General features: G+C 44.8%; 1 protein-coding gene across 7 annotated transcripts; it reads right to left on the minus strand.

The window, feature by feature from the left end:
• Positions 1-460: 460 nt before the first annotated feature.
• Positions 461-64,450, minus strand: FRMD1 (FERM domain containing 1). 7 transcript variants are annotated; one of them, XM_090043153.1, is made up of 15 exons: positions 64,150-64,450; positions 48,994-49,056; positions 45,531-45,717; positions 36,672-36,762; positions 24,899-24,990; positions 20,316-20,392; positions 17,840-18,026; positions 16,171-16,326; positions 13,690-13,755; positions 13,407-13,475; positions 13,022-13,196; positions 5,907-6,242; positions 5,663-5,782; positions 4,395-4,495; positions 461-1,898 (listed from the first exon to the last, which is right to left on the minus strand). In XM_090043153.1, exons 3-15 carry the CDS (start codon positions 45,624-45,626, stop codon positions 1,611-1,613), a joined length of 1,854 nt encoding a protein of 617 aa, XP_089899279.1. In that variant the 5' UTR covers positions 45,627-45,717; positions 48,994-49,056; positions 64,150-64,450; the 3' UTR covers positions 461-1,610. The 7 variants fall into 7 exon arrangements, with proteins under 7 accessions (XP_089899279.1, XP_089899270.1, XP_089899315.1 ...); XM_090043144.1 differs by lacking the exon at positions 48,994-49,056 and adding an exon at positions 52,439-52,498; XM_090043189.1 differs by lacking the exon at positions 48,994-49,056 and having other exon boundaries at positions 4,416-4,495; positions 24,911-24,990.
• Positions 64,451-144,179: the final 79,729 nt, after the last annotated feature.

The raw sequence follows: 144,179 nt of genomic DNA on the forward strand, positions 1-144,179 counted from the left end.
GCAATAGTTTAAAATCAGTATAGAAATACTGTTTTCTCAGAGTCATACTAAAAGTTACTGGGACCTTTCTCCAACACATAAAAATCAATTATAAAATTTAAAAAACTTTCTAATCCTAATAGCTTCATCTTTTTAATACAAGCAGATCAGTACAATGCAAAAGGTTCCTAAGTCATTATGATGACGTTTCACATTCTTTGTGCTTGTAGTTTTTTTTTTGTTTTTGTTCTTTTTTTTTTAAAAACAGTGGTCTCAGAAGTGGACTTACGAAACTTGTATTAGTAACAGAACCTGTCTCAGATGGGGCAATGGTTGTCCTATGTCCTCTTTCCCAAGTGCTGTTTGTTGTAAAAAAAGGGGAAGACATAACACAGAACCAAGTAAAGACAGACAGCCTCCCTCTTATGAACTGGCTAGGAGTTTTTGTTTTTTTTTGTCATATAGCACAATCCTCTCAAAGCCAACAGACACGCTTCTATATCTGCCCCAAATACATGCACAATGAATCAGCTATAAACACAACATCAGGAACCCTAGATAGTCTTCCATCCCTTTATGAATGCCCTAACCAAAGCTATTACTGGACACTACCACCAACTACTTTAGTCACCCTCCAAAATCTACTTCCTCTCTGTGTGCCTCCCAAAATGAGAAAGTGAATTCATATAGAATTCTTTATGATCTAAGTAGAGGTGATTATGCCTGAACAACTTCTTTAGTCACACTTCCTTCTTGAGGAGCCATCACTTAGCATGCTTATGTTTTTCTTTGGGAAAATAAACTCTTGGAAGCACTGGACTCAACATTTCCTAAACAACTTAAAGAATGAATAATGTGTTTTAGGAATCAACACTAGCAGGTCCGTAGTCATGTTAAGGGACTGATAGTTCCTAGCATGTTGCTCTGAAATGCAATTAAAACAGCAATACATTTGGTTGTAAGTTAAAGGGAAGAAAACTAAGAAAACTCCCAGGGCAGCTGACCTTCCACCTAGCAAAGTTAAAGGCACAGCTTCCATTAATTTTCAAGAAAGCAGCACCTTCTATAGCACAGATCTTTAGCACTTCCACCACCCTTGCAGAGGGACTGAGATGTACTGCAGGAGAAAACTGACAGCAGTCAGCACCCTGCAGGAAAAAGTGAACTTGGTGACCAAAACATTGGACTTGAGTGGTAACAGCATGAAATACGAGGGAATGCCAGGAAATACAATGTCTCTTTTTTAGATCCATGTAGAATCAGCAATCCTTCAGGTAATTAAATGACTTACTAAACAAATTAGGTGTTTAGATCCATCTGCCTTCTGGTATTTAAAAAAAAGTAGCATCAATGCTCATGGTGCAGGCCACTTTAGTTTTGTGCCGAGTAAAAAGACAGATATTTCAGTCCCAGCATATGTTAAAAAATAAAGTGCTACTCTAATTCATTTGCACTTCAGTCAGGTTTGTAGGGTTATGACACTACTTAAGAAATCACTTGATAGGGGAAAAAGGTGGTTTATGGTCACCTGCAAGAACCAAAGTGATTACATCATGTGTTAGCGAGGTATATATAACAGCTTTCATTACCAAGATAAACTGTCCCATGGTTTAACAGCTCCCAAAACCCGACTACACCACAAACTCTTCTGGAAGCTGGTCTTCTCCCAAAAGATCCAGTGACAGGCAGTTCATGGATCTCTTGCCATAGAGGGCAGACTTCGTTTTGCAGTCTGTTGTGGAGTAAACACAACCATAGCTGGCCAACTTATCCTCCAGAGCACAGCCAAATGTGTAGCTGTGGGACGTGTCCGAAGATAACATGGTGCTTACTGGTGGATGCCGATGTTTATAAAGACGGATATCATCCAAACTCTGGCTGTGCTGGTCTGGGCAGTTCCTTCCCTTGGGCTGTCCCACCTGCCAGGTCAGTAAGACACACATGAGAAAATGATTATGTGCTCAGAAACAGCCCTCATATAGCTTAGGGATGCTGACTACTACTGCTTATCAGTTGTTCGAAGTGTTCCAAGTTCCCTCAAACCAACCCCATCAGTTTTCCTAAAAACATTAGCTTAATGATGCTGTGAGGCATTAGGAAACTGAATTCAGTCAGCTGCCTTTTTATTTCCTTCAGCTTCTGATCTCTGCGTGCTGCATCCCCAGTACCGATTACAAGGATGAAGCATTTGACAGGACTGGCTGAAATGACACTTTTTGGCAGAGCTGGTCTGGTCAGCCACTGACAATATATTTAAAAATAAATAAATAAAATAAAAGGACAAAAAAAAGTATTAGAACATTAAAATGTTACAAGGTAAAGCACTGAAGTGACAGTGTAGCCGTGAGGGTCCAGGAAGTATGAGAGGCCAGAGTTCATGGGTGGGATCTTTTATTGGACTGACTGCATGGGTGGCAGACATTTAGACAACCTTTCAAGTATTGACGTATCCTTCCTCAGGTTTGTCATAAAAGATAAAAAGGAAGGTTCAGAAAATACATTGAAAAAAAAAGAAGTGAGGGGCTAATGTGCCTAAATTCTATACAAGTGCCAAGAAGAGTCAATTAACAGATTATAGGAAAAAATGGAAAAACAAGAGAAATAAACCAATAGTAATTTTTAGAGGCATGTTTAGTCTTGCAGAAGCAACAGCAACTTGGCTTTTATTGATGAATTACCGATCAGCTGGGACACTGCCCAATTCAACCAGCTGATCTTTACTGTCCTGGGTCTTATATGATTATTCCTGAAATTAACTCTAGGATTAATTTTAGGAATATTAAGCCAAAACAATTTTTCAGTTCATTAGATCTCTTCCCCACAGTAGCAGAAGAGAAGATCATAGTGAAAGTGAAATGAAAATGCACACAACAGATTTCAAAAGCACTTAGCCTCTGGCTTGAGTTTGCTTGCAAAGGCGAAATAGGAGCAGTTAGCCATCCACAGCACAGTTCTGCTGAAAGGTTAGCCATAATGCATTTGTTCATTTGCACGCTATGTAAATAAGTTCCAAAGCAAGTAGCATACTGATCATTCATGTTATATAACCAAATTTGTCATCTGACCACACGTTAGCCATAGGTTAAAAGAAGTAACTATGAGAAAAATGTTACAGAAATAGTCTTATAAAAAAAAACTTATAAGGTATCAGAATTGGGAGCGGCATGCTAACTAATAGTAGAAGACTGTAAATGTGCACAGTAAGAAGGAAGACTGACTGTAAAAAGACCCCCTTATTCAAGGTATCTTCTCCCTATGTGTTTGAGCCACTTAAAATCAATGTAGTCGTAGGATTTTAAAATTTTTTCACATATTAAAAAAAAAATAAAAAAATAAAAATCACTGTTGACACTATGTCCAGAAAAAAAAGAAGAGTCATCTTGGGGAAAAAGGTCAAGAAGTAAATTGCAGACCCTGCAAATTAGAGGGAAAAGAGAGAAGCAGGTGCCCTCTTTCTAGCTGGTCCATTTGATCTGGTGTCACACAGGTAATAAACAGAGAACCTCACAGTAGCAGAGTCACTGCCATGTTTTTTTCCTTCTAATTACAGCCACACTTTGAAAAATAAAGTTGAGAGGACTGTAAATAAAAGCTATTTCTCATGGAGCAGCACAGACTTGCTTCCTATACAGAAGGTATGTCTACATGTGCTCCTACAGCACTGTCATTACTGCCCCATCATTTAGTACTTCCTTTGGAAAGGAGGGTACTTTTGAAACTACTAAATGACAGTGCAGTAACAGCCTGCACTGCGCTGTGCCGCCAGTGCACAGTTATTTTTAGCCCCAGTGTCACTGTAGCAACGCACTATACCGAAGGAGTGTGTGTCGCTATGGTGACGTAGCTGTGATGGCATGGTTTGTGCCTGCCAACGCTACGTGGCCATAACATACTCCTACTATGACGTAGCAACATGTGCAGATATGCCAGTATGTGCCTTTTTGCTCTGCATAGTTTCCTTTTCACAGAAGTTGGGAAAGAAAAAAGACTTAATTTTTTTTTTGTTTGTTTTAAAAGCATACAACAATCAAAGAAAAAGTTGCAACTAGAGATGAAGCAAAACCAGACCCAAAGATTTGAATCTCTTGCAACTTCAGGAGTTTGGAAAAGATGGAGTTTACATCTCAGATCCAAATCTAATTGTATGCTCTTGACTTTAGGTTGGGATCCAAACTATGAAATAGCCCGTGCTCTCTGCTGTTTAGTAGCATAAAAACCAGAAAAAAAGACAGCTCGCAAGATTTCAGTGTTGCTTACTTCAAAACTTTCTGGATCCAAATGCGGCTTCCACATTCAACTTGTGGTAGAAATCAGTGGCTAACAGCTGGTCTCAATTATTCTTGTGTACCTCCAGTATCACATTAGTAATCTGATTTAAAGCAGTGCAAATTAGACTATTATATGGATTGACCCACCTGACCATTTTTCCTTCTCACCTGCTGAAGGGATTCCACACTTTGACCTCTCATTTTTATCAATGTGACTTGTACCACGGAAAGCGACTTCTGATCAATGGCTGCAGAGCAGAAAAATGAAATAAACCATTATTATAAATCACAGGTCATTATAAATTTGCACAGGTTTGTGGGAAAATACCACACTTCCTTAAATAATTATGCCCAACTAGTTCTGCATCATCCAAACCACCACCTTGCACAAGGTGCAAGTTGTGCCTTTCGGTAAGCCTTAACACACAGGCTTCAGCTACACACACACATACACATTTCTTGTATATGCGTTAACACGTCAGTTTTACACACACACACACACACACACACACACACACACACACACACACAATGTGCTGTTACATAGGGTTGGCCCCCTTTCCTGTGCATGCATGTGCACACACACGTTTCTTCTGTACACATTAACATGCACAAACTTCAGCTACAGACACAAATTTACACAACCACTTTCTGTCTACACTATATAGCCTTTTTCTGCATGTGTGCACACACACAAACACACACACTTGCAGCCCCCTTTTCTTGTACATATATCCATCACTTGACTGTTACCTGCAAAAGTCAGTGAGCTCTACTCTCTAATATTCATGCATCTTTAACCTTTAGCATTGATTCCAAAGTTCATAATTAGAAAGACAGCATTATAAGGGCTATATTTCTTTCTATTGGTTGGTTTCCTAGTCATTGCAATCTCACCTGCTTTTAGGACACAGACTGATAAAACTTTTAGGGCCAGAGAGGACCACTAGAATCATTTACTTTGGACTTCCTGAGTACTATAGACCACAGAACCTCACCCAGCCATTGCTGCATCTAGCTTAGTGACTGCTTTTTCTGCAGTAAATGATACATGGCAAGTTAAATTCTTTGGTTACCAAAGTTTTAAAAAGTTTTCAAGAATTTCTCTCTGTGCTGTCACTTGAATAAAGCCCAATTACATTTTGGGATAAGCTGAAGAAGGGGGAAAAAAGCAGGCCAGCAGGGAAGACAATATAGTGCAACAGGGTCTACCATCTTACACCTCTATATAATCTGACTTCAAATTTTGTCTCAAAGTCATAAAAGGAGACAACAATTGTAAAGCAGAGCTAATTACACCTCCCCCCCCCAGCTGCTTAAGCTTCTCATTTGGATTATGCTGCACTTGCCAACCTTGAGAAACACTTCATGAAACCTTAAGAGAATCACCAAGTGAATAGAGAAGACTCCCTCACCTGGGCAACTAGCAGTGTCTAGAGCCAGAGGATGACTTTCCTTTTCCGCCCGCACCTGGTTTCTCTCTAAAGGAGCATCAATGGGCATCTCCTCTGGCTCATCCACTGCCAGTTCAACCTCTGCAAGAGACAAGAGAGCTGTTAATATCATCTTTCTGCCCTTCCAAGCCATTTTAAAATTTCATTACTTCCTTGTTCTGCTGCAAAAGAAGGCTGCTACCAACTAAAGTTCTCTACTCCTTACCACCATCTTGAGAGTCATCTTCAGCTCTCCCTTTGCTTCCGCTGTCAATGCCGGAACTGCCATAGCTGATGGTTGAGCTACATGATTTTTCCTTTCGATGTACCCGATCGATGCTGAAGGGCTCATCCACTGACATTTCTACTGATATCCGGTGCCTTGAGTCGGCCTCGATGCCCGATGTGTGTGAGCTGCCATGGCTCCCTGTGGACTGGCGAGACAGGCGATTGTTCCTCCCACTGCCCCCGCTACTGCCACTGCCATGGGAATGCTTATCCGATGGGTCAAGGTCCATTTCCAGAGTGTCACTGATATAGGATTCCCGATAACGCTTCTTCTCTGCACAGTCAAGAAAGAACGAACGAAAAGGGGTTAAAAAAGTCAAGAGCAAGAGTCAAGGCAAAGGAACTCAGTCAGTTCTGGGACCTGAGTGAAACCATGATCAAGAAGGGGTAGGACTCCCAATAAAGGAGTTTATCCTGCATTTAATATGGGACTATAGCATCTACTGCTTTTCCAGTACAGCAGCCTGGTATGAACTGTGGGGTTTTTGCCTTCCTCCGTAGCAGGGGGCATGGCCCTTTACTTGGGATTTCCTGAGCATATATTAACAACCTTTTCTAGAAGTAGGATGTTGGCTGCCATGGTTCCCCTAATTTATGGCAGGTTAGGGTGTTAGGTCTTGTTGTGCCAGGGTTGGCAGTGGTTTAACAAAGAGTTTACATTATGGATTTGTATAGGATGGTTTGGATAGGGATCTTCCCTCAGGCAGGGGACTGGACTAGGTGACCTCTGTAGGTCCCTTCTAGGTGGAACTGGATGAAAGAGTGGCACCATCGACCTGAGAATATAATTTTGACTGAGGCCCTCCCCACAACTTTCTATAGAGAGTATGGGAAGACAGGGACATAGGACAGGAAGGGATGGAGGTAGTCCTGTTTCATAGATTTCACAAACATTAGGGCTGAAGGGACCTCGGAAGATCATCGAGTCCAGCCCCCCACCCGAAGGGCAGGAAGTCAGCTGGGGTCATAGGATCCCAGCAAGATAAGCATCCAATTTCCTCTTGAAGGTGTTCAGTGTAGGTGCTTGAACCACATCCGATAGCAGACTGTTCCAGACCTTGGGGGCTCGGACAGTAAAGAAATTCTTCCTTATGTCCAACCTGAAATGGTCTTGTAGTAGTTTATAACCATTCGACCTCGTCATCCCTTGGGACGCTCTGGTGAACAAATGTTCCCCCAGATCCTGGTGGTCAGCCTGGATAAACTTATAGGTGGCCATCAGATCACCCCTGAGCCTACGCTTTTCCAGGCTAAAGAGCCCCATGGCTCTCAGCCTGTAATCGTAAGGTCTGTTTTCCTGACCTCTGATCATGCGTGTGGCTCTCCTCTGGACTCTCTCAAGCTTCTCCACATCCTTGTTGAATTGTGGAGCTCAAAACTGAATGCAGTACTCCAGCTGCGGCCTCACCAAAGCCGAGTACAAGGGGAGAATGAAGTCCCAGGATTTGCTGTTATTCTGGGCAATGTCATACGATCCCTCTCATATATGTATTAAGTATCATTCATCTTGAAACTAGTTAGGCTTCTATTGTTCCCATTGCTCATATTAAAAGGCTATGCCAGAACTTCAGTGCACTGAGGGTTAGAAACCTCCTTCTTAAAACTTCCTGTCTGAATTTATTCGTGGCCATTTTACACAAATTTATTCTTGTGACAACATTGTCCTGCCCTTCCAGTTCACTTCTTGGCATCTACTTCCTCAGTGTATTTCTGGACAAGTCAGGCCCACTGTCAACCTCTACCCTGCAAGGCAAAACAAGCCAAGCTCTTCTAGTCTCCACTCACAAGACAGCCCCCCATTCCTCACCTGTTTCAATCTGAGTTAATCTTCCTTGAACCTGAGTGACCCCAACCACACAAATATTCCAGATGGGGTCACCCCCATTCCTTGCACAAAGAGACTAATGCTTCACTTGCTAGGATCACATTTGCCTCTCTCACACATGCACTGCATTGAGGACTAATGGCTGAGAGACATCTGTACTTATTCACCCTGGGCCTTTCTCCTTCTAGAACACAGCCCAGCAAAACGGGAATGCAGAGCCTTTAGTTGTTTGCCTGAAGAAAATGATGGGTTACAAATCACTGATTGAGAAAGGTTTCTGACAGATACTGCTACTGGGTAGAGATCTCATTTGTAACCGCCCCAAGGTGGAGCCTGGCCCCATTGATTCCCTGACCCCATTTTCAAACACTTAGTTCTGTATGCACAAATCAATCCTTGAGCATAAGAGGTCCGTATTTTCCTCTATAGTAGAATAAAGGGCCTGAAAAGTTAGTGGTTCTCTTCAGCCAGCCATGCCCCACGTCTGCCACAGCTGCTCTATCAATCCCCAGTGTAAAAAAGGGGTTGAAGGAAAGAGCCTGCCTGAGACCATTTCTTCCATCTATGCAGGGGATCACAGTCAGGAGCCACACTTCAGGGTGCCCTCATGACTACTGTAGGTAATACGACAACCAATACTGAAACAAGCCCAGAATCAGAACGTGCCAAACATCATCTCTACCTACTGTACTTACACAGTGCCTCATTGCCACAGGATCGGGGTGCCTCACAATCTTTAGCATATTCACGGTGGGACACGCTAAAGACTTGCTATTATCTCCATATTACAGGGAGTGAGCAAAATCATAGAGGGACTAAGTGAGTGACAGCGGAGACCTGGTACTGTTAACAGTCTGGGCCAAGCACTGTTAGCAAGCGTTTTGATGGCCTGCTTTTAGAGAAGGCCACGTTTCGCATCTCAAGCCAGGCTAATCTGTCTGTGCCTTACCCCTGAGCAATGAGTTCTGCTGCCTAATCTCACCTCCCAAATCTCCCACTCTGACAGTGAGATAACAAAGGGAGGCAGCAGGTGGCCCATTTCCATCTACCTCACCTTAAGGCTTGCTAAACCCTAAAGATGACCCCAACCCACCTTCCTTCAGCCACCTGGAAATGGAAACCGATAAACATCAAAACTTGCCAGGCACTGCTCAGCGAGTCAGTGCTGGCCCCAGAACAGGCTTGGCCGTATATAAGCTACCACCACATTCTTCTTCGCTTCCTGCCGTCCCCTCCCCACACTAACACAATAACGGGCTTCATCCGTCTGGCTGTCTGCCCCCAATGCTCTTGGAGCACTCCGATTGGTTACTGAAACAACCAGAGTGCTCCAGGAGTGTTACAGACAGGGGGCGGCAGTGACAGCGCACCACCACGATGGTGGGAATGGAGCGGGGGGGTGGGGGAAGAGGCTGGTGGCCCCCCCCCCCCCCCACAAGGCAGTGGCAGTGGCAGCACAGGGTGCTGGCAGAGGGGATGGCAGGGCAAGCTTCCCCTCACCCCTGCTCCTGGGAGGCGGCAGCGGCGCGGGGGGGAAATACGACTTAAGGTTAGCAAGCTTCCCCCCGCCCCCTCCCACATATCATTCTTGACACACTAGTATAAGCATAAGCACACAATACTTGGGAATGCTAGCCACCTCAGACCTGTCACTGCCAATAAATACTGGGCTCAGCTGCACACATTGTATAACTGAGATTAGTGGAAGAGAGGAATGTAAACCCTAGAGTAAGAGGGTATGGCACTAGTAAGGAAAAGGAACAAGGAAGAAGAAAAAAAAAAAAAAACAGAGAGTGAGCCTGAATCAGAGAATTGGGTGGGTGCCTGGCTCACTGCGTCTCATCTTTCCCAAATGAACAGCAGACTGACAACTAAATCAACTGAAGTCCTCAGTGAAGGCATTTAGGAAATGAGAAGTGATGCAATGAACTGATCTCATTTATTTCTGGGTGTAATTTAATATCTATATGCTGAAGGCCTCCAATTTCCTTTGCAAGGCACACAACTACATCCCTGCTCTACCAACCATTAAATGATGTTACTTTGGACTTCTCCACATTTATGCTAATCTCGATCGGCAGCTCAGAGTGCTGGATATCAGAGGTAACTGTACCCTTCCTCCTTACTTTAATAGTCTCATGATCTCCAGCGTGGGATTTATCTGTCAAGATGCTCAGTATCTCCACTGAGTATCTACAACGTGCCCCCATTGCAAGGGGAATGCTGCATGTAGGATTTCCCCCCGGCACCGTATTTTCAGCAAAGGAATGGTATTTAAAATACAAGCCTCAGTGACTTACAATGTTATACTGTTATAGATCTGTGTAGTCCAACCCCCTGCTTAAAGCAGGACCAGCCCTAACTAGATCATCCCAGCCAAAGCTTTGTCTCGTTGGGCCTTAAAAACTGCCAAGGACAGAGATTCTACCATCTCTCTAGGTAACCCGTTCCACTACTTTACCACACTCCTAGTGAGATGGTTTTTCCTAATATCCAACCTAAACTTCCCTTGCTGCAACTTGAGACCATTGCTCCTTGTTCTCTCATCTGTCACCACTGAGAACAGTTTCCATCCTCTTTCAACCCCCCCTTCAGGTAGTTAAAGGCTGCAGAAGGATTTCCCCAGGCATGTCTGCAAGTCTGGAGAGGGGAAAAGTACGAGTCCTACCTGCACCTCTGCACTTGAAGATGTAGGCAAGGGGAAATCTCTCCCCCCCGTGTGGGTCTGCAAGCATAGAGGTGGAGTCCAAGTCCTTCCTGTTGTGCTTGCAGATATGCACAGGTCTGCAAGTGAAGAGGGGGGGAGTGTAATTTTCTCCCCCACCCACATACACTTGCAGACATGCATATGGGGTGGGGGGGGAAGGGAAGAGCCCCTGGCAGCAGGACTTCCCCATGTGCAACTGCAAATGTAGAAGGGGGATCCCTGTTCGAGTCCCCAACCCCTTATCTGAGGATGTATGCAGGGAAATCCCTTGCAGATTTCCCCACCATGCATCTGCAAGGGGGGAGAAGCTGCTTGCAATTAAGTCCCTGGGAGAATTCCCTTCAGGGGATTTTCCTGTTCCCCAACATATGGGGGGGAGGGAGTGGAGGGCATCTGCAAGTGGGGGGTTTTCCTTGGCTTGTAGACATGTCTTAAGCTGGGGCACAGCAACTAGGGACATCTGTACTTTGCACTAGAGTTTATTATGCCACCTTAATGGCATGTGTAGATGCTCAAACTGCTGCAGTCCAGGATGCACATGCAGAATCTGTGCCCAGGACTGCAGCAGTTTGAGCTGGGGCGGAGCATTAGGTGGCCAAGGGGCTGGCTGGGGCACAAAAGTGCCCCAGCATGTGGAGCCCTGTCTGGCCCCCTGCTGCCTGAGCTGACTAGATGCAACGTTATGCCTGGGTCAACGTTTACCCATGCATTTAGGAGCACTTAAAAGAAGTCATCGAAATGGATGATTTAAAGCTACCCTAGGACAAAAGAATATGGAGAATTCCAGTGCACAAGAATGTTATCCCAAGCATAAGGTAAAAAACCCCACAAACACATTCTCATTGCAAACTGGATTACCATGACACCTGAATCAATCTTAAAAAGAAAAACCAAATAGTATTTTTATTTTATAGAAGTTCTTGGAAGGGTGGGGGGAGAAGCGGGTGAGATAGTTTTAATTAGAAATAAACAGTATGGGTTAGGTAGTCTGAAGCGCACTTGCTAGCTTGTGCAAAAGGCTGTATAACGGGTTTATTAGGTCTGATGCTACTTTTATACAATTCAACAGCAAAGCTCCCGCTGACTTCACTGGTGTAGGAGGAAGCCCTCCATATGGGAGTTCCATCTATATTACAAAACTCATTGTATTGCTAATAACACTTGTCAGCCAGGGTGTGAACTGGTATAATTGCAAATACTAGAACTGGAGAAAAAGGACAAACCCTAACATTTTCAACTACTCTGATCCAGGAGGAGCTTATTAACAGTGACTCCATTTTTTAGAGTATTCAGCACCTGAAATTATTTAAGAGGGGGGAAAGAGAGGGGCAACCAGTTTTTTGGGCATGCAGTGGAGTTGTTGGGAGTTTGTGTTGAGCTCCCAGGATCAAGCTCAAAGGGAACCCCTCAGGGAATGGGGAAGAAATGTCAAAGCAGGAGAAGGAGTGTGCCTAGTGGGTCACGAGATCCCAAATGGGCTTCTGACCATTTCAATTTTTTCCAACCCTGATGCATTATTTATTTGTATTAGGAACTTATTTGTATCAAATTAGACAAACAGTTCATCTAACTGAGTATTCTGGATGTGATGGTGCCTAGTACCAAATAGCAACTAAAGATCAGCACAGAACTAAGGTAACTTTGAAGTCCTTTTGTGGTTCTGATCCAATTTTATAGAATAAACTCTCTCTTTTCCTACACACTTACACTGAAACATAATACAATGTGTTTAGGAAAAAAGTTTAAAGCCCAACCACACTTTGTTTTTTCTTGCAGAAAAAAAAAAAAAAGGTACACAACCCTCACATATGACAGTTATGGAATATCTTGGAATATTTATATTGTTATGACATTCTTTTCACTGGCGGCTGTCGCATGCCACTGAATGGTCCAGTCCTCAGTGACATGCTTTATGCACTGCAACTAGAATTAACAAATAGCACAAGAATGGGAGAGCACAGCAGTCACCATGCTAGAAGAGATGAATGGTGCCAGCTATTTTGAGTGGAATTTCACTAATGATACTAGCCCTAGTTTTATCACTCATCTCAGTTAGCAGTGCTCAGCTTCAGTGAGCACTATAAGCAGTAGGGATTGTATTGTCCCATTAGGACACCACTAAGAGAAATTTCTTCTTAATCCCTGCTTCAGGGCCTATACTGATCCCTAGGAAGAAAATATGTTGCTCTCATTTTTGTCATGCTTCATCTTAGGGACTCAAATGTATACACAATTAGATGCTATAAGCCTGTTAGAAACACGAGGATCCATATTACAATGTGATTATGAAAACTTGTTCTGCCTAGGGAGACTCCTGAAAGTATTAGCCATTTAGTGACTGCTTGCTTGCTTGCATAAGCAATTGTTTAATTGCCACTGAACCTTGAGTAATTGAAAACTGTCTCCCAATTCAAATCTTGTTCAGAACTTGGTAGGCCCCTCAAAAATATCTTAAGGCCATCTCACAATTCCTAGTGAGAGAAAACCAAGGTATGACTCCCCACAACCCTCCATCACATACCTTCAGCCTCCTCCAGCTTTTGGATTTGCTTCAGCACTGGCTGGATGTTGAGAAAGAGTCGGTGACTGTTGCTAAGGAGCTGCAATAGATGCCGTGACCTGAATGGGCAACCTGTATAGTAAACCAATTTCCGTGCAGAAGGCAAACCATCAGGCTGGATTTCAAATTTTTTCCCCTGGGAAAAAAAAGTGGGAGAGCACTGAAAGGAAGCAGGTTTTCAGTAATTTGTGTAGTAGAGTGGCAAGAGATACACCATTTTCTACTTAAACTGGTAACATTAAAAAAATGCTTAGCGCAGACACTCGGACAAAACCAATAGCTTTGCCAGGTTCCAGGACAACCCCCTCCACCCCCAGCCAGATGGCAGGCATTCTGCAACACTCACCAGAAATGCAAGTTTCCCAATGTGTGACCAAGGAAAGTCATAGAGGAGTTGACGGACATGGTTTACCTCCTGCAACATATCAAACTCACAATGACACAGGGATTGGCAGAGAGGGGTGGAGTTTGAGATGGACAAAGCATTCACAGACAACCAAGAATGTGAGATATGTAGTCTGTCACCCCCACCCCCAGAGGACATGGAAGTACAGAGGCAAGGGTAGAGGTGAAAAGGAGTGTGACGAGAACTAGAAGGAGTTAATGCTATAGACCCAGGCTTTCATTACCTGATAGATGTGCATTCCTTTAAGGGTCAGGCCCAGGACAATTGTTGGGCGATCCTCCTTCTTATCCTAGAAGAACATACAGACATCTGGGTTCAAAAGGTAAACCACACATAGGCCATGCTCTTACTTTGGCAAGTACTGCAACCATGCAGCAGGATCATCCCCTTCAGCAGAGGTTATCTAAATGTCATGCCTCCCTACTCCTGGTAGATTTTTTTTTTTTTTTGAAAACACTGTCGTCTTTTTGCTTCTTGAAAAAACACATGATAAAACTTAAAACTGAACATTGTGCTTGGTTCGTTCTTTTCTTGCCAGGATCGCATGCATTCCACCAAACCCCAAGGACAACGTACAGCCACTAAGATGGACTCCCGCATTACTAGATTCAAAGGATGGTCAATTATGTAACTAAGAGGTTATCTGCAGGTGACTAAAGTCAGAAGTAATATGCTGCTTCTGCTATCCCTTAGAAGGCACCCACGTCTCTGGATGACACAGAAGTAGAGACAGTCAACTTGGTATAAGGCCCACCCCCGTCCCACCTTCTGGCTGTTCCTGTTAGTAGTCCTACCACACCAGTAGTACCAGCCCACAAAACAGACTTACTCAAGTATCTTGCAATGCAGTCTGGATTTAGAAAAAGGATGAAGAGGCTGACTGCTATATCCTGAAGGATTTATTTAAATTTAAGGGTTTAAAAGGGTTACTGTGACCTCCACCCTAATGTACTGTATCAAGGCGAGTACACTCATCCAACAACGGCAACTCTATGCATTAACAAACAATTAACTTGTCTAAAATGGGTTATAGTCCTGTGTTTACTTAAGAAAAGTGCTTCCTAGCACGTACTGATGTTGAGGGGTCCCACACCCACATGCTCCCCCTGCCACAGAAACTGGTACTCCCTGGGAACAAGCAAAATAATGCCATATTATGGGAATAAAAGCACAAGCCTTGACATTAGAACTTCCCCTCTTCCCACATGGAACTTTTCAAGATACAGGCCATACTGCTACACCCAGGTGGAGGAAGAGAATCCAATTAGAAATAGTTTGGAAGTCTTTTTGGTTGTGTTCTCTAAATGGAGACAGTGGAGAGAGGAAGAGACTGATGCGATAACTTCCTTCTCCAACCATGCACAGACAAGCTCATTACCAGCCTTAAAAGACATGAGCCCTGCCAGCCCAGACACTAGGAAATTCAAGACTTCACCACGTCTCCCATGAATTGGCACAATATCCTGACATCCAGGCCTTCCTCAGCTACTGTTTCCGGCACACTAGCTGTGAGACAGAGTTTTGTCATCCAAGGATCACCCAGGGCAGATAATTAGCCATTTGCAAAACTTCCCTTGGGGTGGAGGTGGCAGTGGGAAGGCAAGTGTACCATGATCATAGTAGTGCACAAAAGAATTAAACACATGCAGTATTTCAAGGCAGACAAGAATTCTGACCATTGGGCCAACCAATTTCACACCCTCAGCATCTCTAGACATAAATTGTGTCAGGTCCTGTCAAGCATATTTCTTGCAGCCTTATGCCTCCATCACTAACGACCTTAGATTCAAAGGGGTAGAAGAGGAGGGAGTGACTATGGTTTATGAGCGGTTAAACCAACATCATTAGAATCTGAGCCCGCACTTGAACGTATTTCCTTTAAAGAACCTGAAACTTTATTCCTAATGTTTTTGTAGTAAATGGAGCTTCTGGGATTCAGTAGAATGAAACAGGCCTCTCAAGCTTTTGATGCCTTCTGGACATAAATTTTGCCTGGATGCAACCACTGCAGACAGGAAGTCATTGGATTCTGAAAACCCTCAGATTATTCAGTAAGCTTTGGACAAAATGAATTCTGCCACTCAGAAGCTGAATCTATGCATCCACTAGGATGCGAGTGAAAAAACTGAACTTGCTCTAAGATATGCCTCTTCTTTTATACTTAAGATACAGCCTTTTTATTTCTAACATTGGAACCCCTATTGAGTCACGAGATGGGAGAGTCACTGTTTGAAGAGTTCCGTCTCCAGTCAAATCACCTGACCAGGACCAACCAGTCAGTCACTGGGGAGTCCGAAGTGGAGGAAGTGAGTGGACAAAAAGAATTAACGTGAACCCCAAAACCAGCCGCATGTTAAAAACAATGATGTAAGAAAATACTCACTTGTGTACGTGAGTGCTCTCCGTTTTGTGGCACTTGCATGACATGGCAACAGACCCTTTCAATAAACCTTTCAACAATCCCCCTTCTCCACTCACCCCTCAAATAAAAATGCCTCAACATGCAAAAAATATATGGTATATGGTTTCTTAATGTAATTCCTCCTACATCTGCATATTCTTCAGATGCACCACACCTTTTTGGCGTATTGGTGAAACCTCCTCAGATGCAAACAAATTCAAAGCAAAACATTAAGTTAAAGAAAATAAGGGTGCCACTTGCCCTCCTCCCAACCTTTTTAAGGTTAAAAGCTGTTTGTTTAACCTTTTGTAATCTGTAGTAATGGACAGGAACATCCTCCAGTAGACAGGACTCCTTGATGAACTTCAGCACTGCTTCTTTAGCAGGCAGACCTTGCTGTTCTCGGTGCATCTCTGGAGCATGCTTCAAGATGTAGTCACTCCCCCTCTTTGCAATTACCTGCCCACAAGGGAACAAATGAGGTCAGCAGGTCTTCAGCAATCTCAACCAAGTAAGAACAAATGTAAAAATAAAAATATCACTGACATGACACCCAGAAAGCAGAACAAATGTTTTAAATCCCAACCAGTCTGTTTTTAAATTTATCCAGAAGATGGCATCTTCCGTCATTAACTTTATGGAAGTCATTATATGCAAAGGTCACAGTTCTTTGGAAGTCAGCCTTTGTATTCTTATGTCTTAACCATGCTTTATTATTCTGGTTGTGGTAGCTGCTGATAAAAAGTTGCAGTTGGACTGTGAAGTGTTTGCTGCGATGCCCTCAGGGCAGCGAGAGAAGAGTCTCCCTGTGTGTGCCAGAGTTTACTATTTGCAATAATAAATCACCCACATGCTTGCCTGGGGCTGTGGCTTAGTGCATCAGAGCTGCGTTGCTCAGCCTTGGCCTTTGGAATATTTGCAAGATTAAAAATTTACCATGATAAGACAGACTGAAAACTGCCGTATAAGTAATCTGTCAAACCCACCTCTTTAAACCCTCTGGAAGCTACCTAACACCAAGAACCCTTCCCCCACAACTCCCTTCCTCAAGCTTGGAAACAGCCTGGACTAGCAAGGAAATAGGGGCAGAGACTTGATGAGACTTTCAGGCTAGTGGCAGAAATCAGTAAAATCCAGGCCTCCCAAAACCCAGTCAGTACCAGCACACTGCCTTTCTCTCTGTCATTTACTCTGCAATCACATAACAGCTCATTGTATTGTCCATGCATGGCAGGAGAAGTAGCAGCAAAGGGAGTGTTCTGCACAGGAACTGTACACACGAACACGTGTGCTTATGTGCAAGATAGTATGTGGCCTGAGTCACTGACAGCATCAATGGCCTGAAGCAAACAGAGTCAGTCATAAGTTTAAAAAAAAGGCTTAAAACGATATAACAAACTACAGGTTCAGTTACCAGCAAAGCCTGGTTTTGTTTTTTTGAGGTGAAAAGGCATAAAACTGTACAAACACTTCAAAAAAAATGCAGAAATAAAAAAGGGGCAATTGCTTTTTTTTTTTTTTTTTTTTTTAACTTACAAACTTCTCAGGGAGTTGTGATCCCTGAGACTAACCCCAGGGGGTCACAGTGAAACACTCAGTTAAGTCGATATGAAAAAGGTATGGTGTTTTCCTCTCATGTCTGTTCTCATCAATTGGCATTGCCCCTCAACAGGCAACTAACCTGAGTTTTAGTCCATACAAACCACAAGTCGTAAAATCAAAGGCACTAAAGATAAGTTTATTCACTTCCAGGGCATGGAGGTTTTGGGGGGGGATCATGACTTGGATTGAAACGAATACGCTTCAAAACAAATTTCTGTAAACATCATCTCTTTTAACCATAGGGTTCAAACTGGGAAAAAACTAAAGCCTCAACTGAGAAAATGTCCTGCTGGCGTCTTTCTATTTACACAGGCACATTTCATCACAGACGATGACTACTGAAAGTGCCAATGATTCTGAAACAACTTACCCATTGTGGAAAGTAGGCTTGAGGTTCAAAATATCTCCCCACATGGACATGCTCCCTGTAGTTGCCCAAGTCTGCCTGCAAACCATAAGCAGCCAGCAGGAAGTAGATTTCTTCTTTGTGAGTACATCGAGATCTCAACACCTGCTCCTTGAGATGGTAGTAGTACAGCTGCCTTGCTACCTTGTCACTGCCAAACACAGAAAATAGCTTTGCTTAAGCGACATCTAGAGAATGAATCTAATACATCTTTGATGTGTGCAAAATGTACTTTTAAAATTGCATGGTAGTAGTCTCTAGAGCCTGCCAGTCAGGGTCAAGGTCCATGCCACACCAAGCACAGTACAAAACACAGCAAATAATAGTCTCTCTACTAAAGAACTTACAGTCTAAATCAGTGGTGTTCAACCTCCAGCCCACAGGCTAAATTTGGAGCATGGGACCCTATCATCCAACCCATGGGGCTCCTCAGGGGTCTGGAAATTTGGCAGTGGGGGACAGTCACAGGGTTAATTAGGACAGATTGTGCTAACACACAGGGTTGCTCTGCAGCCGGACCTGATGTTACTGGAGGGTCACTCCATGGTTCTACCAACCCCACCCATGGGATTAAGCTGGGAAACTGATCCCAAGCCATCCATCCACTCATTCGGGGCAGAAGGTTGAACGCCACTGGTCTAAATAGTCAAAAAGCAGACAGTTTTTGTTTTGTTTTGTTTTTGGGGGGGGGGAGGGGGAGACACAAGGACAGACAGCAGTGAAGGGAAGATGGACAGACATATTATCCCAACTTCAGAAAAAGGGAGAACTAGGACAGAGAAATTGAGGTGTCAAGTCACATTGGAAGTTTGTGATCCTATCACAAAGAACCAGATCTTCTAAGTTCTAATCCAGTCTTGCAACCACAAGTCCTTCCTTCCATTCTAAAACAGATACTGTTTTAGAGAGGAAGGCTGTGTGTCCAGCTGCAAAATATACAGATTGCAGTGGCGACCACGTGTGAGCTCCCTGCACCGCCAGCTTTGCATCCAGCCATCTATCAGCACCCCCAACTCTGTGTTTGTAAGGGGTACCCTGCTTAAAAAAGGCTGAAAACCCTTGCTCTAGATCACGGACTAGGAATGTTAGGAGAACTTGGGCATATTAACAGTGTTAATATGCCTCAGAGGCCATAGTGATGACCTTGACAACTATATAGGGGGACAGAAGCAGAGCCACAGCCAGACTTCTAGGATTCTTACTCTGTGTTTGTGTTTTGAAGAGGCCCATAAGTCTCTCTGTTTAACTACTAACAAGAAGGAAAACAGCTCATGATGCCAGTAAAAGAAGAGAAAGAGTGGGGAGGGTGAGGGGAGGTACAACAGTAGGCAATCAGTACTTGCTTCAAAGAGAATCCCTCTTCCAGCAGTATGAAGAGGAAAACAAAAAGCCCCCAAACACCACGCAACACAACCAAAGACTCTCACTCAAGATGTGGACAGCAAATACTTAAATATGGGTAAAGACCACCTGAATGCTCTATACTTGTGGCTTGCCCTGGTGTCAGACTTGCAGTGCTGATACAAATGTATTCTGTCACTTGCTCATTTTTGCCTAAATCATCCTTTGCTCTGCACTGGGTGGTAAGGGCAGTTGCGTTTTGAACACTGATTTTGTTTGTGTGGAATATACGCTATTTGAGTGCAACAATCTTTAAACATGTTAAGCCACTCCTTTTATCCATTTACAAAAGTGGAGCAGAAACAGGTAACATATACATCCCAAATAAACACAGTGAAAAGTATTAAAAGCAATTGCAATTATTAGAATGTATACTACAGAAAAATATTAGACTGTATTCTAGAGTAATCGTTTCTGTTATTTTGCCAGTGCTGCTCTGAACTCTATCAAAAGGGCATGCGACCACAGGTTTGCTAGCTGAATTCTAGATATACACATAGATAAAGAAAAGAGTAAGCGGGGGGTTAAGATTTCTACTAGGGGAAAGGAGGAGCAAAGAGAAGATATTCAACACTGAGGTTTCAAATGTGAAGCACCAGGTCTGAAAATACAACTGCCATATTGGCTGCAGGCATAGTTGTCAAACATACAGAAAAATAGCTTGGTAGAAGAATATCAGTAGAACAACAAAACGTAAGGGTGCCCCACTACAACCTCAGTAGTAACCGGTCTATATCCAGTCTCAAAGTTGTTAGATCTGAAATAAAAGAGCAGCATTAAATTACCGAATTGTGAGCTAAATAAAAGGTAAAAAGGTTGTTGTAAAAGCACCTTGGTTTGAACCCAAAAGGATGGAAATCATCTGCTTTTGCCAAGAGGATACACTGAAATAGGCCACATTACTGATCTCCAGAGAATGCTTTCGGGCCAATAACACTGACAGAGAAGGAAAGAGTTCTACAAAGGGAATTCAGTTCTGTTTTTCATCTCATAGAATTTTCTTAGCGAATAAAGTTGTTGCCACAGACTTAAAATTTACCTTATAACCCTTCCATTTTCTACATAGTACTGTACTCTGAAGAAAGCAACAAAAGGAGGGCTGAACTTCTCTGGTCCCTGTAGACAGAGAGAGAAGGAAAAAAAAAAAACTTTTTAGACAAATTTTATAGGAGTCAAAAAATCTCATTATGCCTTCCTTAGCACTCTCCATTTTGCTTCATATTCCCCACCACTAAAATCTTCTCCCCACGTATCCCTATTTTCCAGAGGCTCACAGTGAAGTAGGGCTGGAAGGGACCTCCTGAGGTCATCTAGCTCAGCCTCTGCTTGAGGCAGGATCATCCCTGACTAAATCATCTTACCCAACTGTCCATTTAACCTACTTGTGAAAATTTCCAGGGAGTGGGTGTTGTGGAAATTTCCACAATTTTTCTAGATAGTTTGGTCCAATGCTTGAGTACCCTTACAGCTAAAAAGTTCTTCCTAATCTCCAACCTAAATTTCTTCTGACACAGAATAGTCTACCTCCATCCTCTCCTCTTCAGTTATTTGAAAACTGTTCTCAGATCCCCCCTCAGTCTGGTCTTCTCCAAACTATATAACCTTTGCTCCTTCAGCCTCTCCTTGCAGATCATGCTTCCCAGGATTCTGCTCATTTTTGTCTCACTGCTGGACTCCTTCCAATCTGCACACATTTTTTTAAGTGTGGGGCCCAAAAGTCAACATAAAACTCCAGGCAAGGCATCACCAGTGCCAAGTACAGAGGAAGAATAATTTCCCTTGATTTGCATGTGCTGCTCTTTTAATACAACACAGTATGCTGTGGGCTCATATTCAGCTTACGGTCCATTGCAACTCGTAAGGTCCTTCTCTGAAGTACTGCAGCCTAGCCAATCATTTCCCAGTCTGTATTTGCATATACGATTATTCTGTCCCAAGTGCAGGACTTTGCACTTGTCCTTATTGTTCAAAAGTTTTCTTCAGAAAGTTTTCCACTTCAGAAGCACCCTTGAAGCCTGAATCAACAGGGCATTACAATAAATCAGAACAAGCAACTAGTTATGCCTCTAAGCCTTTCTTATACCTGCAACCTATCCATCCCATACTCCCATTCCCAATGAAAGTCAGAATGAAGTGTTGTGCAGAAATACCCAAGCAAGCTCTAAACGAGCTTGCCTGGGTACTAAAGGCATGTTAGTGAGGGAGTTCTGCATGCACTAGGTTTATTCAGATGAGAAGCTAGCTTGGGTAAATTAGCTTGGGTGGAATGCCAAGTTAACAGGGTTCAACTGCTCCCACTACCCAAGCTAGCTTCTTTAGAGATAGCTTGCATACCTCTAAGCCAGCGATTCTCAGCCAGTGTGCTGCCAGGTATTTAAGGGTGCCATGGGTTGCTGTGAAATATTAGTACTATTAGGTGTACAAACACCTACATGTGATACACAAGATAAACCCAGAGATTTTTTTCATAGGAATTCAGTGTCAAAAAGATTATTTTGCTCTGGTCTTTCTGAGATCTTTGCTACAGAAGAACTGCTCCATAATTTTTCCATGGTCAAACAATGAGTGAAAATTAGGAGCTGGCATTTTCCAAAGGGTGCCTTGAGTCAAATGAGGGGTGTCTTTTACCTTATGAGGCTGAGAACCACTGCTCTACACGAGTAGTTCCCAACTTTGGAGATAGCAATGATAAAAAATGGGGGTTGCAAGGACACTTGACAATGTTGACGGATTATGATGAAAAACACAGAAAAAAAAGTGGGAAAAAGTGGGTTCCCCTTGCAGGTTGGGAGTCCCAACCTGCAAGGGGCTGCTTGGGGCTGGGGGGAGTGGGAGGACGGCAACTAGGCAGGGGTCACTATGTGCATGTGTGCGCACACACATACCTGACAGCCAGGCAACATGGAGAGCAGCTCCCGCCAGATAAGTCTATGGGGGAGAAGGGGGAAAGAGGAGAGGACAGACTGAGGACCCCCCACCACAGTGAGGGAGTGGGGCACAGCTGGGACTGGGGGACCAAGATGAAGCCACAGGTGGCTCATCTGGGGGATGATGGGGGGCAGAGGGAGGTGCTGGCTCCCTGCCGTTGCACACACTTCCAGGGAAGAATGCAAGGGGGGGCACATGCCCCCCAGATTTGCATGCAGGACAGATGTGGACTCCCCTCCCTGCTGACCTGCTCCTCTTGTGCTGCTGGCAGACAGGGGGCATCTTGCCATGGTGGCGTGGCCAGCATGAGGCTCCCAGCGGTAGCACCCCCCTTCCCCCACTGGACCACAGAGGCTCTCCCAGGAGGGAGAGCAGCATGGCAGGGAGCTTTGAGCCTGCAGTGAGCACCCTCCCCACACAGGCTCCACTTCAGCTGTATCACCCACAGGGAACAGAGGAGTTTCTCATCTGTATCATTTTTGGGTTGCAAAAGCTTTCCAATGTTTAAATGGGACCATGCTGAGGAAAATGTTGGGAAGCACTGTGCTGCATCATGCAGTACACATGTGCCCCAGTGTTCTGAAGCATGTTGAACCTTTGCTGCCCACAGCTGTGGAAGTACAGTCTGCTGCTGATCACCTGTCTTTTGGCAAAAGGTGCCACCCTGCCCTGCCCTCTTCAGACCAAGGGTAACAAAAAACAAGCAAAGTGGTTAAGCAGAGCTAGCATTTGGTTATTCAGAGCTTGACATAGCCATGATCTCAATGGAGACATGACAATCCTTTTGGTTATTAAAATTATGGACTACTGTAGCTTAGTTTAAAAGAACCACACTTAGATTTTTTGTTTGAACTGCAATCTCCCCCAGGATCTCACAGGGAAATAAGGCCCAGTTAGCCTCATGTTGATTCCCAGCTCCTCATCTACACCTTTCAACTATTTTACTGTTCAGATGTGCAAACATTAATGCACAGAATATTACTCCCCGAGCAGACCCAACTCTGGAGGGAAAGGACCAGTTTGTTTTTTTGTACATAACATGATGTGTACATCTGTGGTGCCAACAGTAACATCTCCATCAGGAGGGAATTTGTTTTGTTGGTTTTTTTTAAATTCAGTTACAACACGTAATCATTTTGCAGAAGGTATGACAAGACCATTTTGTTGTCACTAGAGGGAAAGGAGGAGGATTAGTTTAGATTAGATATTAGGAGGCGCTACTTCACAGTCAGGGCGGCTAGGGCCTGGAACCGGCTTCCAGGGGAAGTGGTGCAGGCTCCTAGCCTGGGGATTTTTAAAAGGAAGTTAGATGAGCACCTTGCTGGGGTCATCTGATCCCGGTGCTCTTTCCTGCCAAGGCAGGGGGTCGGACTAGATGATCTACCTAGGTCCCTTCCGACTCTAGCTACTATGAAACTATAGGATCTAGACAACAGGGAAGTGGAATGCAGCTCAAGGAACTGAGTCAGTTTCTGCCTTAGATTCCTATGTGGCCCTGTGCAAGTCACAGGCCCAGAGGAAAGTACAGCAGGAATAGGCATTATGAAGTTATCTAGTCCAGCCCCCTGCCCAAGGCAGGATCATCTCAATTAAGTCATCCCAGCCAATTATCTGTCTAACGTCCTCTTCAAAGTGTCCACAACTTCTCTAGGAAGCCTGTTCCAATGCTTGACCATCCTCATAGTCAGAAAGTTCCTCCTAATCTCTGACCTCAATGTCCTCTGCTGCCATTTCCGGCCACTGCTTCCAGGCCTGCCCTGTATAGCCACAGTCATGCAGTACCTTTGTGTGTTCATACCCCCATGGCAGTGGGAATTGCAAGCATATTCAGTGAACAAAAAATATTCTTAAAGAGGTACAGCACATTATACATGAGTACAAAAATGTCTGAAACTTAACGGAGACCCTTAATTGAATTAAAATATATATACACACACATATACATACATACACACACAAATATTTTTTTTTTGCTCCTCTGGTTTTTTATGATGTATAAAGAACATGGGGTAGGGGAATTTGCACATTAAAAAAAAATCCAGACTTGACAGATAGAATCGTTTGTGTAAGGATGAGCCTTATTTCATCCAATTTTTTTCTTGACATTGAAGCTAACATTAAGAAATGTAGGCTCTTATTAATGGAAATAAGCATCCTTCCTACTATTATTGCTCTTCCGCATGCTTCTGAAGAACAACTGCACCTGCATCTCCAGTACATTAAGTTTAAATGCCCTGTGGCAGTAGGTTATTTTGAGCAGCTGTGCAAGGTCCTTTAGGGCTGGTCTGATTTTGTTGAGGAGGTATTCCCAAATCTTTTCATGGAGTGGATCATGGTCAAAGGGGAGACTAACTAGCTGACCTCCTCCCTTCAACTGAACAACATAATTGTGGTGGCACAATTATTTCTAATCATAATTACCTATAACATAACCTATATGTCGCTGCAAGGCATGTGAAGATGACAACAACTGAATAACATCCCTATGCCAGCTACAACATGGACTTTGTACAAGTGTAAAGTAATTAATGGCATTTTTGCTCCTTTTAATGTAGTTTAGCATCTGAAAATGGGGAGTCCTAGCCCCAGGTAACTAACCAGCTCTCCACAGAGCCCCTGTATAGACCTCAGTGTGAGAACTTGCTTTTAATTAAGTTAGGGCAGCATTACAGTAATAGTCTTCAAAATTCAAACCTTTTGGCTTACTTTACTTGTCTCCTTTTTCCAGTCCTTTGAGAAATACTTGCTAAGCTTCTGCTCCAGGTCCATAAACACATATTCATTGTCTGAAAAAGACAAGAGGAAAAATGGTGGCTGTTGCAGAAATGGAAATTCTCTTCTGAGAGAGGCTTTGGGGAAAGCATGCATAACAGAGCTTTCCAACGGTGCATCTGAATAATAGTAAAAGTAACCTCAGAGTTTGACTGGACAGGCACCAATGAGGGAATACAGTGAGGGCACAAGGAAAAGGGTCTTTGTTCTCTGATTGTATGTTGCTTTGCCCATGGATGGAGTGTCACATATAGACCTAAATCTTGCAAGCTGCTGAATCATAATGGAGGTGCCCCAGCATCTTCCACAATCACATCCAGTGCTTGCTTTTTCAAGTTAACCCATCATATCAGGGACAAGTAACAGCTTACTGAGCCAATCTTAATTGTTAAACCAGTAGAGCAAATCAGTTTTACAAAGGAAAGCCTCATCAATCTCTCACCTTACTCAAGCTGGTATATAGTACATCACCAACATAACATGGGTAGGGCGAGATGGGAACAACAAATGGGATCTACTCCCTCACGTATTTCTTATCCAGTTGTGGCCCTCAAATGAAAACAGAGAGAGACTCCTCCTCCAGAATGTGTCATCAAAACTGGAAACTTAAAAGCCTGCCATTTCCCCAATTTTCCTCATATGTTTGAGGCAATGCAGAGTAAGAAATGGAGAAAACCTGACTATCATGAATAAACAGAGCATGTCACCTCCAGGACCCTGTGAACAACAAGCATCTTCAAACTGCTCCATGGTCTTTTCAAACCTAATTTTGTTCCACAACCAATGCACCAAAATCAAATCACAATTCAGCCACAGAAAGATGTTGTCCAACTCTTCTCCAGTCTCTTCAAAAAGAGAACTCATAAATATTTCAGGCTTCTCAGGCACTACCAGCTAAGCACGTTCATGTGACCAGTCAGTCTATTCCCTGTTCTCATTTAGGAAAAAGGTTAAATCAGAGAGGACACAAGTACCAAAGGAAAGAACTAAAAAACCTGAAATGGGAGTTAACCCTCCCATCCCCAAACTTAGAAGCTTTGGCTTCTTGTCTAGTCCAAAGCTGAGTTTAAGAGGGGGGAGAGGAAATGGGAAATACAAATTCATCAAATTTAGCTCATTCTCTTTGATGCAACACGAAGGTGAATGGAAAGGACAGTAGCATACACAGATAATCCTTTGGCCACATTATGGACTGGAGCATGTTTGAAAGCCATGGATTGCCCTAAATTACACCACAGCTATTTGATTTCAAAGGAGGTCATCCTCATAGAAAACTTTTCTGCATCTGTGTTTCTTTTTCAACAGACATTAAAACCCTGCAAACTAACCATCCATGTTAACTAGAACTGTTCCATACTTTACTAAGAGAGGACAGATAGTGCAATTATAAAGAGGATAGAGAGACCCTACAGCCACCAGGAAAAGGCTATGGGACTAGGAGCAATGGCCTCAAACTGCAGCAGAGGAAATTTAGGTTGAAGATCAGGACAAACTTTCTGATTCTCAGGGTGATGAAGCATTGAACAGGCTCTCTAGTGAAGCGGTGGAATCTGCATCCTTGGATATTTTCAACGGCAGGTCATCCAGACACCGGGTTGAGGTTTAGGTAAGGGTGATCCCAGGGGCTGGACTAGGTAATCTCAAAAGGTCTTTTCCAGCTCTACTTTCCTATATTTTAGGATCATAAAGTAATTATGCCTTAAGTAATTTCACAGATGCATCCTTAAATTATGCAGTACTTCCCCACAAAACCCTTGGGGTCTCCCAAGGGCAATCCAGTCCAATGAGTAGGCAGTCACCCATGTTATTTGTATACAGAAACATTTCACAGAGGAATCAGAGATGGGGCATTATGCTCTGGGATGCCCGGATACCAAGGCCTATGAAGGAAGAGAAGCAGACAAAACAGTTGCACAAAGATGAGGGGCAGTTCACACCTTCTGCACTCAACTATTTCTGCAACTGGACTGAACAGGTGAAAGAGACAGCCTAGTCCAGGGCCTGTGGCAGGGGCAAAATATTGGCCAGTCAGAGCTTGAGCTACACTGTGCACGTACATAAACCATGGTAAGAGGTAACAAATACTGGCCACAGCACCTAGGGGCAGCCCTCCCTGCCTCTCCCCCTCTTCTCCAGCTGGCCTGGACTCCTCTTGGTCCTCCCTTCAGCCCAGGAATGCTGCATCACATTCCTCCTCTAACCACATTAATACACTGGAATGCCAACCCGCAGTGTAATCCTCAATCTGCAAAAACAAAGAGGCTTTTTCTCTCCCTCCCCTGTGCTCAGTACACGTATTTTTTTCTGTTTTAATGGATTAGCAACAAAGCTTACAGATCTTTGTCAGCTGGTTAAGTTGTCTGTGGTTCAGAAGTACTCCATTTTGCAGACGTGCACAGAAGCGTCAAGAACATGGGTCCCCCCACCTTGGTCCCCCCTTGGAAAGGGGGCTGTCACCTGAAATGTGGAAAATCTTTCCACATGTCCATCATCTTAGGCCCCCCTGGCAAAAACAAAAAAGTCAGCACCTGTAGAGGTGTGGACATAGTCCTGCCTACTGAAGAACATAGCCAGAAGGAACTGCTTGGAAATGCAGTTACCATTTCAGGGGGACTCCAGTGCAATTCGACAGGGACAGGGACTGTGGGGGTTGCCCTAGATCAGCTGGTTTGAAAAAAAAGTTATGAATTTAAGGCAAATGGAAGACCTGGCCCCTGCAGGCCTGTTCACATGCACACACAAGTCCTGCAGTTATAGTGTTTGTTGGATTTTATGGAGACACTACAGCTACTCTGTAAAATGACAGGCCAGCAACTCTTATGCTCAAATTATTTGAGGAACATGGCAGAGAAGGGAAGCACCTTAGAAACTAAACTCATTCAGAGAGGCATATGATTTCATGCTCTTGATGTACATGGGAGCAACTGCTACAGTCAAAGGAACTTGCATTTCACCAAGGCAGTGCAGGTCCAAGAAATTCACCTGTGTCTCCAGGTATGTTGCAGAGTGCAGCTGACATTTTTCCCCCCCCCCTTTCTCAAACCTGGCTTTTAAGAGCCCTTCAAAATGGCATCCCTGAGTGTCTCAATATCAATTTTACCTTTGTGATAAGGCAGTCTCCTTTCAGAGACTCTGGCTACATATGCAACTCTTACGCCAATGCCACCAAGAAATTCCTCAGACCTCAGGAAAGCAAGAGACCAGTGCTGATAAAAGCCAGAACTCTGCCCTAACTGACAACCCTAAGTGCTTTGTTAAGTCATTTGATTGTTTGAATTATATTACAAGAGTAAAACTAATCACAAAGGCAGGCATCCAGGAGATTAAGATGCAGATAAATGCAAATTACTGCAAGGATGGACTTCCACATAGCAAACATCTTGCTTTTAAGCACAGTGCCCTTTGCTGCATCACTTTTTAACTTGCTCCAGGTGTGTTCCAGTAAGCTTGGACACATCAAAAGCATTCTCCACCTGGTAAAGATGAAGACCAATGCTCTCATTTAGATGTACATTGCTCAAAAACAATCACTGGGAAGACAGGCTAGCATGTGGTAAAGAGAACACAGGCAAGGTGGAACCAAAGGCAATTCAACCGATGGGCCTTAAGTAGTTTTCATCCATGATGTTAGTACCCTAAAACAGGGGTTCCCAACGTTTTTATGTGGAGGACCAGCAAACACCAGCAAGCTGCGGACCAGCGGTGGCTGGTATACTGCGGGCAGGCAGCCAACCCTTTTTTATGCTCAGTATAAAAAAAAGGGTTGGCTGCCTGTCCGCAGTACGCCAGTCACTTCCAGTCCATGGTTTGCCAGTCTGTGGTCACTTCTGGTTTGGCAGCCAGCCCTCCTGCAGGCCAGCAGCCAACCCTTCATGACCTGGCACCTGGCCAAGGCCTGGAGGTTGGGAACCCCTATACTAAAAGAACTGTTGGATCAACTTTTTAAAATTACAGAACTATTAAGGTCTTCACAATATCCAACATACCCCATGCCTATATGCTAGACAAATTCTAGACACACTACCCTACCACCACAGACCTCTGGAAAGGCAAGATGCAAGCAACCTAGGACTCAGATACCAAATTGGAAATACCTTCAGTAGGATTTTTTGCATTCCTTCCTAATACACAAAAGGTAAAACAAGGCCTCATCCATCTTTTTGCATTTGGTAGATCAATTCACCAACAGGAAAGGAGGAAAGTGCCCTAGCATATATCAGTGCCATTGTTTATGCTGAGCCAGATCTGATTGGAGCGTGCATCTGAGGTCATGAAAATGCTCAACTGCATTCTAGAAAGAGAACGTACTGTAAGAGGTGGGGGAAACAGTCAAGTAGCAGCTGACCTGGCTCATCTAGGATTGACAGTAGAGCACAGTCAGCAAAACCAGTCTCTCAAAAATCAAGATACAATGCTAAATAAGAAAGAAACCCTTATTGTAGAGCCAAACAGGAAAAAGAAAAGCTGCCTTGAAGAAAAAAAAAATATGATTAACAAAAAAGGAGCATCTTCCAACAGTGTGGGTACTAGGGCTGTGTGAAACACTATTGTTTTGTTTCGATGTCCATTTCGACGTTTTGAAGGGACAGTGTTTTGTTTCATCAAAACTGTTTCGACGTTTCACCCATAAGCTATAATGGGGAATCATGAAAATGCCTAAAATGTTGTCATTTGTTGCCTAATTAGGATGCAAATTGCAGGGATGGAAGCCCCTTCTGAGGGCATGAAGCCTGCCAAGTTTCAAGGAGATAGGTGCAGAGGTTTCTTGGAAAGTACACCTCAAATTTGCTGGCAGCGGTAGCCTCCTGTCATCCAGGTGCATATCTGGGGGCCCCTACCCCGAGAAGAGTTGTGCCAGACTCCTCCTGGGGGTGCGGGTCCCTGGATCTGTGCCCTGGATGACAGGAGGCTACCCTGTCACCGGTGCACGCTGAGCCCAGCACTGGAGAAAATTGCTACTGCTGCCTGTCCCAGACAACAGGGCAGCCTCCCCTCATCCAGCACGCAGATCCGCAGGCTCATACCCCTGGTTGAAGTCTGGCACAGTTAGGCAGCCCTCCCAGGGGTGCAAGCCCCCGGATCTGCACCCTGGATGAGAGGAGTCTGCCCTGTCACTTGGAACAGGCTGCACCCAGCACTGGAGAAAATCTGCCTGGGACAGGCAGCAGCGGCAGCTTCCCCTCATCTGGTACACAGCCCAGCAACTCTCTCGGGGGTATGAACCCCTAAATCTATGCACTAGATGAGAAGAGGCTCAGTCTGGGGCAGCAGCAATCTTGTCCGGTGCTGGGCACAGTCCATACCCAGCACCAGTCCCAGGTGGCAGAGGCAGCCTGAGCCTCTCATCTGGGGCACAGATCCAGGGGCTTGCACCCCAAGGAGGGCTGCCAGGCTGTGCTAGACTCCTCCCGTTGGAGTGGGCCCCTGGATCTGAGCTGGATGACAGGAGGCTGCCGTCTGGGACCAGTGCTGGGCACAGCCTGCACCAGGCTCCATGGAGCTCAGCCCGGCAGTGGGAGGTGGAGTGCAGCCACAGCTCTGCCCACCTCTCACCACTGAGCTGTGCTCTGACTGGCTCCGCCAGCCCCACAGAGCAGCAGGAGGTGGATAGAGCTGGTGCTGTGCTCCATGGGCCTGGCAGAGCTGAGCACTGCAGGGGGTGGGGAGAGCCAGGGCTGTGCTCCCGCTTGGGCTGAGCTACATGGGTTGCGGAGCTGCTTGGAGCACAGGCCTGGCTCTCCCCTGCCTCCTACCACCTGGCTGCTCTGAAAGTTTCGAGTGCCCTCATTTTGTTTCAAAGTTATTTTGACGCTTTTTGTTTCATTTTGGCATTTCAAGCTCAAAACGAAATACTCGGTGAAATTTCACACAGTCCTAGTGGGTACTACTGTATCTTTGCTACTGTATTTTTGTATGTGGTATTTTACTGGCTACAGTAAACCTTCACCTCTCACTTGCCTTCATCAGATGAGAAGGTTGAGGGTCAAGCTGCTCCAAAAACATGGCGAGGAAGTAATTCCTGTTAAGGGGAGAGCAAATACAGCAGAAGACACTGCTTCAAAAAGGGGAACAGGAATTTCCCCAGGCCATTTGAGGATTGACACTGGTGGTTGGTCTCTTTTCAGAAGGAGAAAGATAGAGAAAAAGTAGAAGATTTCTGCATTTTCATATTATGTTCAACTCACTTTACCCAACTACTTTTTTGTAACAAGGAGCTATGCACCTACATGGAACTTGCTGCCTGGCATACCAGGAAGAGACTGAACTGACTCAGCTACCCAATACTTTCCTATCATGCTGATTGTAAAGCCTGTCTTTGGCCTGGCTGAATGGTTATTGCCTGGTTGCGATATGGGTAGGCAAATTTTTGAGACAGAAAAGCTGAAAAAAGGGATCTGAAGCTGCAAGGGAAGCAGCCCTAACAAACTGGAAAGAGAGGACTCCCAAAGAAATGCTGGTAAGGATCAATATGCGAGAGCTGCAGGCTCTCTCCCCCAGCTCCGGCTGTTAGGGGCCGGGGGTTTCATGGCTGCTTAGTTAAGCAAGGTTATGTAAGATTCATGCCTACAGGCCTCCTTTGTTATTTTAACCCAGATATCTGGCTACTGTGTGCTTGCTGACAATTAAACTTAATTTGTGGAAAGACTGAAGTGAGTCACTGCATACATTTTGAATTTTATAAAGCTCTCCAAGGAGAAAACTCCTGCAGGGAATCAAAAAGGACTAACCCTGCTGAAAGAGCTAGGGTGCAAGACACCTATGGAAGTCCATGAATGGCATGGTCATGGGACTCCTACTTGAGCAAAGAGAAGGCTTGACACCTAGCATCACCAGAAAGGTTTCATTTACCACAGCTCGTGGAAGGTTACTAGGCACAGCATAGTCAGCAATCCATGATGGAACCAGAGGATCAATGTATTTGCATTCCAATAACTGCTGTACTTTATTTTCAAGTGGGTAAAGATTATTTTAACTTATGTAAGTTCACTTCGCGTGAAATCAAATGAGTAAGAGGGGAAAATAGCTAAGAAAATATAGCGCATACAAAAGAGAGGAGCAACCCATCTTACTAAATTGTCCAAACCCCTAGTTTCTCTTTCAGCAGATGAGGACACCAATAAGACCAAGAGTCTTGCAGGGAGCTGCATTCCTTATGAACTCTTTCAGAAGGGAGGCCATATACATGAAAAACTAAAACAAAGCAATCAGAAAATGAGTGGTTTGCATTTATGCTGTATCATGCATTTGAATCTGCATTCTTGCCTCACCATGGACAGTAAACTTAATAAAGAAAAAAAAAAAGTAAAGCTTTTTTACTTTAAAAATCAATCAACCAACCATATATACCTCTTCTATCCAACTTGAATATATGTTCAGGTATTTCCACATCCTGATGTGGGTCAAGTGGACATGTAAACCCCATGGTGTGATGTTCTTCATGCTTCTGTATAAAGCCTTAGACATCCTCCTCCTGTTAGGCTATTTGCCAGTGTTTTGTCATCAGACTGTTATAGAAGTAATGGATGCACACCGACTGAAATCCACTTGCAGGTGGTATGAGACTTCTAAGAAATGATAAATGTGTATAAAAGCTTTCACATTCCTTTCTAGCAGGTCCAGAGTCGCTTCTTAAAACTCAAACTCATAAGACTGCAGTCTAAGTAAGGAAGAATGATACTGCCAAACAAAGCACATTCCTTTGCTGTATAACAAGGGATTTTTCGCAAGTTTTTCCACTATCCAAATTGCTTGTCCCACCCCTCTAAGTACTGTGGTGCACCTTCTGTTCACAAGCTTTTCAGGCTGCCAATCTACAAGCTTCTCCAGGTCTTTGCAGGACTCAAGAGAATTAGAATCATAGAAACAAAAAGTACCAGAAGGGACCTGTAAGACTATCAAGTCCAGTCCAGTCCCCTGCCATGGGCAGGAAGTTATTGGGCTCAAAGAAGCTCAATGGAGGTGCTTGTACAGCCTCCTCTTGAACACCTCCAAGGATGGTGACTGTACCACCTCTGCTGGGAGAGACTTCCCCCAAAATGCAGTTAGTATTGAAAAATATCCACGAAGAACAAGTCGGTGAGCAGCAGTGCAAAGAGATCCAGGGCCCCTCATTTCCCTCTGCAAAGAGCAAGCAGGTAGATTAGTTTCCTTGATGGCCTGATTAATTTTCACAGCAGTGAAAGCTTTATCCAGGGAGGAAGAGGTACGGAATGCTGTATCTGCAGCACAAGCTGGAATTGGCAACAGAAGAACATCTGCTTACTATTTCTGTCACTGTTCTTCTATTAAATACTCTCCCCTCAACTCTCTATTCTTTAAATCAGGGCTGTCCAACTTCTAAGTGGCCAGAGACCACATGCCATGTGGTCCACATCAGTAGAGGCCATGGTCCCTCTGCCCCAGATTGTGCAGGCACCCTCCCACCATATTGCACTGCAGGATACACCAGCCCCCACTCTCAGCTCCCCAGCTGCAGGCTACCCCTGGGATGGGGGTGAGAAGTGAAAGCTAGAGGAGGACAGAGAGCCTGAAGACCTAATCTGCGGCTCCAAACAAAGCAATGGGGGTGGGGAGTGAGCAGCAGCCAGGTGGGAGCCCCAGACCCACAAATTAACCTCTCAAGGGCTGCATGGAGCCTGCCAGTTGGACAGCCCTGCTTTAAGCCACTGAAACAAGTCAGTGCACAGCACAGTGCATGTCCCTGCTAGTGGCAAAGAGCTGGCATGGATAAACATGGAAGCAGCATTAGTACTGTGACCAGGGAAACCTGGAGGCCACCCAGTAAACAATCCCCCAGATCAGAGGCTTGCATGCCCATGTTTGAATCCTCCTTTCCATTTCAGCAGCTGGGTGGGGATGGTGGTAGTGGAGGGTGGGGGTGAAGCAGTGCTGCTGCTGCTTGATTTCTGGAGCTAAATCTTGGACAGTACAGTGGCTATCAGCTGCTTCTGTACCACAACCTTACCATGTTATGACCAAAAATGTTTCCAAAGCTACCTTGTCCTCCCCACCCAGGGGCTGAAGAAATGAAAGGAGAATGGTCAAGAGGGGTAGTCAACATTTTCTAATCCTTCTAGCTGTGGACAAAACTCTTGATATGAATGTGCCCCAAGCCATATTACGTGGCTTCTTAGTCTAACTGAGCAAAAAACAAAAGGAAACCAAAAACAAAAAACAGAGATTAAAAGAAATAGAGATGTTTCTAAATGTAGTTATTTCTCTTTTTTGGAAGCCACAGCTGGACCACTCCTGACCTTAGTCTTGGGAGAACTGGTTTCAACTACCTGTTCTGCCAATCACCCCATGTGACACTGGGGAAAGCCATCTAGCTTCTCTGTGGCAAAGTTCTCAGTTATATCCTGAGAATAACCATGCATTCCTTCCTCGCAGGAATGCTGTGTGGACAAATTCATGAAAGACTGCAAGTTGCTCATGGGCTATTGTAACAGAGTTGATATAAAAGAAACCTCCCCACTGCAGTATACCATGAGGTCCTTAAACAAAAAGCAAAAAAGTCTGGCCTCCATCTCATCCAGGCCCTTGAAACACTCAAGGGGAGTAAAGCAAGAAGCCAGGCTGGGCGCATGCTCAGCCCCGTCACAGCTTCGGCCAACTGAGCTGAGACAAACCAGAGTGGAACATTCATAAAAACTTAAGGGCAAAGGCTATTTGACTCCTGCAGTGTGCTGTAATAGGGAAAGGTATGTTTTCTTTTAGCAACATCATCTGGAGAATCTTTGCTCCATACAGATAAAGCATTTCAGTAACTGGAGGAGTGTGTGAAGATTTTAAGTTACTGGCAGACTCTGTTCTTTACTAGAACACAAAGATATTGCTACTGCTTTGCTTTGGTATCCTTTCCACTACATCTGTTGTGTAACAGGACTAAGAGTGTTCAGATTCTATTGCATTCCCACAACACAAAAACAAAACAAGAAACTATAGCAATGTTCAACTTCCCTTAGCATACGGTCACCTTCCACAGTCCTTACTCTTGAGAAAGAGAGAGGGTAGGGAGACTGCTCCAAACACAACTACACAAGTGGCATGTCTATACGAGATGTTAACTGTGTAGTCGTTTAGTAACACTGTGCAGTAACATGCCAGCCAAAAACCATGCTAACACATTACTGCACAGTAATATTAGGCTACTGCGCAGTTAGTGCCACTAAAAACCCATGCATCAGCACTACTGCAAGTTATTTCACATTAATTAGTACTTGGTTATCCAAGTACTAAAAACTTAGTATGCAATAACTATGGTGCATTAATGAACCTGTAGACATGCTAAGGAGTAGCAAGAAACAACCAACCTACCTCCCTCCCTCAAAAAAAACAAACAAACCACACACACAAGACTGAAAGCACGAAAATGTAAAGGTGAACAAGCAAGTAAGGTTAAAAAAGAAAAAAACTAAGCAAAGAGTAGGAGGGAGCAGCAGATTGGGAGAAAAATAAGCGTGGAGATGGAGACAGGGATGGAATTACACTGGTCCTTGCAAAGATGGAACAGGAGCTTGAACATTATGAGATAAGGAATGAAGGAAGCTAACACTGGAGTGATAGGAGTAATTTCTCATACAGAGCAGAGTGAGCGTATGTAAAATTAAACCTTTTAGTTTTTGTTGATAAACCCCACCCCAAAAACCAGAAAACAAACACACTGTGGTTTAAACTACAGATGTACCTGTAAACTGAATTGGTTATGAGAACGGAACGCGCTAGGTGGCTAACGAAATCCAAAGTAAGGCAAGTTTATTTTGATTTAGTTTGATCTGATTCCATATCAAAAGGAAGTTATATCGATATATTGTCTTCAAATGTAAATGCCTTCAGAAGTACCTTAACGCAAGAATCAGGGAATATTTGATAAAAATCATGAAGGTAGAAAATTCAAAAATCAATTGAAAGTAAATAGTTCTTTCACATAATGCAGAATTACCCTGTGGAATTCACTGCTGTAAGAGATCACCACAGTCATACTGAGAGGGACTGAAAAAGTCCCTCTTTTTGTATGAATGACAATAATATTATCTAAATATTAAAAAACGACCATTTTTGGAAGGAGTATAAATCTCCTCAAGCTATGGGAACCAAGACAATCTCTGACAGCTGACAACTTAAATGGTAAATTATTCTACATCAGCCTACAGCAGGATAGCTTACTTCCTGTTAGATATATCAGGTACAGACCCCTCTCAGTGACAGGACATCGGCTTATATTGACCATTGATATAGCCTGGTCTAGCCAATCCTGCACATTCAAATCTCCCTTCCCCCTGAAAGCCCTTACATTTTTACAAGCATTCTTTGCAATTTGTGGCTTTAGAAAATGTGTTATGCTTCTAGCCACAGAGTCCTATTACATTTCATCTCCTGTGTAACAACTGACACTTTGAATTCACTCAACAGCAAAAGTGTTGGCAAACAACTTAGCTACAGGAAACATCCAAAAGGTAGAACAAGATTAAATAGTTGACCCTCTTTCATCTCCCTTAAATGTATCTGCTCATGGAACAACGATCAAAAATTTTACAAAGGTTTTGGATAACGTACCACAGTTTGTGACAGTACCACAATACATTCTCCTTGTGTCCTCCCCATGGTGTGGCCAAAACATTAATACACACACAAGAGATATACAAATGTGTCCGTGGACATTTGTGAAGTCATTTACTCTGTGAACAGAACTTACTTTTAACAATACTTAGACCAAAGAAATGAGGGTCTTTAATCTTCATTAAATCACAAACTTGCTGGAAAAGTTCCTGTCCAGTGGCTTTGACCTGAAAGAAACAACCAACTCAGGGTTACAGGATGCTCGCATACCCCAGCACTGAATAGTTTTTCCTGGCAAGACAAGTTAAAAAAAAATCAACAGATATGTGAATAATTGTATCAGAAACAGAGGGCATAACTCTGTTCTCCACACAAGATTATTTTGGGGTAGGTTTTTTCCTTGCAGTAGGGGAGCATTCTTTCCCCTTCCTTTCACGTCAACCTCAACTGTTTTAGACCCAAGGCAAATCCTCTGAGCTTTCACTTGTCTTTTTGACCAAGGGAAAAAAAATATTAGAGGAATTCTTCTGTTGCAAAGAACTCTGAAAGACCAAAACAGGTCAGAGGGGTTTTGACACTATGGATACCTATTTGAAATATGTGGGTTTATCTTATGAATCATGTAGGTGTGTGTATACCTAACAGTGCTAATTACACACAGCACACCATGATACCCTTAAAAGGACCACATGGCACCCCAAAAGTGTTGTGGCACCCTGGTTGAGAATCACTGTCCTTTTTGTTCTTGCCTTAGTAAGACAAGGACTAAAGGCTCCAGTATACTTGTGTCCTTTTATAATGAGACAGCAGAATTCAATGTTGCATCAGTTGGGTCTGCACAGCCCAAATACTCTGCTTACAGACATTGTCAGGGAATGTTATTTTTCTCCACAGAAATAAAAGCCTTTACCACAAAGAGAAGTAAAACTTGGAGGTTTTGAGAAATCAGAGGTGTAAACTTTCTCTCAAAAAGATAAAGACACACACCATACTGCTTCAGGCTTTGAACAGCAGTCTGCAGGATGATGCAGAGGGAATTTATTCCATTGACTTTGACCCTGCAGAGATTAAACTCTTGATTTTCAAAGCTGCTGCATGGCTTCTTGCCCACCTCCTTCCTTCCATGCAATGTTATCAAGCTGATTTCTTTTTTCCAGTATCTGACTCCTAGCCAAGAGTAGAATTTAAAGAGCTTGAAAGTTTACCAAACACCTTATAGGCAGAAGTGATATAAAAAAAAACAGGGATGGAGAGAGAGAGAGAGAGATTGAGCGAGAGAGCTGAGAAGCAGCAAACAACAAAAAGTTCAGGATCAGGTGGCATGAAGGGACAGAGTGACAACCCAGGTGGGGGAAGAAGAAGAGGTGGAATGGAGCTAGCTCCTGTCCTCACACTTTGCTGTTTCTTTATTAGGGTTTTCAGATTTCACTGGGCTTGGACAACAAAGAGCCCGAGTTAATCCAATAGTGATGCTGAATCTATGCTGCAAGGAGGGCATTTGGGCTGAGGGGGTGGATTCTACAACTGCGGAAATTAATGCTGCCACTACACCTCCACTGCCAAATTTCTGGACCCATGAGGAACCCTGCGGGCTGGATGATGTGGCCCTGTGTACTGGATTGCGCCAGCGTAAGGGGTAACTCGGTAGCTGGATCTGGCATGCAGGGCCGGGTTGGTATGCTGAATTGCACCCCTGGATCAACAACATGCTGAACTCATGCTGGATCAGGCCTACAGACTGGCCCCATGTCACTCATCTGACCCACACGGCCAGGCAGCTGAGCACCACTGATCTAGATCCCAGATCTTGCTGCAGAATGCTGATGCTGTAACCTTAGCCAGGTATTCTTATGGCAGTGATATGCAGTTGTAAAATTAAAAGCCCTGCTAAACTGAGGTCTTCATCCTTTCCCCACATAAACGAGTTCAGCACAGAAACACATGTAACCAAACATTTACTTACTGTAGAAGAGATGTTTTAAAGAGTGCTGATGTACTGGTAACTACAACTAGAGTACATGCAAATGTTGTTGTGCATGACAGTGTATACGTTCTACACCAGGAGTGTCCAACCTTTTTGAATGTGGGGCCAGATCATGAACTTTTGATCACCCCATGGGCCAGAAGTGGGCGCTCATGCGACCTGGGGGGCGCAGGGGTCAAGGGGTGCTGCCTGACCCCGCCGTGTCCTCCTTGCCATCTGGGCAGCCTCGAGGATGCTCCCACACCTGCGTGCCTGGGCTCAGGAGCCAGGGGGACATGTGGGGGACTCAGGAACAGTGGGGTGCAGGATGTGCAGGGACACCCCCCTGCTCCCTCTCCCCTGGGGCAGCCCGAGCCTGAGCCCAAGCCCAAGCCCAAGCAGCAGAGACCGCCCCCCTCCCTGGGGCCTGCGACTCACCACCCCCAGCGCGATGTCTACGGGCGCAGGGGCATGCGGGAGCGGCACTGGCTTCCCACCCTGACAGTCACAGCAGCAGTGGCAGCAGCATCTCCCACAGGCCCGGCCGCAGCATCCCTCCGAGCCAGCATCCGCGCCCCTTGCTGCTCCGTGACCTGCTCCAGCCCACGTGGCTGGTGGGGACTGGCGCAGGGCGGGGCTGGCATGCAAATGAGGAAGGGAGGGGTAGGGTGAGGAAGGGACACCGTGAAACGAGGGGGGAGGGGAGGAGCCGCACCGCGTCAGCGATGTCAATCTGTGGTGCATGTGGGAACCTTGTCCCTTCTCCAGCCCTTCAGCAGCCATTAGGAAGTTGCTCCAGGGACAAGGGGTAGAAACAAAAGTAAACAGTGTTTACTTTAGTTTCCAGTTGCAGCACCATAAGCCTCAGAAAATGGCTTGGTGGGCCGCATGGCAGCCTGCAGGCCGTATGTGGGACAGGCCTGTTCTACACAATTAGACACGTTTCACATACTTTCATATTCAAAACAAGCAGAAGCCTTCTTATAAACATGGAATTTTCTGAAGCTAAACATCTGAAGGCAAGTACAGGACACTCTGAATGAGGCAAGTAATAAAATTGCCTATAAAATACACACAGCCCCATCCATGTCATTCCCCTCTTCAAATCCTTTCATCAATACTCAACTTTTTCACGTTTCTAATCTTCAAGGCCATGCACAGCTTTGGTCATGCGTATCTTTGTTTTCATGCCCTATATTCCCTTAACTCTACTAACAGTCCCTTCCAATAAACTATTCTTACATAGATGCTTCTCGAGCAAATCCCGGGACGTCATTCTCCCCTTGTACTCGGCCTTGGTGAGGCCGCAGCTGGAGTACTGCGTCCAGTTTTGGGCTCCACAATTCAAAAAGGATGTGGAGGAGCTTGAGAGAGTCCAGAGGAGAGCCATGCGCATGATCAGAGGTCAGGAAAACAGACCTTATGATGACAGGCTGAGAGCTATGGGACTCTTTAGCTTGGAAAAGCGCAGGCTCGGGGTGATCTGATGGCCACCTATAAGTTTATCAGGGGTGACCACCAGGATCTGGGGGAACATTTGTTCACCAGAGCGCCCCAAGGGATGACGAGGTCGAACGGTCACAAACTCCTGCAAGACCGTTTCAGGCTGGACATAAGGAAGAATTTCTTTACTGTCCGAGCCCCCAAGGTCTGCAACAGTCTGCCAGCGGAGGTGGTTCAAGCACCTACAATGAACACCTTCAAGAGTAAATTGGATGCTTAACTTGCTGGGATCCTATGACCCCAGCTGACTTCCTGCCCTTCGGGCAGGGGGCTGGACTCGATGATCTCCCGAGGTCCCTTCCAGCCCTGATGTCTATGAAATCTGTCCTCTCCACCTAGAGTTCTTTTCTCCCTTATTACAGTACTTAGATTATCCCAAGTCCACCATGATGGTATCCAAAGACCAAGAATGTTATCAACCCTTCCTTTACTCAAGGAACATAGGGTTATAGTTGTCTGCTTAAGGCCCTTATATAATCATTTACAGCTATTCTGGAGTAACATCATATATGGACAAGTGCTCAGCAAGTAGAGTGAAAAATGCTACCAAAATCAGAATCACTGTGCCATTTACACACTGTGCTGTGGCCAATAATCCCCCAAGGGCCAAAAGAAAGACTCAGGTTTGCATGCTTCTATTAAGTCTATTTGCCAGAATCTTCCGAGTTGGGAAGCATGTTCCTATTTTTTCTACACGAGCAGTGGACTGTGAAGTTGTTACCATGCAGTCATTTAGTACTTGCATAACCAAGTACTAAACGACTGCACAATAAGTGGCGTTACTGCAGAGTAACATCCCTGCATGGTTTTTCCTGACACTACTGCGCAGTAGCAACAAGCTGCTGCGCAGTAACTCATTACTACAATGCTACTGTGCCCTCTCCCAACGCTACTGCACAGTAACTTGTTGCTACTGCACAGTAGCATGTCATGTAGGGGTCGTCTGTGTCACCCAGTATGATCAGAATCTACAATGTACTGTCCCACTCACTGCCTGTGTAAGCTCCTCAAGACCTAGACCACATCTTCCTAGAGTGCGTTTGTCAACCAGGGGTATGCATACCCCTGGGGGCATTTGGGAAAGCCCCAGGGGATATGCCGCAGCAGCACAGAGAAGCGGGGGCAATTCCTGTTTCATCAGCAGCACTTCTGGTTTTACTGCCAGTGTTTCCAGGTGTGCCACTGCATGCAGGGGAGCCCCCCAGCTTGTCAACCGGCCAAGTGACTCCCTGCTTCTTGAATGGCTATTTTCAACCAAAAAAGGTTGAAAACCCCTGTCCTAGAGGACCTGTACACTTTCAGCCATGCTGTCCCCTTCTACACCCAAACAACACCCCTTGTTGGCAGGTCAGACTTCTCTGACTTTGATTCAAATTTGCAAAGGATCTTAGTAAGCTCCAATACCCTTCACATCTTTGCTTTTTCTTTAAGATTCCATGGCAGCCCTTCTGGTGTTGGGAAACCACTGTTTGAGAGGATGGTTTGCAGGGCATCTATCAATCATTTATACAACCAAGGAAAATAGGAGGTTGCTGACAACTAAATGAACTTGGACACATTTAATATTGAAGAATGGAAGGAATCTTTTATGAACTGTATTCTTCTCCCAACCCCCACCACCCTTCATAACACTAACCTGTGAAAAGTTAAACAAGAAGCACAAACCTTACCCTATGGATCCAGACCTGATCACATAAAATGGCCAGGTATAGTCTCAATTGGATGAACAGGATTTATGTGGTGTCTCTTAACGGAAGTTATGGGAAATACATGCATACATCCCTTACTTATCAAGAGCAAGATCTTTGGTCTGCTGAAAAAAGAATGATATTTACCTACCTTGGTGGACTGATTACTTAGTAGTAATGCTAACGCCCAGGATTTGTCTGGCACTTTACAATTTTGCTGTCTTGAGCAAACACTATTATAATAGCAAAAGATGCTGTTTGTGGTTGTGCTCATTAAATCTAAATGCTACTGGTCTTGCTGGACAAGTTGCTCCTTTGCCCCTTTAAGACTTCACAAGTGGAAGAATCTTTTTATTTTGTAGGTTTTTTAAAACTGTAACAGGTGGAATTTGTTACTGGCTTTGAATTTATCCTAAGAATCAGGTTTCATTCCCTGTGTGTTCTATACCCAGTTGTGTTTCTGAGAATTCATGTTTTGCATCAGTTAGCTATATTTTTCTCTATACACAGACATATCAGAGTACATCCAGTACAATATTTAACCAACTGTTTAACCAAAGAGACAGACAGAAGTAAGTGAGAAGCAAAAACTTTTTAAAAGGCTATTGACAGGTATAAAGTTACAGATCCCTTAAAAATCTCTGAAGGCAAATATATACGGCTCTACACTTTCAAGATAAACTATCAAAGGGGCTGCACTCTGTGCAGTCCACTCAGCCTTTCAACAACATGGCCCTTCAAAGAGGCTTCAGGAAATGAGGCAGAAATGGCCTGAAAGATGTGCCTGGCATTCCTTCCATTCTTGCTTGCACTGTAAAGCTGAACTCTAAAGACCCCATCTACACTTATTAAAGCTGCTATAGTTCAAAATGCTTCAGGCTAATATTTTAAAGATGGATTAGCTGGCCAAATCATCAGTAACCCTGACTACACTGAAGGAGGGGTGCAGTTAAAAAGACAAAAAGAAAGAAACCCACAAATGTCAGGATGAGAAACCTTAAGTTAGATGGGCCACTAACTGTCACAACTATTTCAAATAGGGGTGTACAGAAAAATTTTCTTGGCTGATACTGATGGCCAGTTATTAACCAGTCATATCAGCTGATGCTGAACTGATAGCTGATTTACAGGAATGCAGCCTGGCAGCTCGGAGAGCAGCATCCCACTGGTAAGTTGGGGGGGTTGGGGGAGGAGCATATTGAGGCCCCCACAGTGAGGGAGGTAGTAGGACAGGGGCTGTCTAGTCAGGTCAGTGAATGCAACCCCCAGGGTACTGGGGGGCTGGAGGGGGGCAGCTCCCTGCTGCTGTGCACACCCTCAGAGGAGGCATGGCAGGCATGGTGGGGGACAGCGGCTGCGCTGCCCTCTTCCAGGCAGGGGGCTGGGCTGGGACTGTGCTCAGGGTGGGTGGGGGTGGTGCTGAGAGGGGGGATTACAGGGAATTTTGAGTTGGCCAAAGCCCACCCCATAGTTACCCCTCCCAGTGCAGCCACCACCTGCCCCCAGCACAGCCCCAGCCCAGCCCCCACTCCACTAGGAAGGGGCTGGCACAGCCCCCGGTCCCAAGCCCACAGCAGGCAGCCTGCTCTCACCCTGTGCACAAATTGGGGTGGGAGGGGGAAGCATGCATCTCCCATGCCTCCCCAGGGGTGCATGCAAAGGTGGGGACCTGCCCCAATTCTCACCCCCCGCAACCCTCAAACCACCCACAGTTCTGTCTCACTCCTGGGAATGCATTCACTGCCCTGGCTGGGCAGCGCCTGCCCCACTCCCTCCCTCCCTCACTGTGGGGACCCTCGATCTGCCTCCCCACACCCCTTCCCTCCCCCCGCCCCTTACCCATCACAGACTTTCCAACTGGACACTGCTGTCCAAGCTGCCAGGCTGCATTCTTGGCTGCGTGTGTGCTGCAGCTGCATGCATGCAGCATTTAATCGGTGACATTATCAGCTACACTGGCCAAAAAAAGCTGACTGCTGATAATGTTAATTTTCCTTTTTATCAGTGCTGATCTGATATGCAGCTGATCTATTGGTGCACCTCCAATTTCAAATACTGGTGTCACCCAGACTTACTCTGAGGTTTACATAAGTTGGTGCTTAAACACCTGCAACTTTTCCACTCTAGCACTTGCCAGCACTGATGTAATATCAACAGAAAATGTTTGGAAACATTTAGTTGTGTCAGTGCCCAAAGATGTGCGGGTAGGTCAGCCTTCAAAACCTGTTGCATCTGTTTAAACAAATAAAAGAGCTAGCAATGAGAGAGACACTCAGTATAAACACCTACCCACAACCGTCTCTAACCAGCATACTGTCCAATAGGGACTTAACTAAAACTACTATTCCACTAGGACAGCCATCAGACCATGCGATTTTTAGTTGCCTTTCTGGGCTGGACTTGAACTGGTGACCCAAAAGGGAAGAGCTCTGATGCCTGTTGCTAAGTTTCCGATCAATCTAGTCTATGCTTTTTTTTCCAGTGATGGTAACATCTCAGCACAGCAGGTGGGAAAATTCTTCTGTGGATTTAAAGATTAGCATGCATAGTTTCTAAACTCATCTTTGTTACATATTTAGAATAGGAATTTACCATATCTGTCTCTATTTCTCTCCTCCTCCTTGGGATAATAACCTAAAACAACTAGGCTAGTGTTTTTCATTTACAGATATTTAATTTAATCTTATTTAATTTACAGATCCTTAAACAAATTTCAAATGGAGGTGTGGATCCCTCTGAATTGCAAGTGTTGGTATTCACATATTTTTCATTGACCACAGTCATCTTTCGCAGGTCCCCTAGCCAGTCTGCAGACCACCATGTGGCCACGCATTACAGACCTAAAACCATTAAAACATCATCCAAAGGGACAGTAAGTAATTTAGATAGCAAACAAGCAAGAGAACTCAACTGCTTCATACATCAGTTCGCTCTCTCATATGCCAACCTGTTTTTACAAAAGGAGGCAGGAGGTCATGTGGACAGGATGTCCATACATGGAGTCAACAGATCTAACTCTGTATACACATGTATGTGTAAAGTAGGGATTTTCAGTCAAGGTGCTTTGTGCCTGCCTGGACAATCCCATACCTTCACTGCCTGGCCCCTCTGCAAAAAGGTATGCACAGTTATATATAAATTCGTTTTTGAAACTGGGCACCACTTAATTCACAGAAAGTTATAGAGGGGTTCCTTGAGTCCAAAATGGTTGACAGCCACTGGTGTAACGACTTCTTACTAGCTACTTTGCCTCTTTGTGCTTCAGATTTCCTCCAAAGGAAAAGTGAGGATAATAAATTATTTCACAAAGTACTTGGCACCCTTTGGATGCATCATTATTTTATTTAAACAGGTTAAAAATATATATTATAACAAAAGAATAAATTCTTAAAAAGACTCATTTACAAAACAGCATCTGAATTCTTCCAGCTTGAATAGTTGAGAGAAACTGCAGGGTAGTTAATGTAAATTAGCCGTGTCTGCCAAAATCAACTGATCAAGCCATTTCACATTTCATTCTAAGCGGCTGGATTTTCATTTCAATTTGTTACAAAACATTTTGGGAAGAGTGAAAGGGAATTAAAAACTGGGGACTCATTTTCAAAGGTAAAAAGAGAGACTTAAGTAAAAATTAAGCATTTTTGCTGGTCTAGCCTTTAGGAAACAAAAATAGCAATTATGTTAAAATTAGTCAGTAGCTGCTAGGTCAATGGATTAGCAGAGTACATCTATGAGAACAATAACAGTTAATACACTCAGCCTTATCACAGCTCTGGCTATTAAAATACAAGAGGTATGTGTGGTGCCAACATCTCAGAAGAAAACTTTAAAATCAACTCACCCCAACGATTAAGTTAAGCTGTTCTCTGTTGGGCAAAAGGACACAAATGTTCCGATATTCTTGCTGCATCTTGCTTTGTAGTAGTTGTTTGCTCATTTCAAAGCTGATGGCAAGCTTCTCATCACCAGTGTGGCAGTAATGTGGAACTCTTCTCAGGACAAAGTCTAGCGCCCTTCATCCCTCACACCTGCCAGAAACATAAGACTTCAGTGCGACACTCACAAGAACAATACTGGGGGTACTAAACAAACAGCAAGCAGCTCGTATTTAACAGGATGTTTCTTCTTTCATTCCAACACAGAAGTTTTTCTCTGTGTCTGCAGAAAGATCTCTGTGAGTTGTTCTAGCATTAGTCAGCCCTCTTATCGATTAGTAGTATAGTGATGTCACTCCGGAGGTGGGAATTCAAGTCGCAGAAAACTAACAAGCGATGGTCAGGTGCCACCTGCCACAAGCATTCCCTTTCCCTGACTCACTCTTTTATGTCGCCAGCTAAGAGCTGGATCTCAGTTTTAGCGGTGGCACAGCAACATTCAACCTTTAAATAGGCAGTCACTTGACTCAGAGATGGTTATAAAACAATTACACATATTTAGATTATTAAAATGCCAGGAAAAAGATTATGAGGCAATGTAGTAGAAACCTAATGACACTACAGGCAATTCCCTGGAAGATGAAACATCAGCAGGGGAGGCTGCACTCTCTTCATGGTTCATGATCATTAGCGCAAGCAAATATTTAACCCAGTTGGGAGTGTGAGTTTGTCAGGTGTGAACGAGCCTGGATCCAGGTTGTATATTTTTTCCCCCCCGGGAGAAACTTATGGGTCCTTATTCACACTCCAAAAAGGAGAAAAAGCATGAGGGTAAGAAAAGGCAGGCAGAACTTTGCTGCTGATCTGACACTTTTAGCAAGACAAGTTCTGGGCAGCCACTTCTTGATGTCTGAATGTACCCGATGTAGTTAATAGCTCTTAGATTGCTAGTTTGCAAATAAAAGCTGCAGAAATGCAACACAAAAACAAGGCAACAATCCAAAATGTCATACAAAGTTACCACAGAGCCAATTACAGTCACCGCAGATAAAACACAACAACTGATTAATAAGTTAATAGAAACTAAACTCGGAGATACAGGTTTCCTGGCAGTAAATAGTGCTTTTGCTCATTTTCCACTTTAAGTTCTTGCAACTTGAAATTAGCTGGGTTAAATATTTCCTACTCAGCAAATACCCGTGTTTATTTACACTCCCTCTGGAATTCTTTTTGGTGCAAGAAAATGGCTCTTCCAAGACAACTGGCAGCTGTTGACAGAAAGAAGGAAGGCTATGATCTGGGTTGTTTGTATAGCTCTAATTAACAGTCTCCCTTTCAGAGGCACTTTCTTTAGTACCCTGGCTCCACACCTGCACAAGACACCCAGCTCTACCTCCTTCCTTGAGATGTAACCGATGGCATTACAAGGACACCACCATACCTCAAGGACAGTAGCTCCTAGATGAAAAGCAAGCAGGCCTATGCCAAACCCAAGAAACAGCGAAGTACAGCTGGCCAGAAACTCGGAGAAAACCCACTAGATTAGGTCACGGAGCCCTGCTTGTGTTGAATGGTACTGCCCCACCCTATGTCCTGCTTGTCAGGGTGAGAGGAAGACCCTGAGTCTTGTTTAACTTACCAGTTAACCCACAAAGGCCAGATAGAGTCAGTAGCAAAAGCAAATAAAGCCTTCTTTCAACCTCAGCTTGTTCCAAAAGTTGCCCTCTCCCCTCACTCCACTGAAAGATGAGAGCCTATTGCTTGACCCATCCCAACCAGATTACATGTTGAACAAAAAAGACCATGCTGGGGGGTCCAAACTGTGTCCAGCCATGGGCAAATTCAGGATTTAAGTAAAGGCATACTGCCTCTCAGACCACTGGGGGATGTGAGCGAGGCACGGCTGGAACCCCTGGGTTGGTGCAGGACACCAGGAGCAAAAGCATGAAGGAAGGGTAGAAGAGACGCATCTGACACTGCTGCTGTCCCCAGCTGGGGAACAGCCCTAAAGCTCCTCCTGCCCCACTCCTGCCACAGGCCATGGGGAACAGCTGTGCAAGGTGCCAGACTCAGCTGGGGATGCAGCAGAAGTGTGCCTGCCCATTCCTCCCAAGGTGTCCCTTGCTGGCCAGGAACAGGTGCTTGAAGGAGACTGGATAGTCACCTCCCTGGGGTCACCTGACCCCAGTAGTCTTTCCTGCCTAGTGCAGTGGGGCTGGACCTGATGATCTTGCAAGGTCCCTTCCAGCCTCTTACAATCTGTGAACCAGGAGCCCATGTGCTGTCAACGCTATTCCCAGCTGATCCCAAACCCCACCAAGGGCCTGCAGCCAGAGCAGGGCAGAAGTGCCTCTGGTGCTCCTTGTGTACCTGGGTCAGTGGCAGAAAGGGGGATGCAACCATACCGCTGCACCCCTGTGGACCTGACTCTGTGACCAGCTTCAGTTTTCAGAGAGATGCTTACCATTTTCTGATCCCTCCAGCAGTTCCCCAGTTAAGGAAGTAGCTATCGACAGCTCAAAATCCAGGCTTGGCTTACGTTACAAAATTCTGCCAGCAGATCTAAAATAAGCCATGTAAAAACTTGTGCCTTCAGCTAGTTGCTCTGGTCTGTTCAGCAGCTGGTTTCTTCTCGTGTGCACTTTCCACCCTGGCAGCATAGCTGCTGTTGTGGAGCTGCATACAGCTGTTAGAAATACATGGTGGATGCAGGCAGCCAAGATTCTTTGGATAGATGTGGTCTCTTTCATTAGACCACCTAAATAGTTGGAAAAATTGTTCTTTGCAAGCTTTCATGCACAGACGCCCTTTACCTATGCCTGTAGAAGGGTGTTTGTTCTTTGCAAGCTTGCAAAGAACAATTTTTCCAACTGTTTAGTTGGTCTAATAAGAGATATCACATCTACCCAAAGAAACTTGACTGCCTGTATCCTTAGACCAACATGGCTACAACCAACAATTCTAAAGCACTGTGAATGCAAGCACTCTGGTGGATTGGCAGTGGTGGCTGCTGTCTGTGGACAGAGGCAGCTTTGTGTTGGCATAGCCTAAGAGATCAGGTCTCCAGGTCTAACCTACTGAGACAGTTTTTCTCCCCTCAGGCACAATGCAACTTATTGAGTCCAAGCCTGGAACAATCCATGGAAAAAGTCTAGACATATATGCTTCTCACTAGAAAGGGGGCTAGGTTGAAGAACAAGTGTCCAGAGGAGGTCAGAATCATGCAGGGAATGACCCTAACCTTCAGAGCATGATATGAAGCCCTCCCTCTTTCTCATCCTTAACAGCTTACTGAAGAAGAGGAAGTGGGGGGAGTCCTAAGCAGATCCTCCTCCATGAGCAGAGAAGAATTAGAGATGTGGCAGTCAGCCCTACAGAAAGTTTTAGGACAGGGAAGCACCATCTGAGAACGTAAGAACTGCCACTTACTGGGTCAGACCACAGGTCCAGCTTGTCCAGCAGTCTGTGTCACACAGTGGCAAAGAGCGGATACTGAAAGAGACAGTAAAATGGGTATGATCAGGGTCCTCCCGTTCCTCTCCCACTTGCAGCCTCCAGCACTTAAGGTATAAGAAGCTCTAATTCAAAAGCTGTTTCCCTAACTCCCAAGCTCAGTCGCTACTGATAGCTACATGGGAACCTGCACTGGAGTTCCCGTAAACTCTTCCTGCTCCTGTTAGCTTCTCTTAATGAACATGACAGCAGCTTCTCCATGTGACAGTGGACGAGAAGGCAAAACGAAACAAAAATAAAATAAAACCCAAGGGAAACAATCAGGGAGCAGCAGACTACCTTTTCACCTCTCCTGGACATGGCAAATGGCTCTTTCAGAGCCATTTGAAGCCATGGGAGAGCAACCTCTCTACTTTCTCATGTCCCAAAACATGCCATACACCACCTGCTGTTACTCAAAATATGGCAGCTAGATCCTCTCAGAGATTAACTACCAAGTTTTGTCAACAGAAGCTGCTTTCTGGTACCAAAGGTTTGCCTGCAACCTGACACAAAATGTGACGTTAAAAGAGAAAAAAAAAGCCCAGTCAAGGAGAAAAAAAAAGCCCAGTCAAGACCTCCCCAGATGACACAAAACAGACAACATAACAGACTTAAAAAAAAAACAACAAAAATACCCAGTTGGTCTAATAAAAGCTATCACATCTACTCAAAGAACCTTACCTGCCTATGTCCTTAGACTAACACGGCTACACCAACAGCCCAGCACCAAAAAAGCCCCCAAACCCAGCATGAACAGGGAGTGTTAAAAGTAACACAGTGACTTCTGTTCCATTATCTGTGTCTTCACGTGCTGTTTGAAAAGTACCAAGAACTGCATATTCACAATTCACGGCATGCCAAAATAGAGATAGAGATAACAATAAAGATGCATAATTTGGGTACAGCACATTGTATACTCTATAAATAACCTTGGTGCAGTATTCTCACCTTTTCTACCTTTAGGTCAAGACTCAGGAAAGAAAATCCAACACAAGGATATCATAAAAGTTGTCAAATTACAGGCAAGGGATGGCTCTGATACAAGTATTAGAAAATCAAGAGACAAAGTTCTGATACAAATGAATGAAACATCACTGAAATCATCGTTGACATTTTTTTGCTGTTGCTCACGTATGTTTACTGTGGTGAATCAGAAAGTTCTCTATTTTTTTTTTTTTTTTACTTCAAATGTAAAAATTTAGCATCTGAATTAGTGGTGCTGAAACTACTTAGTGCATCCCTTGAACAAGGCTATGGTTTGGCTCTTTTTACTATCGATGAGAATAGAATTGACTTTTAGAAAGTTAATAGGGGTGCACCAATAGAGATTTTTGGGATCGATACTGATAGCCGATTTTTAAGGAGGCACATCGGCCGAGACCAATCTGATTTCCGATACAGCTGCATGCAGCTGGTAAGTCTGTTGTGGTGGGGAGGGAAGGGGCATGGGGGTGCAGATTAAGGGCCTGTGGTGACGGAGGGAGTGGGGCCAGGGTAGGCATTGCCCCGCTGGGGCAGGTGGGGCATGGGACAGAGCCATGGCTTGTCAGGGGGAGTGGGGGGAGGGGAGTGGCTCTCGCTGATGCATGCACCCTTGGAGGGTATGTGGGGGTGGGGAAGAAAGTGTGCCTAGAATCTGCGTGGGGTGCAGGTGGGGCAGGCTGCAGCTGTGGGCTGGGGCTACGGGGGAGGGCTGCAGCCACTCAAAAAAAAAAATTGCCATAGATGCCCCATAGACCCCTCCCAGCATTGCTGCCGCCCACCCCACACAGATCCGGGGGCACACGCCCCCCCCATGCCTTCCCAGACGAGTGGTGGGAGCAGCAGTGAGAGCCACCCTCCACTCCTTCCTGTGCCCCCCCAGACAAGTCGTGGCTCCATCTTGCACACCCCTCTCTCTCCAGGGAGCACCTGCCCATGCCCTAGCCCCACACCTTCCACGCTGCTGGGGCTTTGTTCTGCCCTGTCCCCAGCCTCTTCCCATCCATCACAACAGACTCAACAGCTGCATGCAGCTCTCCATGCTGCCAGCTGTGCTTCTCACTGCCCACATGCTGCACCGAGGCTGTGCACATGTGTGAGCCATTTGTCGGTCAAATTATCGGCCACATCAGGCCAATTTCCAATATAGATATTTTTTTTAATATCAGTGCCGATCTGATGTTGGACCAATGTATTGGTGCACCTCTATTAATAAAAGTATTTGAAAAACAAAGGCTATATCATCACCCTTACACAACTTTAAACAAATTAATTGCTTCCTGATTAAAACAAAACAAACCCCTCAACTACATGCAACTTTTGCAGTTGCTTTGCGTTTTAAACCAATCCAGACTGATGCTGGAGGAAAAAAGCTGAAGAGATATGGTGAAAACTAAGAACAGAGACCGATGAATAAATTATACTGAATTAACAGGGGTGAAGCATGAAAAGAAAATAAATAAATAAAAGAGACAGACATTTGCCATGTGCGAGCTGTTCCACAGTAGCTGTTTAAAGTATTTGTTCCTATTCTACTACAGATCGAAGCTAAAACCAGTGTACCTTATGCCTGAATAAGCAGGGCTGAGCTGCTGCTGTTTTACTTGCACTTGCCATGGGGCAAGAGTAGACACACAAAAAAGTTACCATAGAGAAGCTGACACGTGCCAAGCCTACTCATTTTAACTCTGTCTAATTTGTCTGTCCATATGCCAACTCCTGTTGCGCAAAGCACTGGCAGCTCTTTAACATAAACAATTAAAGAAAAAAAAATTGTCCACAAGATACAGCTTTTTCACATTTTACCACTGAAAAGGGCTAAGGAAACTGCTGAACAAAGAAACAAAACCAAACCAAAAATGTAATCCAACCCTAGACTTTTCCCCCTACCCCTTCCCTTCACTTCCGCATTCGGGTACAAGAAGGCCTCTTCTCTTCATTTTAATGTATTCAGCGTACAAAAAAAAAAAAATATTTATTTTGCTAAAAAAACAAATGTTCCTGGTTCCTTTTCAGAAGGACACTCATTTCATTTAATACAGGGAACGTGCAAGCAGCACTTGTTTTCTCACAGAGCCCCAAGAATTGATTTAGTGTAGTTAGTTAATAAAAGGAGGAAAGTAGAAAGTTCATGTTTTTTTGAACAAGCCCTTTCAGGTCAACATGAGAAATTTTTGTTTTTAATGTGTACAATACACTAAGCCCTGCACTTAGGAAGGAACAATCCCATGCACCCGGTATAGGCTAAGCAGCAGCTCTGCAGAAAAGGACCTGGGGGTTACAGTGGACAAGAAGCTGAATATGAGACAGCAGTGTGCTCTTGTTGCCAAGAAGGCTAATGGCTTACGGGGCTGCATTGGTGGAGTGTTGCCAGCAGATTGAGGGAAGTGATTCTTACCTTCTATTCAGCACTAGCGAGGCCACATCTGGAGTACTGTGTTCAGTTTTGGGCCCCGCACTGTAGAAAAGATGTGGATTAAGTGGAGAGAATCCAGTAGAGGGCAACAAAATGGTGAGGGGTATGCAGCACATGGCTTCTGCAAAAAGGCTGAAGGAACTGGGCTTCTGGAGACAGAGATGGGCTTTAATAGCAGCTTTTGACCACCTGGAGGGCAGTTCCCCTGTCCTCATTGGTGGCAAATGACAAAACAAGGAGCAACGGTCTCAAGTTGCAGCAAGAGATATTTAGGTTAGATATTAGGAAAAACTCTCAGGAGGAGGGCAGTAAAACATTGGAACAGGTTACGCAGAGAGGTGGAGGAACCTCCATCCTTGGAGAGTTTTAAGACCCGGGTGGAGAAAGCCTCGGCTGGGATGCTCCCGCTTTGAGCAGGGGGTTGGACTAGATAATCTCCTGAGATCCCTTCCAACCCTAATTTCCTATGATTCCATGAATACTACAGGAGTAAGATAGATTTGACTCCTCAAAAAGGTGGCAAGTTAGAGCATCTTCTAGATAGATTATTTTTTTATGAGAAAGAACAAATGAGAAATTCTTGTCCATATAGTTTAATAAGTGATTTTTCTCTTTGCTTCCAGACACCAATATTGGGAACAATTGTATACTCATAGGTCACTAATATCATCACTTTTTTAAGTTCAGAACCTTTGTAGAGACACCTAAACACACATCTTCTATAAAAATGAGGTGTAGGCAGCAAAGGTAAACAGTAAAAGGGAAGCTCATGTTTTGTGTTATCCATTTGGATTTTAACAGAACAATTGTTACGTTGAGGAGAAGTCTCTGATTTATTTTAAAATAGAGAAACGTACTTTCCCATGCCAATGAAGAAGAAAAAGAAAGGTAAGCTCTTTTGTTCAGGTGAAGGCTACAAGCCTGGCTCAGCCTTCCATGTTAATGAGGGATATTGGAATGTGACAAACAACCAGGCAATCATTAACCTAAATGTGGAAATTCACAATACAAGTATAATGTGAACCTGGAAGAGCCAACGAACAGAAACCAGGGGCCAGAAGAAGTGCTCTTGCTTAAATACACACAACTTCAGACTTCCATATGACATTCTTTTGTTTACCACAGATTCTGACCCCTTAACCTCAATTAAACCCTCGAAACCTAACAAATGAACTTCAGATGAATTAATGAAAGCTGAAGTCAATCATCTGCCTCTGGGATGTTTGGCATTTTTAACATTACTTAAGGTTTTAGCTGCTAAAGAAGCACATTTCAATGTGTAATTGCCTGGTTAAGACCACTCTAGAGTATAGGTGAAACAAATCAAAGAATCTGCTAATTGGTTTACTCCTTATTCCTGTTAGGAATCGTATCAGCAGCTAGAATGACAAAAGAGGGGTTTGGCAGCTAAAATAAAAACAAAAATATACAAGTACACACTCTAATAAACTTTGGAAAACACATCCAGGTCCCTGCCTTTCCAAGTGCCTCTGACTAAATATTATGGAGCAGCAATATAAAAAGGGCAAGATTATTTGTAACTCTACTCATGTCCCACTTACTCCTAGATCTAAAAAAACAAAACTCACACCAGTGCACTTTCACAAAGTTAAGAATTAGCAAGGTCCAGCCCAGCAATTGTAATAAAGACAATCTTCTCTTATCAAAAAGAGACTAGATCATGGGACAGTGGGGCTTGAAGGGACATCATGAGGTCAGCTAGTGCAGTCCTTTGCTTAGAGCATGATCATTCCTGACTAAAATCATCCTACTTAAGTGCCTGTCTTTATCTGCTCTTGAAAATTTCCAGAGATGGAGATTTCACAGCTTATCTGGGTAGCCTGTTCCAATACTTAACCACCCTCAGAGTCCGAACATTTTTCCTGATCTCCCAACCAAAATGCCTTCCCTGTAGCTGAAGAGGACAAGATTAGGAGAGGAATGCCTCAAGCTACAGAAGAAGAACCTCTCTATCTGCTTGTTATATACTATCTGCAGTGATCTGAAGAGTCATCAAATTCCCCTCTCACTCTTCTCTTGTCCAGACTAAATAATCCTAGTTCTTTCAGTTTTTCCTTGTAAGCAATACTTCCCAGGCCTCTAACCATTTTGTCGCTCTGCTGGATTCTTTTTGATCTGGCCACATCTTTCTTGAAATATAGCACCCAAAACTGGACGCACTACTCCAAGTGAGGCCTCACCAGTGCCAAAGAGACTAGAAGAATCACTTTCCTTAATTTGCAAGGGACCCATAATCAGTGGTTTTCAACCTTTTGGGGTTTAAGGCACCCCTCATAAGACGACAGCTTCTGCTTTTCACTCATTTTGGACTGCAGAAAAAGTAATAGAGCAAATCTTTTGTTGCAAAGAACTTGAAAGGACCACAAAAGGTCAGGATATTTTTGATGCTATGGATTCCTGTTTGAAATCTCTGGGCTTACCTTGTGAATTATGTGTACGTATTTGCATACCTAGCAGTACTAGTATTGTACAGCACCTCACAACACCTTCAAAACAGACCTTACAGAATCCTAACTGAAAAATTACTGAACTAGATTCAAGTTGTTGCATGACAGTCTTCCTCCACCACTGAGCACAGGAAATGTAAAGCATAATTTGTAACAAGATCAGTACCAAATTCACCTCCATTTCCCTACTCAACTCAGTTCAAAACCTTTTGGGTATAATTCCCTGCAAGTATCTATTCTGCAGGTCTCAGCCACAATGGATGCTGGGAGAGCCTGACAGGTCATTAGTCAGCTGTGGGGCAATGGGAAGGCCTGGTAAAACCACTTCAGATACTGTAGTGCCAGTACAGACAGACTGATTCACAATTACTAGCTTTGGGCAGCAGAATGGCCAGTGGAGGGACTGGGGTGAGATGGGCACTATGGCGCAGGGTTGACACCCCATAAGTTGCAAGTTCAAGGCCACCGCAGAAGTGCAGCCAAGTCAGATTCCAACAAAATCTGGAAAGTCTGCTAAATACCCTTTCACGAGGACATGAAAAAGGAAAGGAAGTGGCCAGCCTTCTTGAACTCAAGTCTAAGGCAACTAGAGTTGGGCAGGCAGGTACACAACTTTATAATAAGCCATGCAAATATGTAAATGAACTAAGGGAATGAACACCCAGTAATTGGATTTTGTTTTCATAGCAAAGCCCTGGACCAGATTTGATCCTCTGGGTGCCAGCCTTATAATAATATTTCTGAAATACAGACAAAACTAGAAAGCAATGAGGATAATACTCGAGCAGGCAAAAAGCATATTTAAATAAATATGTAAACTAACAAACAAGCCCCTCTGCCACCCCCTAACACTTTAAGTGAAAGACTTGACTTAAGCAAGTCGGTATTTCTACTGTAAAGGGCATATCACCCCTAACCAGGGAGTATGTTTTATGTCTTATAACAGTGGTATCAAACATACGACCCTACAAGCCAGATCCAGCCCATGGAGCTGTATGATCCTTCCTGGTTAATTGTGGAAGAATTTCTAAGTGGTTTATCTCAGGGTAAAACCAAAGGATATACTAAGTCCCAAGGACATGCAGGAGGGCACAAAGACCTAGTGAAGACACAGTAACTTGGGTGTCAGGGCTTTAAACTTTATAGCCTGGGAGTGTCAATTGTTCAGAGCAACTCTGCAAAGATACACCCGGCGAGAGGCAGATCAATAGAAAGTTGACCATTAAATAAGGTTACCATATGTCTGGGTTTTCCCCCCCAGACACATCCTCTTTTTTGGTCCTGCATCTGGGAGGGTTTCTGGAAAGCAAGCAGATGTCCAGGATTTTGCTCTGCCTCAGCTTTTTCCCAGCACTTTCATATTGCCAGGGGTATGATTAAGACAGGCAAACTAAGCATGTGCCTAAGGCCCTAAGCTGTGGCTTCCCTAAACGGCAGTATAGATGGCCTTAGCCTCCTCCCCCCAACACAATGCCTGGGGGTAGAGGAAAGAGTGCTGCTAAGTAAGTATAGTTATCTTTCAATTTCAACCCAATTCTCATTAGCTCACTCAAAGACCACAGTGAGCAACACAAAACCAACAAGAAGACTTATCTACGTACGTATTTTGCATCTACCAGGACTATGCAAATAAAATAAGCAAATAAGTCTTCCCCTCACTTACTCCACAGTAACTCCAGTGAGTGAATGAGAACTGGGGCACACATCTCCACAACAGGAGCATCAAGAGGGTCAAAGGTTCCTGTCCCACCTAGAGCCCAGCTCTTGGAGAGGGCCTGGCCCCTCTGCCCTTGCCTAGGGCCCGCTAAATGGTTAATCTGGCCCTGGGCTTGCCCAAACTAGGAGCTGCTTGGGAGGAGGAAGAAGGGAAGCTGACTGCAGGCTGGGGCATTACATGCTCTGTGGGGAAGAGAAGGGGAGGGGAGGGAGTTGCGTGGACAGCAGGGCTAGGCAGGGCAGGGGGGCTGTGGGTCGGCAGTAAGTGGCAGCAGTAGAGCTGGGGGGGCTGCGGCTTGGGAGCGAGGGGCAGGGGCATATCATGCCTCCCCACAATCATATATTCCCTTCCCCCAAGGTGTCCTCTTTTTGAAACTGGAAATATGGTAACCCTACATTAAAAAGACAACCGAGTGTGGGATGAGGCCCCCCAGTTAAAGTTGCCCAGGGAAACTTGTTGATGACATTTCCTCATTTTGAATGCTTGGCTTCCCAGCAGCCTCAGTATACTATTTATGTGCAGTTACATAAGCACGTACATTTCATTGCACAACTTCTACATACACATAAAAGCTGCTGAAAGAACGAAGCCTACAGCACACATCGCTTTTCCAGCATATATACCATTTTCTGTAAGAATATGTCTTGTCACAAGCATGCTTTAAGAAGCAACAGATCACCCATATCTCCCAGCACCCGGCTTATTTGTGCATAAGTCAATTTGCTAAACAGGTTCCTTTTATTAAAAAAAATGTTTATTTCTATGAAATTTGTGGCTTTGCTTTCCACAGGTAAATATGCATTAACCAAAGCTGGTGGGATTTTGGAGGATCTGTTTGGACTGCATAACCCAAGCACAAGAATTTGAGTCTCAGATTTAGCCACCAATGGACTAACTGATTAGCTTAGACCAGGGGTCAGCTACCTATGGCCCAAAGAGTCATTGGATCTGGTAGGGAGGGGTGTGTGGTAGGGATTTCACCACAGCCAGGTGCTGGGGAGAAGCAGTGGGCGGCAGCAGTGGCCAGGCCCTAACACCAGACTGCCTTGGACCCGAGTCGAGTCATTCCAGGCTGTCACCAGAAAAAAGTTGCCAACCACTAGCTTAGATGCATACAAAAACAGAGGATGAGACTACTGAAATAAGAAATGGAGAGCACCACATACTACAGAGCTGGGTATTTCTGTGTCATCTTCACTGCACAAAATTCACTCACTGACACTGAGCTCCTGCTGTCAACTTCACCACGAGAACTATTCACAGGATTTTTAAGGGGGAGGGTTTAAAGCACAGGACTTGGAAAGATATTTACTGATAGTCTGGCTCTGTTCAAAGATGCACATGTTCTGTCCTTTCATTGTGGAACCCATCAAAGCAAGCCCGTCTGTAGGCATCTGGGAGCAAAACCAAGACAACACACACCGAGCAGAAAATACTCCAAAGTTTGCTGCTCCTTTGACTGGGGTGTCACCCGCAAAAGCTTATGCCTCTATTAACCAATGTTGTTATTTGTTGCACTGCAAACTTGTGCACCCACAAAAGCCTCTATTAACCAGTTAGTCTAACTGCCATCCTGCCCTGTCCTCTGCTTCTTGGACTGAAATGCAAAACCAGAGTAAAGGAAGAAACATTTTTTTTTTTGTTGTGAACCACTCCTCATCTTTATCGAGGGGGGCCAAGGGAAAAGTCTACCAAGATCTTTATAACATAGAAGGAAAGTAGTGAATATGGTTTTCTACCATACTAGTGGGAAAGAATAACATGAGACTATGGCAAGCCCCTAACATCTATGAACTCTTCCCATTCAAGCACCAGGACAAGACAGAAGAAGATGGCAACCTACCAACACTACTCAGAAACAAAGTGTTTGGATCTACCAGTGCTCTCAGTCCAGGGCTGGTTCTTCCACCAAGAAACCATTACAGTTTTCAAGCCTCTTGAGGTTATAACACAGGTTCCCCCACCCTAGGAACATTTAATATTTTTATTGCTGCCTGGAAAGGTCTCTTACTGGTTATTAAGAAAATGTACTTTCTGTGAGATGTTTTCAATTCTGATGAAATATTTCAATCTTCTGATGGAAAACCAACATCTAAACTGAAATATTTTTATATAGGCTGCATCAGTCCAAAGCAAAATCTACTCCATGTACCAAACATGAATTAAGAACTGCCTTCACTAACTAAGTGTAACATGGTCCCAGGAGGGACACATACACTGAGATCTCTGGGAGGGGAAAAAAATATCTATCACCGCTACAATTTCAGAGGTGCCAAGTTGGTAAGAGAACTAAACAATGAGAAACTCCTTTTAACACCATCTCATCCTGACCTGCTCTCAGCCATCCAAGAGACGATAGTGAAGCTAATACTAGCTAGAAAATAAGGTGAATTTCACAAGAAAGGAAAATCCACTTTCCAAACCACAATTCAAATGCTGCCCAACACTTAAGTCTCAAATGACAAAATCCAGACATTCAGACATTTTACCATTGTGGATATTAATTTCCTTTTAAAAAGGAAAAAACACAGTATTTCTGCAGTGCTGTCTTTAAATGTTGTCAGTTTTATGACTGACTGCAGAGTTGTTAATTCAGCTGTGAAAAAATGTGTTGACTTCCAAATATTTTATGTCCATTATTTCTGCAACACAGCTTAGTTTTGACTACAGCACAAGCAACAGCAACTAAACAGCCAAAACCCCAACAGAATTAAGACCAGGAGCAAGGCCTTATGATATTAGCTTCAAGTTCTACTGCTAGGAACCAAAGAAAATGGAAGAAGCCACAGGAAAAACAAACCAAACAAAATCCTTCTTTGCAGAAAAGGGCTCCCGTCTTTGGCAAAGTGGAATCTTGAAATGGAAAGCAAGAGAGTCGCAAGAAGCAACTGTGAAAAACCACATCAGAAGTAATACTAATTTAAAGGAAGAAAGAGGACGGCTGGAAAATATTTTAAGGAGCCACTCACAGCTAGAGCATTATTTGGATGGGCCACATCCCTCAGTCTACTACTATCTGGCCACCACAACAGAAAGAATTAAGGTAGCTCGGGCTAAACACTACTAAGATAATCAAGAAGCTCCATAATTTAAAAGGAATTCCAGTACCAATAGAAGAATTGTTACCTTGGAGTAGACCAAGCATGTAAATCATTTACATTATCTTGAATCAGTTGAACAGTGGGAAGACTACTTTGTTGTGGCACTTTACAAATACAAAGTGTGCTACCAGTTTATTATATCCCTTTCACCTGGAGTGTTGGGAGCTCAGATGAGTAACAGCAAATTCATGGGGTTATCCCAAGAGCATCCTTTAAAAAGAGTGTTTTCTGAATCTTCTCGTTGTGAGGAATGGTACAAGGATGCTACAAAAAAAGAAACTAAACTAAGTCAGTGGTGTTATATCCAAAATAGCAGGCGTTACCCCCTCCACCCCCATCCACAAAAATTCCTTTATTAACAAGACTTGAATTAAAATCAGAGGAACACATGTATGCCTCTGAGCACTTTGCTTTTGAAAGGAGAGGAAAGAGGCAAGGCAATTGATAAGTGGATATTTAACTCAGCTTACCACTTTTACAGACTCTCACTCATCACAACATTCACCAAGAAAAATGGCCATCCAAAGAAGGCAGATGCTATTTTGCAATAATGGACAGTAAAGACTACCATAATGAAAGTCCTTTAAAAGAGTATAAGATATCTCCTTATACATATAAATTTATTGTCAGTTTATTTCTATTTTTTTTTAAATTTAGAGGTATCTGCATGAAAGCATGATCATCCTCTATCAGCCCATTTATCCTAGCTGGTCATTCCCTTTCCCAAAATCATGATGTTGGGAACTTTATGGGCATTTCCATAGTAACAAATGGTGATGTTAGAAGATTATTACATAAAGGAATGAATAAACAGAAAAGTGCAGATGAGCTGTCCTATTGCCATACCAGGTTCTCTCATAATAAAAATCAGGAAGTGGCATTATTCAAATCAAATCTATTCCTACATTTCCTAGTAGATAAGTGCCTTAACATTCTTACAATTAATTTTAGAACTGGGCTTGACCAAAGGACACTCCTCAACTTTTTGAGAGATACTGAATGGAGGTAGCACCATAGCCAGTCAAAAAGGAATAGTATTCATATGGGACTTTGGTACCCCCTCCCTCCACACAGACTTCAAGTGCTGGTGCAGGCAGACCAATACTTCTTGTAAGAGAAACCCCAAAAAGGCAGCTTTGGGAGAGAAAAAACTGAAAGCAAAACAGAACCCCCCTAGGATTTTCATGTCACAGGGAGAGGAAATTCAGCTACCAATATAGATGGCAGGCACTTCCCAAGAAAGCAGTCTAAAGACATCACTCATTTCTCTCTCTACAAGTTCAATACCATCCCCCTCCTCCCATAATGGTACAAAGGAGGAGCTAAAAAGTAGAGTCAATCTATTCCATAGATGGTCCCCTTACTCCCAGAGACTAAGGATATATTGATCTCCTTTCCCTGGCAAAGGCAGAAGTGTCCCGGGTTATTAGGTAGAAGGTTATGACAGATGCCACAACCTTCCCACCAGATGCCACAATCATCTAAATTAAAACAACCCTCACTCCAGGCACTTCACTAAGTCTGCCTTCTAAAAGCATAAAACAAAACATCCAAACCATTCACCGAGGACAGAGAGCTGCTGGTCAGTCTTGCCCAGCATGCCATAGCCCCCACTCCTTAACTGCATCCCCAGAGATGAGAAGGGACACTGAAATAGGGAAGAGCTTGTGGTATTCATCGCAGTTATGTTGCTTTACTCCAAATGTTGCTCTCTCTTGCTAGACACAGTCTAGTAGCACAATATCGGGGGTAACCTGCCAGGATGGCCCTGAAGGATTCATTAAGGCAAAATGAAAGACTTAAACTTCAGAGGCTTTAATAAGTTTTCCCCTCACCTACTCTTCATCCTCCTTAACTGCTCTTCACGTGGGCTTTGTCAGGTTATAGTCCTGAGAGCAGAGTCCTTGGGGAAAGACTTACTCTGCATTTTCCTACCTTTCATAAAATGATACCCTTCAGCTTTTGTAATGGCACAAGACAACCCCTGGTAACCCTTAAATGTGAATTAATAATTCCTCTGGCAGTGAATGTAATTAATATAGTTTTATAACATTAACAATTTATCATGTTCTACCTGCAACTGAAAGATCTCTATTGGCTTCTATTTGTCACATTGCGACCATAACCATGATTATTTAGCTGTTGATGTAAACAATGCATAAGAGGCATTCTGCAATCATGAATCTGTGTTTGGAGAAAAACTAAATTTACAGCATACCCATAAACATGCTTATATAATAAAAATATACAGACTTGCACTGATGTGCAAGAAGTCTCACTACTTTTGTCGCAACATAGTTTTAATCATTTCAGGCATACACTGGAATGGTTAAGCAGTCTTTAGATTCTGATAACTTTAACTAAATGGCAGTTACCAGAGAGAGAACTATAAGGAATCAAAGTGAGAAGTTATTAAGTGTACTAGTTTAGCAGTTTTAAGAATTTGGTGAAAATGGATTTGCATAAATTATGAAGAAAAAAAAATCCCAAACCACCAAACGTGATCCCGAAAGTTAAGAATAGAGACTGGACAGTAGATGAAATGAGAACTCCTTCCCTTGACAAGGCTGAACACTACTGACACTGTCTGCAATCCATAGGACTTCAACTGAAAATTTAATCTTACTTAGAGGGCATAGTCATAGTCCAAGGTATATTAACTATGACACTGTCATTATTAATCTATATTTGTACTGTGTTACAGCTCCTCAAAACATATACTTCATACACTTGTGTACCCTAATGTATATTAAGATATGATATCTTTGTAACAGATTTGTGGAAAGACACAGTACAAAGCAGTTAGCATATACATACACATGCTTATAAACATCTATGTGCTCAAATCTTACTTTAGTACACCGCCCACACCACAAGTGATTTCCAAATCCTAATATTCTTTTACTGCTCAAGATTTTTTTTAACAAGAAACACACCTGATGGCAACTTTCACATTAGCTGTTTTCTGCCCCATTAAAAAATTTAAATAGCAGTTTCTCACTGGTACAGGTCAACCGGTGGAAGCTGGAGTGGAGATAGGGGCCCTGCAGCTCTGGCTATGTTGGGGTAGTGAAGGAAAAAACAAATTCTAGATGCCCACTCACTCTGTTACATAGAGACCTCAAGTTGTAGCAAGGGAAGTTTAGGTTAGATACACGGAAAAAAATCTCTCACTAGGAGAGCAGTGAAGCACTAAAACAGGCTGTCCAGAGAAGTAGGTGTTTGAATCTCCATCGTTGAGGCTTAAAAACCTCCAAGAAGACAAAGTCTTGGCTGGGAGGACATAGTTGGGAATGGTCCTGCTTCGGGAAGGGGATTGGATTAGATGACCTCTGGAGGTCTCTTCCAACCCTCAGCCCTAAGCCTGGAGAAGGGCACCTGGTGCAGCACAAGCAACTCAGATGCCCAAAGCAGCAGGGCCAAATGTTTCAACACACAGACTGCGGCTTCCATCTGCTGCCCCACAAGCGAGAATCATAGCATCCTAGAAAATGAGGACTGGAAGGGACCTCAGGAAGTCAGAGTCCTGACCCAAAAGTCAGTTGCAAGAATATATGAAAGGGTTGCAAACAAACTTTAAAAACAGATTCTCCTTTAAAAGAGATAAAAACGGGAAACTGGGGCTTTTCCCGTGAAGACTGGCAGAGTTCAGTCTGCGAGAGACTGCTCGGCCCCCCTTCCCTCTCCCCCAGGAGCAGGGGTCAAGAGTAAGGGGCCAGGGGGCTATTTTCTACTTAAGCTATTTACTAGGTCCAGACTGGCCATCAATGTTTACAAATGGGTCCTGGTAGAAAAAGAGGTTGAGAACCACTGATCTACTCCAGATCCCCTGCTCCAAGCAGGACCAGCACCAAGTACATCATCCCAGCCAAGGCTTTGCCTAGCTAGCCAGGTCTTAAAAGTCTCCAAGGATGGAGAGTCCACCACCCCTCTGGGTAACCTGTCCCAGTGCTTCACCACCCTCCTAGTGACAGTTTTTCCTAATACCCAACTTAAGCCTCCCTTGTTACAACTAGATCACCCCAGCCAAGACTTTGTCTACCCAGGGCTTAAACTCCCGCAAGGATGGAGACTCCCCAGCCTCTTGGGTAACCTGTTCCAGTGCCTCCTAGTGAGATACAGGCAGACAAGGCTCTTTGGGTGAATCCAATATACTTTAATAGATCAACTGAAATAGTTGGAATTTTTTTTTCTTAGCAAGCTTTCCAACTATTTCATTTGGTCTAAAAATCAGCTTCACCCAAAGAACCTTGCCTGCCCATGTCCTGAACCAACACAGCTACACCCTACGCTCCTAGCCAGACAGTTTTCCCCTGACATCCACCCTAAACTCCTCCTGCTGCAACTTGAGACCGTTGCTCCTTTCGGAGCCGGGCTGCGGCCACGACAGCGCCCCTCGGTACTTACAGCAGGATCCTGCAGCGGGAGCCAATATCCAGCCGATCTCCCTCTTTTTTTTTTTTTTTTTTGAGGGAGGGCAGTAGGATCTGGATCCTGCCAAGCGCAGGAGGGACCCCACCGAGTCAGATGCTGCGACCAGGGAACACCACGTCCCCCCGGGGGAGGCGCTGCAAGCCCAGCAGCCGCAGAACGAGCAGCCAAGGTGCAGCGCGCACCCACCCCAGCCCCGGCCGCGCCGCCGCGGCCGACTGGTGTAAACACGCCGCGCCGGGCGCTTTGTTGCCTGCTCAAAAGAGCCCCACGTGGAGAGGCGGCGCCCCGAACGCATAGTAGCGCCGGAGAGAACGCCGCGGCCCCCGCCCGGCTCTGATTGGCCGGCTCCGGGGGGCCCGGGGGCGGGGCCCACTCGGGGTTGGCTGGCCGGGATGTCAGTCTGGAACGCCGCGGGGCTGTGGAACGCAGCTGGGGGTGACGTTCGGCCTCAGTGTTGTCCCAGCCCCTTCAGTCCCCGCCGCTTCTGCACAGCCTGTGTCCCGCAGTGCGGGCTCCCTCAAGCCCTTCGAGGAGCCGCCCGCTCACTCCCTCTTGCTCCCGCAGCGCGCCAGGAACCTGGGTCCTCTGCCCTCTGGGGTGTGGCTGAGCCTTGTGGGACCTGAGCCACGCGTGGGGCAGGGGGTGGCTGCCAGCGCTGAGGAGAAGATCAGCGGGGACACGTACGGGGTGCATGCGGGTGCACCCCCTGAGCATGGTGGCACACTCCCTGCGAGAAGGTGCCCCGACACTGCCAGTGGCATCTGTGGGTGGTCACCGAGGTGCCCGTGCCAAGCAAAATGCCTTCACGTGCCACACTGGTCACCTACCTCTGCTCTAGATGATGATGGAGACTAGAATTTAGCTCACTCTCCTGTACCTAAGTTGGCTCTCCAGTACTTAAATCAGGAAAAAGCAATATAAAAGGATGTGTATTGCAGTTTGGTGACAAACTAAAAATGCTTGCTGTCCTGAGAACCTTATAACCTCTGAACCTGATTATAAACAAAATCCTATATTAAAAAAGAAGATGCTATTTTACAGTCATTTTATAATTCCCCCTCCCCCCACATTTAGCAGTTTAATTACAACTATTCACATCATTTCCGGTTCCAGGTTTTCGCTCTCCCTGCCTAGGAATTTCACAAGTAAATTATTAGTTGCTTATACTAGATGCCCACATACCTTGAAAAAACAGGTGTGATCCAGTGGGCTGAATGCAGCATGAATTAAGGAGAGCCTCAAAATGTTTTATCTCTGGGTTTTTGGGTTCTAGCAAATTACTTCATCTCTGCTTCATTTTGTCCCCCTATAAAACCAAGGGCAACAGTGCTGTATCTCAGAGGACTTGTGAGGCCTAAGTAGGCCATACATTAAATGTTATGCAACTGCTAGGCATGAAATCTTGGTGGGGGATATATGTATTTTCGTACCTTAAGGGGAACTCTTTTAGACCTCTGCTCAACCCAGACATCTCTTAACATGTTCAGTCTCACCATGTATACACAAGTTTGGAACATCACTTCTTTTTTTTAATGGAAGACTGGCTGAGAAAGTTGTGGTGAGACCCTGGGAATATCCTGTGTCCTCGGAGGCCCTAATCTTGTTTCATCTAGGAATCATTTGGAATCTTTGTTCCTTGCATTAATTGATAATCTCCCCCTTAGAATGGAGTGACATCAAGTTCCTATGCCAATCCATTTAAGTTTGTTACTTGCCCTTGATCCTGGCAATGCCATTGTTTTGATGGCACCTTTGCAGTCCTGCACTGGAATGGCTGTAGAGTTTAGACTTCTTGGCTGACTGAGCCCGGAGGGTGTTGGTGAGGAGTGATTCATGTGTCCTGAGGGCATTTTATTACTGCATGGTTCCCTCCACTCACACATTCCTTTCAACACATACATAAGGCCATTGGGGGAGTCAGTGAGTCACAGTCATTAGCTGTGGTGCCTTCAGGCTGTGGAAAGTGGATGATGCCCAGTTTTACGTTCCCAGCTTGGTTGATGCAGTTGATGCAATATAGTACCTTCCCTGGTACATGGCTGAGTAATTGCTGTTACTAAAGGTCATGGAGAATACCCAAACTATCCTTAAACTAGCTATTTCACATATGGCTGATAGTGTAGTGGCAGCAGCACAGAGCTCAATATGGGCTGCAAAAGTTGCTCAAGAAGTTGGGTAAGAAGCTGAACAGCTAGCCCACGTGGAGTTGCATACTGCCACAGCTACGCTGCTAGCAGCATTTGAGGTAGGTAAGTTACCTGAAGTATGTCTCTGCATTAGCTGCAGTAACTGTAGTGTAGCCACAGTGATCTGAGTCCTGGATGAAAGCTAACAACAGCCAGAAGAAGCCTGAAACTAAGTCAGCAGAAGCAATCAGAGCTAGAGTTGTGCCTCTGCACTTGCCCAGAACTGCCTTAGTCTTGGGAGGGCTCAGCAACCGAACCCCTAACTCACAGTTAATCCTAGCTGGAATCCAGAAATGGACTGTTCCTCCACCTAAATCCCACATCAGGCTCAGTCAGTAGGTAGTCTCAAGAACACAACCTAACTTAACAGGCACTGACAGGTTTTAGGTCAGCTGCTGCTTTCTTTGAAAATGCAGTTGGTGGGGGAAGGAGGGCAACAGTTCCTTTTGTATATAAATTAGTCTAATGGCTAATGCATTTGCACTGGAAGTGGGAGATCAAGGTTCAATTTCCTCTTTTCCTTAAGGGGACTCTCACCCATATCTCCCACCTCCCCAGAGAGGCTCTGACTGCCAGGCTACAAGCTTTTGTGGCTGGGAGCACCCTTCATTCCTATTGCTGAAGCGGTGCCAGCATGCAGCTCTAGATTCATTGAGCTGGAGAGTGGGTATGAATGTGCCAGGAGGAAACATGACTCTTCAGCCTAATGGTAAAGGCACTCTCTGCTGAGGGGGAGAAAGTCCCAGGTTCTGGTCTCTGCTCCCAGGGCTGTTTCTGTGTTTATAAATAATGTATCCAGCATTTGTTTAATCTAAGATACAAGAACCAGATCCTAGGAACAGAGACCAGATCATAGGTCTCCCTGCCCAGATGCGCTCTTATGACCAGGCTATTGCATAAAGGGGGCACAATTGTCTCCTTCTCCTTTTAAAAGAAAACCATCAGCCCTGTTCAGTTCTTGGGGAAAATTATGTAAGTGCCTATCTTTATGAGGGAGCTTGGGCAGTGGATCCCAGGTGGACAGAGGTACCTCGCTGTAGGCCTGAGTAGGGCATTTGACAGGAGGATTTAGGACTGGCCCCTGTCTTCAGTGCTTCTCGCTGGCTAACTCTAAAGCCAAATACAGAACGTCAAAAAGCCTGAGGCTGAATTGATTCAATCTTGGCAGGTTAGTTTAAACCACATAGACTGAATCAATAAGCAAGTGAACAAACAATCACTTTTGATTCTGGAAATGCAGCCACATGCCTGCAGTGGCTCAAGCCAGAGCTAGAGGGCCCTAACGCACACCTTCCTGATCTGCCAGAGCAGACAGCTTGGGCCAAGGCTAGCCAACCCACTGTGCAGGGGGGAGGGGTTGCAAGGGAGGTACAAAGCATCCTGGGATGCTGGGGGACTATGAGTTAATTTCAGTTTGGAAGGGATCTGGGATAGAAGTTTAATAAACCAACTTAACCTAGATCAGTTAAGTCTAATATTACATCCATCCAGGTTGATCTTAAATCAGTTTAAAAGAGGTTTATGTGCACTGAACTTTTGTTGTGTTACAGATCTGAACTGGTTTCTGATCACTCATACCAGTTATGTATCATTTCTGTCCCTAGCCTAAAAAGCTGCATGTTGAGTGCATTGACATGAGATGAATCCTTGCTCAGCCCGTGGCTGTTTTAGAACCCATTCTGAGGCACCTAACTCTGTCTGAGCACAATTCAGGGAGACTGGGACATAATACAGGGTCCTGGAATACACTCCTGCAGCTTAGTGCCTAAATTTGAGGTGACTTGCCCATGCTTGTGCACAAAATTTGTGAAAGTCACAGAAATCTTGAGGCCCCATTCAGTGCTTTAAACAAAAGGCACTGTGTAAACACAGGATCTCTCTCTTTCCTTGCACTAGGTTAGATGCTAAATTGTATGCAAACAGCTGTTTAGTACCTGAATTGATAAATTTGGATATATGCATTTCATCCATTTACAAGATTACAGCCCAGCTTTCTGTGATGCAATGAACTTTTGCAAAATGAAAAAAGGCATTGTGATGGCATATACAGAGAAGTTCATTTGCAGTATGACTGCTGTCCTGTTGAAATTAGAAATTATTTTGGGATGTAGAGTTTATATCTTCCAGGATTTATAACTTTAGTGTGAGCTTCAACAGAAAACAAATCAAGAGAAAAAGAAAAATCTCCACCTTCAGACTTAATAAACTGAATAAAAACTAACAGTTTTATTCCTACTGGTTCCTGAAAGGAGCATTGAAATACTTCAGGGACACTAAGACACACTTGACAACATATGAGCATGTGGGGTAGGGTTTTAAAGGCTTGGGGTGTCATTGTGGGGTCTGTTTATATTTCATACATTGTGGGTTTTATTGCAGGCTGTCCTGAGACTTCTTTGGGTAGGGTGACATGGAAATCAAATAAATACCTGAGCTCTAAAGAATCACTGACTGACAGCTTTAGTCGGTTTGGGGGGGGGCAGAGTAAGAAACAGAGGAGGATATTTCTAAAGGAGTCCTTAAAACTCATTGAACCAGTCCAGCAAATAGGTACATTCTGGTAAGTCTTTGTCTCATGCAGAATCCAGCTGGAGTGAGTGATACTTCATGCAAGAGTAAAGCTTTGCATGTGGAGACCTTGTTACAACCCTGAACGTCAGGGTCCTAGCTGCACTCCACACAGATTAAAAGATTTCACAACACTGGATAGAGCTGGGATTTACCCCAACATTCTTGAAAAATTCTCCCCTCCGATCCTGGAGATAATTTTAAATATGCTATGGTCTGGAAGCCAAATAATGTAAATTAGCATCTTATTTCTTTGATTTATTTGTTATTTATTTTATTATTAGAATCTATGGGGGGGGGAAGTGGAGAGTAAGGGAGGGAGCTCCATTTGTTGGGTTTTGCTACAAGAGAGTTTTCACTAATGATCCCTGAGAGCTGAAGCTGGCTTCAAGCTGTTCCAGTCATGAGAGGATGACTCAGAAGTCAGAAATCTGAGGCATTCTTACTCCTAGCATTTAGTCAACAGGCAGAGCATTGGGAGGTAAGCAGAAGGAATCAATGGCAAATCAAAGAAGAATAGGTCAACCATTCATTGGAGAAAAGGCGGATCCCTGGGATATTAACAGAAAAGAGAGCATGGAATGAATCTTAAAGAAAGTTTGAACTGGCTGCTGGTATAGTAAGCTGAAGATGAGGTCTTATTCTAAAACAAAAACAAACCAAAAACTACTCTAGCTTGAAAAAAAATTGTATACAATGTTGTTAGGTATTTTCCATTGAGATTCTTCAGACTGAACTTTATCACAGAGTGATCTAATGCCAAATGGATCCTCTCACTGAGGCCTTTCAACAGTGATGTAATAGTGACAGGAAATAATTATTGGACATTATTTGTGTATATTTGTGTTTGTGTATTTAATTGTTGGATGTGTTATACTTGAAATAATAACAGTCTGCTCTGTCTAAAACACACTGTGCACTGAGTCCAACAGATATTACTGCTTTGTGAAGTTCTCGGTGTAAGTTAGGGCTAGATCCTGCAAAACCTTACTCCTGTGCAATCTCTAAGATCACTCCTGCAGTTAGTTTGGCTCCTGGCGATAAGAATATTTGTTACACTGTCACTGGCAGTACATACACTAGCTATAGAAGCCTTTGTTAGGATTTTCTCTTGGATCAGCAATAATACATTGTAATATGCCATGGATCTATAACATCACATAATAGACCTACAGCAGCTTTACATTCATGATTAAACAATGCAATAAGTCACTGAAGGAGTTAACATAGCAGCCCTATCTACACTGCGGTTGTCAGGTTTGAATTATGTACTATGCATTGCATCCACACAGTGATTTTGAAATCTGGCTACCACTACTAGTGTTACAAGGTGCTCATGGCTAGAGTATCAGGGCTCTATTCTAGTGAGTCTCAAACTAGGTGCTGTGGCATTGAAGGGTGCTGTGAAGAGAGAAGCAAGGCTTCAGCTGCTCTCCTTGCCAGCTCCATCACCACCTTCTATTGCCTAGCCCCTCTGTAAAGACATAAGCACTGTAATATGTAAATTAGTTTTTTAAAATTGGGTGTGCTTAATTTGCACAAGTTATGGGGGGCATCTCAAAACCAGTGAGAGGGGTTCCTTGAGTCTAAAACAGTTGAGAACCACTGCTGTATTCAAGTAATTAAAGCAATGAATAATGCATTTAATATTCCCCAGAATATGGAACATTTTCTTCACACATAAGAAACTGTTCTTTTTCTTGTGCCTCTTCATGCAAACCTGTTTTGTACCCCTCTTCCTCTTTTACAAGCCCATCCTTAGAAATAAAAATGAGGAAATGCTAGCGAAGACATCATGAAATCAGTGAGGTCTCTCAGTACCTACAGAAGGCAAGATTACAGCTTCAACCTTAACTTTGAATTTGTTTTGTTCAAATGAGTTATTTCTCATCTTGCTGTAGAATTATTACCTGATGTTTGGTTTTTCTAATTCATCTGTTTTCTTCCTCTTATTCGTAGCAGTATTTTAAAGCCAAAAATGTACAGTACACTAATGCATACCATTCACTACTTTAAGAACAAAGTAGAATGGGTGAAGGTGACAGAACAGATTTTGGTTACAGAGGACTTTTGAAATATGTGGAATAATATTCACTGACACTTCTGGAGTTTCACTGGGTTTTGAATGATAAGCACAAGACTGATTTTTCTATTTAATTTTTTTTCAATTCATTCCTAAACTTAATGACCAGGATTTCAAAAGTTAAAAGGCATGAGACCTTAATTAAAGATGCATTAGAATCAGTAAACATTCTTGAAAACTTTTTAACTTCAGAAGTGTTGCAGGGTTTTTTTTCTCCTCCCCTTATGAAAACATTTGTTTTAATCTCTTGTCCTAAATTCTTCAAAGCATTCTGATTTACACCTCAGGGACTAGGGTAGTGTGAGGAGATACAATCTGGGTTGAAGCAGCCTTGCCTGCACTCTTGTCTACAAAAACCTTGCATGTTAACACAAAGGAGGAGAACTGGTGTTTCGGGTGATGGGGGGTGGGGACTGGAATGAGTACATCAGGAGGTAGACGTGACTGAGAGCAGCAACACCAGCTCCAAAACCCTGATACAAAAGCACTGACAAGAAACAATTGTCTCAGAAGCCATCGTTTACAAATGTCCCTTCATTTCTCTGCCTCCTTTGGTAACTAAGGGAAAGTACACTCAAGAGTTTCAGGTCCTCACCTTTGAAAATGTTGCCCTAAATGAGAGAGCTTCCCACTGAAAAGTGAAGAAGCAAAACTGCAAATATGAGAAAAAGGGAAGAGACAAACAGACAGCCTCACACAAGATGTGGCACCCTGCCTAGTACCAAATCAGAGAAGGGCATGCAATGCAAAAAAAAAATTAGCACATTTAGGCCAAATTCATCTCTGGAGTAATTCCATTAAAATGAGATGAATTGACACAGCTAGTGTAATTTAGTGTACTGTGTAAAAGCCATCTATTACTATTCTCCCTATACGTATGTGCATATGGACCGATCATTCATTCACTGTATCTCATTGATTTCAGTAGGTGCATAATTAGCACAATAACTTTTACAACCCTAGCAATGTCTAATCAATAATGGGGGTTTTTTGGTATTGAACTGGGAACAACCATTAACTGATGAATTTGCATGGAGAATCATAACTTCCCCCTACAAATCCATTGTATTAAGAGCAGAATGTGAAGAATGCTTTGCAGAGACTACAGGACAAAAATTTGAAGTGCTGAGTGTATAAATGTGCATATGGGATTCCCTGTTGAAACTGTACAAAGCTTTTGGTACAAAAAGTAAAACTTATTAACTTTGGGGTTTGGTTATCAATTTGAAACATGTTATATTCCTTGCAAATATCTCTATGGCTTATTAGTTTTGCACAAACCTGGTCTCGGTTTTGAGTAGAGATGGGCTTGAACAAGAGCAGCAGACCATAATTCCATTCCCCAAACTGGAGTGCACTGCCTTGGAGGCGGGGGGAAAGGTTGAAAGATTTCTATGCAGTGTGTGTGCATATGAATCATGACAACAATTGACATTGCCCTCCTACTTCAGATACTCTACCTTTCTACTTCAGCCTCCACCGCTCCACCACAGTAAAATTGCTGGCTCTTGCAGTCCTCTACTTCATCCCCTGCCATAAATTTCCCTTGTCACCAAGTACTACTGGCCATAATTGGCAGCAGGGGGAATTAGCTACAATCAGGAGAAAGGGAAACTGGCATCAGCAGTTGAAGTAGGGGAGTGTGAGTCTCAGTGACTTGACTACAAGGTGTGGGAAATACTGCCTTCAATCTTTGGGAAATTAAATCACAAACTGAACTTGGCAGTATGACCTCTCTAATTTTGTAGGGGACAGTTTCTAGTTCCATCATCAAATCCTGTTGCACTTACAGCTTCACAATTTGAGTGCTAAATCAGGTGGAAACTTGGCACTGCTGACTGAGCTTTGCTGTGAGTTTTTGACCTCTTTCAAATCCATGTGACTATGGTTGATTAAGGACTGACTGTAGAGAAAACTACTCCTGTAGATCTATGTGATCTAAAAAGCTGCTGAGTTTCCCTCAAGGGCGTGGTGTATCTTTAGTGAGATGCCAGATTCCATTCCTGAATTTTCTGACTTTCAGCTAGGTAAAATTACCCAGGTGTCTAGGCTCTTTGCAAAGCCCAACATACCACATACACCATTGCACATGTGCACAAGGCAAGGGACACAAGTAGAGTAATTGTGAGTCAGCAGCTCCTCCTAATGTAAAGAGCTAAGTATAGACAGTCAAAAAGCCCAAGGCTGAATTGTTTCAATCTTTGCAAATTAGTCTAAAATGCATAGTTTGAACCGATTAGCAAGTGAACAAACATTCACTTTTGATTCTGGAAATGCAGCTACATGCCTATAGTGGGCCAGGCCAGAAGCCAGAGCTTCCCTGCTGGCTGGAGCAGACAGCTGGGGCCCAGGCTAGCCCACCCACCCTGTGAGGGGTGGAGGGTGGAGGGGCATCATGGGATGCTGAAAGACTATAAGTTAACTTGAAGCTGGAGAGGATCTGGGACAGAAGTTCAATAAACTGATTTAACCTAAAACAGTTAAGTATGATACTACATCCAGGTTTATGTTAAATGGGTTTCAGCTATTTTGAAAACAGTTTATGTGTACTGAAAGTCTGTTGTTACAAATTTGAACCAGTTTCCAATAACTTATACTGGTTGATGTTTAATTTGTCCCATGATCAAGGCTAGGGACAGACAGTCAAAAAGCCTAAGCCTGAATTGATTCAGTCTTTGCAGGTTAGTCTAACCTGCAGAGACTGAGCTGGTTTGCAAGTGGATAAATGTTCAGCACATGCCTGCAGTGGCTCAAGCCAGAAGCTCAGGGGCACTAGAGCAGCCCTTCTGTCCACATCCACAGGGAAACTAAGCTGAGGAGGTGGGGGCATGGCCAGGCCCCAGCAGGCCCACCCCAGTTGCTCCCTGACAGCCAGGAGCAATTCGGGCATGCAGGGCTGCCCAGCCCCAGGGGGGAACTCTTTTCCCTCCTCCCTCCCCCCTCCCCACTACCTGGGGCCTGGAGGGGGGCCCTGTTCGGTGCTGGGGGTCTCTTCTCTCTCTTCCTCCAACACCCTGCGGTAGGGTGGGGTAGGGTGGGGTGGGGGACTCTGTGAGGCTGCCTGGTCCCATGGGGGACTCTTCTCTCTGCTTCTCTCCCATCACTGCGAGATGGGGAGGTGGGGCTCTAGGGGATGCTGCCCAACTCCAGAGGGGGACTCTTCCCCCTCTTCCTCCTCCTGACCTCCCTGCCTGCTGCTGCCAGGCAGAAGGGGCTGCATGCCATGGGGGGAATATGTGGAGGGTCTCTACACCCCCACCCTCCCTCACACCCACACCGTGCCCAGCTGAGCTCCATGCTGCCACTGCCACTCTGTGGGGAGGAGGAAGAGGAGCGGAAAGAATTGATCACCGAAACAGAGCCCCTCTCCCCACTCTGCGGGACAACATACCTAGCATGCCCCATTAAGGTGAAGGGGGCAGGGAGAAGAGTTAATTCTTCCCTGTCCTTTCCCTGTACCCGGGGTTTGCCAGCTCCAGGGGCCACTGCTGCAGCCCCCTCCCCTCTGTTCCCCAGCAGACAGGCTGACCCTGGCTGTGGTGGGGGAAGAGGGGAAGGGGGGAAAAAATAACTCCCTCCCTGCCCACTTTCCCTTAACAGGGCCATGCCTGTCTGTGTCTCTGCTAGTGCCTGTCCCTGCTTCAGCTAGAGAAAAGGGAAACCCTGAGGCTGGAGCAGAACCCCACCCAACCCAGAGAGCATGCAAGGATGCTGGGGGTGTCTGGTTTATCTTAAACCAGCAAAGGGTCTGGGACAGACATTGCATTAAATGGTTTGAACCAAATCAGTTTAGTCTGATACTACACTTGATCTGACCCTTCAAGAGGCTGAGAAGCGAAGGTTTATCTCAAATCGGTTTTGGCCATTTTGAAACTGGTTCATGTGCATTAAATCTCTGTTCTGTTACAGGTTTAAACCATCTTCTGATCACTTAAACTGGTTTATCTATAATGTCTGTCCCTAGCCTGAGAGGAAGCAAGAGCTACTGGGTATGAAATTGCATCAATACAGTGACATTAAATGCCCACATAGGGAGTTCAGTGGCAGCCTACTGTTAGGTTGAGAGAAGTGAAGCCTATTGAGAAAGTCACCATGCAAAATATGAGTATTTGGACATTGTGTGTGCACAGAGGCCAGAAGAAATTCCACCCACAATAAATCATTTGAAGTGCTTGAGAAAAGGACCCCACTGAACCCATCTCTTCAGGCTACGGATGCATGAATGAAGAACCAAAGCTTGAGGCAAAAATCTGGAGCACATCATACTGCATACCTGGGCAGAAATGAGAGGCTATGCATTTCTCAAGACCTCACTGATTGTGTGAAAGTGTGAGAAATTTGCTGGCTGTGGTTGTTAGAAGACAGGCCTTGGGAAGCATAAAAAAACTGTCCATGTTACATCTAGTCATAAATTTATCACTGTTGGGCCAGGGCTACCATATTTCTAGGTTTTGCATCTTGTGTTTGCAGCTGTTTAAAATCTGTAGATTACCCCACCTGTGTGTTCATGGCCTCACTGTTTCCCATGTCCCAGCTCTCCCTCACTCTCTGTCTGTCTTTATTGTCTTTAGCCTATAAGATTTCCAGTTTCACAGAGGAGGATTCTGTGGGTTTTTCCCCCTCAGGTTCACATCCATCTCCTTACATCACCTTTAAGGTCAAAGTCTATGTTGCCTATAACAATAGCCACTCCACATGTGTTTTCACTTTGGCTCTGGGGAGGTACTTTAAATTCTTTAGTGCTTTAAGGAAGCAATTTACTTGAATGTTTCAGCCTATCACTCAAAAGAAAGAGTGCCACACTGTAAAGACAATGAGACCCAAGTTGGAAACCTACATCAAGACACACACAGTTACTCTTCAAAACTTAATTTGCTTAAAAGCTACCTGGATGTATTGAGAATGCTGCTGTTACTTTCCTCCTTCGAACATTTCTGAGTTTAAAGCCATTTCTTCAAGTTATAAAGATTTCATCAGGTTATAAAAAGAAATAGAAGAGATATTTTATATATATAAGAAGGATTGGAGCACCAGGCACCTTGTAAATAAGGAATGTGGCTATGAAACCTAACTTCTATCTCTGATCAGTTTCTGTACTTTCATTAGAGAGGAGACATTGCCTCTTCCAAGTCAAGAAGGGAGTAGGAGGGAGGAGTAGACAATGTAGGCAATAAAAAAGAATGCACATCAGTAATTAATCTGCAGTGGCTGCAAATGTATCATATTTTCATCAGTTTTGAATAAATCATACTGTCAACATTAATGGGAAGGTCATCCCCTTTTGTCATTATATGTAAAGTTGCCATGACAAACATAACTCAGTTCTGGTTCAGTTAAAGTTGCTTAAGAAAGTATATTTGGCAAAGACCACTGACCACTTAATTTACCTAATCTTGTTCAGTGTGATTCTTCCAGCTGCAAAGTCAAAAAAGTTGAAACTTGGAACATTTGTAGACATTCACAGCAACTGCTGGTTAGGAAATGATCCAATAAGAACTAGGTGCATTTTCCTTTCTTTTTTTTTTTAATACCTGTTGAAAAAGGTATTTATCAGAAGACAATTAATATCATTCTTATAGTCTTGGTTCTGTTGGTTATAGCTGTGTTGGTCTAATGACACAGGCAGACAAGGTTCTTTAGGTAAATGTGATATCTTTTATTAGACCAACTAAGCAGTTGGAAATTTTTTCCAACTATTTAGTTGATTAATAAAAGATATCACATTTACCTAAAGAACTTTGTCTGCCATTCTCATAGTCAACACTTCTAACTCTTGTGTGCAAGCTAGGGTTTCCAGAGGGGAACCCTTGCTGTGGGGAGCTTCACAGAGTCCCTTAGGTGCCAGATCTAAAGCCCCCCACTTCCATGGGCTCTGGACTACACTCTAGATCAGTGATTCTCAACCAGGGTGCTACAACATCCTGGGCTGCCGCGAGGTCCTTTTAAGGGTGATGTGGGATGCTGTGCAATATTAGCACTGTTAGGTGTGCAAACAGCTACACATGATTCACAAGAAAAACCCAGAGATTTCAAATAGGAATCCTTAGTGTCAACCCCCTCTGACCTACTGTGATCTTTCTGAGGTCTTTCCAAAATAATAATTACTTTATTACTTTTTGTAGTAAAAAAGAACAAGTGAAATGAGTTTTTGAAACTGGGTGCTGCTAAATTCAGAAAAGTTATAGGGAGTTTGCCTCGAGTCTAAAAAGACTGAGAACCACTGCCCTACACTGTGGATTCATCCCCAGGTGATTTTTTGAGTTATTTGCCAGGCACAGAACATCCAGACTAGAGAATCATAATCATAGTAGTATGTATGTCTACATTACTGTAATATATGTACAGTATTTGCGTTATTATGTCAATGCTGATAATATTTCCATACATATAAAGAAAGACCAGTATCTTCTGTTTGCTCTGCAGAACGTACTCTTATCTGACAGGCTTCCTGAGGATTTCTGTGGCATGACAACCTGCATTTTCAATTAAGTGCCAGAAGAGCTTGCATATTCATTGATGTTGACACGCTGTGGATGCTTATGGTAAATACCTTCCTGCCCTGTTGTACACACATCAGCTGGAGGCAGGAGGCACATGGATGTTATTCTTGTGCAGCAGTGGCCATTGTAGCCCACAGTCACTGCCATTTACAGCAGGGTCATTACGGGACTCAGGTTCAAATCTGCAAGGATTGCTAGCTGCCTAGTTCTCATTTAGACAAATAACTCTTTTCAAACACCTGTCCCTTAATTAACTGGTCTGCACTTGCCCTGGTAATAAAAAACGGTATTTAGTAGAGTAACTAGGGTGAAGCAAGTCATGCACCAGCCCTAAGTGTTGACTAGGAGGATGTGCCAGAATTATGCACCTGCACCAGGAGTCTTTGTCACGGCAGGAGCAGCACTGCACTACACCTGCTTGCCAATAGGAGATGGTCAGGGCTGCACTACATCGAGCAGTGTATCTAGGGGTAGAGGGCGAATAGAATGAGCAAAATGGTGTTCCCTCCTCCCTTCCTCACAGCCTTTGCCAGACCAGGTACAGCCCTGCACTCAATATGTATGTTTGGAGTAGAGGAAGCAAATGGGACACCAGGATCAGCTTCCAGAGAGCCTAGGCACATGCAGCTATCCCTGAGTGCAACCGATGTTATGTTACATACAGCAGCAGCAGTGGCAATGGTGACAGTAGCTTGGGAAGGTAAGTCTTCCCTTCCCATTCACACACATTCCTCTCCCTGGCTACCAGTGGTCAGCATACCCCCCTCCCCCCGGCACCCCTCCCTGTACCCTGGGTGCTCAACAAGCTCACTACACTTCTGACTATATATATTTATTTTTTGCTAAGAAGCAAGGCAGAGCTCTAAGATAATATCCTAGGGCAGTGGTTGTCAACCAGGGGTACGTGTCCCCCTAGGTGTACTTTAAAAAGTTGTAGGGTGTACGCAGAACAAATGAGAAAAAAATTACTGTTTTGGCAGTCTAAAATTGACTGTATTGGTAATCGGCTTTTTTTTGGCTGATGTGGCTGATAATGTGGCCAATAAATGCCCTGTGCATGCACGCAGCCACAGCGCAGCATGTAGGTGGCCCGGAGTGCAGCTGAGCAGCATGGAGAGCAGCCGAGTCCAGCTGGTATGTCTTAGGGTTACCATGCCAGGATGTACACTGAGCCAACTGCATGTCAGCACAGTGGAGTGTAACAGCATTTGTGACTGAGTAATACAACTCACACTCTAAGGACCTTGCTATCAAGAATGAATGTCTTAATTTGAAGAATTCCCTTTAATGGGAAACACAAGTCTTTATCTGGACAGGAAGATGATTTAACCAAATTCCCCCTAACATAGTAACTCAGCTATTCTAGGGTTGGCAAGTCAGTCAATTGACCAGTCAAATATTGTCAATTGACCAGTCAAATTGACTACATATTTTTGACTGGTCAATTTTAGAAAAAACCTGATTTTTTCATAGTTTTCTTAACAGAAATATGATTTTAAAATTGTTTTTTGACACATTTTTTAATGAAAATGTGTTCTTTTTCTGTGTATTACTTGGACCTATTGGCAATTACAATTTCTGACTGATATTTGACCAGCCAATTGACTGAACTTTATTTGACCGGTCAAATACCCAACCCTAGCTAATTCACAAATGGTAATACTAAAATTAGATTGTTGAGGTATGTGTTCAAGTGGAATGCGACATATTCTTTGTCTGCCAGAACAAGCTACACAGCATACTTTTTCCTGAACTCATCTACCTTAAATTTTAAAGCTGAAAACCAGTGAAGTGGGGAACAAAAGACAATTTCAAGATTTGGTAACTGCATGACTCAGTGACACAGGAACGTGGGCTGTGTTGGCCCTGGAGATGACTCTGTGGAATGTCACTCTTATTTAAGGCTCTTTGCTACTATGTCATACATTCCTGTGCTTTTCAGATGCAATAGCATCAAAAACCATTAGCCCTAGGACAGACCAGAATTTAATTCAGGTGCATAAACTCTGTATCCCGGTGGTCATTTGGTCTTATGTGATATATGTATAGCTGTTAAAAAAGATTACAGCTATATGTAAGAATTTGTCCTCTACCGATGGCAAGTTGTGAAAGCAAAGCAGGGGCTGCTTCTGTCAGGTGTAGGCTAGGAATTACAAAGAAATTTAACTCCCTTCCAAAAATGTTAACCGTATTGTTCACGCTCAGCAGTAAGGAGGCTTGTAGCTGCTGTGTGATTAACCCTATGACCCCAACAAGAGTTTAGACCAGCCTGTCAAAAGCATTATGCTTGAAGGCAGTAATCGTTCTTCTTTATTAAAGATCAGTTACTTTGCCTTGTTTTCTGTTGCCTTCCTTAGGATCGCAGATTGGCTGCAGCACCACCTGTAGGAAATCACACATAATTTTCATTCCTAAAGACTGATTAAGGGAAGAGGAGTAATTTGTAAATTATTTAAAATCATGTAAATATATATATTATGTGTACACATGCAGAAACACATGGGAAGAGGTGGCATTTTTCTTATCTATGTATGTGTGTGAGTATGTGTATTTGTATCTATCTATCTACTTATTAGATAGATAAAAGGTAAATTTAGGATGTGAGCTTTCGGAATGGGAGTCTGACTTTAGACAGGGCCCTTATTCCTAATGAAGGCTGCTGGTCTGAATGAAGTCATATTAGTCCAGGGGTGGGCAAAATGCAGCCCGTGGGCTGGATTCAGCCTGCCAGGCCACTCTAACCGACCTGCAGGGTCACTAAAAAAATTAGAAAATTAATATTTAGCTTCCCCTCGCTTCCTGGCATGCGGCCCTCAATGGCTTGCCAAAACTCAGTAAGTGGCCTTCCGCCCAAAGTTATTGCTCACCCCTGTATTAGTCTTAGGTGCCCTATATCCATGGCTCATTCAAAAACTAACCTTTCTGCTGACATTAAGAACTAAATTATTAACTGGACTTATTTCCCTGATTTCAGGTAGATTCTTTTTTCTCAGTTGAAATGTTCTTTTTAAGGTAACGTGCAAATCAGTTCATAGCAGTGGTTTTCAACCTGTGCTGCGCAGACCCCCTGGGGACCTGCAGACTATGTCTAAGGGGTACGGAAAAGATTATGATGATCAATCAAAAGTATGTGAATGACTACATTTACAATTCAAAGGGGTCCAAAACTCCATTTGAAATTTTTTAGGGGTCTGCAAATGAAAAAAGATTGAAAACCACTTATTTTTTGTCCTATACAATAGATTGATTCAATACATTATTACTTTCTAGTGTCCCAAACACTGCCACATTATAGTATCAAAAAGATTACAATAAATATATGAGCAACTCTTGAAGTTGATAAGAAAATAAAAGAAAACAAGAAATAAAAGCAGCATTGTATAGGTATTTGTAACATAAAGGCCAACATTAAAAAGGATTTTTGTTTAAAGAGCATTTTTAGTGAAGTAATTTCCTATGGAAACCCTGCTATAAAACTTACAGCTATAATAAACTATCTACATCAGTATACAGTGTACTGGAAATGTCTGGGTTCTTAATTTAGAATAACGTGGGTACTTTCAAGTCTTCTTACTGGCCCATGATGCCTGATTGCTGGGAGTGACCCTGGGGACATACTGAGATATGCACGGCATTGCATGCCTTACGGCATTTCTTTCTTACATGTGTGTAGTCTGAAGGTTCAGAAGCAAAATAGATGGTTTAATATTTCTCTCACTGGAATGGCAGAGCTGTCTATATTTATAAGACACTGTGGAAACAAATACACTTCTGTCATACAAAGAGTTACAGCAGTAGTACCCCTAAAAGTTCTTGTTCTGTACCCTATGCACAAGTATGGAACAATATTTCTTGAACTCTGTCACCTACTTCTTGCAATCCACAAGTCACATCAGGACATTTCCAGGAGCAATCTTCCCAGTTAGTACCTCCTCTTCTATCCTCTTATGATACAAAGCTGCAGTAAAACCATTCATCTCAGTGAACAGGCTTTGCGCCACAGGGGAGGTGCAGAGTTTTTAATGCATGAAGTCACTGCTATTCAAAAAGAACTAATGAAAACACTGTCTTTAGCTATTTTTTAAAGTTCCTTGGATGTGTGTGTGCACACATTTGCGTGAATGCGAGCACACACATGTGCACTGAGGGACAGATAAGCAGTATTGTGAGGTCTCTGATAACTTTTTCAATGAGGCTAATTGTCTCTGCATAATTTTTGGACAAGGCTGCAATAATGATATTTGGTTGCTGTGTGGAATTAGCGTGTTCAGCTGTAGGGAGGAAAGAAAAAGAAGGCATCTAGCACCTAGGTGATGGTACTCACTAACAGTGACATGCATCTGAATGAGACATGCATATTTAACCCTGGACATTTTTTTTAGCTAATTATCACATGTACATGACCCATCTTATTATTAACATTATAGTGCCTCCATTCACACTGATATAAGGGCTAAACTGTTGCCATTGAAGTGAATGGGAGCTTCACACAACTTCAGTGACACCAAGATTGGGTCCTCCGTTTGCATGTCAGGAGTCTTTGTTCACAATTCCATTTTTAAGGGTTTGCATCACCCTGATATAAAAGTCTTACAGTAAGATTGAATGTGAATAGAAAGACATAACGCTGCTCATTGTACATTTGCTTTATTTTTCCTTTCCAAAAGATTTTATAAAATGTAACATCAGCTATGGCTTTCCTGAATTTGAAAGATTTTGAAAGAATTTGGAAGGCCATCGACTTGAAAAGCACATTTGCACCATGGTACTTGATTCAGGGAATCAGTATAAAATCCTGGCCCTTCTGAAGTCCATGGGAGGTCTGCTGTTGACTTCCTTGAGGTCAGAATTTCACTCCCTGACTGTAATCCAAATTTTGCTAATGATTTACTGACTAACGCTGGACAAATAACTGAAGCCCCTGAATTCAATTATCATTTTGTACAATGGAAATAGTTGTACTTAATCTCATTACAGATGGACTCTTCTTCAGAAGTTATATTTGAGATTATTTGATGAAGGAAAAACAATATAAATTAGATCTTCAAAGCTATTTAAGTGCCTGGTGATTTGAAAATCACCTACCCAGGGCTCCCTATACACATGCTTGGGTTTGTGGGTGGGGGGCATTTTAATTAGAGTGGTTCCTGGACAGCCACTATAATTAAAACACTGCAAGGTTATGTGTATCAAGTTCCCACACATTTAAAAATGCCAACAGTACAGACAGTCAAAAAGCTCAAGGCTGAATTGGCTCAATCTTCACAGGTTAGTCGAGCTGCGTAGATTGAACCAATAAGCAAGTGAACAGATATTCGCTTTTGATTCCTTAAATGCAGCCACATGCCTGCAGTGGCCCAGACCAAAAGCCATCAGGCACTAGAGCATGCCTCCCTGCTTGGCTGGAGCAGACAGCTTGGGCCAAGGCTAGCCCACCCACCCTGCAAGGGAGGGGGGTGTGAGGGAGGTGCAAAGCATCCTGGGATGCTGGGGGACTGTGAGTTAACTTGAATGTGGAGGGGATCTGGGACAGAAGTTCAATAAACCTATTTAACCTAAATCAGTTCACTCTGATACTGTATCCATCCAGGTTTATCTTAAACTAGTTTCAGCTATTTTGAAAACAGTTTATGTTCACTGGACTTCTGTTGTGTTATAGATTTGAACCAGTTTCCAATCACTTATACTGGTTTATGTGTAATTTCTGTCCCTAGCCGAAAGCTAATTTGATAAACTTTAGTTAAAGCACCCCAGCAGCCATTTTTCAACCCACAGGGGCTTCTACACATGACAGTATGATGATGCTAGAGCATTTTAATTAGAACATGGAGCAGACTCACTTAATAGAAATGTAGGACCATTTGTTTAGGCACCTTAGGTACCTTTAAGCAGCTTAGGTACCTTTGTTGTAACTAAATCTTGAAGTAATTAAGTACCTCAAAATCTGGCCCATGATATATAAGCACGTTAAGTTATTACTAGAGCCACAAAGTTTCTGGAAGTCAGACCAAAACTCAGGTGTTCTTGGCTCTCAGTTCAGACTTCCAGTCATACATTTCCTTCAGGCAAGGTAGGTATACATAAAGGTTTTCTGTTGCAGCACTAAAACATTCTAAAGACTTGTTAGAATACCACATCTTTTCCTTTTCTTTTTCTCTTTTTTTTCCTCCCAAGTCAGAGAAACAAGGATGACTAGGATTACAAACGTGACAAATCACATTTGTTTCTCAACAAACCTGGATATTTATTATCTGGGAACTTTGCTATTGTTAATTTTCAGTAAGATGGCTCAAATACTCATGTTTTCAGTTAGCCCAAAGTAATATTAAGGATTTGAATAGTCTGTTTAATATCCTGCCATGCTTTATTTCTGCATATTATATAATAAAGCTTGGAAAACAATCTAATACAAATGTATCTTTTTAAAGTTAGAGGTGGCTTGAACTCTTTGAAGCTGAAGGCAAAATTCTAACATCTCCCTCTCTGAAATCATCTTCCTTTATAGATTCTGGCAACCCTTCAAGAAGCAATGTAATGTATTTTTAATTTTAATACAGCACTGAGTCTGCTGCATGACTTGGCTCCCAGGGAAGCAACAATTCTAATCAATATGAAGAAATTTCCTTGGAGCATACACTGTTTTACACTTAGCTGATTTATGGGGACAGGTGGTTCACTGTTGTATGTTGCCAAGAAACTGGTAAACATGGGCCAAATCTCTCTGTCTTGCATATCCTATGTTTGACCAGAAAATTTTAAAACGTGTTTAGAAAAAGTCCTGCAAATATCTCACAAAAGCCAAGCTGGGGACAGTGCTCCAAGTTGGATTAGATGTCATGGGGGTCAAAATACCCAACTCTTATCTGTTCTAAGGCACCTGCCATTGCTTCTCCCAGTGGAGCTGTATGGGTGGTAGAGGCAAGGTGGGAGATTTCTTGAAATATGCTGCTGAAGATGCAGCCTCACTGTGCTCAGCAGCACTGGTGCCAGTCACACAGCCCTTCTTTTGAAGTCAGTGAACAGTTTCCAAGTGCCATTTGTGCCCCTCACTTAGTTTGCATACATCACATTACATCATCCAACAAAGCGTCTTTCAGTCAAACCCCACACAATAGAACGAGGTTGGCTGTGCTCAATGGGGGGCTAATAGTTGCCAAGGGAACGCCACATTCCAGCATTAACTGCTAATGTGCAAAGCATGCTGTTAGGAGCTGGCCATGGGAAAATTCTTGCATACTTTATGAGACAGAAACAAACCTACTTTCTACAAAACAACAGCAATGCATAATCTCTGCTCTGAAGCCGAAAAATGCTCCAGACCTTTGTGTGAGAGGTTAGAGGCTTATAGTTTAGGGTATTTTTGCCAAGAAAAAGGGAGGTGGGAGGGAAAGGAATGTTCTGATCTATGATTAAATTTTTCACAACTCAGGTAATGAATGGGTTTCGTTTTGAATATGTTAAGTGTAATTCTATACCGTTCTTTAGGCCAGGACATTGAGGCAGCCTTGGCTCAGGCTGTTTTGTTGGAGGTTAACACCTGGAATGAGTGGGGCACCAACTGACTCAGCTCCACGAAACAACACACTCTCTTTCCCTGTCTGTCTCTCTCTTTCTGCATACTGGCAGCTCACCACTCCAAATAGTAACACCACAACATTACACTGTTGGCCACAAAGCCTCTATTCACTCTCAAGCAGCCTGCTTACTACCACAAGATGGCATTTCTGGACTCAGTCACAAGCCTTTTGTAGCAAAAAAGATAAAATGGCACTGCAGATGGCTTCCAATTACTAGGTTTAATTGTTGAGTGTATGTGGGTACATGTGCCCACATCCACATTTTTCAGCTTGCTGTCTTTGGTTGCACACTAGCAACCTCTTTTTATGGTCATTGCTTCAGTGCAAACAAAAATAGTACATCATTGATAAAAAAAAAAAAGAAAAGATTAAGTGAGATCTTGATCAAGTAAAGAATTCAAGCTGTAGCCATCAGACCTTGGAAGCACAAATGAGTTAGAAACAGGGAGGCTCAATGCATCAGATGTATTCTAGCGCAGTTCACAGATGTACACTTTAAACCCAGTGGCCTTGATTTACCTGTTGGTCAGAAAACATAGGAGGGAATTGAGAAGCCAGGAGGGGTCATCTTGAACTTTATAATTCAAAGCCAGATCAGGGGGCATCTCAGTGTCACAGGTGCTTCCCTTCCTGTTCACAGTCTTCATGTACTTACCCAGGAATGCACCTGCTAGCAGGTGCATCCTGCAGGGGAGAAGGAAGCAGTAGGAAGCTTTGTGTTTGCTACAGGGAGTCAGTCCCCTGCAGGAAGAAATTTCACTGGGGGGATCCAAGCAGCATATTTGTGGCTTGGGGCTACCATATTTCCAGGATCAAAAAAGAGGATACCTGTGGGGTGGAGGGGGTAGGGGGCAGGAAGGAAGAGGGAGAGGGATATATGATAGTGGAGGTGGGGGCAGTGATATGCCAGTGCCCTGCTTCTGCCCCTCACTCCTGCCCCTTACTCCTGCCCCCCAGAGCAGCCCCCTGCCCCCCCGACCTGCCAGTACCCTTCACTCCCGACCCACACTCCCCTACCCCCCAATGCTGCCAGTGGCCCTCACTCCTGACCCACAGTCCCTGCCCCCCAGCACTGCCGGTGCCCCTTACTTCCAACCCAGAGACCCATGTCCCTCCAGCCCTGCAGCCCACATAGTTCCTGTGCACATGCAGAGAGAGAGAGAGAGAGAGAGACTCTTGCCGGGACCTCTTGCCAAGAGAGCACGGGATCCACGACAGCTAAGCACCTTGGGTGCTGCTCCCAGCCCCAAGCATCCAAGCTGCTTGTGCCCAGGAGAAGCAGAGGCAAAGCAAAAACCCAGACATTTGCTTGCATTTTAAAAACCCACCCAGACACAAGGACCAAAGGCCAAAAAAGAGGACATGTCTGGGAAAACCCGGACATATAGTAACCCTATTGTGGCTGTCAGAGCGATGGGACTTTAGGGTAATGCTCAATGAGATTTCAGGTCTCCAGGTTGTAGCTATGTTGGTCTAGAGACAAAAGAAATCAGAACGTGTGGTAGAAATGATATATTTTATTAGACCAACTAGATTTTTGCAAAAGAAAATTCTTTAATTGCAAGCTTTTGGGCACAAGCACCATTCATCAGATATAGGAGAAAATATTGTAGAAATTCTCCTTGGTAGCAATGAAAGTTCATATTTCATAGGAGAATTAAAATTGTGGCCAAATCTTCTGTTTGGAACAGTTCCTTTTATATGCAGATTAGGCTCAGAGAAAAATTGGAATAGTCTATGTCAAAGTTGTTTGGTGGCAAGCAGGATGTAGTCATATTTCCTTCTGCTTATGATGTTTCATATTTCAGAGAAGAGTAGAAAGATGGAACTATGAGATTTCATGCTTTTATGTAGGTATCCCAATGCCATCTATCGCAGGGGTGGGCAATTATTTCGGCCGGAGGGCTGCTCACTGACCCATCAAGCCATCAAGGGCCGCATGACAGGCAGCCAGAGGCAGGTAACTACTAATTTTCTAAATTTTTTAGGGGGCCCATGGGCCAAATAGAATGGCCTGGCAGGCTGCATCTGGCTCATGGGCCACAGTTTGCTCACCCATGATCTATTGGGTACTAGATTAAAAGATGCCAAAGAGCTAATGGATAACAACAATGTTCATGTGCTTCAAACCAGTGAACCAGGGAGGTAGCTAAATAGCATGATATTAGCTCCACATAGCCTAGAGGCCAAATTCAGCCCTTGTGTAACTACTGATTTGAACAGAATAAGCAGGAATGCTGAGGATGAATTTGGCCATAAGTCATTGCTCACTGATAGTATACAATAAATTTGTTATGTTTAAGAACAGGTTTTTTTCATGGTTAATTAATTCCTTGTCTCTCTTGGTCACACAAATATTTAAAGAAACTTCAATGTTGTGCTTGTGTCTACACTACTTTTTGACTAGTGCTACCTGAGATTTAGAACGTTTACCTTTTTTCCCCCATTTTTTTTATTTTCGGCCTTTGACCAACCTTTGTATAGGGGCAGTGTCACTGCTTTCCTCCCACAAGTAGTCTGTTTCCTTTGTCCATTGTTCTTTGTATTTCTCATTGTTGTAGCACAAGAGGAGAGAAAACCACTTAAAATATAAGACAGTTATAAGACTTTATGGTTGTGAAACTACCAATAGTAATAAGAGGACTTGGGGGTTGATGCTCATGCTACTTCTGGCTCATTTTTTTAAACTGACAGAAGTTGAAGTTGATAAGTTGAGGGTGACTCTTTAAGCTGTGTTAGACTAAATAATTTTAAAATTGTGTTTTCAAATACACACAGTGAGAGCCTTACTTAGCAAGCATAAGAGCCTTCTTGAGGCACTTGAATGACTCAAGAGAGTGATAGGCAATTGTGTTACATTTCATCTCCATTTCACTGATTTGAAACCATTCTGGGTTGATAGACTGAACATTGTTACCGTTGCTTCATCTTCTAACATTAGTGTCCCACTAACACTAGTTTTATTTCTTTGTGAGTGATCACAGATGCTCAGGCCTTACACACTGGCTTGCCACTAGTGGAGATACCAGTGATGCTGAGCCTGGGATTACTTGACGTGTAACCTCCTTTATTTACACATGTGTATCTTGAAGGGAGATGATCAATAGCATGTGAGGCAAGCTCTTTTTCCAGGAATCTTGGCTACAAAACATTTTCAGGTCTGACATGCTGTTTCAAGTGCTTATTATAATCAGAGCTCATGACAGAGGGCATACTACTGCTGTTTTCTCAGCTCCCTGTGTCCCAAAGTACCTCTCTTCATGTAACCCTGTATAATCTAAACCTGCAATAACACTGCTTGTCTTTCCAAGAGATAAACTTGTTTACCCTGGCCGTGTCTATACAAGATGCTGACTGCTGAGTTGTTAGTGTGCAGTCATACACAAGTACCAAATGACTGTGCAGTAACCAGAGTTACTGAGCAGTAGCATCCCCAAATGGTTATTTGGTGCTGCTGACTGCGTCATAGCTCCTTACTACTGCACAGTAGCATCGCATCACACTTCATGCCATGCAGTGCTACTGTGCAGTAGTAATGAGCTACCATGCAGTTAACGTCTTATACAGATGCAGCCCCTGAGAAGCAAATTCTGGAAGATTCAGAATAACATGGTAATATCAGATATAACATGACCTTCTAATTCAGGGGTGTCAAACGTATGGTCTATGGGCTGGATTTGGCTTGTGGAGCTATGTTGTATGGCCTGTGGGGCTGGTAGAGAGGCCAGGAATCTAGGAATGGGGCATGCAGGGGTGGGGCTACTGAAGAAATCCAGGGCACAGAGCCCCATTGAACATGCATGTTGTGGGTAGGGAGCAAGCAACAGTTGTGATATACCTCATTGTCGGTGCTCGTCCAGCCATCACATCTGTAACTGGCCCATGAGGAGCCCCATGGTCCAGATCCAGCCTGGGGAACGGTATTAGTTTCACATCCCTATTGTAGACCTGCAGTTTAGAAATGTAGGCTGCAGAAAGAAGTTGCAGAAAGAGCTGGTTGCCAGCAAATAAGAAAGGGTTGTGATGAACGTCTTGACAACCTGAAACCACTACATATGGATTGCATTCTGTCTGCCTTTACTTGTGCATAGCCTGTAGCAGTAATATTGAAGTGTATGGATTGTTCCAATCCTTTCCCTGGAGAAAATCTGAAGTCAACAATATCTTTAGGTCTAATGCTCACATGTCCTTGGATCCAAAATATTTCCTATTTCTGTCCAAGGGATAAAAAATAAAGGTCCCAGAATATCGGAAAAGGGCAAAGATAGTGCCCATCTTTAAGACAGGCAAGAAGGAGGATCTGGGGGACTACAAACCAGTCAACCTCACCTCAGTCCCTGGAAAAATCATGGAACAGGTTCCTCAAGGAATCCATTTCTAAGTATTTGAAGAGGAAGAAGGTGATTAGGAACAGTTAGCATGGATTCACCAAGGGCAAGTTATGCCTGGCAAACCTGATCGCCTCCTATGATAAGATGACTGGCTTTGTGGATGTGGGGAAATCAGTGGATGTGATTGATATACCTTGACTTTAGCAAGGCTTTTGATATGATCTTCCACAACATTCTCACAAGCAAGCTATGGAAGTATGGTATGGATGAATGGACTGTAAGGTGGATAGAAAACTGGCTGGATCATTGGACTTAAAGGGTATGGTTGGATGTCTACTTGGCAGCCAGTATCAATTGGAGTACCCAGGGGTCATTCTAAGGACTGGTTTTGTTCAATATGGAGTAGCTATGCCCATGCTCTACTATGGGTATTTCCCATGCACCTGGGCTTTGCTGGTTGTCACATGGGACCACGAAGGATTCCGCCCCCCTTTTCTGCTGCTATGTGTATTGAGTGGGGAGGGGGGTCTGGTTTTTACTTCCTCAAAAGTACTATGGGTTGGCTGCAGCCAAGGCTGGGGATTTTGACAGGGTGTGCCAGTGCTCCTGCTAAGACTTAAACCAGAGGTTCCTGGCTAGAGGGTCTCGTTCCCCCATGTAGGGCCGGACCAATCTCCATATTGGGAGGAAGCAATTTTACTCATAGTCAGATTAGTACAGATGGTGAGGTGGGGGTGGCGGGAGGGTGGCAGGCGGCGCCTTACTCTGTAGTGGTCAGCATGGCCCTCTTCCTTGGATCTCTCAAGCATATTTTTAACACCCCTCCTAGCAGCAGGACACTGGACACCATTGTCTCCCTGTTTTACCTGTGGCAGGCTAGGGTGCTATGCTATGCCTTGACAATACATTGGATAATGGGTTTTTACAATGTGGCTTGGATAGGGGTGATCCTGCCTCTGGCAGTAGATTGAACTAAATGAACTCTGGAGGTCTCTTCTAGCCATGGTTTTCTATGATTCAACGATTACTGTGATTATTGAACACATACATCCACACCCCTTCCCACCAAAGAAAAACACATCTTTTTCACAATCCCTGGAATTCTGTACTATTTGAGCCTCATGTGTTATATAATATTTAAGAAGGGTTTCTGAAATTTTGTGCTGCTGACTGAACTGCATCCAAAGCTGATTTTGTTTGGCTTTCCCATGCCTCAGTAGATCCCAAAAGGTGCTTTTATTATTTTAAGTATTAGCCATGTGCATGGGAAAGAATTTTGTTAGTTCAGTTCTTCCATTCTCTGCAAGTTTGCTGGTGCAGTCAGGCCCTCTCCAGCTTCCCCACCCTTAGGCAGCTTATACTTCTCAGATGATCTCACTGCTGTCTCATCTCTCTGCATGTCCCTAATAAAAGCAAGAACTTAGGGACTGATACTGCAAGGTCCTGAACATCCTCCATTCTGTCTGAAATAATGAAAGTGTAGAGGACATCGCCTTTTGATGAGGGATATCTGCATTTTGTAAGAACAGATGCTTTGTAGGTAAAATTCAGTCCTGCAACGTGGGGTCGTGGAATCATAGAAAAGTAGGATGGGACCTCAGGAGGTGACCTAGGTCAACCTGGTCATTACTGAGCATGTCTACACACAATACTTTACTGTGCAATAGAGCTAATTACTTCACAGTAAGCATTCATCTCTACACATGCAGATGCTTATTGCGCAGTAGTTGACTGTAATCATGAGTAAATTTGCTACCTGAAAATGCAAGTAGCAAATTTACTTGAGATTAGTAACTGCTCAGTAGTGCACGTATAGATGCCTGACCAGAAACAATATACTCCCAGTCAGCCAGCCAGCAGGTGGTGGGAGAGTGCTCCCTGCCCCCAGGAGCTCTCTGCTGCTGGGGCAGGCTCTGCCACTGGACCCTGGGCAGGGACAATATCTCCCTAACTGGGCAGCAGGGAGTTCCCAGGCCCCACTCTGTGGTCACATTACTGGGGCTGTGAGATCCTTATCTCCCATCCCAAGCCCCATGGTTGTGTGACCTAGATCCTTTTCTCCCAGTGCCAGCTCCAAGGTCATGGGGCCAGTTCTGGGAGATTCTTATCACCTAGCCCAAGCCCTGCAGTTGTGGAGCTGGTTCTGGGAGAGAAGTATCTCCCAGTGCCGGCTCCAGGACCATGGATTTGGTGCTGGAAGAGAAGGATCTCCCAGAACTGGCCCCATGACCTTGGAGGTGGGAGCTCCCTGCTTCAGGGGCAGGGGGACATTGTCCTTGTCCAGGCTCCAGTGACAGCGTGCCCCAGCAGCAGGCAGGTCCTGGGGGTAGAAAGCAATATCCCAGCCCCTGCCAGGAGACAGCTGTCTCCTGGTCCCTGGGCTAGCAGCAAGGGGAGCCTAGAGCTTCCCCTGGCTGCTGCAGGGGTCACTTGCAGGGAGTGGAAGCAGTCTGCTTCTAGGAGTAGCAAATCTTCTCCTGCATTCCTGCACATATAGACACATGCCCGGGAGCACTGACTCATGACTCATGAGTAGTTTATTTGAGAGTAGCCTGGGCAGCAGAGGGCAGGAGCTACTTGCTGCTGGGGTGGGCTCTTGTGGCAGAGCCTGGGTGGGGACAATGTCTCTGCCTGGGCTCCACCACCAGAGCCCACCCTGGCAGCAGACAGGACCTGGGGGTAGGAAGCAATCTCCCAGTCCCTGCTTGGATCACAGAGCTGGGGCAGGAACTCCCTGCATAAGGAGAGTTCACTCCCAAGCCTGGAGCTGGCTGGGGCCTGGCCCAGACCGAGACAGTTCCTGGCCAGCTCTGGGCTGCACAGGGAAATCTGCACATACAGATCAGAGCTGGCTGGGAACTGTTCTATTCTGGGCAGTTCCCAGCCAGCTCTGGGCTGCACATGCAGACCAGGACAGTTCCCAGCCAGCTACCAGCTGCATGTGCAGACTTCCCTATGCAGTTTGGGGCTGGCCAGGAGCTGTCCTGGTCTGGGGCAGGTCCAGTCATACAGCTTTTTCCAAGCCCCTTGCCCCTGATTGGGGAGCTGGGCTGGGAGCTCCCTGATGCTGGAACAGGGGGACACTGTCCCTGCCCAGGCTCCACCACCAGAACCAGCCCAGGCAGCAGGCAGCTCCCCGGGGGAGGGACCAATCTCCCAGCCCCCCACCAGGAGACAATCTGGAGCTCCCCCTGGCTGCTGCAGTGGGGCAGAGCAGGGTGGGAGCAAATGTCTGCTTGTGTAGATGCCTGCTCAGGGTGGGTTTACTCAGCAGTAAATTCCTCTGGAATAAACCCATCCAGCAGCATTTTTATGTATAGATGTACTCACTGGGTGCAATGAGTATGACAAGTGTTATATAGGTGGTCAATAATAGACCCTTCTGGTTTTTAAAAAGTTTTGTGTCTAGGACATTTTCTTTATAGTGTGTGCAGGAAACTCAAACACTTTTAATCTCTTCACCAGTCAAGACATGGCACAGCTAGGAATTTCTGGTACTATTTCTCACAGTGTTCTCCCTGCTCCACACATCTCTCAGGGGGAGCCTGAAAGCTGTTCCAGCAGTTGTCCCACTATACCAGGGGCAGACAATTATTTGGATTCACAGGCTACCCAGGGAGTTTTGTTGAGCTGTTGTTGGCTGGGTCAACCTCCCCCCTGCCAACAACTCACCAAAACTTGCTATGTGGGATGGGGCTGTAGGTGCGCTGGGAGCAGTGTTCAGAAACAGGAGGGGCAGCCAAGGCCAGGATCATGGGCTGGGGGCACGGAGGCATGACAGCACACAGCTGGGGTCTAATCTTATGCCCACATGCCCCTGAGATAAGCACGGCTTCTGTGGGCAGGGGCATGCAGGGAACAGATCATGTCTCTTCCCTGGCCCAGCCCTGTGCTGTCACCCCCATAAGATCCTGGGGTCAGACCTGCTGGGAGCCACTCAGGCAGGGCACTGCAATCACGTCCGCCTGGTGGAGTGCCCTGCCTGTGCACCTCTTGGCTTGTCTCCAGGGGGACCCCGGGATCTTGGGGTGGGGTCTGCATGGAGACCAGCTGGAAGCTGCATAGACAGGCCACTCTGATCATGTCTCCTCAGCAGAAAGTCCTGGCCATGTGTCTCCCAGCTGGTAGGGTTACCATATTTCCAGGTCCAAAAATGAAGACACCTGTCACATAGGGGAGGAGAGGCAGGGGTATATGATGGGGGCAGGGTGGCAGTGACATGCCGGTGCCCTGCCCCTGCCCAATCTGTTGCCCCTCACTCCCAACCCATTGACCCCAGTACTGTCAGTGCCCCTCACTCCCAAACTGCAATACCCTGCCCCACTGGGCCATGATGGTGCCACTCACTCCTGACCCACAGCCCTCCCCCTGTCCCCGTCTCTGCTGGTGTCCCTCACTCCCAACCCACAGCCCCCTGGTGCTGCCAGTGACCCGCACGTCCAAGCCACAGTCCCCTGCCCCTTCCCCTGCATGCCCCACACTCCCAAGCCACAGCCCCCCCAGCTCTGCCAGTTCTCCTCACTCCTGACCCGCAGCCCCCTGCCACCCCAGCCCTGCCAGAGGGGCCCCAGCTGTCCCCGTCTTGACCAGGCTCTGATTCATGCAGGCAGTGGTGGAGTGTGTCCAGCCCCAGCGTGGGATGGAGGGAAGAGGAATGGAGGCTTGTGGCACCCCTAGCTGTATGGTAACTCTACCAGCTGGTCTCCATGGTGCCTGGGCAGCAGAGCTGGGCCCAGTGGTAGTGGCTGCCAGAAGGAGCCACTGCTGAGACTGCTGGGAAATGGAGTCTGGCAGCCGTGCTGCCCCATCCCCACTGTGTGCCTGGGTATGTGCCATGGCCTGGGCTGCCCTGGCGCCTGGGCTGGATGGGGCCAAGGGACGTGCCTTGGCCAGGCAAAATTACTCTGTGGGCTGGATCCATCCTGTAGGCCATATTTTGCCCAACCCTGCACTATACAGTTGCTCTAATGAAAGATATTGTGAAAAAGCCTTGCTTTTCTCTTATCAAAAAACATTTTCTCCCCTTTATCACACATAATTTTGGGTGGGGAGTCTTGATGTTAGACTTTGATTTCCATGTTATACAGCGAGGCCCTGTCTATATGTTACACTTAAGGTGTGATTACCAGTTCATTGTGCCTTAAGTTGTGACTCAGCTACACATTCAACCAATTAGTGATGTGATAAAACAAGCAATAAGCTACAAAGTTATTCCACAAAAAATGTGGAATAACTTTGTAGCTTCTTCTAATCACGCCATTCATTGAACGAATAGCCCCTGTGGTTGGAGCCCCATCAATTGAGGGGCTCCCAGCCACAGGGGTGCACACCCACTGTCACCCTTGCAGCTGACAAGACTTGCAGTGGTAGCAGCATTCCCTTTGCCGCCACTGCTGTGAGCTTTGTCAGCTGCAGACTGCAGGGCTTGTAGGGGTGGCAGCATTTTTCCTGCTGGCCCCCTGCAAAACCCACAGCTAAAAAGGCTTACAGTGGCAGCAGCATTCTTCCTGCTGCTCCTGCTGCAAACCCCACAGCTGATGACACTGTTCCAAGTGTGAGCCCCATCAGCTACAGAGTTTGCAGCTGCAGAAGCTGATACAGGGAGAGCCCAGGATTATGATGCCAGGCTTCTCCTGCACTGGCACAATGGTATCTAATGTGCAATCCTACAGTTGCACCTCTTGCCATGGATGTGTGGCATAGCACGGAGTATGATTGTGTGGATCGTGCATTAGATCCCATCACATTTTTACCTGCCCACATGGAGTAGCCCAAAGAAACCAAAAAAAGGGATAAAACAATCCTCAGTTTAATAAGGTTATTACATGCCACAGTATGATTTCACCTTGAGGACACAGCATTTGAGTTTTAATGACTGAATTGTCCAAGAAGTTTTTACTGATTGCAGCTGTTAAAAGTTGCATATTTACCTTTGGTAGGGTTTAAAGTATAAAGGAATAATCAAAAAGTGGTGTTGTAGCCCATTTCTTCCTATTGCTAGTTAATGGTATTCATGTCCTTAAAATGAAAAATCATAGTTTTGTTAAAGACAGTTTATTGGGATTTCTTTTGGCCTTTGTTAGCTTGTCAATGCCAAACTGAAAAGCTAGGAATTGTTCATCTGCAGTGCTAAACCCTGTTTTGGCTGACTGGGTTCACAATACAACCACTAGGATAAAGCAACTGCTTTTCACTAAACATGTGGATGTACTCACTGCACACTAGATTCCTGCTGTTTCTATCTGTTGTTACCATACTACAGGAGATCCCACAGCCAAGTCAGCCAAATCAACCAGAGCAAAGAATCAGTGTGGCTGGAATGGTGAATGAATGCTAATTCCAGATGTAGAAAGGTGAGCTAAAGATTGTGAGTTTAAAGAGAAGGAGGGAGAGAGAGAGGCATACAGAGACAGAAGGGAGAAAAATACTTCTATATCAGGTAAGTCTGAAAAGTTGTTTTCCTGGGATAGCAGACAGAAAAGGAAGACATGCTAAAGGTGTACCAAAGTAATCATAGTTGAAAAACGGTTGACTCGGCACTTTTATTCTCCTCATATTATATGAGAACATTTAGTGCAATTGAAAGGCATGCAAATTAAAAGTGACCCCAAACCTCCTAATCAAAATTTAATGTTCTGTCTGGTATCAAGTAGCTGCCAGGACCCAACATGGACAGGAAGACTTTAGAGCTCTCCTTTCTGCTTCTGATGCTCTAGTCCTCTTCCCCTGCAATGTTTTATTTCCTCCCTAGTGACGTATTTACGAATCCAAACTCTAAGGGAACAAACTGGCTAAATATAGTTTGAAGTCAGCTGCCCGGACCCAAAGGCTCATTGCTCACAGGCCTCACAGCTTCACTGCATAGGTGAAGGTGGTGGAGAGGATAGCAGGAGAGGTCTTAGGCGAAGGAAGTGTAAGGATCCACCCTAGGGCCTCAATGTGCAAATGCATGAACACACGAATCACATGATTCCTAGGCGTGGTCCTATTGAGCACGAATTTGCTTTCTTAACCCAAGGAACAAGCTGAATGATTGCAAAGGTAGCCCTGGACACTTTCATAACAACTTTCCTTTTTGAATGGAATTAAGCTGAAAGCTGGAGCAGGGAATTATAGAGCTCAACCAGACTCCTTGAAAGGCCATGGAAAGTACTGTTTTCCATACCCTCATCCTTTTTAGCTTGGAAGGTCCTTGCTGCCAAATATCAGAACATGAAAAAGTAAAGCAGGAAAGTACTATTAATAATCCTCTCAGATGTATTTCAGGGTCATTGTAATACTTATTCCAGTAACTTCGCACCCCATTGCTACCTGGTCCACTGGTAATAAACCATCCATTTCAACCACCTGTGCTAATACAAATGCAGCATAAATCATTCCTATGCCCCAGAGCTCTTTTCACATTTTTATAAATACTGTCAAACTTTGTCTACACCGGTCATAATATTAATGGCGTGAGAGAGATGTTGTCACCTTGGCTGGGGATCCTGATGGAATTACCAAGCTCTTCCAAATCTCTTTCCCAGGTTTATGATATTTATTAGAGTGTCTGGATTCATTCATAGTCTGGCACAATCCACCTACCCCCGTTTGCTATTCCACTGGGGGAAAAGACTAGTTTATTATGGAACAAAGCTGTAAATTGCTCCTATGGTGCTAGTCACAAGCTCAAAGTATGTGAAGGCATGAAAACCCTTAGTAAAATTTTAGAGCCATATCCTAGGACTTTCAATTAGGAAAGCCATATCCTAGGACTATGATCGGTACTGTCTAAAGTTTGATTCCTGGCTTCCATTCAAAGTTATATTGCAATCTGAGCTCTTAGGAAGCTTGGCCACTAGCATCTAGGGGGCTTTCTCCATTTTTTAAAATTCTCAGCAGAGGATGAAAGGCCACCCTGAAGGGGTGGAGAGTGGGGACTGCCTGCACAAAGGGCAGCTCAAGATAACTACTGTCCTACCCTCACCACTGGTTGGCTGAGAGTGCTGCCTGTCATGTAGTTCTGCTCCTCCCCACCAATCAGCGGTGAGGGGTGGGGCCACATGACAGACAGCCCTCACAGCTAATCAGCTGTGAGGGGTGGAGCCACCAGGGCCCCTTGGTTAATCAAAGGCAAGGGAGAGGAGCAGGAGAGATCCAGATCAGCCCATGTCCAGAGTCCTGTCATGATCAGCCCATGAAAATAGCAGCCAGCCCTGTGAGCTCTCCATGAAGTTGGGTGGCTGCCTCCTCAAGTTCGGTAGGCCCTTACCTATAAGCATACTGATTCCCCAGTCCAATCCCTGGAAAAAGGGAGGACTAAAATCCCTACTAAAATATATGGTGTGTTTTGGGGTCATGCATGTATGTAGATAGTGAATGATAGAAGTGGGATCTGTAGACTGTATCTTCTAGGTCAGATCTTTGTCTCAGATTACAGGCAACTCTCGCTTAATGCTGTTTTGCTAGTTGTTATTTTGCTATAACACTTGTTTTACATTGATACCCGATTCCACTTAGCACTCAGCGAGTTTCGTTATAACACTCATGGGCATTGTGCAGCTGGCACTGAAACTGACACTAATCCTGACAGCCCTGATTCTGGTGATTTTGGTGGCTTTTGAAAATGCTTTTGGTGTTTTTAGAGTGATTTTGGTGGCTAAAGTGAAAAGTGAAAGTTGGTTTTGCTTAATGCTTGGTTTTGCTTAACACTCAGTTTTTCAGGAACCAATTAAGAACGCTAAGCGGGGGTTGCCTGCATAAGGATGAATAGGACAAGTACAACCACATAGGTACTTCATTCCATCCCATATAGGGGAAGGCAAGGTTGGCTGGACTTCCCATACAAAAGGAGTAGATAAAAGGAGACTATGAAAAAGAGATGCAAGATGATTGTCTCTCTAGTCAGACTATGGTATGCACTGGAAGAGGTATCTGGGTCTCTCATCCGCATGTGAAGAGATTGGCACATGGTTCTGTTGTCCATATGTGTATTTAGCTAGGAAAATTGTCTGTGGTCTTGAATGGAAATACGCATAAGGCAGTATTTGGCAGGATAATTTTCAATGGCCTGTAAAAAAAGGGTGGACAAAGATATGGGGGAAATTAAGTTTAGTATTTAATGTTAAATGCAAGTTTCTTTCATTTCTAATGTTGAAGGTTATTAATACTATTTCATTTCCTGTGTTAGGGTGATGATATACCTGTGATAGTCCAGGAAATATGTGAAAAGCAAGGGTTTTAATGGGTGATACCTTTGCTGGACAAACTGCATGGTTAGGATAAACTTAGACAAGCTTTTGAATGATGTGGATTCTTCATCAGGTCAGACTCCACCCATGAAAATCCTTACCTTCATTTTATAAAGTTGTTTCAAAGGGCAACATCCCCTCAGCCTTAACTCTTTCTTACCAACACATTTTTTGTCTAGAGATTGGCTTAGATTTCATTAAAGTTTCAGAAAGCTTTTACTTTAATGCTCTGGATTCAGAAAGAAATGAAAGGATTACTTTTGAACCTTTAGTAAAGGCTTGTATTTTATCAGTGGTTCCCCAGAGTATTTACAAACTTTTCTGGCCACATTGAAAAGAATATAACTTACATGAAGCCTAAAATGTAATTTACACACTAACTATATATATATATATATATATATATATATGTACACATATGAATGTATAGCTTTAAATAAACTCTCGTAAATTAAAGAAATACCTGCGGTTTGACCCCTTGGAATTTGCTGACTGTCCATCAGCCCCCCACAAACATATTCATCACATTCAGTTTACAAGTATGTCAGCCTTGTCTGGCTTTGTACTAAGAGATAAATACCCCGCTACAAATTCCTCTTAACCGAGAAGCCTTAAAAGCTTCTTTTCTTTTTTCCATCTTTTGTTTGTTATTCAAAGCCAAAGATGAAAGCTTTTGATGTGGCTACCCCACAGTGAACTGCACTGATACCTGTTTGATGACATCATAGCTGCCTGAAGGAGGAAATAACATGGTTCACATTGATGTCCTTCCAACAGGAAAAAAATGGAAACTGAATTGAACTAGGAAAGAAAGTTCCAGTGCAACTGTGAAAAACTCTAGAGTGAAATTCTGCCCACATTGAAGTCAGTGGTAAAATTCTCACAGATTACAGGTAAAAATTTGGCCCCACTGAAATTAAAGAGAGTTCCTTATATGGAATCTAGTGTTTTAAAGGCAAAAATGGAGGAGGAAAAAGAGAAATGTAGTAAAAGCTATCCCAACAGCGTTCAGTACTTTTTCACAAGTTTGAGTTGATAAACTACTGAAGGAAAATGACTGTTTTGTTTGTACGTGAACCCTATAATGTTCATAAAGCAGCAAAATTGGCATGAACACTTTGATTAAGAAGGTAGATTCAAAGTCTTGGACTGTTGAACAGTCAATACACAGATCCTGTGTTGAATCTTTTGTATTTGTACTTATTCAAAGCACTGAATGTATTATTTGAACAACTCATCACTTGGCTGTTTTACTTTAAAGCCTGAATGCCAGAACTTTGTGAACAGTTTATGTTGCGCTGCAATATTGACAGGATATATGTTTCAAATGCCAAAGAGCATAGCAAATAATAAAGACTATTTATGGCAAATTTTGCATTTGCTTTGGAGTACTTAACTAGCTCTCTCACATGTCAAAGAAATAGAGAAAAAGCAAACGCCCACCATAGCGGCCTCAGTAATTAAGCCTTCAGCCTAACCTGCTATTTACTCCTTGCAAAGGGCACCTAAGCTTTTACTTGACACAATCATCCCTTTAGCCCACTGATCAGATGAGTCTGGGACTTTGCTCCTATTCAAGTGAAATCTCTTCCATACCACGTTAATTGATTTTCCTCTACTGTGAAGAAACTTCTGCAATGTGCATCCTGTGAATTTCCTCTGAAAATGGCATGCAGCTCATAGATCAATTTCTATGACATTTCCATTTTCCTTTATATCGATAGTTCTCTGCAGGTGCATAACTCATATGCCTGTCCTAAAACAAAAGTGTGGGAGTTGTGTGGTGACTTTTAGGCTTTTTTTTCACAATGTCCCCTGGACTGCAATAAATTGAGGTTAAACTAGTTTCTAATATGAATTAGACTGGCCAATGTAGACTGAACTAAAGCATGTTTAGAACTGGGTTCTTACTGACACTGGTTAGCCAGCAAATTAAAGTGCTAGGGAGGTGTCACTGAGGAGCCATTTTTAAAACCGTGTCATTACACTGAATAGAGGACTATGGGGGAACGGGAGGTGGGAGGAGTAGCTAGTCAGCTACCCACAGCTCCTGAATTTGATTTGAAGTTAGTTGCTGATTGCATCCTGCTGATTCTCAGAGGCATTAACCAGTCCTCAACATCAATATAAAAGACACTCTTCCCTCAGAGTTTGACATTGGAATAACTGTTAACTTTAGAGGTGCTACTTCAGATTTACACTGATATGAGGAGGGGAATCAGACCCCAAATTTGAGTAGCTGTTATGCTATGTTTTCCAACATTTCTGGTGGCACAGGCGAGGATAGGAAAAGTTTAAGCATTACTTAAATGAGTTTTCCATTCAAGCTGTCTTGCATGTCCAGTTTATGCTCCTAACCACACTTTCAGAAATTAAAAAAAAATCCAAGGTCCCATAATATGAGAAAAGATGCCTGACAGTTTGTAAATCATGTGTGAAAAGGGCACTGGATTTGTAACAAGCAGCATAACCCATGCTAGAGACACATTAGCAATACACATACCCACTGTTCCAGGAACATACACAAACGCATCTAAGAACCACTCAAGCAGCAGTCCACATTCACACATACAATAGATGTGCCCAATGGCTGTTAAAAAAATACAACACCCTCCTCAAAACCTAAAACTAACCCGTTTTCTCCTTGCAAGAATCTAAGAAGAAAAGCCAGATGTGCTCACAATCTGCGATTTCCCTTCCTTTCTCCCTTATTTCCAGACACACACAGGCCAGGCCTACATATAAGCTTTGTCAGTGTAGGTCCACCATCACTTAAGCAAAGTGCCCCCAGTGTAGACACAGCTAATACTGGAAAACTTGAACATTTGCCAGCATAACTTATTTGTGTTCCTAAGCAAAATGAGCTATTCTGGCAGAAGCATAATTTTGTTGGTCTAAGCACATCTACATCAAAAAATTCTGTGGACAGAGTTAATGTTAGTCAGGGACGTTATCTTTCTGCTACCCTGACCAACATAATTGTGCCAGCAGAAATCTAGTGCAGACCTCTGTCTCTTTTCCTCCAATTCAGAATGTACCTTGAGGATTACAGGTATTTTTCACATAAGATAAGAAAATTCAGAACAATGGCCATTTGTTTCCAAATCCACAGTATTATTATTCACCTGGTTTATCTTATTCATACATTTAATCACATCACCTCTCAAATTTATCAGAACCACCTGTGAACTCCCAGTGAAAAGGAAATAGAGAAGGGGTGAGACGAAGATACTTAACCCATTCAAGGTGAAGAAATTTCTGCTTTGGAATCCTAAAGCCCTGTCCATGCAGTTGCTAGTGACAGCATTTGAAACATTTTTCAAGGCTGATTGCAAGCAAAACTGCTGCACATTTATGAACATGGGTGACAGCCATATACAGATATAGTGCTACAGATTTATTTATGCTGCTTTACCATGGAGGCAGGTTTATCAGAGAAACCCAAACAATGGACAGCTAAAAGCTTTAGCTTTCATAGATAGCAATATAGAGTTCATAGATTTCTAGGGTTGTGTGGGACCCAACCCCGTGTTCCAGGCAGGAAAGAGTGCTGGGGTTAAGTAACCCCAGCCAGATGCCTGTCTAATCTCTTCCTGAACACCCCCAAGGTAAGGGAACGCACCACCTCCGTTGGAAGCCCATTCCATATTTTGACAACCATTACTGTAAATAATTTCTTCCTTATGTCCAATCTAAATCTATTCTCCTTCAGTTTGTGGCCATTATTTCTGGTAACCCTGAGGGGTGCCCTGGTAAACAGTGTCCTCTATTTCCTGCTGAGCACCCCCCCATGAGTTTGTAGATGGCCACAAGATCGCTTCTCAGCCTTCTCTTGTGGAGGCTGAAGAGATTCAGGTCTCTCAGTCTGTCTTCATAGGGTCTTACCTGCAGGCCCTCAGCCATACGCGTAGCCCTCCTCTGAACCCTCTCAAGGTTGTCCACATCCCTCTTAAAGTGTGATGCCCAAAACCGGATGCACTTCTTCATCTGAGGCCTCACCAGTACTGCAGAGAGGGGAATTATCACTTCCCTAGACCTGTTTGTGATGCACCTGCTGATGCAAGAAAGAGTGTGGTTAGCCTTGCTTATTACTTCATTGCACTGGCAACTCATGCTCATTTTTGCATCAACCAGGACCCCGAGGTCTCTCTCCACTGCCGTTGTACTCAGAATGGTACCCCCCCAGTCTATAGGTGTGTTGGAGATTATTTCTCCCTAAGTGCATCACCTTGCATTTATCCTTGTTAAATTGCATCTTATTATGATCTGCTCACTTCTCCAGTCTATCCAAATCCACCTGAATTCACTCCCTCTCTTCCAGTGTGTTTACTATGCCCCATAGTTTAGTGTCATCTGCAAATTTGGACAAGGTTCTTTCAACACCTTCATTCAAATTTCTGATGAAGATGTTAAACAGTACTGGTCCCAGGACAGAGCCTTCGGGGACACCACTGCCCACATCCCTCTAGGGAGAAACCAGCCCATCCACCACCACTCTGAGTGTGTCCCATAAGCCAGTTTTTCACCTAGCTTACTGTGAGAAAATCCACATCACAGCTACTCAGTTTGCTCAAAAGAATTGGGTGCAACACTGTGTCAAAAGCCTTTTTAAAATCCAGGTAAATAATGTCTACTTCCACTTCTGCATCTAAGCACTTTGTGACCTGGTCATAAAAAGAAACAAGGTTAGTCAGGCAGGATCTGCCTGCTATAAAACCATGCTGGTTGCCCTTTACCATTGAGTTACCCGCTGGCCCCCTGCAAATGTGATCCTTTATGGTTTTTTCTAGGATCTTGCTGAGAATAGAGGTGAGGCTAACTGGCTTATAATTACCTGGGTCCTCCTTCCTTCCTTTCTTGAAAATAGGGACCATGCTGGTCCTTTTCCAGTCCTCTCGGACCCGTCCCACATGCCACAAGTGCTCAAACAGTTGCGCCAGTGGTTTTGCCATGTCATTGGCCAATTCCTTTAGTACCCTTCGGTGAAGATCATCAGGGCGTGCCAACTTAAATATGTCCAACCCTTCCAAGTGCCCCTTCACTAGGTCAGTGCTAATCGTTGGTAGATTGGTATTACTCTCACTCCAGACTAAAGACTCATTGGGAGGTGTATTTGTATCCATGTCCAGGAAAACAGAAGCAAAGAAATTATTTAAGTATTGTTTGAAATGAGTTATGAAACATGTGTGTAAGGCCAAGCCTATACAGCAGTTCTAACTGGACACGATCCGTCCCCCGGCTTTGTTTCTGTAGTGTTACATCAATACTATAAACATAAAAAAAAATTAGAAGAACACAGAAACTCTTAATGATGCCTGTGTATTGACACTGCTAGAATTGGAGAGTACCAACAGTGTTGGTAACTTTCCTCCCACTGCTCCTCTATTTGAGGCATCTATTAGAAGGCATTGTAATTGTCAGTTCATGTTGTGAATGGTACCTTTTCCAGTACCAGGAACTACTCCTTCCTCCTGGAACTATTTGCAACATCAGCCACTGAACATGAGGATCTCTGACTGGCCTCCCCAGTCATCAGTGGACTACATCAATGACTTCCCTATTTACTGGAAGGCTGTCATCCTCATATTGGGGAACTGCTGCTGCCACTTCTTGTACCTTGTGAGAAATCCTTTGGCGAACTCTCACAGTCAAATTAGAAGGTCCTGGCTGGTTCTTGGTCTAGAAAGCCTAGGTAGCATATGGTCCATTAGACCTAGAAAAGGTAGGCACAGACTGCACTCAAAAGATGCCTGCACTTGCATGTATAATTCATATACATGAAGTTACCACAAATCCATATGAAAACTATATAATATCCAGTAGCAAATAGACAACTTAGGTCACTTATTTATACAATTGTCCAATTCTCATGCATAACTGAAAATTACATGCCTGGCTTGTTAGACAAATCAGGCCCTTTAGATTCTAGTCCATTTTTGCTCAGAGACCCTTGTGGTTAATTGAGCAGCAGCACTGATAGCAATCCAAAAAGAATTCCAACCATCCCACCTCAGCTGGAACAAAGCAGGCTGCAGAATGAAAGCAAAGATTTAAAATGGAGTCAGATATGTACGGGTGTTGGAGAGGTGTAAAGAAATCCAAGGGATCTGTGAGAGGCAGTGAGAATAGTGACAGGCAAAGTAAAAGTCCTATTGCTCTGCACTTTGTCACACAGTGGCACCTCTGATAATGGGTGTCATGGTGGATGTTTCTCAGCTCTTCCATCTTCCGACTGATCCCTCCTCAAATGGCTGTTTGTGGATTCTGTTACAAGCGTGACAGAAGCTAGCCCATGACTAAGACGAAGCAGGTTTGTTCCAAGAGCCATACATTCATGTTCCATGTGGTGTCAGCATTTTTTCCTGGTAATGTATCCCAAAAGAGAGAACTACAGCCTAAAGTCTAGAGGAGTCAGGTGTGAGGGTAGCACAGGTCAAGTCTATCTCATCTACTTGGCCTTTTCTTTAGGCAAGAAGAGCTATTTCAGTAACAAAAAAGCACTATCATTACAGTCACTGGCCATATACCCCAGAGGTATATTTATTTAACAAATAAATATAGTGAGTATTCTTCACTGATTCACCGCACCCACGCCAAGCTCTGAATAATTATAGGCATGTTGCCAGGCAGACTGGTTCCCCATCCCCCCCTTCTTTCCTTGGCAAGCCATGGGCTTATTCATAAGTCATAAATAACTGGATTTAGTGCAGAAGACAAGTTCCCACAGAAATAAATGACTGTTCTGAGTATGGGTTTACGCAACCTCTGCACTGGTACATGGTGATTGCCAGTGATCATCCACTGCTAGATCTCTGAGAGTGAATCTTCTAAATTCATTGGGGCCAATGGGCAGGTATGCCACAAATTCACCTTGCACCCTCCCTGAGTACCACTTGGATCCCCTTCCTCTACCTGATCTGCCTCTGCTTCATACTTTGTGCTCCCTGCCTGATCTCCTGCTCTGCCTTCTGCTTTTTGCTCTGTCTACTGTTGTGTTGCCTGGCCTCTCCCTGATCTGTTGTGTACCACAACAGAGGCTGCCTGTGCCACTTACGGCACTCATGCCACAGGTTGGTCATCCCTATTCTAAAATATGGTAAGACGGTCAAAAGCTAAATGTCCACCTAAGCCTAGGTGGCCCACTGTTCTGGTACACCCGTTTCCTTAGTCCACAACATACAGAGGAGCAATATAGTTAGCATCTGTCCATCCTCCTGCTTGAATGACCCAAGGGTTTGCAGTTGGGTTGACTGTTACATGGTGAAAAAGCTCAGTTTGCTTTGGAGTGGGGCTTAAACTAAAGTGCCATCTGCAAGCACTACAAAGCTTAGGTCTCTCTTAGCTAAGCCTAGATCTCTCTTTGCATGCATCTTCATTTAAGATTGGGTAAGGCAGGCAAGGTGCTTGGATATGATCTCCTCTGGCATGGAGGCAGATCTGTGTGGGGACTTCCAGCCTCCAGACCTTTTTGTCTATCTTCTTTCTCCCAGCACACAAATTCAATAGAAACTTCTAAGAGAAAGGGAGAGATGCTCATTTTAAATACATTTTATGAGTTCTCAGGCAATATCTTAAGGCTTTTGAACTATTGGGCTCTTAGCAATGAGATTATCCAAGGATTCTAGGTGGCCTAGGGAGAGAATCTAGGCTTTAAGTCAGTACCATAGCAAAGGAGGGACAAGCGGGATGACTGCTCCAGGCGCTAAAGCAAAGGGATGCCAACAGATGTTGCTCAGCCAGGGCACAGTATGGGAGGGAGCCATGAGTGGCTTGTTTTGGGGGGCATGGGGATGGGGAGGGTGGCTCCCACCTCTGTGTGCATCCCATGGCAAGCGGGGGAGGGGGGAAGGGGGGGACCTTTGCTCCCTGGATCTGTGTGCAGGGTGAGGGCAGGCTGCCACCGCGGGCTTGCCACAGGTGCCAAAATTTTTTGCTATGGCATTGCTGTAAGTGAACTATCATACATCATATTATTCTGCTGGCATGCATAATAGCTCTATCATTGATCTTTTGGCTAGGATGCTGATGAGTGTTCATTACAGAAATCTATCACCAGTAACAGTCCTCCAGCTTCTCAGCTGGTCTGTCTGCCATCTGTAGTAATTCCATAGGAGGGAGAAGCTACAGAAGGGAAGAATAGGGCATGCAGTAGCAGGAAAACTAGAAAGATCTCATATAATATTTAGGAGGAAGCAATGGAAGGCATGCAAGAGCAAACAAGTGCTAACCCAGGTCTCCTAAAATCTAGAAGGGTCGAATGTTTCTCTCACTATTTTCCCCTGCTCCCTTCTGGGTAGCTTTTCAACCATTGCTGCTCCCAGTTAGTAGGCTAGAGCTTGATGAAGGGTTTTGCAATAAGTTTATATTGCCACATATTTCTTTTCAGCTCTCTCACATAAATTAGGAGTGGGGGGAAAATCTTTGCCACATAAATTGGGTCTAATGGCACACAACCTTAACTACAGGGAAACCTTGACTAGAATGCTAAAGTAATCCAGAGCAACTAAACAGAGCTGGTCCAAAACTTTTTGTCTTAGAAAAAGAAAAGGCCATACCTCTTCCCCAGCTCCTACCCGAGATGGCCTCCTTTGGCCAGTTCCAAAAAAAAATTGTTTAAAGTTTCCCATTGCAACAAAATATTTTTTTTCTGTTGCCTCCTTTTGCCTTCCATTTCCCTCCTCTCCTTTCCATCTTTATCTTCCATTTTTGCCACTAAAAAGGGTCCACCATTTTTAAAAAAAGATTTTTTTGAAATCAAATCACAAAATATTTTCAACTACATCTACATGGGATGTTAGAACTTCCCACCTAAACTCAAAACACACTTTCCTAGGGATTTACTTAAAATTACACTTTAAAAACACACTTTCCTAGGGATTTACTTTCACTGTACTTTCATTATTCTCACTCATTTCACAATAATGAAAGGACAGTTAAGTCATAAGCTCAAATCACAGTAGAAAGAGAACAAAGGCTATTTCAAAAAAACCCCAAACCTTTAATCATGACTTATTTATATTTCTAAAATTTTGGGCAAGGAGTAACTGCTGTAACAACATACATGAAACAATGTTGTCCTCTGTCTCATAGAAAGAGGCTAGAGCTCGGTCAATAGACTTGGAGATAAGCCACACACTAGATTAGTGCTGCAGCTCCTACAGTAGGTTGAATGTGGGGGGAAGGGAGGGTGAAGACATCTTTTCTAAAACCTTTAACACATAGCATTTTTGCAGCTTTTGTCCTCCTGGAGCTGGCAGTGTTAATCCTTTTCTAAATGGTGTTTTAATATCAATATCCTTAGGAGTCCACCTTCCTTCCCCCTTACCCCCGGCCATTAATGCCTGTATGTAGCAGATGGTATACAGTCTGGCCCAAATCCTTACAGGATTGATAAACGAAACTGCTGTCTTTGTGTTACACACAGTGCTATGAGAGTGACTGGTGAAGTTAATTAACACTGGTTAAAGAATATTTTAGGTTGGCTAAATAATATAACTGCATACCTGCCAACATATGAAAGCTATGCCTAGAAACCTGTGAGGCATTCCCTTTAGTTATAGTGGAATAAAGTAGACTAGAAAAATCTTTTAAAAGGAAACAAAAACCCAGAAAATATTTTGTATGTTGTCATACTACCTTTTCAGAGCTCCCAGGCTAATCAGGGCCCTTCTTCCTCAGTACAGGCATTATTCTTTTATGGTATAAGGGATTGGAAACTGGTACATACGTATGACAGAGCAGAAGTTTGGCGCAAACCGGTCTGTACGTGTAACAGAACAAAAGTTTGGCATACGTGGACTGGTGTAAAAAAGGTGGAACCCAGTCTAAGATTTGCTCCCATCACCAAAGGGTGAATGCATGTTCTATGAATCTAAACTACACTGCTTACAGAAAACCACGTAACTTAGATCGATTCTGCCTCAGGCTTTTTGAATGTCTGCAATTAGCCAGTGTGTCTATAGCAGGCCTGGACTCACTTCTTGGGACACCCTTTCAGAGACCCCCACACATGTAGGCTTACTGTGTCACCAGTGATGTGATCTTTTTCAAGCAGCAAGAGGAGGAGATCATTATTCATTGTGAAGTGGCCTAAGCTCCACTCAAATTGTGCATCTAGCTTGAGTTCTGATCATTAAACATGCCACCAGGCCTTTTTGCTGAAGTCAGAATACTAGCCGTAGTTTCCCTAGAGAATGTCAATCTAGGGTAATGTCGTGCTAAAATCATCACAGGTTTTTAAATAGATATGGCCTTCCTCTTCCCTTTGTTTCTGGCTGTTTGTGGCACACCAGTTTGTCATAGGTGAGGTGTCATAGTACTTAGAGGTATGAAATGTGTGAGACAGGGTTGCAGTTCACGTTTGGAGCCTCAAGAAACAAACAAACAAAAAAATCAAAAGGTGTTTTTCCTTGTTATTTAGCTTTGGCTGTGTCTGTTTCTTTCCCAGACATGAAAAATGGCACTTTGTTCCTGAAAGCTTGTCCAGCGTCTCTCCCAACTATACAGAGACATCACAAAAAACTTTGCCTCATACATTTCCTGGACCATCACAGTTACAACAGTGCTTCACCCCATCCCACCCAAATCTAATCAGGTCAGACTGGCTAAGGCACATGAGCCACTTTGACCCTTAACCGGAATGACCAGTTTTCCATTTATGGCTGGGTCAGCTGAGGGCAACCTTAGACATGAGTCCGGAGCAAGGCTCAGACTCTCATCTGCAAACAACAAGAGGCTTGACACCTCTCTGCCGACCACTCCCTAAATCCATCAGAGCAAAAGATACTGTAATACGTTTGCAAGATTATATATAAGCTAGGCTTTGTACAGCCTGAATAGAGATGTTGGCCACATATGCATTAAACGTACTATAAGACAGAAAAGCAACGTTACCTTCCAGTATTGTTTACTAAATGGAAAAAATGCTTATGAAAGACATGCTAATCCTCAGAGGGAACTGATATCACATCACATCACAAGCCTGTTTGCTTGGTGATAAGCGGTGCAGGAATATTGCGTACATGAAAAGAGTAAATGCTCCTTAGCCATGGGAAATGGGCACACACAGGGATTTATTAAAGGAGTGGTCTGACCATAGACCCAGAATTCTCAGCAGTAAGAGTGAGGATGAGGCAATGTGCTCATGATAGCTTCCTCCTTGGTTTTCTAGCCTCACTCAAGAGAGGGATAAATAAAACAAACAGAGCAAAGTGCATTCATCTCCTCTACAAACAATGGGGGGGAAAGCCAGTCAATAAAATGAAAGGCATTCCAGACCCGGAGCCAGGGAATCCCCAAGCTTGTGTCAGACACAATTATCAGGTAAATCACAGATGCACACCTTGGGGATCTGAGAATGAGAACTTTGTCCCTTCAGCTCAGGGGCAAAAGAGGGTCTCACTTTCTGCTCTGCTGAAGTGCAGTTCCCTATGACAGGCATCTGAGTCCAGTAACAGTAATATAGCATTGACATGTGAAGGACTGCCAAACAAGCACTTTCTTGTTTGGTTATTTTAATCAGCTAATTTTAGCTCCTTATTTCAGTTTCATAGTTTCAGTTTCTAGTTTCATAGAAAGGATGCTGGGGTCAAATGACCCCAGCTAGGTGGCTGTTTAGCCTCCTTTTGAAGACCCCCAGGGTAGGAGCAAGCACCACTTCCCTTGGAAGTTGGTTCCAGCTCCTAGCTGCCCTGACAGTGAAGTAGCGCCTCCAGATACCTACTGTCAGCCTGAATCTACTCTCAGTCAACTTATTGCCATTGTTCCTTGTTATTCCTGGTAGTGCTCGGGGGAACAGGGACTCTCCCAGTGCCTGCCAGTCCCCCTTGGCAAGTCTATAGATGGCCACCAGATCCCCTCTCAGCCTTCTCTTGTGGAGGCTGAACAGGTTCAGATCCCGTAACCTCTCCTCGACGGCTGGTGGCCATCTATGAATTGGCCAAGGGGAACCAGCAGGCAATGGGAGAGTCCCTGTTCCCCCTGAGCAGTAACTACTGGGAGTAACAAGGAACAACGGCCATAATTTGACTGAGTAGGTTCGGGCTAGATATCAGGAAGCACTACTTCACAGTCAGGGTGGCTAGGATTTGGAACCAACTTCCAAAAGAAGTGGTGCTGGCTCCTACCCTGGGGGTCTTCAAAAGGAGGCTGGATAATCACCTAGCCGGGGTTGTTTGACTCCAGTACTCTTTCCTGCCCATGGCAGGGGGTCGGACTTGATGATCTGCTCAGGTCCCTTCCGACCCTACCAACTACGAAGCTATGAATCTCGAGCAATGGAGGTATAATCCTCCTTGGTGATGGCCCTTCCCTTCCATTGGGTGTATGCCTCCTTTTTAGCTTTGAGACATTCCTGGATGCTTTTGGTGAGCCGTGGGGGCTTTTGAGTACTCTTACCTGCTTTGATCTGTGTTGAGACTATCTCCCTTTGGGCATGGAGGATTGTCTGCTTAAAGAACGACCACTCTTCTTGGCCTCCCAACTCCCCTTTGGGACCTCAGTGCCTCCCTGACTAGTTTCCTTACCTCATTGAAATCTGCCCTCCTGAAGTCAAGGGCTGCTGCCTTGCCGCAGCCCTTTGACACCCTGCACTGGATGGTGAATTCCAGTAGGCAATGATCGCTCCTTACAGTATAAAGACTCATGGCTGCCTGCATATGTACAACCCAGTTGTCTGTGTAGACTCCGCCTCTGTCTAGCAGACTGCTGTAGATGTCAAGGATAGCCATTGCATGGAGTCATACACACACGGGCATTAGGCCAGCACATGGGCAGAACTAGAATTTTGAAAAGGGAGGTGCAGCTGGTGAGGTGCATTGTCATCACATGTGAAACACCACATTATTCTCCACTTTAAAATAAACAAGAAGTTTTACTAATAAACTAGGGCCTACGGTTTTTAGCATTTAGTTTACAAGTGAAGCAAAAAGAAATACAACTTCATTGAAATGAGTTTAAAAAACCAATCTACAGGGCTATGAAATAGGAGCTTCAGAAGCAGTGACCAGCTTGATTGGTTGAACATGAAGACCATTGAAAACAGGGGTGGACAATTATTTCAGGTGGAGGGCCACTTACCCAGTTTTGGCAGGCTGTTGAGGGCCGCATGGGTAGCCTTGGCCCTTGACAGGCGCCCCGGCCCTTGACAGGTACCCCATCCCCTGGTCACCATCTTGGGAGCAATGTCCGAAGGCCAGCACCAGCAGGGCCCAAAGTGGGGCGCAGGCTGGCAGGGGTCTGTGGAGCCAGGCTGGGCTGCACCAGCAGGGAGGGGGGGAGCTGGCTCAGGTCCATAGAGCCCTTGCTGGCTGGGACCCTGCGCTCCTGCCACCCTGCTCTGGGACCTGCTGGTACTGGCCCTGGGACACCGGTGCAGGCCCTGTGCTCCCGCTGGCTCCCACACCTGCTCACTCCCAGTGCCCCCCCCAGCCCCGCAGTACAGGTGGGGGGCAGTGCACAGCCCTGACCCTTTGCTTACCAGCAGGGAAGAAGCTGGTGCTGAGCACAGGGCAAAGCAGCCCCTTGCCTGCCCCCTGGCCAGCACTCCCTGCTGCAGGTGCTCGCAGCCCATGTGGGGCTGTCCTGAGCAGGCACAGGCAGCCCCATGTGGGCTGTGAGTGGCTCTACCGCTGGGCGCTGGCCATGGGGTGAGTGAGGGGCTGCTTTTCCCTGCACTCAGCACCAGCTTGTAACCCAGTCCTGCTGCCAACCTGGGCTCTGTGCCGGCTCTGGGCTTGCCCATTGGCAGCAGCACCTGCGCCCCGCTCCCCCCCGGCTTGCCGCGCCGGGCAGTGTTGGCTGCTGCTGTCTGCCTGGAGCTCACATGCTGGGAAGCCCACAGGCGGCAGTGGTAAACACTGCCCAGCGCAGCAAGTGGGGGGGCCACAGCTACTGTTGCCATGTGCAGCCCTGATGGGCGAGCTCAGAGCTGGCACGGAGCCCAGGCTGGCAGTGGGGTTGCGTTGCAAGGTGGTGCTGAGTGTAGGGAGGGAAAAGTGGTCCCTTGCTTACCCCATGGCTGGCGCCCCATGCTGCAGCCGCTCACAGCCCATGCAGTGCGGGGTGCCAGCCACAGGGTGGGTGAGGGACTGTTTTCCTCTGCTCTGGGAAGGAGCCCAGGGAAAAGCTGAACATGGGGGGGGGGGGGGGAAGTGGCCCCTCACCTACCCTGTGGCCAGCATTCCCTGCTGCAGCTGCTTGCAGTCCACACGGGGCTGTCCGGAGCAGGCACAGGCAGCCCCAGGTGGGCTGCGAGTGGCTGAAGCATGGGACACTGGCCACAGGGTGGCAAGGGGCCACTTTTCCCACCCCATGCTCACCTTTTCCCCAGGCCACTTTTCCCCAGGCTCCTTCCCTGCCTGGGGTCCTCCCCTGCCCTCCTCCCACCCCATTACCTGATTTTCCGGTGTGGGGCAGCCATGTGGTCCCAGGCCAGAAGCCCCTGCTGGGGCTTCTGTCTGGGGGGGGGGGTGGGCCAGGCAGGCCCTGCTGTTGCAGGAGCCTGCTAGGCTTCCCCTGGGTCCTACTGCCCTTGGTTCCTGTCAAAAGTTATGCACAAACCAGTTTAAGCTATTAGAAATTGGCTAAAACCTGTAACAGTACAGAAGCTCAGTGCATATAAACCAGTGTCAAAATGGCCAATACTGGTTTAAAATAAACCTGGTTGAATGTACTATCAGACTTAATTGATTTGGGTCAAACTGGTTTATGAAATTTCTGTCCTAGACCCTTTCCTGGTTCAAGTTAAATCATAGCCCCGCAGCAACCCAGCATACTTTGCAGCCCAAGCCTGGGCTATGCTGTCTACTCCAGCAGAGAAGGCTTGGCCCCATCCCTCTGCTCCCTGAGGGCTGGCTGACAAGTGTGTTCCGAGTGGGGATAAGCCTGGCTGGAGATGCAGCCCAGTCTGTAGGGGCGGGGAGGATTGCTCCCCTACCCCAGCAAACCCCTCTAGGGTCTCGAGTTGGGGGAGTGGGGTTAAACACCCCCTTTCCTGCTCAAACTTACTGCTGGCTGAAACCATGGACTACAAATCCCAGAGGCACCTGGAAGCAGGAAGAGGAAGTGATGAGCAACCCTGCAGAGTCCTGCTGCTGTGTTTTTGAACTTCCAATCCCAGGGACCTCTGTGGCAGCAGGAAGAGGAAGCAAACAGACAGTCCATGCTGGCTACATGCCAGAGACCTGTGCTCTAGTGTCTTCTGGCTTCTGTCCTGAACCACTACAGGCATATGGCTGCATTTCCTGAATCAAAGGTAAACGTATGTTCGCTTCTGTGTCAATTTAATCTCTGCAGTTTAGACTTACCTGCAACGGCTTTTTGACTGCCTGTACTTAGCCTTAGAGAGGTTCTCTTGACTTCCATTGGGAAATACTAACAGAACTGGTAATCTGTCTAGAAGCAGTAATAGCATTTAAAGTATATATTGTAAACAAGAGTAAAAAAAGACAGATGAGATACTGCCATTTTCCCACTTGGACTTTTATATGCACAGCAAAACTATTCAGACTGATAACACACCACAAACATTTTGGAATGGTTAAACCTCCTTGCATCAAGGACGAAGTCAGACTCTATTATAGATCAAGATAAGACCTAGGCTAGGGACAGACATTACGCATAAACTGGTTTAAGTGATCAGAAACTGGTTTAAACCTTTAACAGAACAGACATTCAGTGCACATAAACCAGTGTAGCCCATGTAACTTGGGTATACACTCCACTTCTCCAGTTGAAGGGGATTGTTAGCTGGCAGGTGTGCTGTGGGGCGGGAACTGCAGACCACTCAGTTTCCCTCCGTTCCTATAGAATCAGGCCAGGACTGTCAGGGGACTTAACTATATACACATTTATTTACATTAACTTATCACAAGGGAAAAGAACATGGATATAAACATATGTACAATGTATGTATACACTTATATCTAAACCAGTAACATAAACAATACCCTCTGGGTAAATGACATAAAACCTTATACCAGTGCTCCAAATACAGGTAAGTCACAGGTAAGTATCTGATCTGAAACAGATAAACCCCAAAGATAAACTCGATCCTGAAGGGGAATCCCGACGCCCTTCGGCTCTTCCTAAGCCCTACAAAGAAGCGGTAACTTTAGGGGGGCCCTCTCAGTGGGATGTCCCCTTTCAGAAGCCTTTAACTAACCAGGGCGAGGGGACTTCCCCCCCCCCCACATGAGAATCCTTTTTTTCCCTGCAGCTCATGGCTCCCAGGCCAGGAGGGTGGTCCTCATCCTCTGCACCAGGCTGCTGTCTTACCTGCAGTGGGTTTTGGAGTGGGGGGGGGGAGAATGGGAGGTCGCTGTACCCTGGAACAGGGCTCCGCTATGCAGGGCTTCTGGTTTGGCCCTGTCAGCTGGCTTGGTATCCTGATCACCACCAGGCTCTCTGGACTCAACCTTTTGCTATGGGTCGGAGGCCTGGGCTGCCTCTTGCAGCAACACGCTCGGTCTGCTCCTGGACCATACGTGCAGTGCCTTCTGTACCGAGCTCCCAGCCTCATTCTGGGGGTTGAGGACCTAAGCCACCCAAGCACACTAAAGGTCCTACTCCATGCATTGTCCTGTGCACTGTGTCTCTGGCTACACTCCAGAGGTTGCAGACCTGAGCTGCCTCACACAGCTTCCAGGGTCTGGATGCCGTCTGCTGTGTTGCACACTGAGAGCCTAGCTGCTGGAGCTATCTGCCATTCCCGCCAATAGAAGTCTTCAGGGGCACTTCTGGGCTACTGCTTTGCCCTGCTGAGCAGCTCTCCTCAGCTCTTCTAAGGCCTGCTTCTCCTCTTCTCTCTCCTGGATGTGCTCTCCTCATGCTGGGCACACAACTCCTTTTATATGCTCCAGGGCTCCGCCCCTGAAGTTTTCCAGACCTGAGTGATGCAGTCTTCAATCAGATCCACAGAGGGGGTGGGGGGCAAATCTCCGTTCCCCTCAGGAAAGGGGCGTGACTGAACTCCTCTTGCTTCCTCCTGATTGGGGGAGGAGCTCCACCAATCAAAACAGCAAGATTTCAAGTCTGGGCCTGAATCCAAGCTCCAAAAAGCAAGCCTGCTACACCAGTTTGAAAATGGCTGAAACTACTCTGAGATGAAACTGGTTGAATGTAGTATCAGACTTAACTGATTTGGCTCAAGCCATTTTATGCAATATCTGTCCTAGACCCTTCCTGGTTTAAATTAAATCAGACTCCCCCAGCATCCCAGCATGCTCTCTGGGCTGGGTGGAGTTCTCTCTGCTCCAGTGAGCTGGGCTGGCCCCTTCCCTCTGCTCTCTAGCTGGAGCAGGGGCAGGGTATGTCCAGATGCTGGCCTGAGGCAAATTCCTCCCTCTGTCTTCCCCCCACCAGCAAACCCTGGGGACTGCAGCTGCTGTTTGCTAGTGCCAGCCATGCCTCCATGGCTTGCCTGCAGTCAGGCAGGGATAGAGTTAATTCCTCCCTCTGACCCTTCTCTCTCCCAGACCCCCTGGGGGTTTGGCTGCAGTCTCTGCATTTTGGGAGGGATTAATTCCACAGCAGGGGGGGGAGGAGGCGGGGGGGGGGGCAAGAGGCAACCTGACTCCCCGTGTGCAGATCCAGGCCCTGCACCTGTGAGCCCAGAGCTAAGACTTGTAGTACCAGACTGAAAGGTGGGAAGTGTTGGCAAAGACCTGACAATCATTATATATGCTGGAGATGTGGTTAAGGCAAGTTGCAAACAGCTTCACCAGAGATTGCGGAGAGCTACATACCTAAACAAAGCCTTTCTGAATGCCTGGTTGTAAGGAGACACTCTGCCCTTAGGATCATTAAGACTAGTTCTTGTCTTCCTGGTTTACATTTGAAGTCAGACTAAATTATGTATGCTGTGTTTTACTGGGCTGTATCTTAGTTTAGGTGAAGATATTTGGTAGTTCCCTGTTGTATACGTCGCAAATTGCTGTGTTCAATACATGCTTGCTTCAGAGAAAGGACTTCTTCCCCATCCCCACTCCTCAGTCTGGCAGAGCTTCTCCTGCCATCTGGTGGCTGGCATCCTGTGTGTTGTGCTACCCCTGGCTGGTGCCTGGCCATGCCTCCTCCACTCCATCAGAGAGAGGTGAGAGCTTTGGATGGTGTCTCTCTTCCCTTTGGCAGTGGCTGGCAGGCATGCTCGAGTGTCTGCTGGCATTTGGCTTGAGCTACTGCAGGCGTGTGGCTGCATTTCCTGGTTTAACAGAGAATGTCTGTCCAGTTATTAATCAGTTTAAACTGCACATCTTAGACTAACCTGCAAAAAGTGCATCAATTCAAGCTCAGGCTTTTTGAATGTCTGTCCCTAGCCCTAATGTGGAAATCAGTTTCCCATAGTGCAGTTTCTGACTTCGTCCTTCAAAACATTTGGTGCTGGCTACTGTCAGAACCAGGGCACTGGGTTAGTCAAATGTCAGATCTGATCCAGTTTGGCAGTTCCAAGTATTTCCATGCAACACTAACAGTGTTACAACTTTGCCAGGGCATTTCACCAGATTTGACTGTGCAGGCGACTGTGTTACTATGAAAAGCAGCACAAAGTCCTTAGCTGAGATATGACCACATTCTCATTTTTGGCAGGAATACATAGGAAAGCTCCTGCTGTAATACTTTGGAACCACTGCTTTTTCACTGCTTGATACCTCTGCCATTGATAACACCATTGTACCAGCAGAGAGGTGGCCAATCTATAGCATGGACATTGCATCTGGCACGGGTAGTCACTGTGCTTGGCATGTAGCAGATTAGGTAGGAGCTGGGGAGTGGAGTGGCATTTCAGGGAAGGGCAGGGCTGAACTTGTGGCACACTTGGATTTGACTTGTGGCACATTTACCAAAAATCCTGTACACTACTGTACTAAACTGTACTCCTGTAGCACCTCAGTGTTATGATGGTATGTATCATTGTTTAATGTTCAACCAGAGATGTATTCCAGTGTGACCTAAACCACTGAACATGAGTGTCAATATGCTTGCCTTTCCCCTTCAGAGAGGCTGAGGATATTTTTAAACAAACGTTCCATTCAACAAGATTAGTTGGTAACCTGACAATAGGTACACATTAGGACAATGAGTAATACCAGTGAGGCATGTGTCATATAAAGCTGTAATGCTTAGGAAGAAATCTCTGTAGAAATCTTTAAATATTACTATCATTATTACTACATATTTGCATTGCAGTAGTGCCTTAGAGACCCAGGAAACATACGCCAATATGCATTGGGCCGTACAAAGAGATGAAAAAGATAGCCCCTGCTCTGAACAGCTTCTGTTTTCTTTTTAATCCATTAAGATTTGCTTTATCTTAAGAAAGTCGGCAAGATATATAGGAACTGTATTCTGAATGGATGCTTGATGGTTTTTTCATGTGTACTTGGTCAATTTTCTTTCACCTTCTATCACCAGGGGCCTTCATCAGACTTCACTTCCTGGTCCAGATATTGACCCTGACTCAGTTGTACCACACAGTCACTTGGGGCTATGAAAATTGAAAGCTTCGTAGTGCTTTGATTTTATCTTGCTTTATCTCTCCCCGCCTTTCTCACTAACATTTCTGGTGTTGTTTTAAAATGCAGAACAATGTTTTGTGCAGCAATGTGCTGTAATCAGGAATTACTCTGACCCACAGCCTTGTGCATAGGCTCAGAGTCAATGCTAGCTCTACATGAGCCACAGATCAGCAGTTCAGGTGGCATCTAATACCAGTGGGACTTATTCTACTTAATACCTGCTGGGCCCTGGCAGGACACAGTCCAGTGACAGTTTTATTTTGTAGCAACTTTTCCTGATGAAACAAGGAAAAGGTGTGAATATAACAGAGGCCTCTATCCTGCTTAAAACTTCAGACTCCTTTGGGAAACAGACAGTCACATAGTTTTAATGGAATTAGGATTACTTGTCTATAAATCATGCTCACACTGCTCCTGGCATTGCTAAAATTGGTAGGGGAGCAGAGCAGAGTGGCAGAGCTCTACTTTTGTCCCACTATTTACTATAAGTGGCCATGGAAGTACTGGCTGAGGGTGTGGAAGCTGGAAACAATAATTGGTATGGAAGTGACAAGGGAAATTGGAATTGGGTGTTACAGCAGGGGAAAGATTGGCCATGGGTGACTGGTGCCACCTTAGCCAAAGGGGACACATGCACCCCCAGGCCAGTCTTGCCTACTGGAGGGTCCCCCCACAGCCAATCTCATCACTGGGGGGCAGAGGGTGGTCCTCTGTGGTTGATTGCGCCAACTGGGAAGTGGCCACAGTGCTCCTGGAAGCATCTGTGGCGCTCCCAAAAGTAGCTGCGGTGCTTTATTCAGCGCTCGTAGTGGGGGCACTGGTGCTCCCGCCTGCCACCCCCTGCCTATCACCTAAACAGGGAGCACGGCCTGTCAGGGGCTGCACCAGAGCTCTCAGGTGTGCACATGCACCCCTGTGCACCCTCTATGCATCACTACTGATATTGGCAATGTCTATAGGCAATTTTATATGTGCTCCAGAGATGGGGAGGGGCCCTAGAGAGCTGCTCTAATTAAAGCCCCTGGAGTGTCTTGTGTATCAGTGTCCACATGTTTCAAAATGGTGGCAGGGGGTGCATTACCTAAAGCTTGAACGAGTTTTAGTTAAAGCACCCCTGCCACCATTTTGAAGTGTGGGGATATTGATACATGAGACACGGAGGCTGGTTGGAGCATGCCAATTAGCACACTCCAGCAGCCTTTGTTAACTGAGTCTGCTTCAATAAGCTGTAATTACAGTGTATTGGAAAAGCCTTCTGGCATGTGTACAAGCACCCTATATGAGGAGACTGGTATTGGAAGAAGAATTAATGAACTTGTGTAAGACGGATCTGATGAGGAGCTGAGGGATGTGTGTGTGTGTGTGTGTGTGTGTGTGTGTGTGTGCGCGCGCGCATGCATGTAGGATTAGTGCTGCCAGGGCACAAACACTGGGACAAAGAGACACAGATTAGATGAAGAGCCTAGGGTAGGAGATCTGGGAGCCTGGGAAAGAGATAAAATAGATTGATAGGGGATCTGGGAAGGCAGGCCCAGGGACACAGGGACCGTGTCTCACCGTGGCAGAGTGGATGCTAAGGGGAAAATATTCATGCAGAGCCAATCCAGATTGACCTGTCCCCTAGTCCCATTTCTCTATAGCTTCCAGTACATGGAGGTCTAGGGAATCCCAATGACGACTCAGGTGGGTATCAATATGATGTTACAAAATGGAATTTATAATCTCCCGTCTCCCCCCTCTGCACTCCCATAGTTTACTTTTATTAAACCATAAAGAATTAAACATGTGGACATACAAACCTACATTTAAAAAGATAGGTTTAAGGTTCAAAGACCATCATTCAGAGATTACTAAATACTGGGATTACAATGGGGGTTACAGTGGACAATAAACTGAATATAAGCCAACAGCATGCCCTTATTGACAAGAAGGCTAACAGCATCCTGGGCTGCCTTAGTAGGAGCTTTGCCAGCAGACTGAGGGACGTGATTATATCCTTCTATTTGGCACTGGTGAGGCCACATCTAGGGTACTTTGTTCAGTTCTGGGCCCCCACTACAGAAAGGAATAGAAGAACTGGAGAGAGTCTAACGGAGGGCAATGAAAATTGTTAGAGAGCTGGGTACATGACTTCTGAGGAGAGGCTGAGGGAACTGGGCTTATTTATAGTGTGAAGAAGAGAAGACTGAGGGGCATTTAATAGCGACCTTCAAATACCTGAAGGCGGGGTCAAAAGAGGATGGAGCTAGACTGTTCTCAGTGGTGGCAGGTGACAGAACGAGAGCAATGGTCTCAAGTTGCAGCAAGGGAAGTTTAGGTTAAATATTAGGAAAATCTCTTTTACTAGTAGTGCAGTAAAGCACTGGAACAGGTTACTCAGAGAGGCTGTGGACCCTCCATCCTTGGAGATTTTAAAAAGCCCACCTAGATGAAGCCTTGGTATAGTTGGGGCTGGTCCTGCTTTGAGCAGGATGTTGGACTAGATGACCTCCTGAGGTCCCTTCCAACCCTGATTTTGTATGATTATGGTTATTTGTGCAACCTTAAGTGGCCCTCATGTTGGATACGCATTATGACACAGTCTCTAATGACATAATGACAGTCCTTCTTCCTCATTCAGTGCACTGGATGGGCCTGCTCTGGGGGCTTATCAGGATTAAGTTATGAAAGAGCCTGTTATCTATAAGACTGTGATTGAGGTAGGGGATTGCAGGAAGAGAAAGGAGAGACTTGCAGTTAAGTCTGTCCTTAGCAGCTGACTGCTACCCCTGGAGAACTGGATTCTATCCCTGTCTCTACCATGGAGTGCCTATGGGATGCTGGGCAAACCACTTTGCACAGGTGTGCACTGATTGTATGTGTTCCTCATTATCCAAGTGCCTGACTTGAGCCCCTGATGGCTGATTTACGTAAGTGCTGAGCACTCACACTGGCAACGGCAATCAATTAGAGCTTTGCTTTGTACATTTGAAATGCTAGTGCGGAGCACTGTGAAAAAGCAGGTCCTTGATGTCTCAAAGTAATATATAATTTCTACCTTAATCTCCATGTGCCTCTTCACCACTTATAACATAGAGCTGCGACATGCTTATCTCACAGGGGGAGGGGTTGTTATGAAAAAAATAAATTAATATTTATGAAACATTCAAACACTATTATGATTAGCACTGTAGAAAGGACCAGAAGGATTTTAGAAGATATTTAAACTGGGTTTGAATAGTGTCCAGTATATAGCACTACATACTCAGTTTTATTTATCTTCATTTTATGGATGGTGAAATGGTGACAAAAGGTAGGAAGCGATTTGCTCAGCAGCACCCAGAAGAGCAATAGCAGAGCTAGGACTAGAATCCAAGTATCTTTAGCCACAGTCTGACATGCTTTATTGAGCCACATTGCCAAAGCATGGAGCACATATGTTTAAGAAGCAGAAACTGAATATCTGCTTTTTTAAGTGAGCAGCTTATGTTCTGTAGCTTTAGGGAGGTAGGGGACCTATGCAAAAAAAAAAAAAGCAGACAGTATGTGATCATGTAATTACAGTATCATAATGCAGCTATTCAAAAGATCTGTCCTAACTCCTGAGGGCTCAGTTTTGGGACATTAATAATGTTCTTCTAATGTAGCTTTTGCACGTAAAAGGAGGATGCTGTTGGTCTAGGATAGGATTGGGAGGGTGTTCATTGCAGAAGCTATATTTTCTAACAATATCTGCAATAAACTGCACCTGCAATTATTCGGAGGCACAAGCTAGGAGGCTGATTGGCATATGACACCATCATAGCCAATGAAAGAGTGGGTGCTAGATTCCTAAGGCTATGGAGGAGGGGATGTTTGAATTACTCAATTTATATTTGGAATCAGCTGGCTAAATTCTCCCCGGTTATACTAGTTATAGCCCAGTTTCAATGCTGTGATCCCGGATTTTCACTGTAAGAGAGAGATGGTAAGAGCAGACTTTTATCTTGCAAGTATGCAGGGGAACATGTTCTCTCTCTAACAAGGAAAAGGATGTAGTTAGCCATGTCAGCTTGAGGTCAAGTAGAAGGCAGATAGATTAGACTAATCGAAGTATATACATATGCACACACACGCACAGACACACACACATGATTATACACAGAGGATGAAGTGAGCTTCAGACCATGAAAGCTTTGGTTAGTCTATAAGGTGCAAATCTACCCTACCTTTTCCAACAGGTAAGCCTGTGTTGGCAGTTTAGGATAGGAAGATCATTTGTTTTTAAGTGGAAATCTGAGAGAATGAAAAGGGCTGAAACAGAAAGATTTTCCCTGAGAAAGTCTCAGTTAAGGAAAACTCCCAGTCAGGCAATTTGTGGCTGCACGTTTGCTTTTAATTAAGCTAGAAAAAGTCCTGTGGAAACAATTCAACGAGGTTAAAGTTCTGCCAGAGTGAAAAGGAAAGAGCTATTTATTTTGAAAAGGAAAGGCTTCAGTTAAATACCTTAGTCCAGCTCAAGTCTGTCACCTTAATTGACAGCTAGAGAAACACGAAGCGATTCGGACCACAGGCACGAGTCAAGTACACCTCCAAAGGGGAGAAGCCTTCTTTCTGTTGAGTCTGGAGAAATGAGCTCTATTCTTGGCTCTGGTACTGACTTTCTGCATGGCTTTGGGCCAGTCCTCTGTGCCTCAGTTTCCCCTCCTGCTTATATTTCAGTTGTAAGCACTTTGGCACAGACATGTTTGTATACTATATGTTTGTGCAGCATCTTGAACAATGGGGACCTCTGGGTACTACTGAAATATAAGTATAATTTTTGAGGAGTGAGGGTCCTGTCTCTGCTCCTACTGAAGTCAGGGGCAAAACTGCCTGGCAGTGAAATGCCTCTAAGTGGCAAGAGCAGCTGACCCAACCAGGGGAATGATAGGTGTTAGTGCAGAATATACAGGTTTGAGCTAAAGGAAGTTAGGAGACAGTACAGAGACAGATCCACTGAATATGCAGAAGACATTGTTCAGGATACATTGTGTGGACAGCAAAACAAAAGTAGACAGAAAATGCCCAACTTATATGCAACAGTGCAAAGTGTGCAGGAAATTGTCCACTTAATGTTCTGTCCACTTAATTGTGTGTACTTAATGTACTACTGCTGCAGCCACCCTAAAAAATGTTGAGCATACAAAGACAAGACATTACTGTATTTCTGGAACTAGAACATAAGATATTGGCAGCTTAGTGGTGGTTAGAAAAAGAGAACATCAAAAAGTTGTTAGTCATCACCAACCCCTGAATAAAAGTACCTGATCTATTCAAAACAGGAATAGTCTTTGTGATGCCAGGAATGAGTCCTGGATTACTGAGCTAGGTAAACTCTGCCAGGTACCATTGGGTATGAATGTCAAGGGCATCAGTCCATTCCTAGGAGGTGCTCAGGTGTAAGCCGAACCCAAGATTGGGGGAATTTTCAGGAATCCAGACTGTATCTTATGATGTTCTTATTGTAATAGCGAGACATCCAGGAAGAGGGAATTCAGGATGATGATACCAAGTTATGATAACGATAACTCTTGAACAGTTGCCAGGAGCAGATTAGATGCAATGCACACAAGCTGAAACTCAGGAGGTTTGGAGTCCCCTACATTAGACATCTGTTTACTTCTGAAGATCTCCAGCTGGATCCTGAAAAAACAGCCATTGAAGAACTACCTAGACCAAAGGATGTGAAGGGAGTGCTTTATATGGCTGCCCAACTCTTTGCAGATTCTGTCCACCTCTATAAGAAACCTATGAGACACTGAGACATTTAGGAACGATCTCTTTCCACTTTAGGACACCTCAGTGGCACTTACGGTGTTCAAATATAATGCTATTCCACCCAATTTGAATCCCTGAAAAACTAGTAATGTGTCTTATTTCTGTCGCATGACTTTGTTAGCCTTATATCCAATGGAGGAGGACAGCCCAGCCACCTTGTACCAATAGCCAAGTGATTAGGGCACTTGTGCAGAAGTGGGAGAACTGGTTTATAGGCCTAACCCAGCTAGGGTTTGGATTTGAACTCATAACTCTCAAGCCTGTGAAAGTGCCCTAACGATAGGCTATAGGCTAGGCAGGGCTGTGGTTATTTGTCATTCCTTCTGTTGAAACAGCATCACTGGGCTGAAAGAATGCAAGAAACAGAGGGTTGGAAAGAGAGAAGTCTTAAGCAAGTCTGTAACTCAGCAAAGCTGACACTCTCTTGAAAGAAAGAGCAAGTCCTGGGTTTTACTTCCAATGCTGTTTGTGTGTTTTGTCTTAAAACAGTCACTAGATAAAAGATCTAAACAGCATGAAGAATAGGGAGTAGAATCCAGGGCACTCTCCATTTTAACCAAGAACCATCATCCAGGTATGCTGCAGGTACTTTTTCCAACATATGCTGGACCTAATACAGTATGGTCAGAGAAGGTGTCACAGTGCTCAGAAATCAAATGATTTGGAGACAAAGGAGAATTTGAGCTTAAGATATCTTCCTCTGGGTACCTACAATACAATTAGGGAGGCCAAGTCAGCAGTTAAGACAGCTTTTATTTTTTTACCCCTTATGCTATCTAGCTTCTGCTGCAGCCAATCAGACATAGCCTACAATTTTTACCATTTTACAATGTGACCCATGAACTTTGCAACAAGCAAGGCTAGAACTTGTCTTGCAGTGTTCTAGGGAAAAGCTTCACATGTTATCTGGCAATTTTAGAACCTATTTAAAAAAATCTTCCTATTTCACTTGGGGCAGAGTTTTTTTTCTGGGTACACTTGTTCCTCAGCTATGAAACAGCCAACCAACATCTTTTGCCTTATCTGTAGATGCACACCACCATCTACTGGCCATTCAGATTTGTCTCTACTTCTGTACTTACCAGAAATTTCAGTACTTTTCCCCTTTCAAACTATGAAATGGGAGAGTTAAAATGCCTTTTAAAAAGAGAGCTAATGGATTATTATATATATTTGATTTCAGACTTGCCTAAAATTTTATGCTAGAGAATAAAACTGCCATTATTTTTCTCAAAATGATTTTTTTTTCTTTAAGTGGGTCATCTCCTTGGGGGAGGGTCAGGATACACATTTCTCTAATGGAAAGCTCACACTATTTTTTAATAAATACTGTTTGTCAGAGCAAGAGAAGAAGATGAGAGGTGTGGCTTGGAGGAGTTCATCACATTCCTTTCATATTACATTCATTCCTTTCATATTAGATTCCACTCAGTTGAAGCAGCTTCATGTTTAACATGGGGTTAAACATAGAACATTGTTTGCCTAATAGGAACAAGGCCATCCAAGTACAACAAAAGAAGGTTTTACTCATTCCTTGTGTATTTCTGAATCCTAATGATCCCAAAATATGTTACAAGTTATATATACACCTTAGGGCTGGAAGAATTCTTGGGGGGGGAGGGGGATAGTCTTTGAAATATTTACCCAAGAGTATCATGGTTCAAAAAAATAGCATTCAGTCAGTTTAAAAGGCAATTCAGAGGCACTCCCTGGTTTATGGCACACAAAGGATTAACTAAAGCCTTATTTCCCTGTTCCAAAGGAACATAGGACTAGAAGGGAGTTTCTGTATCAGCAAGTCCAGTCCGCCCTACTGCACATCATACACCCTCTTTCCCTTGTTCATGTGTCTGTAGGAGGTCTAAGGAAAGGCTGCTAAAGTCAGCAGCTACGAGAATGTAGGGTTCCACATGCAGTTTGCGAGTGGACTGCAGGCTTGGAAAGCTTTCTATTGTGGCCATTTTAATTTATGCCAAAATAAAGAGTTGAATCTTTTGAACACAACTGATTGATTTTTGCTGAATCAGCTCAGTGATGGTACTTGATGAGTACCATATTTTCTCATATACTACAGACCCCCAAGTGGGAAATGCACCTTGTTTTTGGAAGGCAGAATGTAGAAAAATAGATTTTCCAGAGTTATGGTCAATTGTGTGATAGAGTAGGTCCTCCTGGAAATACAGCGTCCAGGAAGTGTGACATCCCAGGGGACGATCTGAGCAGGGTGACAGGAACTTCATAGTGTGACAGAGTACGAATGAGGTTAGGCCCCAGATCCTTGCAAGGGCAATAGCAAAACTGTTATTTGTTTATTGTAAATACAGGCCAAACCTCATCGAGGTGGGAAGGATCAAGACCACCAAGAAGAAGCGATGGGTGGTAGTGGTTGAAGACTCCCTTCTGTAGGGGATGGAGGGATCCATCTGCCAAACTCTCTCAGGAATTCTGCTGCTTGCCTGGACCTTTATCCAAGATGTCACAGAGGGACTACCGAAGGTTATTCAACTGTCTGATTACTACCCCATGTGGCTCATCCATGTGAGAACCAATGATACTGCTGGGGGGACCCTCAGCAGATCAAAAGTGACTACAGGGCTCTGGGTGCAAGGATGAAGGAGTCTGGGGCTTAGGTGTTGTTCTCTTCGATCCTTCTGGTCAAGGGAAAGGGCCCAGGGCAGGAGTGGGTGCATCCTGCAGATCAGTGCCTGGCTGTGCAAGTGATATTGCCAGCAGGGCTTTGGCTTCTTTGACCATGAGATGATGTTCCAAGAAAAAGGATTGAGGGTGTTGAGGGAGCTAGCTGGGGTTATTGCAGGGCCCTTGGCACAGCTTTACGAGTGCTCGTGGCGTTTGGGCCAGGTGCCAGATGACTGGAAGATAGCTAACGTGGTCCCCATCTTCAAAAAAGGGAAGAGAGAGGACCCGGGCAACTATAGGCCCGTCAGCCTTATCTCTATCCTTGGGAAACTCTTTGAGAAGATCCTCAAGGAGCACATCTGTGACGGGCCGGCTTCAGGGATGATGCTCAAGGGCAACCAGCATGGTTTCATTAGGGGCAGGTCATGTCAGGCTAACCTGATTGCCTTTTATGATCAGGTCACAAAGGCAATGGATGCAGGTGTCGCCGTGGACGTAGTCTTTCTAGAGTTCAGCAAGGCCTTTGACACCGTCTCCCACCCTATCCTCATTAAAAACTAGGCAACTGTGGCATTGATGCCTACACAGTCAGATGGATTGCAGATTGGCTCAAGGGTTGTACTCAGAGGGAGGTGGTGGATGGGTCATATTCGACCTGGAGGGAAGTGGGCAGCGGAGTCCCCCAAGGCTCAGTCCTGGGGCCTGCACTGTTCAATTTCTTCATCAGCAATTTGGACGACAGGATGAAATGCAACCTGTTTAAATTCGCTGATGATACCAAAATTTGGGGTGAGGTGAGCACGCTAGTAGGGAGGGAAAGACTGCAACAAGACCTGGATAGGTTACAGGAGTGGGCTGATATGAACAGGATGCGTTTCAATACTGACAAGTGCAGGGTGCTGCACTTAGGCAGTAGAAATCAGCAGCACACTTATAGGGTGGGACACTCCCTTCTTGCTTGCACGGAGGCAGAAAGGGATCTTGGAGTCATTATTGACTCCAAGATGAACATGGGCTGACAATACGAGGTCACGGTTGGCAGGGCTAACCGGACCTTGTTGTGCATCCACAGGTGCATCTCAAGTAAAGCCAGGGAGGTGATCCTCCCCCTCTGTGCGACGCTGGTCAGGCCACAGCTGGAGTACTGCATCCAGTTCTGTGCACTGCATTTCAGGAAAGATGTGGACAACATTGAAAGGGTCCTGAGGAGGACCACCTGCATGATCCGGGGACAACAGGGCAGACCCTATATTGAAAGACTGCGGGACCTAAACCTTCTCTTGTGAAGGCTGAGGGGGGACCTGGTGACTGTCTATAAACTCACTAGGGGGGGCCAGAAGGGTTTGGGGGAGACACTGTTTCCCCTAGTGCCCCCTGGCATGACAAGGAACAATGGACACAAGTTATTAGAGAGTAGATTTAGATTAGACATCCACAAGAACTACTTCACAGTTAGGGCGGCTAGGAGCTGGAATCAACTTCCTATGGAAGTGGTGCTGGCTTCTACCCTGGGGGTCTTTAAGAAGAGGCTTGATGCCTACCTGGCTGGACTCATTTGAGTCCAGTCTTTTCTCCCGCCCAAGTGGGGGGGTCGGACTTGAAGATCTGCAAGGTCCCTTCCGACCCTACTTCTATGATTCTATGATTTCTGGGAAGAGATGGGATCCACCTGACGAAGAGCAAGAAGAGCATCTTTGCAGACAGGTTCACTAACCTAGTGAGGAGGGCTTTAAACTAGGTTTGCCAGGGGATGGAGACCAAAGTCCTGAGGTAAACAGGGAACTGGGTGACCAGGAGGGAGCAACAAGGGAGGTGCTCTCGTTCTTCCTGAGAAATCAGGGCAATCAACTAGTTACGTCAGGTGCCTGTACACAAATGCGTGGAGCCTGGGAAACAAGCAGGAAGAACTGGAAGTCCTTGCACAGTCATGGCACTATGATGTGATTGGAATAACAGAGACTTGGTGGGAGCTCGTATGACTGGAGCGCTGTCATGGGTGGGTACAAACTGTTCAGGAAGGACAGGCAGGGCAGAAAAGGAGGAGGGGTTGCGCTGTATGTAAAAGAGCTGTATGTTTGTTCAGAGCTCCAATATGAAACTGGAGATAGGCCTGTTGAAAGTCTCAGGGTTAGGGTCAGAGGAGAGAGCAGCAAGGGTGATGCCATGGTGGGGGTCTGCTATAGACCACCAAACCAGAAGGAAGCGGTGGATGAGGCTTTCTTCAAACAGGTAGTGGAAGTTTTCCGATACCAGGTAGGTGGGAGGAGGGTAAGGGAGGGGAATCCAGACCGTGCCAGGGCAAGAAATGTAAAACCTGCCAACAAAACCATCCCACAACAGAAGCATCACTATTCCTGGATCATAGGCCAGCAACTCCAGAAAAGTAATATATCTCATCCACTGCACTAAATGTCCCGATGGAAAATATGTAGGAGAAACCAAACAACAGCTGCATACCAGAATGAACACACAGTGAAAATCTATCAAAGAAAAATACCCAGTTATCTGTGGGTGCATATTTCTCATAAGACAACCACCCTTTCTCCAATCTCTCAGTTCTAAACCTTATAGGGAATTTACAAAACACCTTTTGTAGACAAGCACTGTAAAAGTAGACACGCCTACAAACTTCATTTCATAAATCTACACATTTCTCATGGCCCTGAAAGCAGATGGGCTGCCTAGCACAACAAGGCCAACGGACGGACACAGCATGAGAATTGACAGGGGCATCCCATAACACGAGATCCCAGCCTTCAGGGCAGACAGGTTATCCACAACAAGGACACAGCCTGGGAACCAAAGAAGTATGTACCATACTGTCCCATAACACAAGATAAGTGACACCAGCAACAAAGCCTCAGAGAGCAGGGGGGCCTAAGTCCTGTTTTGGGGGAACAGACCAAATTAGGAGAAGGCCCAGAAGACTACATGGACATGTGAACACAGAGACACAACCAGCCAGAGACACCCATGGATGAAAAGTCATCAGGAGTCATCAAGGGTGAAGGAGAATGCAAAAGCATAGACTTGAGATTAACAAAGTGTTCCTCCCATCCCTCCCTGTTCCTTCTTGTGATTCCCTGTCCCTCCCTGTTTTCTTCTCTGAGAGGGGTCCCCATACTCATCCCTGTCCTCTGGGAAGGGTCCCTGAGGCCACCATGGACTGAGGGCATACCAGCAGCCCATCTCATGCATCCCACTGGAGTGGGGCTGTGGGCCTTGGCATCCCACCTCCAGACTGCTGACACCTGAGAGCCTCATAGCAGGCGCTGCATCCTGACCAGATGTACTTTGACTCTGATAACAGCCCTAGGATTGGTAGATATAGAATTGCTTGATTGTTTGTATTGTTGTTTTTTTGCTATCACTCTATATCAATAAATTTGCCTATTATCAACTGGCAGGTGTGATCTATCTGAGGGTTGTGCTTGACCACAACAAAGGTATAGGGGCTGGGTCAACACCTACCATCTGATAACCCCAGGTAACCACTTTACATTTTACTGGCTATATTTTATCACTAGGTCAACATGTACCCTCCCCCAATCTACTTGTCTCTCATCCATCTGCCATCCTCTCTGATCCCCACTGTCACCCATTTGCATTTTCACAGACCTGCATTTTGCCTATTGGCTTCTAGTCCATCCAGGAGAACACAAAACAGCAGCAGACTCTCCCTATGCCTGAAGAAGGGTGTTTGTGCTCAAAAACTTGCAAAGAATAATTTTTCCAACTATTTTTTGGTCTAATAAAAGATGCACCCAGAGTCACGGAGACGAGTACTGTAAACTGCCAACACATCCTCTTCTGTCTTCTGTCACAAATCTATATACTAATATGCTAAGGAATAGTTAGCATAAGAACATTTTTAAGGCATTTATCCTTGCTATAAATCCACACATTTTATATCATTTTAAAGCTTAGAAATTGTGAAAAAAACTGAAAAAACATGAGAAATGAATAAAAATGGCTATAGAAAAAGTGTTATGCGATACAGTGCATGCACGCATGCTACCCACAAACTCTTAAGCAAGTTGGCAGGCACCATTGGGCTTCAATTCCATTAAATTTAACTGAAATTTCCACTTCAGGTAACAAAGTCCAAAGCATGAAAGTGAATGGTATTCATCACTGTAAACTCATCTTTGGGTGAAGGCTCCAGCGGCTTCTGCTTTGTTGTTACAATGCATTGACTGATTCCTGTGTGACTCAGGGACAGAATGATACATAAACCTGGCTTAGCTTTTAGCCATGTGGCTTAGGATGGGAATGATTGTAATTCTGTTGCAAAATATGAATCCCAAGCCATTTTATCTGGCTCGTCCAACAGGTGCCCCGCCACCACGTTGGGGAGCAGAGCTGTGGCAGTGGCAGCAGCAGGGCAGCAAGGTGAGGCGAGGTGAGGCGGGCAGGGCCGGCCTGCAGGCCCCAGGCAGCAAGGGGAGGGGAGCTGCTTACCACTGCGGGGCTGGGCTCATCAGTGAGCCAGGTCCTGCCACCGCTGTCCCAAGGGCTGCGTGGGCAGGGCTGCCCCAGCCACGCCTGATTAGATGAGCTGGGGACAGCATGTGCAGCTTGTTCTCTGGCTCCGCCCCTTGCCCCGGTGCACGTGGCCGGAGGAGCTGCAGCATGGCTGTGTCTGCCCACGTGTGGTGGATGGAGACGCATGAAGGTAAGTTCCATGTGGAGCTGGGGGCGCCTCGGGGCCAGGCTGGGGCTGCTGGGTATGCACGGTTGCTGGAGCCGAGCTGGGCAGGAGGCAGGAGGAGCCCAGCCCAGAGGCTGCATTTGTCCCCTCTGGGCCATGGGTTCCTCCTGCCTCCCATCCAGCCCGGCTCCGGCAACTGTGTGCCCCGCAGCCCTGGCCCCGAGGCACCCCCAGGTGGGAACTTACGGATTTCACTTTAGCCCCCTCCTCCCATACCTCCCTCCCCTTCTGCATTTCCCCCCTGTTGGTACTGCCCCACTCTCAACAGCAGAGATGGGGCAGAGGGGCAAGCAGGAGTGGGGCTGGAAACAAGGCAGCATCAAGGGTCAGGGGATCTGTTGGGGAGATACCCCGAATCAGAGGGAAGGAGGCAGTAGTGTTGGGGAAAGAATACCAGGCCAGGGCCAGGAACAGGCAGAGGAAGGGCTAGGATTAAATGAAAGGAGAGATCCTCTCCCTGCCTGTGGGGAAGGGGGAGATGGGAACAGCAGGAGAGGACACACGGCCCATGGGGAATGGAAGAGGTGGAGGAGGCAGTAACTAAATGGACAACCCCTGCCCCCCTCACCCAGGACACCCCCCACCTGCCTGCTCTGCTCCCTCCCTGCTCCTCTCTTGGACCTTGGGAACCAGGTACTTAGAAGGGGGCTGTGAAAGGGAAAAGGGAAGTGTCCTTGTTAAGGAGGAGGAGGGAGACAAGCAGTTGGTTCAAATTTGGAGCCGGCATCTTTTTTAATTGGGAGATATACTGAACATGCTGGACTGATATTACAGGTTGCAGGAATGAAGACATGAGGCAAGGGCCTCTCTCTGCCTTTGGGTGAATCACTGATGAACCAGGGCTCCTCTGGGGTCCCCCTGTCCAGTCTGCAGAGCTGCAGGGCCCCTGCAGCTACAGCTGCTCAGCATGGGAACCTGCAGCTGGGGTGGTGGGAGCTGCAGGGCCCTGCCCCACTCAGAGCAAGCCCTGAGCTAAAACCAGTGATGTCATTGTCACTTCCTGCAACTTCATTGGTGTCAAAGGTCACGTGACATCACTTCCTGATGTGATACCACTTCCTGTGAGGTCTTTGAATATGGCTCACCGGCCCACTGTGTGATACCAGGTCAAAGTTTGTGAACGGCCCCACATTCAAAAAGCTTGGACACCATGAAAAATGTGTGGTGTTCTGAAAAACCCTCCAATGAAGTTTGTAATTATAATATGAACCTGCTTATGTTTGTTTAAATTCTGCATTTGAATGCCCTTCTGAAGCTACTCCAAGTTCAACAAGTGATTTCATTATATTTTTAAGCACAGTTTTGTTCTAGGATTCTGTGGAAATATTTTGAAGCAAACATCTTTAAATAGCTTGATTAAGCTGTATGATAAGGCTGAAAAGAATAAAAAACTGCTACTGACAGGCCCAGATTTTTAGACAGAACTGATATGTTGCACTTTACTGAAGATTTCAAGGTTTTTAAAACTAACTTTATGCAAAGTTGACAGAATTTGGCAGAAATTCAGCAGGAAAGAAATCAAGGAAGGGCCAAATGTTAAAATGAAAAACTGCAGAACAATGGACAGAAGCAGCTCAGTTGCAGGAATAAATGAAACAGGCTTGAGTTGCTCAATGGCACGAAGTATTTGATTGTGTGTGACAACCTGAGGCATCTTTTAGCTTTATGCCTTTCGAGAGCTCACAGCTGGCGAAAAGATTTGGTGTAAAGAGTTATTCAAGAAATAATTTTATGTATAAAGCGAATGTGCAACTACAATATCTTTAGCGAAAAATCCCTGGGTAGCAACTTGTCAATACGTATAATTGCCAGTGGGTAAGTTTACAACTGAGCTACACTTACAAATGTTATCAGCATAATTCTTTTAATTAAGGATTTATTTTCAAACTGGAAGACTTGTGATGGTGAACACCTTAGTGTGGACACAATTATAGTGGTATAAAGGCGACATACCAGTAGGGGAATAGTTATAAAACACCTTTTAGTTGCAGAGAAATGCTGCAACTTATACCAGTGTACTTAAAGCAGATTCATTTCCTTATATGGATACGCCATCAGATATACAAACAGGTCATGTATATGCCTAAAATTGCATGGCTCAAGAACAGCATGCTCAACAGCCATAAAACTTTTAAATGGTTGCACCTAGAGGAAAGGCAGGGAGGAGAGACCAATTTAGCCCACTTCTAGCCTGGCTTCTAGTGGGTAAGTGTTCTGTATATAAATGCTGTAGTGCACTGGCCCATCACATGGACATCTTGAAAAGAGCAGAAGGAAGCACTCAGGTTTCCACTGTTGATTTTCCTATGTTTTGGGTGTAGATGGAGGCCATAAAGAAAACCACCTTCTTAGAGGGTGGATTGGCTGAAAATGAACATGTCAACAAAAAACTGTTAACTATAAAGCCCTCAGTGGCAGTGGCAGCAGTAAGCAGATTCCTTTTCCCTGCCTGATCCCCCAAAGTGTTCCCCACAAGCCTGGGGCTAGGCACAGGGTGGGGGAAACATGTCTGCTGCTGCCACTGTCCCATGGTCCTCCTGCAGACACTCCCTGAAGCCTCAGCTGGAGCAGGACAGGAGTGGCTCTGTAAGTGGCCTGCATAACTTGTGAGCAATGTAGCCATCGTATGCTATTGCTGAAAAAAGACTATACTGTACCATAAAGTTACAGCACTGGGAAACAGTAATCCAGGAAAAGAGGTAGGTGAATGAAAGGGAAGGGGTCAAAGAACCAAGAAGGGAAAGTTATCTTGCGCAGCTGAGAAGTTCAAGGAAGAGGCAATAATATGACAAATGGGACAAGGGTAATATTTGCTTTGTGGTAGGAAAGTAAAACTAAGTTAAGGAACCCCATGATGCGGGATTGCTGGGATTATTGATTTACAGGCGACCCTTGCTGTTGGCGGGGAATACGTTCCCGTATCCCCTGCGAATGGCGAAATTTGCGAATAAGGCACTTCATTCATGAATGCAGTGCTCCCAGTGGCGGGAGTGGGGTGGGGGCGGTGGGAGCCCAGCAGTGGTGGGAACCTGGTGGCAGCAAGAGCAGAATTCCCGAGGAGCTCCTGTAAGTGTATAAAGTGTGTTTAAAATGCGGATTTGGCATTCACGAATATTTGAAACTGCTGAACCTGCGAATAGAGAAGGTTTCCTTTAATTCCATGTGACATGTTGGTCCATATCTTCAAGTATTATTGTGATAAAATAATCTCTTATAAAATCCACTCCCAATGATGTACTTTTGATAATTAACTGTTGTCATAGGAATGATTTGGTCAAAGATAGTGAAGGTCTTAAAAACCAAAAAAAAAAAAAAAAAGAAAGAAAAAAGCTGATTTTATAGCACTAATTAAATACCTAGGCTGCGGCATTCTAAACTGTGATTAATCAGAGTTCACCACTCAAAACATAAAACTCAAAGTAGTGAACTGTACTGATTAGAGACATGGCTTGAAATTACCATCAATCATTTAAGCTACTCAGCTTCTTCAGTTAATTTGCATGTCATTGGCTATCCATATTTCCAGCCAGTGGGACAGCCCCACCTGGGCTGCATCAGAAAGTATAGCTTGAATAATTTCTGCATGAAATGATCCTTTTCATTCTCTCAGAAAAAATGTACTGCCTTCCATAAGTCCATACGTTCAGGCTCTCTTTGGATAGAGCATAGAGCAATTTAAGTGGTAAAATCCAGACCCTAATGTAGGGTAAGAGTGCAGGTCTCTTATCTCCCTTTGTCTTGCTACTCCAATGGGCTGGAATAAAAGCCTTGCCCCTCCATGCTAGTTTATAAGCAGGTTGTGTGGTGATTGATGTGTAACTATTGATCTACAGCCCATTCCTCTGGCCTGCTCCTTACTACCTTAAGTTTACCTTCAACTATTCTCTTTTGTCTTTGCATAGCATAGGTTGGGAATCAGTTCCACAATCCACAAGATATGTTGATGAACTTTCCTATATGCCTGCTCAGCTGGCCAACCTCATGCCAGCCAGGGTGAACTTTTCAGAAAGAATATAGGCAGGAAAGTAGGTTGTGAATGTGGGAGGGGGAGAGTTCCTGAATAGCAAAGATCAAAGCCGTTTCGATTTCTTTAAAAATGATTAAAAATTTAATTTGATGATTTAATTTCCATAGAGAAAATTTGGCGGACTGACAAGAAAGGCAGGGTGCATGACCGCTGACCCTTCAGCTTTATTTCCATGAGTTATTTTGTACTGTGGATGTAGGAAGAAGTGGAAGCCAAAGTTAAACTGAATAGCCAATCCTAAATATTAACATTTCATGATTTTCATGGCTATTATTGGCAGCCTTAATGCAATAATATTATATAGTGGGATTTTAAAGGACCCTAAGAGAATCAATGAAAATAGTTGGAAAAATTCTTCTTTCCAAGCTTTTGGGTACAAACACCCTTTGTCAGGCTGAGGAAGCGTCTGCAGTTGGTCTGTGCTCTTCCACCAACTACAGATGCTTCCTCAGCCTGACAAAGTGTGTTTGTACCCAAAAGCTTGGAAAGAAGAATTTTTCCAACTCTTTTTGTTGGTCCAATAAAAGATATTGGATTTACCCAAAGAACCTTGTCTGCCTATGTCCTTAGACCAACACGGCTACAACCTATATCCAAGAGAATCAATTTGGATTGAATTTCAATGGCATTTGGATTTTTAAAACCTTGATTCCCTTGGAAATGCAAGCTATAGGTTTTTGTAGGGAATTATACTGGGACAGCAGGAGTGTAGAGATAATGCTGTTATACATTCATTTTCTTAGTGTACAAACACTTTTTGGCATTTGAAGAAATGCTGCACTGCTGTTTGTGTGATGTGGGTTTTTTGGGGAGAGCTGTTGCAAACATCTGCTTTTCCCTCTCTAATGAATTCTTGGGACAGAGTTGTTTCCTTGTCTACATTAGTGTGTTGGTTGAGTTTTCAAAAAGAGAGGGTTGTCCACATACTATTTGACTGTCCTTGTCTAAGACAGTACAGAAGTTACATTTGCCCTGTAAGAGATGTTTTCAGCAACCAATTATAGCAGAACAGCGTAATAACCAAAGGAAAATACACATCTTTTCAGATGAAAATTTTGGAAAAAATGATGAAGGAGTTTGACTCTGAAAAAATCTATCCCATAAGATTATAAACATGCCAGGGAGTCTGATAAATTCTAGAGAGATTTTCAGCTATGGAAATGGTTGATTGAATTGCTCTCTTTAATACTGGGTTTTAGGGACAAATTCTGCTCTCTAGTTTGTAAATTGGACTTTCATGGAGCTGCACATGGTTAGGTGAGAGCAGAACCATCCTTACTGTATTAAATACTTACTGTGAATATGTCACTGCAAATTTACTTCATTTTATGCTAAATGAAGACAGTAATCAACACTGATGTGTAAGTGTCCCCACAGTATGTAAGAAGCCCTAGTACGCAGAACAGCAGATATTTGAGGTAGTTCATTTGCAAATATTTCCCCACTCTCAGCAATTAGGCTGCCTGGGCAAGCAGGATTTCATCTAAGCACGAAGAATCCAATATAAGAAGTCATACCTGCCCAGGCTTTTTACTTCCAGATGGCTGCCCTGAAACAATATATTGGAGTTAACAACCTCTAACAAGACTAGCTAGAGCAATCATTTCTATAGTTAAAAATTAAATAGACTCATAGCTTTTCTCCACAGTAGCACCTTGACTTAAAGTTTAAATATTCTAGGTGAATAAACATGTAGATCACAGAAATGGGGCAGGGTATTGGAAGAAGGGAATCATAAGGTAACTGGGAGGGCCATGTTAAAGGTCATATCAGGGTCTAGAGAATTCCAACTGGTTTACATTTCCTCATATCTGCTGTAAACTTCTTTCATCTACCTTGTGTGGGCCATGGGATACAGCATAGCTGTTCCTTCACACATTGAGCACATTTAGTTCAAGAAGCTGTAATGAGCATTAAGGGTGCATGTCTACACATGCACCCCCTTAATGCACATTAAAAATGGTGAATTTAGGCTAATCACATCTAAATTTGATACTTGCAAATGCAGGCATCAACTTTAGGTGGGATTAGTTAAAGTGCATTAACACACATGTAGATGCAACCCAGCAATTTAGTGCTTGGCCGGCCTGGCCACCAGGGGGCTGGCCTGAGCCGAGCCCCAGGGATCCTGGTTGGCTGCCTCTCCTCCCCCAGGGCTGGGCTGCTCTCTAGCAGCCCCCAACTGCAGACTATAAAAGCCAGCAGCCATTTTGCACCCTGGGGCATACATACCAGGAGTGTGGACAGGACTGCTGATCTGTGTAGGAGCCCAGCAGACCCTGTGTGCCCCCCTGAACAGGCCATAGGCTATCTCTGCCTGGCCTGTCCCCTTCCAGAGCTGCTGCTTTGCCACAGGTGAGTGTTTCAAAGGGCTGCAGCTTGCTGCATCCCTTGCCCAACCCTGAGATCCCCCAGTGCTGCTGCCTGGCTGTCTCTGCCAGCAGGGTCAGCACCCGCTGCTGCTCACCTCCAGCTGTCTCCTGTGCCTGCTGGTCCTGTGGCAAAATGCCTTTGCTGTGGGGCTCCCAGTCCATGGCTGTGCCCTTGCATGTGCTCCTGGCAGCTGTCCAGGGCTGGCCATGCAGGGACAGCTGTGCAGGGGCCTAGGGAGGTGGCACAGGATGATCTTTATGTGGCAGTGCCACGTAAAGATCAAGGTCTTGAGGGAATGGTGGATGGCAATGACCAACTTCAACCATTGGTCTGATCATGCCCAAAAGCTTATGCGGCAGGTGACCCACATTTTGGCACCCTGGGAGACAGGCTCCACCTTTGTAAGTGCTAGCACCAGGGGTGGTTTGCCCAAGCTCCTGCCCCATCCAGATACCTCTGGTGACATGTCACCAAGGAGGGGACCTCAGGCCTTCAGTGCCCCACCCCATCCTCTACCTTGGTTGCTGCATCCACTGGCAGCTCAGGGAATCCTGTCCAGCAGCTGCTTTGCCCTTGATGCAGTCCTAGACCCTAGCATGAGGAGGGGTCAGCCACACCCCTGCTAGCCACCAGCAGCACTAGCTCCTCCCCAGGGGGTGGGGGCCCTAGTCAGGCACTGGTCCATCATACACCATGGGCTGTGGACAGTGGGCTTAGCTGGACACTGTCACCAATGGGGACACCCTCATTGAGCCACCAGCCTCACAAGCCCTGGACACGTAGTAAGTTCAGCACTGGGGGAATGCCCTCCTAGTCCCCGCCCTGGCCCTTTACCCTGCTCCCTGCCTTGCCTCCCTACAGTCCCCTGGCCCCTCGTTCTCCACTCCACATCTCACAAACAAGTAGGACACAGTTCAGAACTTTATTGAGAAGCCTGTATCTCCATAGATGGGTGGGCATGGGCCTCTTGCATTTGAGGAAGGCATTGATCCTGGCAGTGATGTCCTCTTCAGCAGGTAGCCCTCCAGATGGCAGTGGAGGTTGTGGGGCAGCCTGGGATTGCTCCCATGCTGTCATAGCTCAGGGTCCTGAATCAGGAGTGCAGGTGTGTCCAGTGCACCAGCAGGATCAGCAGCAGCTGGGCATGGTGGCTTGGACACCCCTCAGCCTGGACAAACAGCTCATAATGCACCACCTGGGACACATGCAGCAGGCACATGCTTGGGGCATAGTGACAACATGGGGGGGCAACTCTGGGGTGCCTCCCCAGAGGGGCCCCCAGCTGGGAGGGTGGGGGTGCAGCCAGCCCCTTGTTCCAGTTGTCTGGGAACCCTGTGTACTCTGAGTCTGGGTGGCATGGGCAAGGCAGCAGCTCAGCACAGTGGCTGGCCTGCAAGGGGTGGGGGAAGGGGATCTGGAGCCATGGCAGCACATGCTGTCTGCAGCCTGGTCTGGCCCCCTCCTGGGAAGAGGGTGGGGGAAACAGGCTGCCTACAGCCAGCTTTCAGAAGGCTGCTGGCCCCAGGGGAGAAAGGGGTGGGGAATGAGGGGCTCATCCACTATCTGCTAGGGCCCAGACCTGACCAGCTCACTTATCATGGTCCCTGGGAACCTGTACATGACTGACCCCTGATCTGACGCTGGGCAGTGCATGGCTGCTGATGCAGAGCAACTTATTTCTGAAATATTGCAAACTTTCACAAAAGGTTTCTGTCTCTTGCCTCTGTAAAGCCAACATCTGGATGCAAGGGAGAGCCCGCCAGCCCCAGCTGGGATGCTGCTTCAGGGCCACAGCTACCCACTGCTGGATTGGTCCAGATATTCTGGCTGTGCCAGCAGTGCATCAGGGAAAGGACCCTGCTGCCCCAGTGGGTGGTGGCAGTGGCAGAGTAGTGGAAGCAGGCACAGCTGAAGGCCTGCCAGGCAGAGGACATTGCTGAGGCCCTAAAGCTGGAGCACCCAGAGCAGCTCCATCAGCAGGGGGACACAGATCTCCAGGCCATGGAGACTCTCCTGGCCGTGGCAGCTGCACACATATCCCCTGCTGCCTGGCCCCCACCCATGGCCCTGCAAGGCCTCTTGGTCCCACCCACTGTCCCACAGCAGGCCCCTGCCTGGCTCTGGGGGGAGGTCCTAGGGTGTTTCCTGCTTGCCAGACTCCCTGGCCCAGCCCCCACCCCAGACCTGTTGCCACCTGCCTGGGCCCAGCCCCGCCACTCTCCCATGCACCACAGGGCTGAAGACCCAGCCCCACATGAGGCCACCATGCACTGGGGTTGCCATGGACCCCACCCCCACAGAGGAACATCCAGGGGCTGGGGTGCTAGACACCTGCCTCAGGGCTCTGCCCTGTAGGCCTCCCCCCATTGCGCCCTACTTTGGGCTTGAACAGCCAAAATATTGTAAATAGTTTTCAATCTGTATATAGTTTGCCTCAAGTATTTGTTTGTCTCCTGTATATAGTTTTGCTCATGTATATATTTTACCTCTTGTAAGTGGGTTTTTTATAGATGGTGGGTGGGAAGGGTTGGGGAGGGGCACTGTTTGTTGAGGTAGGGAGGGATGAGGGTTGGGGTTGTGAGGGCAATAAAGTTTATTCCACCCATCTTTGTTTCACCCTGGAAGTGGTGCTGGGAGTGGGCAGGGGATGGTGGGGTGTGGGTGGCAGGGCAGGCAGGCTGGAGTGGTGAGTGCAGGAGGAAGGGGTCAGGCAGGGTCTCCCACAGCCAGTGGCCTGGCCCCCACTGGCAGGTGTGCTGCTGTCTTGAGGCCTGGGTGGGGGCAGGGGATTGGGGGTTACTGCTGGGGCCAGAAGAGCCAGCACCATGGCCGGCAGTGGGTGCTGGTTGTTGTTGGCAGGGGCTGGGTTGGAGCAATGGGGCACTGGGTGCTGCTGGCTTGGGCAGGGGCAGCCCTGGCACGGAGGGGGGCAGCCCTGGCACGGGGTGGCAGGGAGGGAGCTGCTGCGTGCTACCGCTGCACTGGGCACATGGCTCCTGAGCAGAGAAGGGCCTGGCTGGGGGTCAAAGCTTCCAAGATGGTTGCCAGGTGCTGGCAGCTGGCTCTGGCTTCAATATAGCAGCCAAAGGCTGGCAGTCATGTAGCCAGAGGCTAGTGGCTACAGGGGCACATGGCAGGGCTGATGGGACTTGGGCCTATTTGTAACTTTAGTCCTAAATCCCTGCACGTTTAGGCACCTGTGAAAAGTTCTGAATGCACATTAAATTTAGTCACACTGATTTGCATATACAGATGCTCCCAGAAGGTAGCAGAGTTTTGGGACTGAGGGAACTGGGAATAGGGTGTAAAGCCTTTTATTTGTAATTTACCAATTCTAACTGAGCCCAGCTACATCTGTCTAGGTATTGGTAATGGAATAGTTAAGTGTCCTAGCCCTGATGATGGCCATTCAGTAGCCTCTGTGAAATGGTTTTAGTCCATTTCCTGGGGGATACTTGTCCATTTTAGAAAATCACCATCACAATTAATCCAAAAAGACTTCTTTGATACAAACTATAGCAGAGATGATGACATCTGAGCTCACCTAGACCTCTCAGCCCTAGAAATAATCCCACTACGTCAAAGTGGAGGCCTATTAACCAGGAAAAACTGGGAAGCTTGCACTACTGTTGCCCTAGTCTTTGGGTATATTAAAGAACTTTAACATTCTCATATGTTATTTTGGATGCTTTCCCAGGACCCAGAGAAGAAGAAAAAAAGAGCAAGTTTTGATGGGCCTTTGCTGGCTCACCTAGAATTTCTCTTTAGCTTTCAGCTAAGCTGCACTGTAAATATGGTGCTACAATAGGACCAAAGTTTAGACAGTCAGTCTTTCATACAAGAAGCTGAACAAAGCACATATGGAAGAGACTTGCCACTGACTATGTCATCTGTTCTTGAAATGACCTCTGTGAGTTCTCACCAACATGCTAGATTTCACTTTATCATCTCCTCAAGCTGGGAAAAATCCTGACAAAGAAACTAAAAGCCATTAAAACGATAAAAGACCATTTTAAGTTAGCAGAAGATCAAACATAATTTCTTTTCATTAAGTGCTCTGGAAAACATCCAGTAACTTTCTCTTTTAGCAATTATAGCATTACACATACATACATTTGTATCCTAATGATTGTTAAGGATTTTTAATATATATAAAACTAATGATATTTACGGATATATTTAATAGACCCTGTAGGGTATTAAACTAACAGACTAGGAAAATCAGCCAAGTCTAACACAATGTCCCATAAAATAAGTGAGTTTGCCTGGACATATCAGGCTTGTGCATTGGAGCCTGACCAAAGTACAAGCAGGAATCGGATAGTCAAAGAAATACCCTGTAGTTAATGGGCATGTAATCCAAGGAGCCATTGCAAGATTAAGTATCAGTTGCTATTAGACTCTGAAGCACTGAAACATGTTTTTGGCTCAAAGACCTACTTATACTACAACCCTCCTCTAACAGGACTGATCTGAGGATTTAAATGAAAACATTCTCTCTCTATCAAGAGGCCATTATTTTCTCTTATTGGTAGAGAGGTTCAGTGGTGACCTTTTTTGGCCCGTGGTCCCATCTCTTCCCAGTGTTTTCTGTAAGGAACTAAACTAGATGTTTGAAGTTGGAGAAACCCCTCAATATGGAGAAACTTGTGTTTGGTTCCAGTTAAGCCTAATTAGACTTTTAACATCACTTGTCAATGCCTTTCACAGGGTTAAGGCTGGAAGCATGTTTTAAACAGACAAAGGCTTATCTTAAAACTTCTAGCCCAAGGCAAAATTGGCAACTCTCTGATCCTAGCCTCTATACTGATATAAATGTCTATCTATCTCTGAAGTTGCACAGACAGCTCTTGTAAAAACTCTTCTGACTGTGGTATGTCTTTAGAGTGCTTCAGACTTTGTATTGGCCAGTAAGTTATCAGCTGATAGATCTACATTTTTGTGCCTTTTAAGAAGCATCAGGGTGATATCTATGCAGTCTTCATGACTGCTAAATAGGTTTTAAGTTGCCATTAGTAGGAAAAAGTGCTACTAATAATTGTAGAATAGTCATCTCTGCTAATCAAAGTATCAAAATGAAAAGCTATAATTAAAAAAAAAGTATTGAGGGGCAGTCATGGGCTGAGTTAATCAAATATTTGTTGGTTTGGATTGACCCTAGAAAAGGCAATTTTTAGCTTTTCAAAACAATACATTTAGGTAAATTGTGAAATGAGAGATTTTGAAATTTAAATAAATAATATTTTGTTTGAAAAAAAGTCTGCTCACAATATTGGGAGCTGGGACCATTGGACAGGATAGCCAGCTTGTGTTACAGTAATAATAAAATAATAGCTAGCCATGACAGAATTTTTCACAGTGTACAAAGCTGGATCAAATTTTCTGGAATTTAGTCTTTAAAAGACTAAAACAAAGTTCTGAATGTCTTGAAATAACCTATTTTATTTGGAACAAAATGATTCAGTTTTGAAATGGCTTTGCATTTATCGTGTGTGCATGTGCACACACATATACATATACACACATTTAAAAAAAACCTAATACAAAATCAAAATCAAAGTGTTTTAAAGCTGTTGAAATGTGCTGAATGACCATAAGAATTTCCCCCTCACCCCGAATTTTCCTTCACAGAAAATACTGATATAGAGTAAGAACCCACCAATTTAGAATAAAGCCAAATTTCCAAGTCCTTTGCCAACTGGAACTCCTATTAGCTCTGCTTTTGGACATGATGAGCTATTACAGGGGCTGAAGAGAAATGGTGCTGAAACCAGTGATGGCTAGTGATGCGAGTACCTAAATACCCTTACCATGCCTGTGTAGCCACATCACTGAGTGCTCAGATAAGACATCTCAACATAAAAGACAATGCCAGTGGTCAGTGGAAGTGGTGCTGGCAGCTGGGAGGGAAGTCAGGCATACTTTGAGCAATACTGTTGTCTTTCAGATAAGCCATAACCAGGGTGTTACAACAGAGTATCTTAGGAGATTTGGATTATAACAACAAGTTAAAAGGGTTCGTTTCACTCTTTGGAGTCAGGTTTGCTTCTCCTCTGATTTCTATCCCAGAAAATACATTGTACGGAGCACAGATATAGAAACAGTAAAAACTGATATTGCTTTTGGAAGCAGAAGTAGGACTCAGGCTGACTCTGCTGGCCCTAACACTGTTAGCCATTGCTGGTAATCAGGTAAGTTAATGTCCAGCAGGGGGTATGACTTCCCTCTAGACCAGCAATTCCCAATTTGTGCTATGCGTACCACCAGTGGTACGCAGACAAGCTATCAGTGGTACACGTTAACAGATTTATTATAATTACTTTATATGACAAAAATGTGCTGGTGGTACTTAAGGTTGTATCATTTTAAATTGGTGGTGCACAATCTATCAGAATTTGGGAACCATTTGTCTAGACAAAAAAAGGGAGTTACCACATGGTCTTTAGAAACAATGACTTTTTATTATTTTATTATTTTTCTTTCTATTA

This window comes from Crocodylus siamensis, chromosome 1, assembly GCF_052110815.1.
Source record: "Crocodylus siamensis isolate JL-2025a chromosome 1, ASM5211081v1, whole genome shotgun sequence".
NCBI lineage: Eukaryota > Metazoa > Chordata > Crocodylia > Crocodylidae > Crocodylus > Crocodylus siamensis.

Bases quoted from the DNA above. Each gene is read 5' to 3' on its own strand.
- FRMD1 (XM_090043137.1), bottom strand. From the start codon at position 45,626: ATGAGCAAACAACTACTACAAAGCAAGATGCAGCAAGAATATCGGAAC. The intron at 36,763-45,530 runs GTGAGTTGATTT...TGTTTCTTTCAG, and splicing joins AGCTTAACTTAATCGTTGGG to GTCAAAGCCACTGGACAGGA. The intron at 13,476-13,689 runs GTAATGAAAGCC...GATATGTTGCAG, and splicing joins AAGGAATGCACATCTATCAG to GAGGTAAACCATGTCCGTCA.